Below are 144179 nucleotides of genomic sequence, written 5' to 3'. Positions count from 1 at the left end.
TTATCACATAAATATATAATGAAATTAGGTTATTCTGTATACGACTACAAATAGACGAACCGCTACTTCCCCAGCCATTAATCAAGAACTAAGAAAAAGAAATACAGAAGGAAACGGAAGAAGAAGAGACTTACAACATACTAAATTCCAGCCTATAAACAAATCACCACGTCCAGATAATATCGCAGTTGAATTCTACAAATGTTATTTGCAAATGATGAAAGGGGAGCTTATCAACATCGTCAAATAAAGCGCTGCATGTACGAGACATACCAGCGGAATTCAAAGAATGCGCATTTATTTTTGTTCCTGAAACAAATGTAATCGATGATATGAATAAGAGGAAATTAATTTCACATTAGACATGCTTTTCCTGGTGAATACTCAACCATCACATACCAAGTGGGTGGAGAAGGGGGATAAGGGTTACTTCGTGCCAACCTTTCAAACATATTGTAATCTAGTCAGTTTCTTGATCTGCTAATTTTAAGAAAACATTTAATATTTTTAATGAATTCTTCTACCAGAATCGAGAAATGTTTTAAAATTGTCAGTTAAACTTCACGCAAAAACTGAGCCTTACTTGTCACTTTCCCAGGGAACATATCGAATACGGCACTCTCACCTTCAGGACCCTACTTACAAATCAAAGTAGATTGTGAGTAAAGGCAACAGCAATTAACGAAATTTACATTTCAAAAATGTTATGTGGCGGTCTATATACGCTGTTGAAAATGCGTCGAAATTGCTAAGAGTGTGGTAAACGATATTTTCAAGTTACAGACTCTATGTACACATCAGTACCCCTTTAAAGAGTATGTTGTTAATATAAGTCTACAAAATTAACAAATTTGGCTTTTTAGATGCTTTTAGGGTTGGCATGAGGTACCCCACACCCACTGGGTAATTCGTGTTAGGAAAATGTGTTGGTATTGCCACGGTTAATGCTCTCAAACAGCTCCTAGCACCGTAAGCCCAAATTTACCAAGTCCTTCAGTTATAGGCCATTACTGATATTACATTATGTCCGATGATGTACTTCACAGTTGCCACTCGGCTGTTTACGCCTCTTCGCTTCGGTAGAGTGATCTCGCTTTGCATGTAGTTGATGTATTATTCCTGTTCCAACATACGTTTCACAGTTTTGATCTTTTTATTTTGACTTTATTGTTCTTGTTACTGGTGAATGATTTCGGTTTACAACGTCTAATCAATAAGAATCTGATTTTCATACAGTTAAAATGCGATGTCTTTTCACCCTTCAAAAAGTGGTTCAAATTGCTCTGAGAACTATGGGACTTAACTTCTGAGGTCATCAGTTACCTAGAACTTAGAACTACTTAAACCTAACTAACCTAAGGACATCACACACATCAATGCCCGAGGCAGGATTCGAACCTGCGACCGTAGCGGTCGAGCGGTTCCGGACTATAGCGGCTAGAACCGCTCGGTCACCCAGGCCGGCTTTTCACCCTTGTTGCAGTAAATTAGGGAAAAGTAAGAAAAAATATTTTAACATGTGATAATACAGGGTTTGTGGTTTACAAATCGGTCATAGACAACATCCTAGGTTTCAGTTCAGTACCAGAGAGAGTCTCTACAATAACCTTCAAATCGGGAAACAAAAGGTACAGTCATCAATGCTCATGCATCGGAAAACGATTGCAACAGAAAGAAACCACAAGAAGTCGAAGACTTTTGGGAAGACATGGAAGATATAACAAATAAAATACGAGAAAGACTACTTAAAATTGTATTAGGAGACGTCAGTGCACGACTAGGCCGGAAGAAGAAGTACTAGCAAATCACAGTCCCATACACAGCACTCAAACGCACCAACAAGGTTGGGGAACATGCTTTACAGTCAAAATCTTCGCTTAAACATTGTGTGAACGCAATTTCAAAAGCCAAAACGACAACCTACAACATCGAAAACGACCATAAACTTATGGGGAGAATTTGAAATAGATCACGTTGCCATTACAAGCAAAAATAAAAGCGAAATTCTGAACGTGAAAACACGCAAGGGATTCTTTGAGTCCGACGATCACTTGCTACAAGTAAAAATTAGGCCAGTCCCAATATACAGAAAGACAAAACATGAAAAATTATGAGGTCGAAACCGGAATACCTTAAACTAAAACAAAATTGTTTAAAAAGTTAACCAAAGTTCAACAGAAAATTGGGTAGACCTCACGGATACAATACAGAATGCAGTGCGTTGGGATCAGCCTCCTAGAAAACGAAAAGATAGATGGTAGAACCCAACTTGTGATAAGGCCATTGCACATAGAATCCAGGCCTGAAGGAAATTTAGCAGCAGCATAACAAAAGATACATGTCAAGATATCCACAAAGTATAGAAACAGTCCTCGAAATATATTAGAAGAGTGAAAAGGACATACGACAGAAACAGACTAAATGAAATCGAGGAATACTTCAAAAGAAGTAACAGGAGAAACTTCTACAGAATTTTCAGAGAAAACATAAAAGGTTATCAGCCTCCAGATATATGCCTCAAAAGAACGGACGGATCTCTGGAGACAAATACTAAAGAAAGCTGTAAAATACTTAAAAATTATTTTGATAAAATCCTCAACTGCGATAAGCCTAAAGAAAAATTACTCTTCAGGAAATCAGCACTAGACCCAGATTCCAAGTCGCCTTCAATGACAGAGGTAGAAGAGACAAAACAACTGAAGCACAACAGAGCCCCAGGAGAAGACGGCATTATCTCCGAGATCTGGAAACTCAAATTCCAAACCATCACAAAGAAAATCCATGAAATTCTTATAAAAATGTGGAATAAAGAGAAAATTTCACAGGAATGTAAATGTGCGTTGATCCACCCAGTCCACAAAAAGAATGACAAGGCAGACCCTAATAACTACAGAGGTATCTCATTATTACAGGTCACCTACAAAATTTTCTCTAGGAAATTACTCAACAGATTAGAACCAAAAGCTGGTACAGAGATAGGTGAATACAAAGTGGGGTTCAGAAAAGGAAGATCCTGTACTGAATAAATTTGTAAACTACGAACGCTTGGTAGCTCGTCACTTGTATTCAACATAGTCTTGGACAAGATTATCAAGCAAGTGGAAGAAAACCTAAACTAATTCAGTTAGGAAGAACGTGTGCAGACAAGACTACAAAATGTCAGGCATTTGCAGATGACTTGGCAATACTCACCAACAATAGACAAGAAACACAAGAAGCACTGGAATACTTAAATGAATTCTCTGGGAAAACAGGTCTACAGATACTGTATGAGAATACGCAATACATGTAAAGAGAGAACAACAACAAAAACAACCAAACCATGTACACGAAATACAGAAAGGTTAACGTAATGGAAAAATTCGAATACCTTGGGGAACATACACAAACAGGAGTATCAAATAAGGCATCCAACATACAAAGAACTGAAAAACTTCAGAAAGAATACAAACTGATATGGACGCATTACAATGACAGAAATATTTCAAGACATGCTAAACTCAGGCACTACAGTACAGTTCTACTACCTGAAGCACTCTATGCGTCAGAAACGACCACAATCGGAGAATCATGCATCACAGAGACACAAAGAAATAGAATATAAAATCCTCAGAAAAGTTTTCCGTGCAGTACACAGAGATGATATATGGATGAAAAGACCAACCAAAGAATTATATTAACACACACACAGACTCACAGACATGATCAGGAAACGCCGACTAACCTTCAATGGACACATACATAGAATGAACAACAACAGATTCACAAAGACGATTTTTGATGTAATAAACAGTTCAATTAAATAAACAATTTGTTTAAAGAAATAGCTGAAGATAAACAAGCAAGTATCAGTATTGAAATGATAAATGAAAGAGACAAATTCAGAAGCAAAATTATAAACACGAAATTTGAAGTAGAAGAAAGGAAGAAAACAGGCAAAGTATGGGCAGAGGAAAGGAGAAAATAACGTAACCAAATAATTAAGAGGTTTTGGGAAGAGAAAAAGAAGAGTGAAGCAAGAAAAATTAATAACATTCAAGTTAATCACTGTCCTGGAGACAAAAATTGTAATAACAACAATGAAGTTAAATAAATAAATAAACTGCAGCGACGAAAGGTTCCTCTCCGCCTTTTTGTAGTGAGCCTCTTTAATACTCATCTGTGTGCAAAGAGATGAATAATAAAAGTTGAACACTTAGTATAATTCATAAATACCCAAATGGTGTAGTAATACAACAATCACAGTGAAAAATATCATGAGAATCTTTCGAAGATAGTCCATTGCAGTGACTACTTTCCGCGGTTGCTGTTTATCTTCTGTTGACAATAGGAAGCGTAACATATCTTCGGTAAACGAAGACGCAAAAGGAAAGCTCTATGGTTCCTAATGTTCAAACCAACTTATGTTAATTTCTTTTAAAAGAACTGTGATAATCTAAATATATAAGAATACAATTATTATCAATTATCATAAAACGAGTAACTGGAGTGTTTTCTTTGAAAAGTGTACTAAATGGCTTTTGAGTAAATTTATCTGTTCCACACTTAACAGTACGCATTACCATGCATTTCGATATTTATATGTAAACGTCGGCTGGATTCTGCAGGCATTCAACTTTTTCAATTTTCAGACGACACCGGCAAAAAACAGTACATCATAAACACATATACAGTAAATCACACGGAACTTCATTTATGATCTGTTCCCCAAAAATTCAGTAAAAGTCTTTATAAATAATAGGCATTGAACTGAGATGCGATTGTAAGCCAGATATGCCTGAATTCCCCATGGACACACATCTTGCAAGCAATGTTTCCGTAACTGACGGTGTGGTCAGTGCTTCTTTTTTTCTGATCTGTGTTTGTAGAGAGTAGAAGAATCCACCGGCTGCAGGGACAGTAGATACACAACTGTCAGTTGAAACGGAAAGCAGAAACTGGATCCCACAAATCAGGTCACGCACCATCACTGCAGAAACTTTCGGGGCTCGTACCTTTGACTTGGAGCGGCTTTGCTCGGACAGAGCGTAAAGGGTGGTGAGCTAAGGAGACTAGATTCTGACGGCCCGTCGACCATGAGATCATTAAAGACGGAACACATTCGGGTTAGGGGAGGGTGAGGATGGAAACCGGCTATGTCGTCTTCAAACCATGGCCTAACGCCCATACAACCAACATGAACGAGTATGCTCACCGCTTTTTGCATTAAGGGATTTAGGAAAACCACAATAAACCTAAATCCTGCTGGCTGGAAGAGGATTTGAACAGCTGTCATCCTGGATGAATGTCCGCACGTTGCTCGGTCATATTGGTTGGTACAATAGATACATGGTTCTTATTTTTTTTAAATCTTTTTCTTTATTTTCCGTCTGGTTTGATACTTCCATCACGACTTCCTCTTCTGTGCCAGCCTCTTCATCTCGGAGTAGCACTTACACACAACGTCCTCGATTATTAGTTGTAGGCAAGGTGAGGCAGCCAACAGGACGAAAGGCCACCCAAAAACATTCAGGATGAGTAACTACATGGAGGTGCTGTTTCCGCCAACTTATAGCGGACAATACGGCGAATTTCTCGACGTTCTAAAGTAATTTTTATCATTACGACACCGACTTTGTTTTTTATAATGGAAGTATACACTTTTTCCTGTGGCATTTGAAAGAGGCTGCTAAGAGAACTTCAACGACATAACATGTATGGGACTTCATTAAATAAATTCGCAGTTGCGAATAAGACAACCATCAGTTGTAGAATGGAATGTCGACGATGGCAATGTGTGCCGGACCCCCGAACCCGGAATTCCCGCTTATCGCGAGCGGTCGCTTTAGCATTTGGCTACCCGTGCTCGGCTCACGGCCACACCCGAACTTCATACGTCGTCAACCATGCGTCTGCGATCTGTAATCGTACATCAGTTACGTACATTCCCGTACTTGAAAGTCGCTTACTCGGCATCGGCAGATAAATGCCATACTGCAGTGCCTATGTTACCCTGATTACGATGCAAAGTTCCATTGGACACGTATGCATTGCATCGTAATAAGAATAACACAGGCACTGCAATATCTTTTTTATGGGACTCGTTCGAATAGTATCAAGCACTGTCCCATTGTCAGGAGAAGAGGTTCTACAAACGTCTGTCCCGTTATTCCACACTCAATCAAACACGTAACTCAGGCATGGTTCTTGTGTTTACCTGTGCGCTTGAAGACCATCAGTCCGTGCTCTGCTGTTGAAAAAATGGAAATGAGCGTTTGGCGTCGCTGGGCGGGAGGCTCCCTGCACTGCAGATCTGGCAGGCTTGGTGCAGGTCTTATGATATTCGACGCCACATTGGGCGACCTGCGCACCGGATGGGGATGAAATGATGATGGAAACAACACAACGTTCAGTCCCTGACCGGATAAAAATCCCCGACCCAGCCGGGAATCGAACCCGGGCCCGGAGGACGGCAACCCGTCACGCTGACCACTTTTTTTTGGCTTTTCATTTTGTTCGATATAGTTCGTTGCGTTTGGCCTGGGCGGACGTCAAAAGACATCCGTTGAAGTTGATTCTTTGACTCAGCTTTTTTATTACAGAAAGCACGCAGCACTCTGACCGAACACGCTGAGCCACCGTGCCGGCACCACTCAGCTATCGGGCCGGCCTCTGGTGTCGAAGCAATCAGGTAACTTTCTCGTATAGCTACTGAGACATTCACGAATAATACGACAGTCGAAAACGTGAATATAATTTACGGCGAATGTTGCCAAACTATTGGAGCAGCGCTGCAATTGTATACTGAAGAATATCCAGACCGTACCAAGCACTTGCGATCTGTCTAGGAAGTGGAAGTTTGGAGAACAAAACAACAGAGAAAAAACAAGAGAAATTGATGAAAGAAATAAAGTTAACATTTTAGCAGTAGTAATACACAATGCAAATGCCACTAAGAGGCATCTCGGAAGAGCTATAGGGATCGACGAAACGAGTGTTCTGCGAACATTACATTCCAAATGCCACATTTCACTGCGTTAGAAGTTCGTGGCAATGAATTCCAATATTCGTTGGAGTCCTCCGAGTGTTATCTACGAAAAGTGTAAAGTGATGCGGCATATTAGTGTAAAATTTTGTTTAAAGTAGAAGTATCGTTTACAAAGAATGGGCAGGTCAATCTTCACAATACGCACTAATCATCAGTCGAAAACCCACGATGGCTCAGAGAACGCTGTTGATCTATCTGGTGCGTGCTTTTCAAGAGTCGCATCACTGGTCCCTGTTTTAGTGACGGGAATCTAAATACAGTCAAGTATCTCGAGTTCCTATAATATGCTGCTATCGCAGTTATCGGAAGACACCCCACCGGACATACGCTCGTAAGACAATCAGTGTGCTTCCAGCACGAAGGAGGTACCATTCCGCACACACTGTTAAGAGAACATTTGGAAAGCACTGGAGCGGCCGTTCAGGAAACGGAAATTGGTGCGCATGCTTACTAAACTTAACACCACCACACTTCTGTCTACAGCGGAAATTAAAACGAGGGGTCTATTAGAAAACGCCGACGACTCCCAAAGGCATGACGAAATGCCTTATGTCAAGATCTTGTGCTGCTGTTAACTCCAGACGAAATTCAACGTGGGGTATTGTTTTTCCAGGATCACATTATAGTGAGTAGCAAATGCTAAAAGCCAACATTTTGAACACTTGTCATAACAGTCGTGATAATAAACACACGAACCATCCCGGAGTTTCGTGCTGCTAGAAACACCAGGTATGTAATTGTTAGCCTCTCACTTAGACAGTGAATTGCAATTATTTAGTTCCAGTATGACGGACGTAGAGGATTTATGGATGAAGTTTGCACAGATTGTAAAAAGTGCTCTGGACAAGTATGTGCCTGGTAAGTAGAGTAAGGACGAAAAAGACCCAACGGCGTTTTGCAACGACATTCGGAAAATGTTGAGAGGGAAAACGTTGTTGCATGCCGGGAAAGTGAGTAGAGACAAAGCTCAATAGAGAATCGTGCGTCTGTGGAAAGATAATGCGCGAAGCATACAAAACTACCACCGTCATACCTTAGCAAAAGGTCTGACCGAAACTCGAGAAAATTCTGGTCCTATGTGAAATCGTTAATCAGGTTACATCCACTCACTCATTCCCAGTTTGGGTTGCATCTGAATACACGATAGTAAAGAAACAACGAAAGAGTTGAAAACAAATAGGTCGCTATGCTCTGGAGGAATCCCAATTCGGTTTTACAAAGAACACTGTACTTTGGGGCCTGATTCCCACTTAGCTTCCATTTATCGCGAATCTGTGGCTCACTGCAAAGCCCCAAGAGACTGGAGGAAAAGCGGAAGCAGCTCCTGTATATAATAAGAGTGAAGGAATGGACCCTCAGTATTACAGACCAATATCCTTAACACCGGTTTGCTGCAGAATAAAAAAAATATCCTAGAGACCAAAAAACTTACGTCCACAAATCAGGATGATTTCTGGGAGCATCGCTTGTGCGAAACTTAACTTTCGCTTTTCTCACAAGATATAGTGCGAACTATAGAGGAAGGGTCACAGGCAGATTCTGTATACCTAAATTTCCGGAAAGCATTTGACACTGTGCCCCACTGCAAACTTTTAATGAAGGTGCAAGCAAACGGAATGGGTTCTCAAATATGAGAGTGGCTCGCAGACTTCTTAGTTAATATAGAACCCGGTATGTTGTTCTCAAGGCGAGTGTTCACTAGAGACAAGGGCGTCATCAGCAGTGCTACAGAGGAGTGTCAAGGATTGCTTTTGTTTTTCTGCATATATAAATAATCTGGAGGACAGACTGAGCAGCAATCTGAGGCTCTTTGCTGCTGAAGCTCTGGTCTATGGGAAGGCATTAAAGACGAATGACCGTAGGAGGACACTAGACGACTCAGTCGAAACTTCTAGTAAGTGTGACGAGTGGCAGCTAGCTCTAAATGTAGAAAAATGTAAGTTAATGGGGCTGAGTAGGAAAAACCAATACGTAACGTCTGCATACAGCGTTAGAAGTGTCCTGCTGGACACAGTCGTGTCGTTTAAATATCAGGTCGTAACGTTGCAAAGCTATACGAAATGGAACGAGGATTCTGGTAGGAAAGGTAAATGGTCAACTTCAGTTTATTGGGAGAATTTATAGGAAAGTGGGGCTTGTTGTGTCTAGACAAGACAGCCTAGACACAATGAGAGGAAGCCGAAAGGCACGCGCTAAGCCAAAGCAGGATGGCGTGAGGTCTGAAACAGGATACGTAATCAATGCTATAAAGAAAAGTACGTAGCTTCTGGAATACTTAACTTTAATCCATCCTTTTGGTACATCTGGAGATTGTGGCGATACAAGTGAGACTCTTTAGATACATGCAATGTTACTAATGGCGCCTTGCTAGGTCGTAGCCATTGACTTAGCTGAAGTCTATTCTAACTATCTGCTCTGCAAATGAGCGAGGCTTCGTCAGTGTGCATCGCTAGCTACGTCGTCCGTACAACTGGGGCGAGTGCTAGTCAGTCTCTCGAGACCTGCCTTGTGGTGGCGCTCGGTCTGCGATCCCTGACAGTGGCGACACGCGGGTCCGGCATGTACTAATGGACCGCGGCCGATTTAAAGCTACCACCTAGCAAGTGTGGTGTCTGGCGGTGACACCACAGGGCTCATCTGTAAAGGAGACCGCATATAGGACACTAGTGCGACCTATTGTAGAGTACTGCTCGACCGTTTGGTCCGACCAGTTTGAATTAAAGGAAGACATCGAGCAATTTATAAGCGGACTCCTATATTTGTTAGCAGTAGGTTCAGTCACCAGGCAAGTATTACAGACGTGCTTCGGGAACTTAAATGGGAATACCTGGAGGGAAGGCGACGTTTTTAGCCAAGAACATTATTGAGAAAATTTAGAGAACCCGCATTTTAAGCTGACTGGAAACGATCCTGTTACCGCCAACAGACCTTTCACGTAAGGTCCACAAAGATAAGATACGATAAATTAGGGCTCATATGGAGATAAATATTCTTAGGGAGTGTCCCCCCCCCTCCCCCTCTCGCCGGAAGTTCGAGTCCTCCTCCGGCCATGGGTGTGTGTGTTGTTCTTAGCAGAAGTTAGTTCAAGTAGTGTGTAAGTACAGGGACCGATGACCTGAGCAGTTTGGTCCCTTACTAATCTACACACATTTGAACATGGAGATATAAACTGTCATTTTTCTCTATCTTTCTCTGCGAATGAAACAGGATAGAAACGACTAGCAGTGGTAGGTACATGGTGCCCTCCGTCAGGCACCGTACAGTTCCTTTGCAGATTACGTATGTAGATGTAGATGTGCATTTGGTATAATAGGGTAGACGTTTGTAGAAACTCTGACGAGTGGCCAGTGGTTTGAGGCGCTGTTACTTTGATGTTATTTCATCAAGTGCCACACATGTTATGTCGCTGAAGTTCTCTTAGAAGCTTCTTTCAACTGTCACAGAAAAAAAATACGTTGTTCTATTAGAAAAAAAAACAGTCGGTGTCGTAATTCGGCGACTAGTAACGATAAAATTTACTTGCGAAAGTCAGGAATTTTCCCATATTGTCCGGTATAAGTTAGCGAAAACCGCATCTCGATGTACAAGGTTACCAGAGGTGACTTAAGCTGTTTCACAAATTCACTGCAGCTAAATTAAATGACATATTTTTACAAAACTCAACACTCACGTAGAAGAACTCAAAAAGTTTTGTTCTGCTTGAGCGGCTGTTCATATTTCTGCCACGATAGTGCAGCAGTGAGCAGTTAGGTTAGATGGCGTCAGGGGGTGAGTATACGTGGGTTGTGCTTGAAATACATTCACAACAGTCTTGTGTAACAGTGCAACGGCACTTCAAAACGAAGTTCAACAAGAATCCACCAACTGCCAATTCCATTTGGCGTGGTGCGCGCAGTTTAAACCTCCAGGATGCCTCTGAAAGGGGAAATCAACGGGTCGGCCTGCAGTGAGTGAAGAAGCGGTTGACCAAGTGAGGGCGAGTTTCACAAGTCACCCACGGAAAACGACGAACAGAACAAGCAGAGAGCTGAACATATCACAGCCGACCGTGTGGAAGGTCTTAAGGAGACGACTGAAGTTGAATCGTCACCGCTTCCTGACAGCCGATGACAGTCAGATGCTTTGAATTTTCAGCACATTTGTAACAGCACGGTGAAGACGATGGTTCTTTTCGAAATACATCTTCAGCGATGGAACAACATCTATTGTGAATGTCACAGTGAACAAACACAACGTGCGAATCTGGGAGATAGAGAATCTCCATGATATCTTGTAGCACATTCGAGATTTATTAAAAGTTAATGTGTTCTGTACAGTATCATTGTTTCAGGTTAATCATCCCTTTTTCATCTGTGAAAAGACCTTTACAGGACACGTATATCTGGACATGCTGGAAAATTGTCTCATGCCACAACTGGGGACTGACAGTGTGGGCTTCCTCTGCTAACAGCATGGCGCTCCACACCACTTCCAGCATGACGTTAGTGAATTCTGAAATAGGATATTAATAAACCAGTGGATTGGACATGGTGGGGTTGATTACTAGCAACTCATGTCATGACTTCCACACTCTCCCGACCTAATCCCATGCATTTTTCTGTGTGAGATTACATGAAAGAGTGTTTACACTTCTTCTATTCACAAACCTACTAGAACTGTCAGCTCGCATCAACGGAGTTTTTGAAGAGAATGATAATGACATGCTGCAACAAACGTGGGAAAACTCGATTATTGTCTTGATAGCTGCAGAATTAAGAGTGCGCACATATGGAGCACTTGTAAAATGTAAGAAAAAAAATGGTGTTTCTATGTGTGTCACAACATTTCAAACAAAACAGCGCTGACAAATGTATGAAGTCGCTTCAGTAACTTGTAATAGCGTTCTATTTATTCATTCTGGACATAATTATGGTCGTCTGTCTTAATTGTCCACCCTGTATATTCCAATCTCTGTCTTCCCATGTACACTACTGGCCATTAAAATTGCTACAACACGAAGATGACGTGCTGCAGACGCGAAATGTAACAACAGGAAGAAGATGCTGTGATATTCAAATGATTAGCTTTTCAGAGTATTCACACAAGGTTGGCGCCGGTGGCGACACCTACAACGTGCTGACATGAGGAAAGTTTCCAACCGATTTCTCATACACAAACAGCAGTTGACTGGCGTTGCCTGGTAAAACGTTGTTGTTATGCCTCGTTTAAGGAGGAGAAATGCGTACCATCACGTTTCCGACTTTGATATAGGTAGGATTGTAGCATGTCGCGATTGAGGTTTATAGTATCGCGACATTGCTGCTCGCGTTGGTCGAGATTCATTGACTGTTAGCAGAATATGGAATCGGTGGGTTCAGGAAGGTAATACGGAACCCCGTGCTGGATCCCAACGGCTTCGTATCACTAGCAGTCGAGATGACAGGCATCTTATCTGCATGGCTGTAACGGATCATGCAGCCACGTCTCGATCCCTGAGTCAACAAATGGGGACGTGTGCAAGACAACAGCCATCTGCACGAACAGTTTGACGACGTTTGCAGCAGCATGGACTATGAGCTCGGAGACCATGGCTGCGGTTACCCTTGACGCTGCATCACAGACAAGAGCGCCTGCGATGGTGTACTCAACGACGAACCTGGGTGTACGAATGGAAAAACGTAATTTTTTCGGATGAATCCAGGTTCTGTTTACAGCATCATGATGGTCGCATCCGTGTTTGCGACATCGCGGTGAACGCACATTGGAAGCATGTATTCGTCATCGCCATACTGGCGTAGCACCCGGCGTGATGGTATGGGGTGCCATTTGTTACACGTCTCGGCCACCTCTTGTTCGCATGACGGCACTTTGAACAGTGGACGTTACATTTCAGATGTGTTACGACCCGTGGCTCTGCCCTTCATTCGATCCCTGTTAAACCCTACATTTCAGCAGGATAATGCACGACCGCATGTTGGAGTTCGTGTACGGGCCTTTCTGGATACAGAAAATGTTCGACTGCTGCCCTGGCCAGCACATTCTCCAGATCTCTCACCAACTGAAAATGTCTGGTCAATGGTGACCGAGCAACTGGCTCGTCACAATCCGTCAGTCACTACTCTTCATGAAGTGTGGTATCGTGTTGAAGCTGAATGGGCAGCTGTACCTGTACACGCCATCCAAGCCCTGTTTGACTCAATGCCAGGCGTATCAAGGCCGTTATTACGGCCAGGGGTGATTGTCCTGCGTATTGATTTCTCAGGATCTATGCACTCAAATTGCGTGAAAATGAAATGACATGTCAGTTCTAGTATAATATATTCGTCCATTCCCAGGTGTCTTTATATTTTTCCTGTAAAGCAGTCTTTTCCACATATTCATTTTCTCATTGAGTCTGCGAAATACCTTATTTGTTACTTTAATCAGTGGAACTGTATGGTCCCAAAGACCTTTTCAAGTATCAAACTTCTGTGATGTATGTATGCAGACTGAAGTGACAGATGAATATAAGTAACAAGGTCAGTATTCGAACCCGGGTCTCCCGTTCATTAAGCAGGTATGCTAACCACTACGCCACCCTGGCACGGTGGCTTAGCGCCACTGAACGGAGTACCCTAGCACGTCTCCCTCCTCAGTCATAATTCCCGTTCATGCCTCAGCCCACTTGATATTCCAACTATACTCGAACTGCATTTCGTACTTTATCGTATAATTTACTTTTGAGCATCCTTCTGTAACACCTCAAACTTTTCAATCCTTTTCGTGCCAGCTTTTTCTAATATCAATGATTCATTCCTATAAAATTCTATATACGAGACATACATTCCTCGAAACAACTAAGCGTCAGTCTGCTTTCGGCCTGTGAGCGGCGAGGACGTCTTGTTTACGTCCCGTCCGCAGAGTCGCGGTCCCGTCCGCAGAGTCGCGAGTGCGCGTAGTTTGTTTACTTCCTCGCCGCAGCTAATACTTGCGTCCGTTAACACTGAATCGCCATGGCTCATTCGTACAGAAAAGCTACCATCAAGATCAGCTTCCAGCCCGACTACGCACGACCACGAGCCTTTGAAGTCGAACGATTTATCCGTGACGAAGTTCAAATACCAACACAGCACATCATCGGTATCCACCTATCCATCACAAGCAGCGTCGTTTACGTCAAGATGGTCGATGACGAGTTATGTCACGCAGTTGTGAACAGATGCGCGAACACTCTCAAGTTCAAACACTCTTATGGTCACATCGGAGAGGTTACTGTTGACCATGCTGGACTAGGATTACGCACACTAAGAGTCTTCGAACTCCCTTTCGAAGTACCACCGGACGTCGTTACCTCAGCTTTCCGCCCTTATGGGACGGTAATTAGCCACGTGGCCGAAAAATGGAACACCTTCGAGACGTACCAAGTCCTCAACGGCGTCCGACAAGTGAAAATTGAATTAAAGAAACATGTGCCGTCCTACTTAGTCATAGGTGGCTGTCGAGCAATAATAATGCACGACGGCCAACATCGTACTTGTTCTGGTTGCGGCCAGGAGGGTCATGTGCGCTCGGCGTGTATTCAACGTCGGGTTACACAACTTCCATTGCATGACAGGACACCACCTCCTACGCTCACGGCCCTCCCCCTCAATTACGCAGAGGTGACACGATCGACCGTCATGACAGACGACAACCCCCCCGGAAGACAGGAAGCGTTACAATGCGCACCTGTCGCCGGTCCTGGATTGACAACACCATTATGGTGTCTGCAGGGGTTGAAGAACGCCGCCCATCGACTCCACAAGAAGATTCGGACGAGAGAATGGAACTCGACGCTAGGGTTGTACCGACCTCTGCCTTTCTCCCTGAGGGGGATGCTATACGGGAACCACAAACTCTTTCGGACTCAGAAACCCACGTCCGCAAACAAAGGTCACCGAGAAAACATAAAAAGCGACGTCGCACACCCTCAGACGATTGCCTCCAGCGGACGTCTTCTCCAGTTGACGACCGGACGGCCGACGAAACGACGAGGAGAATGGATGACACGAGATCGCCCTCACCTGTCACTTTGTCTGATTTTGACAAATCCGATTCCGCTCCCTCGGACAAACGGATGGCCAGCACAGCGCCCGCCGTTGGTACACAACCGGAAACAAGTGCGGATTCACCCTTAGTCACTCAGTCCACAAGTGTTCTACCGCAGCCACCGTTAACTTGCGGACCTTGGGCGGATGACATTGAAGACGATTCTACGGCCGCTGTGGTGGATGAGGAGAGGGGTCTCTCCTCCCACACCTCAGCCCCTCCCGAGTAGCAACAGATGACGGCGCGGACGCGGCCAGCAGATCACAAGCCCCACCTTTTACGGCGACACTGACGGCAGCCCCCACCGCAGCAGACGATCTACAAACCTATCGCTTAACGACCATCAACATTAACACCATTCGTACACGTACGAAGTTGTCGCTGCTCCAAGACATGCTCAACGCAGCAGACGTTGACATTGTCTTTCTCCAAGAAGTCTTCGTCGAAGATTTCCAGGGTATGTATGGTTATACGGCTCATGTGTCCCACGCCTCGCCAACTAACAGTGGAGTCGCCATTCTCCTCAGAGAGGGCCTCGAGGCGGACGAAGTTCGATATCTCCCCTACGCTAGAGGAATGGCCGTAACGGTGCAAGGCGTCCGGTTTATCAATGTGTACGCCCCTTCCGGAACGAATCGCCGTCGTGACCGATCGCTCTTCTTCGCAGAAGGAATAGCACCGCTTTTTCAGGGCAGGCACGATGACTTGATATTAGGGGGCGATTTCAATTGCACCCAAGCACCTAAAGATCAGCTGCCACGCCATTCACCGTGCCCCGAACTTGGGACACTCATCGGCGATCTCCAGCTAGTAGATACATGGGAGCATGTCCGAGGAAATAGACTGGGATACACCCATTTCACGAGTCACTCGTCTAGTCGCATCGATAGGATTTACGTCTCCCGTTCTCTCGCGGCAACGGTGAGTGACGCGGAGGTGTGGCCAGTAGCCTTTTCTGATCACGAGGCCTATATATGTGCCGTCACCCTTCGTCGCCAACGGGTGTGGCGCAGCCGACATCCCTGGAAATTAAACCTTGCTCATCTCGCTTCTCCGGATTGTCGACGCGCCATCGAAGACACGTGGAGTTTGTGCGTCCGCCGCCTCCCAACGTATCCTACGTCGATTAGTTGGTGGTTAACCTGCGCCAAGCCAGCCCTACGGCGAACCTTTATTACGTATGGTCGTGAGACTGCTGCTTGGAGGCGGCAGACCCTTGATTTTTATTTCACCGTCCTTCGCGAATGCGCCTCCTTGCCACCCACACCGGAACGACAGCTGACAGTTCAGCGTGCGAAAGCACAGATCGTAGCCCATATGCGCCGACACCTCGAAGGAACGATCGTCCGAGCGCGGACTCAAGACAGACTCGCAACGGAACGACCCACCATGTACCACGTCATCCGAGAACGTACACTGCGAAGACGGGCGCTGATACATGCCATCACCACTGAGGACGGCCTTCATCACACCACACAACGCGATATTGCTGCAGCCTTCTTCGACCATTACGCACGACTTTATTCTGCTCAATGTTCCGACCCGATGACGGTGACAGCAGTCTCACAACTGGTTTACGGCATTGTCCCACAGGATTTACAAACTGAATTATTGAACGACATTACGGAAGACGAAGTTATCGACGCCATCGGTAGAGGAGCGGCGAATAAGTCTCCTGGCCCCGACGGGCTCCCTGTGGAGTTCTATAGAACTTTCCAGTATTTACTGGCTCCCAAGTTAACAGACATCTGTCGGGAGCTTATGTCCCCCGCGGTGCCGCTCCCTGCGGCCTTCGTAGAAGGAATAATTATACCGGTTCACAAGCCTAAAGGTGGGGCTCGAATACAAGATTACCGCCCGCTAACACTCGTCAACTGCGACATGAAGATATTCACCAGACTATTAGCAAACCGTCTACGACCGACCCTACCTTACGTCATCTCGCCAGATCAGACTTCCCTAGGGGGTATCGACAACATCCACACAGCACTGTGTCGATACCGTGACTTAATAGCCCTAGCCAGGGCACGCCGCGTCCCGGGAGCGCTGGCATCACTAGATTTTAGCCAAGCGTTTGATCGAGTGGATCACGCGTACCTAACGTCCGTTCTCCAGCACATGCAGTACCCACAGCAATTCACAGCCGTCGTGATGCGCCTACTCCGAGGAGCGACTTCCAAAGTGCTCGTTAACGGGCGTCTCTCGCAGTCCCTCCCGATTTTCCACTCCGTCCGTCAAGGCTGCCCCTTGTCGACGTTACGATATGCTCTGGCACTGGAACCGCTCCTCTGTGGTCTCCGTCAACGCCTCACCGGTCTTACCCTACGTGACGTCACATTTCGCTGTACAGCATATGCAGACGACCTGGTTCTCGTGTTCCGCAATCGCGATGATGTCAACAGAGCACTAGAATTTATTACCACGTACGGTGTGGCTTCCGGCAGGTGTCTCAACGTCGCCAAATCGGTCGCTATGGCCATAGGAGACGGGTTGACCCCAGCGTGTGTCGAACCCCTACAGCTTCGTGGCACTATCAAATGTCTCGGAATAGAGTTTCACGACGACATACGGCGCACCGCGGCTCTTAACTACCGCCGCTTATTACAACAAATTCAGGTCCAGATCTTCAACCTTCGTCTGCGGACCCTCGACATTCTCCAAAGGACACACTTCGTTAATGTTTACCTCGCATCGCGCCTTCCACACATAGCGCGTGTTCTCCCAATACGGTTACTGATGGCTCGACGTCTATTAGCGGCATTCGGAGCCTACGTCAGTACAGGCATGCTCTTCAAAGTCAGTTATGAGTCACTGACCCTTCCCCCAGAAAGGGGAGGTCTTGGCCTAGTCCATGTCCACGACAGAGCTGTGGCCCTGTATGTCAGCTCACACATCAAGCTGTGGCGCCACCACCCGGAAAGTTTGACAGGTTTGCTGTTGGAGTCCTTAGCTCCGCCGTCTATTATGCCCCCACTGACGACGCAAGACATACCCCCACCCTTCTACTACTTCGGGAACTTTTACATTGAACACAGCTATTTCCGTATCGCAGTACCACCGACGAAACAGGCGTCGGCGCGGGATATATATCATGTCCTACAGCAGAGGCGCCCACCAAACATCGTGGAGACGAAAAGCCCTCAGGTTATTGGAAGGTGGTGTGGAAGACGATTCACGCGATTCCACTGGACACAGCCGTCCGATCCACATGGTACATCACAGTCAATGGTAAACAGATCACCCGATCACGCCTCCACAAGATAAACATGGCGGAATCGCCTCTCTGCGTAGACTGCGGGATACCAGACACGGACGAACATCGTCTCACATGTAGCGCGGCAGAAGACGTATGGCACTTGGTGCGACAAATTTTGTCGTATTTTCTACGAGTGACTCCGGAACACATTACACCTCGGTTTCTACTATTTCCGGATCAACAGTATTTCCCGCGCGCCAAGACCAACGCTGCCACGTGGATCCGTGCGCATGCGGCACACTACTTATTTCACGATGGACCTAAAGATGTATTAGACTTTTGGAACTACCTACAAGAACGTCATTGCAAGATCGTACGGAACCCAAAATACAGACAGTATTTTTCTAATTACTTAGGGAGTGCCCTACGCGACCCTCCGCTCAGCTGGATCATCAACAGGTAGGAGAAGATACCCGTTGAGTGAGCTGACATGACTAAGTTCGATTCTCGGTGGAACTACATGATATACGTGAAGACGTACCTGGATGATGAAGCGTAAGGAGAGCAGCGACACACCCTTCTGCATCCTGTATGAAGCACTTTTTTTTCGTTTTCCCCATATACATTACCTCGGTGTAGGAAGGTGCCGAGATATTGCTTTCTTTTTCTCAGAGCACGATGCGGTGCTAGATACATTTATTTTTGTTGTGGTATAAAGTAAAACCACATTAAGAATGTATTAAAACAGTAAACAAAAATAAATAAATAAATAATTATTCCCACAAAAGATTTCCCCTTCCCATCCCTGATTCCTTGACGGACGAGGGGGACACTGCGACCAGGCCTCGGGTTACGACCCCTGATCGCTGTGCCTTCCGCGCCCTCCCCCACCTTCTTTAAAAAAAAAAAAAAAAAAAAAAAGAAAGCGAGGTGGAGCAGTTTTTAACATACTGGATTTGGGATCCGAAGGATGATGGTTCAAATCCATACCAAACCATCCAGATTTACTTTTTCTGTTTTTTCCCTAAAATGCCCCAGAGAATGGCAGGGCGGTCCCTTTCAAATGACATGGCGCAATTCTTACCACATCCTTTTGTAACTTAAGCTTGTGTTCCGTCTCTAATTACCTCGATGCCAGTGGGACATTAAACCCTTGTCTTCCTTCCTTCCCTCACATAATTAAGGCCAATATTTGATGTTGAAGATTTTGTATTAGGAGGGATTTTCTTCTTCCTCATATGGGTTACTTTGCTGGCCGCTGTTTAATGTAGAAGACTTCGATTTAAGTGTTTTTATTTTTTGCTTTTATTCAAAATTATACCAGCTGATGTCCCACCATCATCTAATTTAAATATGGATGTACGACGATCGTTTCAAGAGGGATTTTCTTAGTCCGACATGGGTTAGTTTGCTGACTGATGTCTAATATAGAAGACTTCGTTCAAAGAGGGATTTTCTTCGTCCGGCATAGGCTATTTTTTTTGCAAGACATGGAATTCCTTCATTTTTTATGCTACGCAGTCCCCAGATTCGACTCCATATTTTTCGCTAATCTTATTTCTGTTGCTTCTCGCTACTTTTCTTTTACATCTTCTCAGTCCATACTCGGTAACTCTTTATTCCATTCGTGAATATTGTAAACCTTCATCACATTCACTGATCATAAAAAGAAGTCATTAGTAAGTCTTATCCGCCTGCGTAGTTGAGTGGTAATGTGCTTGCCCCCCCCCCCCCCCCCCCCCCCCCACGCGGCGGGTCCGGGTTCGATTCCCGGCTGGTTTGGTGTTGCTGTTGTACTCATCACCGGCACGCAAGTTGCCCAGTGTTGCGTCGACTGAAATAAGACTTCCACTCGCCGGCCGAACTTCCCCGGAGGGGGCCTCCCGGCCAACTGTGCAACACGATCATTCATTCATCACAGATACATCTTGAATCTTTCCACTTTTGAACCCTTCTTTAAATTCCGTTATTGCTTCTTCCCTATAAAAGTCGTACAGGAGGCATTCGGCATATACAGCATCGCAAAGCTACATTACAATTTTCACGAAATAAGACAGGTCCAGAAATTCAAAAATGTTCAAATGTGTGTGAAATCTTACGGGACTTAACTGCTAAGGTCATCAGTCCCTAAGCGCATACACTACTTAACCTAAATTATCCTAAGGACAAATACACACACCCATGCCCGAGGGAGGACTCAAACCTCCGCCGGGACCAACCGCACAGTCCATGACTGCAGCGCCATAGACCGCTCGGCTAATCCCGCGCGGCTCCATAAATTACATTCGATCTTTTGTTATTGGGTAATGTTCATATAGTTTGGCTACTATTAGGCAAAAATTATATTGCTATGCCATAAGTAAGAAAAATCCAACCACGCAGTGAATACATAAAAATAATCTTACTGTAATTATATATAATTCAAAGCCGTTGTTCAATGAGACAGGGAGGCAATTACTTTACGAAATAGCGACTCAGTACGTTCACTGTCAGGCTAGGACACAGTAAACTGCAGTGCCGTGGAGTGTAATGAGTTTCCTCCGCTGGAAACGAGGAAGCGAAATGAATACGCACTTTTAAAACTGCAGCAGGCACACTCGTGTTTCATCAACGGCCATGTCTCCTTCCCGTCAACTACAATGTACCGAGCACGTGTATGAAAAGCTCCACACACTCCGCAGAATGAAGCTTTTAATGAGACGTGAGGATCGCACATCCAGAGACATGCACAAAAAAAGTACGGTAGACTCTTCACTTTTCTCTGGAGAAAAGAGGTTCTGGCATAAAAAAGCCGTACTCTCTGGTACGACGTTTTATGGATGTACAAAGCTCAACGTAAAAGCATCATTCGCTCTTCTACAATTTCGCAACGAAGCGACGTGTCTTAAGTCTGCCCTTGTGGCCAAAGAGACGGCATTTCTTTTGTTATGTTCGACTATGATTATAGAAGTAAAAGCCCACTATCCGGTTGAAAGAGAAGTGCACAAATTGACGTTAAAGTGCTTCTCGGTTGTACCACGTTTAGTTACAGTGCTACTGACAATAAATTACTTTCGCTTTCGAAGAAACAAAACGACAAGCAAAAGTATATTCCACGTGTTGTGAACGAGACCAGAACGCATATGTGAAACCCAAATGTTTTCTCCAAGGTCGCGACCGCAAACTTCTTTCAAATGAAGGATAAGATCTTATCAACAAAGAATGAAAACATTAAATTTAGTGAAGAGGCTTCATATGCAGGTCTATCTGTGTAGCAATTTTGTGTCACTCTTTCTTTACCCTTTTCCCTGAACGACGTTCCTTTATTAAAATACTGTATTAATTACCGTACGACGTCTGTATGTCAACTGTGTAAATTTGGAATTCATACAATCAATGTGTTTCTTTATTTTCGTCCCACATGCAATGAATGAACGCCAACATCTAGCATACTAATAAAGATCACAATCTTCTTAGGATACTCTTTGTCTTTGCTACAAAAATACATTAGCAGAAGCAGTATCAATGTAAACGGTGCATAAAACTTGTTAGAAACTGATAATGTGTCAGGCCAGACAAGTGAATCAATATGCAAAATACAGAAACTAAGAAATCACACAAGAATATTTATAGTTAACTTACGAGGACGTGCAGAAAAGTAACGCTTCCGAATTTATTGTGCGAAAACTATCAAATATTTTTTAAATGAAACAAATATTATTAATATTGCACGTCTCCATTCTTCATGTCTACGTATTTGCAGCCCTCTGCCAGTAGAGGACTCTAAATTGTTAGCGCGTAACATGGCAGTGTGTAGCATAACTACGTCGGCACGTGAGAAACATCGGTCTGCAATAGAGTTTCGAGAAAAGTCCGCACATGGAGCACACATGACAATGCCAGATCACTATGAGCTCTGTTCCATCTGCAACAATCCGATGCCTTGGGGTTTACTGCCGTCGTTCATCCTCCATACAGTCCCAACTTAGCCCCCGCCGATTTTCATTTGTTTTCAAAACTTAAACAACTCCTTCGAGAATTTCAATTTGATAATGACTAAGTGGTGCAAGCAGCAGTGAGGTTATGGCTCTGTCAACAAAGTCCAAGTGGCGGTATGGACAATCTAGTCTCTCGTTGGGAGAGGCTTATTTGTTGCCAAGGCAAGTATGTTGAGCAATATATTTGTAGGCATGAAGACTACGGATGATTAATGTTAACATAAAAAGTTTTAAGAATTTTTATATCAAAAATTCGGAAGCATTACTTTTCAGCATGCCCTCGTATATATCTACATATTGATGATGATTTATTTAAAAAATGAGAATCATTATTAGACTGTAAAATCCCGCAATTTATTAAAATCCTGGATGTCAGATAATTAACAATATTATAGCAAAACTATTTAAGTAAGATACAAAAGAGGAAAGAAAAGACGTCGTAACTCTCCTGTGAAAGTTAGTTTATTAGGAAACGGTATTACAACCGGGGTCTTTGTTAAAAGTCGTGAACAATAATCCCAGCTGCTACGAAAGGGACACTGAGAATAATGCTACAGAAGTGATTGTGAATACATTTTAACAACAATTTTTGTTGAAACGAATCTCATATAGCTTTATGCATATTTCGTGGCATACTTATCTAAATCTTATAGGAGGAATAAGAAAGAAGCTTAGGGTTTATCGCCTCGTTGACTGCGATGTCATTACATGAAGTTCAAGCTTGTAATGAGGGATTAGAGGGTGAGGGTGAGAGGAATAAAATACGCCATGTCCTTGTTTCGCAGAGACCACGGTGGCATTTGCCTTAAACGACATAGCGATGAAACGGAATTCCGAAACCTGGATGACCGAATAGGGATTTGGACTGCAGTCGTCTCGAACGCATACGTAATCTTAACCACTGTGCCACCTAGCTCGACGTCGGAAGCTATCGGCTGTGATAAATTGAGGAACGAGTGTGTGGAAACGATGCATCTGCAAATTGTTAAATAGTTTTACAGGAATCATGCTCTTTTATCAACTGAAGACATGAAGTCCGTAAATGACTCCGCAATCATTTTATTGTTGGCACTTTAATTTTCATAAGTCCGACTCATTCACACCGATTTCTTCACACAAAGAAATCTGTGTAATCAAGACGGACTTTTGAAAATAAAACATACTCCTTTAATTCTACTTCACTGAATTACCTCAATGACGCCTTGAGCAACAGCGTATTTGTAGGTCACTTTCGTGACAGTAAGATGGTATATCGCTTGTGACGCGGTACTTGGTAGTTCCGAAGTAGGAGTTGTTGCAGGCGAATTCTGTCACCGTTGTAAATGTGAAGTTGAGCGTAGATAAAAAAGTGGAGCTAGATGCCGGTATTTACAGTATGGGTGAAACCTGGCCTACAGATGATTGAATAAGTGCACAGTATTTCTGAGATAACGTTTCACTTCATCTGAGGAACGTCACAGAATGCAACTAGAATTATCCGCTAAGGAATTGGATAACAGTGATAAGCGACAGTCGAAGAGAGGCAGAGTTATTGCATGTAAAATATGCTACATGGTGTGCTTTATTTGTGTTAGTTGGTATATCAACAACAGACCGGGATGCGGAAGTTCTGCCACTAATTTTAGGTTCTCCCTAGTGGCAGTTTTGTGAGGAAGTCTGCATGTGAACATTGGTAAGTGAAAGAAACACGGCTGCCAGTACTAGCAAAGCTTGCAGTATTCGTCGTAACTAAATGCCATTAAGGGACTATTTGTACGAATCTGAGGATGATGTCGGAAACTACGACACGGATTAAGTTCCTGAATATGTTCCTGGCCGCAAATTTTCTTCAAAAGTGTTACCAATCAGATAAATTTCTTTAATCAAGGAAACAATGCTAAGTTGTGAGCCCTACCAAAGTTTACGTGAATTTTCGTGGCAGGGTGATGGTAAAGATTTCAAGGAGATCGCTAACTTTATTTACGTGCTGTAGTAAGGTGTTAGCAAAATTTAATTTTATATTGGGCTGAATCATGATTAATTTTTGAGATTGTTATACTTTATTACTGCAAAAACTCTTAATGTAGTTCTTACCACCAAAAACTGAAACATTTCGGACATTTTAAATACAGTGACGGAAGACATCGTAACACCAAGAAGGAATTTGGCGACGTAAACGAGATTACGAGATTTAGTAGGCGTGTTTTTACATGTGAAACATGACGTCTGTTCAAATTTCGCACCAGTCGCATATAAGAGTGGCGCTAGTAGCACCGCTATGAGGATGCAAATCAGGTTTGTTTTAAATACGCGTTGTAACGGTCGTAATGGATAGAGACGTTTGAAACTGGAAGTGGTGAGCTGATGTTAGTCAAGAATGCCTTTAAAGCGACAAAGTCATCATTATCAACATCCAACTGAATTTGAACGAGGTCGTGTTTTAGGGTTACGAGAAGCTGGATGTTCCTTCTGCTATGTTGGAGGTACACTTGGCAGGAATATAGCCGCGCGGGGTAGCCGCGCGATCCATCGTCTTGTCACGGTCCGCGCGGCGGCTGCCCCCGTCGGAGGGTCGAGTCCTCCGTGTGTATGTCGTCCTTAGTGTAAGTTAGTTTAAGTTAAATTAAGTTGTGTGTAAGCTTTGAGACCGATGAGAGCAGCAGTTTGGTCCCATAAGATCTTACCACAAATTTTCAAATTGGCAGGAATATAGCCACTGTACGCGACTGCTGTCAGCTGTGGTCGCGAGAATGTACGGTCGCAAGAAGACTGGGCTCTGGACAGTGAAGTGGCTGTACCGAGAGGGAGGAACATTGTTTTCAGCGTGTGGCTCTGGTGCTTCGTACGGATCTGCAGCAGCAATTTCGGCAGCTATTGGCACCACAGTCACATATTAACTGTTACAAATCGCTTACTTCAAGGACAGAGGTGAGGCAGACACCCTGTAGCGTACATTCCACTGAACCCAAACTACCATTTGCGACTTCAGTAGCGTCAAGCGAAAGCTCGGTGGAGGGCAGGGTGAAGATCTGTTTTGTTTTCTGATGAAAGCTGTTTCTCCTTGGGTCCCAGTGATGGCCGCAAGTCGGTTAGAAGGAGGCTAGTTGAGATCTTGCAACCAACCTGTGCGAGGCACACACACTGGGCCTACACTTGGAATTACGATCTGGAGCGCGATTTCGTATGAGAGGAGGATTCCTTTCGTAATTATCCTACGCATCCTTACCGCAAATCTGTACATCGGTCTGGTGATTCGGTCTGGTGTGCTATCATTCATGAACAGCATTCTAGGGGGTGTTTGTCGACAGGATGGTTCAAATGGATCTGAGCACTATGGGAGTTAACATCTGAGATCATCAGTCCCCTAGAACTTAGAACTACTTAAACCTAACTAACCTAAGGACATCACACACATCCATGCCTGAGGCAGGATTCGAGCCTGCGACCGTAGTGGTCGCGCGGTTCCAGGCTGAAGCGCCTAGAACCGCTCGGTCACACCAGCCGGCTGCCGATAGGATAACGCTCGCCTACGTACAGCTGTTTGAACCCAATATGATCTAAAAAGTGTCGACATGTTGCCTTGACCTACTCGATCACCAGATCTGTCTCCAGCCAAGCAAATATGGGACATCATCGTTCCACAACCCCAACATCATCCCCTGCCAGTATTAACTGTTTGCATGCTTGCATTCAATATTATGGCAGTTATACCGGTTATTATTGTACCAGCATTTCACGTTTCCAGTAGCGCGTCTCGCACTTATATTAACCTGTGATGTTAAATATGTTACCTAGACAAATACAGACTCCGCCAGAACAATGTATACAGACTTTAAGGAACGAATAGTATTACATATGTGTTTATTTTACATTTAATAATTGATCACACATGGTGTACAGTCTTCAGTTTAGCACATGGTTACTTCAAATATTCAAAATGTTCACCGTTGGCGGCTATACACTTAACAGAAAGACGAGAGGTCGTCGCAGCTACGTCAGGCAATGTTACAGTGGAGATCGCTGCACATGTCGCTGTAATCTCCTGGCGAACCTCATCCAGCGTGCGTGGCTTACGTCGATAGACGTCATCTTTCACAGTTCCTCACAAGTAGAAAGTCCATAGGTGTTAGATCTGGTGACCGTGGAGGGAACCCAATTGGCCCTCTTAGTCCTCTCCAATGCCCTGGAAAATGGTCATCCAGGAAAGCTCGTGCGGCTACGAGGTAGTGTGGTGGCGCCCCGTCCTGTTGGTAGAAGAACTCTTCATCAGCTCCATAAAGCTCACGTATACCTGTCAAAGTTGATGTCCGTAACATTTCCAGGTACGCGTCTCCAGTGACAGTAGCATCAAAGAAAAAGGGTCCTACTAAGCCCCTAGATGATAGTCCACACCACACATTAACCCCTGGTAGATTGACCGCTTTATCCACATAAACATGCTGATTTTCCGGTGTCCTTTACACACTGTTATGCCGATTCAAGGTTCCATTATGTTTAAATTGCGCGCTTTCACTCCACACTAACTCCGTCACAAATTGTTCATCAGCATTTACCATTTGCTGATACCATTGGGAAAATTTCATTCGGTGATCTGGATCGGCATTATTAATCGCTTGCAGTAATCGTGGAGTGTAGATTTTCCACTTTGCAGCTTCCAGAAACTTTCGTACACTTTTACTACTAACAGCCACTTCACGTGCACATAGCGTAGCAGACTTCTGTGGAGAACTAACAAATGTTTCCAACACGAGAGCCGACGAAGCAGGACTTGTAGCTGTTCGCTGTCTTCCTGATCTTCCTTTGTGAATATGACAAATCGTTCCATGCAATTCAAGCTTGTCAACGATACGTTTAATTGTTAGGCGGATTGGTGTTTCTGTTTTAAACTCTCACCTCCACTGATGTTGCACTTCAGCGGGATAATTAAACTTGAAAAACCACTTCACAACACATTTTCGTTGCTCGAATGTCGTGCTCCAGCCATCTTGTTTTCTCAATACCGAGACGATACTACTAACACCTGTTGAGCCAAAGACCATACTACAACACACTCGTAACTCAAGTCGAGCGACAACATCGATATCTCGGTAGAGCCTGATACTGAACGTATACATTTTTCTGGCGGATTCTGTATATTCCAGAAATTTCATCCCTCTACATTAATTACTTTTTGATGTTGCGATTTTGTACCGTCAGTGTATGTATGTTTGAGAGGTTTCGCAGTAATGTTTCGTGTGAACTGTGGCGAGTCAGACTCAGTTGTTTTGAACAGTGTTGCTGCTGGCAAGATGACTCTTGTATATACTATTATTTATATATATTTGACGATGCTGGTGTTGATTTTGTGTTTGTCATTTGACGATGCCACGATGGCTCCAGTATATTAGGACATGTTTCTACAAAACAGATCTGAAGATGGTCGTTATAGACCGAAACCGGCAGTCTGATTACGCAATATTTTTGACCATAGACGTGAAGATAGTGAGGTCGTTTTTTTAAGGTACAGCAAGATTGTAATTATATATTTCTGTGATAACTTGGGCCTGTTGTGTTCTTTCCACCATAATAAAGAAGAATTATTACCACAAAAGAACATGTGATCGTTATTTGCGAACTATTGCGTGGTTTATCTGATCTGGAGATGCAACAGGAGTTCACTCGAATATTTCACAAGCGAGTACCAACAAGGACGAACATACAATAACTTCTCAGTACGTTCCAAAGAACTGGAAACATTGGCGGTGAATCAACTCTCTGGGAGACCTCGTGTACAACAAGAGACTGTTCAGCGAATCAGGCAAGTAATCGAAAGATGTCCAAATGCTTTCACTCGTCATTAAGCAACGAAATAGACGCGCCGAAAGGAACGATTTCGAAAACTAGACGTGCCGAAAGGAACGATTTCGAAAACTGTACAATTACTCTAAAGAAAAAAGCGATGGAGATGCTTCACAAATTAGTCTACAAAGATTATGCGGCTCGCCGAACTGCGTTTTACGATTTGATGGACGGTGCACACAACAGACACCTCATGGGTCATATTTTGTTAACTGACGAGGCCACAGTCCACATCTGCGGAATATAAACAAAAGTAACTGCCGCCTCAATGGTAACGAAGCTCCTCAGCCTGCTGCTGAGTGGCAAAGAGATACAGCAGAAGAGAACGTGTGGCTAGATTTCACAAAGACTGCAATTTATAGTCCATTTTTATTAGAGGAGACGATTACAGGAAACGTTAACCTTCATATACTGGAGCGATACCTCGAACCACAGCTTTAGCAAGAAGGCATTGCTGACACTTTTGTGTTCTAACATGATGGAATACCCCTCATTTTATGAGAGACGATCGAAATGTTTCCATTTGAGGGCGTTGCTGCAGCATGTATAAACGTAGCGTGAATCCAGTGTGGGTATATAAGCACCGACTTATAGGCAAGGCATCAGTGTGGTATTCAAGTCTTTCTGGCGAGTACGCAGTATATGCGGAAACATGAAATGTGGCGACATTACTATCAAACGCGTCTAAACAAGACCAAGGAGCCGTTATTCGTTTCTTGGCTGGCGAACCACAAACACCGGTAGACATCCACCGGAGAATGAAGAATGTATTTGGACCAGTATGGCAGACGAAAACCACCGTTGTGGATTGGTAAGACCAGGGTTGCTGCTGCTTCGTAATAACTCACGATCCCATATCGCAAATGTCGTAACGCAAAAGTTACGAGAACTCAACTGGGAGACAGTCGAGCACCCACCCTATAGTCTTGATCTCTCGCCATCCGATCATCACTCCTTAGGCCCCTTGAAAAAAGCATTGAGGGATCGTTGATTACCGTCGGATGAGGATGTCCAGAAGGCAGTTACGGACGTCTTCATGCAGCAGAACATGATGTCTTACCAGACGGGTGAAGTGTTGGCAGAAGAGCCAACACCGGGTTGCTAGAGGAGGCCGAAATGCACGCTTTTAAGCTCACGCAGATTGGCGTGAGGTCTGGAACAAGGTAAAGTAATTATCGTATAAAGAAAAGAACGTAGTTCTTGGAATACTTAACTTTAATCCACAGTTGGAGAACATCGCTCTTGTTTAGACATTATTACAATCTCAATATAAACTGGTAATAGCGCCTTGCTAGGTCGTAGCAAATGACGTAGCTGAAGGCTATGCTAACTATCGTCTCGGCAAATGAGAGCGTATTTGTCAGTGTAGCATCGCTAGCAAAGTCGTCTGTACAACTGGGGCGAGTGCTAGGACGTCTCTCTAGACCTTCCGTGTGGTGGCGCTCGGTCTCCATCACTGACAGTGGCGACACGCGGTCCGACGTATACTACCGGACCGCGGCCGATTTAAAGGCTACCACCTAGCAAGTGTGGTGTCTGGCGGTGACACCACAACGGGTATCTTCAACTTGGTGCGTCGGTGCCTCAATGCTCACGGTGGTTTAACCTGATTTTCATATCGATTGTAGACGCTACGGCCTTGGAAAAGATAGTAAGGGAGTACCTCAGAAGAAGACTCGAGACAGATGGATAGGCAAAGGTTCAACAAGGCTGCGCCCACTGCGTTCACTTATTTGACACGCCTGTATATCTTCGCTTGGGTGTAAAAAACAAAGAATAGGGAGCTCCGGGATTCCAGAGCTCGAATCTGTGATGCAGCATCGGCCATTTCAAAATATGTGCTCCACAATGTATTCAGGTCTGTTCTTCAATGATTGAAGCAATGGTTCAAACTGGACGAAGGCCACGTTCAAGTGCGTTGAAGAAGTATACATAGATCGATCATAAACATTCGTGCATGTTATATAAATGCACATGATTTCTACTAAACTTAGACTTTGTGACCATCCATGAATTAAGAAATTACTGGGAACTTTTATTTCCAGTGAACTTGAGAAATATGTTTTAGTCTGTGAAACACTATACCCTTATAAGCGAATTATTATAGAATTACAGGCAGTTGTATCAGATAGTTCAAGACGTTTCTCCCTAACAGTAACAACAGATGTTAAAACGAAAGACCACTGAATTGTTAGTAGTAATCAGATTAGGCAATAACGTTCATGAGATGCCTCCATCACAAGATCGTTCTTGTTCCAGGTGTAAGTGGGCTGCTTCTGTGTTGGCAGCGCTGTGTAGCGCTTTGCATTGGATCTCTCACTGCGCTTTCTTTGTAAGAGACTCTGTGGCTGGTTGGACTCGTTGTTGGAAGTTAATCGCCAGCAGTGATGGAAGTACTGCTGGGCAGTTGGAGGTGAAGAAACAGCAGTGATGGATGTTAAATGTGAAAAGTTGGCATTGATGGAGGGTTGAGGTCTGAAGTGTTATTGTAGGTTAACGATCTGGAAGTATCCGACTTGGAGAGTGAAAATTATTCGTGATTATATATCTTTGTACTGGATGTCAATGACAATTTATATTCATAGAATGAAATTTCTACTCTACAGTGGAGTGTGCGCTGATATGAAACTTCTTGGCTGATTAAAACTGTGTGCCGGACCGAGACTCGAACTCAGGACCTTTGCCTTTCGCGGCCAAGTGCTCTACAACTGAGCTACCCGAGCCCGACTCACGCCCCGTCCTCACAGCTTTGCTTCTGTCAGTACCTCTCTCCTACCTTCCAAACTGTACAGAAGCTCTCCTGCGAACCTAGCAGAACTAGCACTCCTGAAAGAAAGGAGAGCTTCTGTAAAGTTTAGGAGACGAGGTACTGGCAGAAGTAAAACTGTGAGGACAGGGCGTGAGTCGTGCTTGGGAAGCTCAGTTGGTAGCCGGCACGGCAGCTCATCGTGTTCGGTCAGAGGGCTAGCTGCGCTCTGTAATAAAAAAACTGAGTTAATCGATCAATAACGAACTTACACGGATGTCTTACGACGTCCGCCCCGAGCAGATGCAACGAACAAAAGCGAACAAAATGAGATTAAAAAAAAAAAAATGTTGGTAGAGCACTTGCCCGCGAAAGGCAAAGGTCCCGAGTTCGAGTCTCGGTCCAGTGCACAGTTTTAATCAACCAGGAAGTTTCATTTATATTCATGTTTGAACTGGATGTCACATTATTAAGGTAAAAAATACATTATTTGGTTTGCAACAAAATTTTTCCGTTGCTAACCATTTGCCTATTAGTAGTTAGTAGTGACTTACGTAGTTAGAATCTTTTATTTAGCTGGCAGTATTGACGCTCGCTGTACTGCAGTAGTTCGCGTAATTAAGATTTTTGTAAGGTAAGTGCTTACTGAAATGTATAGGTTATTGTCAAGATTTCTTTTTAGTCAGGGCTATTCTTTTGAATTAATTATTTGAAGTCTGGTTGAAATTTTTTTTGAGCAGTCAGGTTGCGTTGTGCTAGAATATTGTGGGTCGGTGTTGAGTAAAGAGAAAGTAGGCTCAGTACGTTCAGTTTTACTCAGCTGTTTCAGAATCAAATAGCGTAGAAGTTTCATCTTCTCAGTCATTCAGCAATTTAAATATAGACACACACATTTAAATAAAGAAGTTTCAAAGTCTCTGATCAGCATAAAGTACAGAGACTTAGATTGCCAATTGTGGTTTACAGACTAATGTACAACATATTTAAAAGTTTTTAAATTTCTAATAGTTTAATTAATTTATAATTACAGTGAGGTTCTACATTGCATCCCTGTTTGTCTGTATATCAGAATACGTTAACACTGTTTCTTGGTTATGACTTAACACTGATATTATGCAGTGCTTTCATGTGGACTGAATATACGTGAACAAATTTACGAGCGATAGATAATTGTAGGTTGTGAGTGTTATATTGTTTGCTTAAAATTTCACTTACTACACTTGATATTGCTTTACTCGTCGTCAATACACACAGGAATATTTCTTCACACAGATTTATTTCTTGATTACTGACGTCATTTTTCTAGGGTGCACTACAACCGCGCCGTTTTACTATTGAGGGTGTACCACAAATGTGTTATGTTTCATTTTAGTACCTTTCCGATTTTCATAAGCCTCTTATGACGTAAGTTAACTCTGTCTTGACCTACTTACTCGCTTACTTTCATTCTTTGACGTGTAACCATGGTAGCTGCTACACAACATTTGTTGCCGTATGGTACTGATGTAGTGCGCTGTTTCCTCCTTAGGCTGACTTCATACTATACGACGTGTGTTTGTTTCCACGCTTCTCCACCTGTATTAAGTGATGTGGTTATGTTGTTTTCGACTACGCACCTGTACTTATTATGCCTCGTACTACTCGAATAGTGCTTCTGGTATATTCCTTGACACCCACATTCCCATTTAACCACCAACTCATGAAGCTACCGACTGGGTTGTTACACATTTCGTAGTATACCCTGACACGGTTTTTTTTTTTTTTTTTTTTTGGAACTGATTGTTTGAGATATTTGGGAAACATATAATGCATTGCTTGCCCTCATTACCGCCTTGACTGTTCCCTTGCATTCTGTTTCACTGCATGACATACAGACGTTTCTACATAATTCTTTATTTTATATGAAGTAGTTGTATGAATTTATATGTATTTTTACATCTATCAAATACAGGCGGTTGTCCACCATTACTAACATTTTTTGAAGTTTTGCGTACATGTTTCGGCTAAATTAAGGCACAGATAATTGTATGTTCTGTTACACATTTATGGATAATCACGCCATAACTTTTGCCCTCATTATCGTCTTGAGGTCACCCTGCCCCCCCCCCCCCCCTTTCCCCTGCCCGCGACAAATGGAGTTTTTTTTTTAAATCTTTGATCCCTTTTGCCATTTGTTTTACTGGTCATAGGTCACACTATCCTCTGTTTTACCCTGTATAAGGGCTACGTGTCTCATAGATGTCCGTGTCTTTGGTTTTCTGATTGGATGGAATGTTTTTCTGATTTACTGAGTATAAATTCCATGTCATTTCTTTAGACTTACTTCATAGTTAACAGTTCGCTATATCACCTAGCCACACTCCTGCCTACAAGCAGACTTCCAGTTTCTTAGCAATGCTGATTATGACCTCTTTATACTTCATACAAGGTGGGAATTCGTTATGGTGTATTACGTTAACTTTACAGTTTGTTTCATTAAAAATGTTCTTATTGAATAGTTAGAACCATAAGAAACTGTGACTGATACTTGTTTCGACGTAACGTTAAATTTTTGTTTCTATATCAATATATAGCATTACTTCTAGTTGTTTGTCAAATTGTGTCACTATATTTATCTATGAACTACATCCGATTAATAGGTTCACCTTACTAATAAGTGGCATATATACATATTATTTCCTAATTTATATTAATACATTGTGCAACGTTCCTCTCGCTTTATTCTTCAATTTATCATTGACTTTGACTTCACACCCTGTGCAGTTAGCTTTTTGTTAAATGTTTACTACGTGTTACTACTGTGTAAATTGATTTCTTAAATTCTACAGTGCCCATTTTATTATTGTTTTTATTATGTAGCTAACACGTTATTATTGTCTTTGCACAAGGGCCTGAAGTTGCATAGTGAAACGCCGAAACTCGTCGCATAAATAAATTAAATTCAAAATTTCTATAGCTGAGGATAGTTTTAATTTTATGTTATTATTCATGTTTATATTAACGATCTTTCTTCAGATGCATTGCCATATGTTCAATTTGTTTTATTTTTAAATAATTCAAATGTTACAATGCATAGCAATTCAATTGTAGCTTTAGAAAGAGCTGCCACTGAAATTGACGGGGATTTTAATGCTAGGTTTATAATTGATTCATTCTTGTCACATTTTGAAGAAATATCCTGTACGTACTTCAGAAACCTGGGGGAAATCTCTATACTAATAAATATAATACGAGGAAGTAAGGATAAAGGATGCTAATGACCTCGTTTTAGAATTTTAGCATTACAGCATATTAAAATGAGGTGAACATAACACATAACTTCTGACACGCCTTAACGAATTATTATTTGCAAGGCGAATGTAATAGTCGAAAAGAACTGTTGGCATACTTCGCTTTTTCCATTCCATAATGTCATATGCTGCTATATTTTGGGGTATTCTCAACCTATATCATTGTTTTCCCAGACCAAAATGGTTAAAATACGAATTATGTGTGTGTGGATTAAAGAATGGCCTATACAAATCCAAATAATGTCTATACTACCTACTACTTCGGAGTATCTTCATTTATTACTAAAATTAGTATTAGATAATACATCCCGCCACTTATACGATCAATCGGCTCACAAAACAGGTGCTATGAATGAGAACCGTTTACGCAAAGACTTAAGCGCAGTTACTTTGATCCTCAAAAATTTCCCATTTTAAATAATTTCTCGTGCCACCACAAACTGTATTTTTTCACAAAATAAACAGCCTTTCGGGCTGACTGATTGCTACTTCTACTCCACTTACGACTTTGCGCTAACGTTCGATCTCCCTAGCACCTCGTTCAAATATACGTAGGTTGGAACTTAAATAGTGGCAACACTGCTGTGGAGACACTATGCAATGGAATCTACTATTGTCGCTGATAGAACACGTTGACATACCTACCTTACCTCCGAGCAAATGTACTCGCCCCTCCCACGTCACCGGCGGGCGCACAATCGAGGGAAACACTGTCACTTGTGAGTGAGCGGTCTAACATAACGGTGTCACTATGCTTTCGAAAGAGGAACAACGGAGTTGCATCAAGATTGAATGTGCCAGAGGTCGTACAGCACGACAGTGTCATCAAGGTCTTCAAGAGGCGTGCGGGGAAGCGGCATTGCCGTACAGAACAGTGGCACGACAATGCGCGGGCGCATACAGCGCAAGCTGTGGCTGCTCTGTACGGTCGACGGGGCTGGGAGGTACAGTACCATCCACCATGCTCCCCGGACTTAAGTCCTTGTGACTTTGATTTGTTTCCGAAGATGAAGGAGCCACTTTGTGGAATTCGCTTCAGAACTGTTCCAGAGATTCGACATTCGCACCATCAACAGAACAGGCTCTGCTAACGGTATACTTCGCCTTCCACATCGCTGGCAATCGATTCTACACAACGCTGGTGACTACTTTGAAGGACAGTAACAGGTGCAAACATGTAACTCTTTTGTATCGGTTGTGAATAAATAGTTGCCACTATTCAAGTTCTAACCCTCGTACTTCTTAGAGACAACTGATATGTAGTAACTTGCCTGAAGTAATTTCGTGAGTGGCTGTGACGATTACTGGGACATTATATAAATTTGTGTGTAGCTGTATCGTCGATGAAAATGAACGTTAACTTTTTACTCGTTCCACACTGTTGAGGACCACTTCGTTATCTTCTGTCGACTGGATATTAGATCGCTTGTAAAATATTTATTATGTGTTCATTTTGATATGTTCAACATCCGAAACGATATCTTCAATTGGGATTTATGGGAGAAAATATTTCTCCAACATATTCTGTAACATAATAGCTTGTTGCCTGTAAGATGCGGTTGACTAAAGACGTCAACCAGATAGATTACAATAAGTGCCTATAATTTTTGAACTGTGTACTTGAAACTCTGAGAAAGTGGAACTGTTTCATCATGAAAATCACCTTAGATGAGACGTAAATTAGGTTTTTACTAATATTGTAAAATTCATGACTTCCTCCACGCAGAAGGCGTTGCCACACTGATGAATTCTACATCACACTGCTTTGAAAACGAAGCCCAGAATGCGATGCCAGTGAACGGAGAACAGGGCCACTATATGTAAACAGAGTTTCGAGGCCTCATTTTCGTAATGTGACTTCTGAAGATGTTTTTCAACAGGGTGACGCAACCTGATGCGTAGCGTTATAAATGTAGACATAATTACCTAGCTGGCTGATTTCTCGAAACGCCCGTTATAAATCTCCTAGAATATTTTATGATCTGCATTGACGTCTACGTCTTTACCTGTATCACATATAGAGATAACGAGTGTGGCACTTACGTTGCACCATGTATTAAGATTTAATCTTCCGCGTAATTCGCTGATGAATCACGAAAATAATTATTATTTGTATACATCTCTGCCAATGATTAGGCGAGTTTTATTCGTACAGTAGCCATGATAGCTACGCAAAGGGGCTAACGATGTTCGCAAAATCTCTGGTAATAAATGGTTTTTGGAACTTTCTAACTGATATGAAGAAATATTAATCACGTTTTTTCAATGTCCCCTGATGATTGCACATTGTTCAACTCTCCAACAAGGTGAAACGTTCAAAGATCGGCCGCGTTTGGTATCCACAGGTATACATCCCACATAGTTGAGATGTATTATGATACAGTTCTTACAAATGCCTACCAGCAGTGGCTTTTCCAACTACAATATACTGAGCCCTCCTAATGTAACGAAAATCTTGTAGTTTCCGTTATCTGCAATTCATTTTGTGTGATCACATGGCTTCTTTTTAGGGAGGATTTGTGAAATAGGAAGCATGCGCACTTTCCAATGAAATACAACTGGTGGCTTTCAGCGTGAAACTGAGTCACTCTTAAGAAACGCCGGTATTATTTAAAGGCGCCATAGAAATAATGAACATAACGATACTGCGACAATAAACTGTGTGACGGACATTCGAGTGCTAAATGATATTTTATGGTTGATCATAAACTGGGTTTCTTACAACAAGATATTAGCAATTAAGTGTTTTCTGTAAATTCTTATGTTATTACTGGATTCAAAAATTTCGTTCGTTTTGGGACAATTTTCTTCTTTGGCTAATGTCATTGCAGTTTCACTATGTTTAATATTTCGTTCATTCCTTGTCCCATGTAATGCTTACTTCTCGTATAGATTCCTGTCGTAAGATTAAAATTTTAAGTGCTCCAGAATTATGTATTTAATAATTATCTTTTAACTCCCATAAATTTCTCCACTTTCTCAACATCAATCTGACACAGCCTGCTTGCATAGGTTGTTCACCGATCCTCTGTAATTTTGTCTCCTTTTCGTTACTCGTAATTTAACAACATAGTTTGTAAGTGTTTCACCTGTTCCACAGCTGAATCTTCCAGTTTAGATGCAGTCCACTGAACATAACAGTGAGTTCATGTACCACTAGTCACAATTAAATTCAAGGTTTCTCTATTGACTAAAGTTTGGGTATCGCCTCCAGTTGAATACGATTTGCTTTGTTCAAGTGTGACTGTTAACAACAAAATTGAAAGCAGTAAAATCGACACAATGGATTATGTTTTAGTTCTGACATTTTTCTTACAATATGATCATTGTCACGCTATCGTAATTTCTTCATATATGGTATCGATATCGCGTGTAAATTTGTTTACTGCCAAACATGGCTTGCATTCTGTACAGTATACTGACATCAGATTCGTTGTCTGTAGGGTGCAACATATTCCAGGGAAGCTATCAACGTAGAAAAATCTAGTTAAATATTTTCCTAAAATGTTGAAAATGAAAAATTAGCTGTCACCCTTGGAAAAAAATTTTTACAGTGCATCTATAGATGTTTTTTAATGAAGCAGATAGATATTTTGAATACATTTTACAATACAGGAACATGCAAAGTAAACCTATGTCCAGTTTTGATCATAATAATGGTTTCCTTTCGTTCTTGATTGTTTCCATGATCCAACCCCCCCCCCCCCCTCTCTCTCTCTCTCTCTCTCTCTCTCTCTCTCTCTCTCTCTCTCTCTCTCTCTCTCTCTCTCTCTCTCTCTGTTATAACAACAGACAGTGCAAAATTTATTGTTCTCATACGAGAAAACAATTTTACTCATCTTGCGTTTAGGAGCCCGTGAACTCCACGACAGGTCAACAAACAAGGCCGAGATCTTTGTATTGAAATGTAGACCGTCATATTACTGCGCTGCAATTAGGCATTTTGTATGGAATTCATTATACATATATAACCTCTCGTAGCATCTGATTATTATTTCTTTTTTGAGACACTTACTGAAACACTGACAAAATGTGTTTATTCTGGCATCATTTTAATGGGAAATACTGCGACGATTGTTCAGAAGTGGCAGAAGAAGAGGTCCGTTGTCGACAGCGTAGTTTACCTAGCAGTTTAGATGGCTGATGTTCAGGGACATCACACGGTAATTGACCGATTGCTGGTCGACAATGCCCTGGCCGAACTTGTTGTAGCGGTCGGTGACGACAAGCAACTTGTCGTCGGAGTGCAGCACCTTGACGCTGCTGAAGAACTGGAGGCGCTCGGTGTTCTGGGCGAGCTGCCGGAAGAAGACCTGCATGTAGGGCTTCCTGGTGTCCCAGCAGTAGAGTGCCTCCTGCTCCGCGATGCCGAAGAACATCCGCCTCCCGGAGGCGTCGACGGCCAACGCACCCGCTGGGCCCGCCCTCTGCCCTGGCACCAGCGTCTGTCCAACACGCAGACGAAGGCAAACATTGCATCTTGTACGTGAAAAGGCAAGTAAATAAGTAAAGCCACCTTACTTATGCTCCATAAGTTCACAGCACTGACACAACCGTGACGTGCCTAAACCTCGCTGTTGATCTTGTGAATTAGCTCTGTTGGTTCAGTAAATAGCTCTGTTCGCAGTGATTTCGGTACATTTTACTACGAATGCCGCGTCATATGTATGCGTCACGGAAGATATGTGGGGAGCGATTCGTTTTCTAAACTCTGAAGGGACTAACACTACAGAGAGCATTCGTAGAATGCAGCTTGTCCCAGTTAATGAAATTTTACGAATGGATAAATCGTTTTTGCAAGTGGACGCATTTCTGCCAATGAAGAAATGCCGAACAGGTTATCCACTTCCACAACGGACAGGAACGTCGAAACAAGTGAGCTATGATTCGTGATGACCGCCTTGCCAGAAATGATACCAGTGGTCATTAACTGCACATTAGCCACTGTTCAGCACCTGCATTATCCCATGAATCTCTAAACCAACGCAAAAGTTTGTGGCTTTTTATGTACGTCGACTGCCACACGATTACGAAAAAAAAAAATTGCTGGCATACTCAGCTACAGAGTTATAACTCAGTCCACAAAAACGATAGGTTTCGAAATGTCGAACTTACATTTGAAGCGGTTTGTGGAGGAAGGTAAACACTTTCTCATTCGCATAGTAACCGTCGAGGACACACAGGTCCGTTACCGCGAAACACAGATTGTCAGTGAATGGTGTGAAAACATCCAGTTTCGCCTGCAGCAAAGATGTTAAAAAGGGCAAACTTGTGCAGGAATGTTGATGACGAAAGCGGTTTTAGATATTAAACGTGCACTGCATAGAGGTCAACAGTGAATAGTGACAGTTGCTGTAAGCTACTGTGATATGTGAAACCCAAAATAAAAAAGATATGAGAGGGAAGCTTCCAAGAGGTGAAATTTCGCCCCGGGGTGATGACCGCCCCCATAAAGCTGAGAAAATGATCCCCCGTATTCAACCCCTGGGTTTTGAGCTGATGGAGCACCCGCCGTGTGTCCTCATCTAGTTTCTAGCTATTTTCACCTTTTTGGTGATAAAGGAGCACCTGCGTCAATCAGGTTTACATCTAATGAGCAAGTTGTAAGTGCAGATCCTTCCAGAATGGACTTGGGAACCCTGTAAAAAATATGGACGAACTGCGCACAAGTTTAGGAAGAGTGTGTGGAGAAATCATTTTACTTGCATAGATACTTTGTGTTAAAAGGTTTCTTTTTATAGAATGCCTCTACTTTTTTAATTACTCTTGTACATAAATCTAACGGACTGAAAATGTGTAGTGATGTTGTCAGTGTGTCCGTGCGGTTACATAATGTGACACTAATGAAGTCCTTCACTGAGATGACAAAAGTAATGAGATACACAGTAATATCGTGTCGGGCCTCATTTTTTCCGGTGCAGTGCAGCAACTCGACGTGGGGTGGACTCAAGAAGTTGTTGTAAGTCCCCTGCAGAGAAACTGAATTTCGATGCCTCTAAACCCGTCCATAAATGCGAAAGTGTTGTCGGTGCACGATTTTGTTCCCGAACTGACCTCTTGTCCCATAAATGTTCTATGTGATTCATGTCGGACGAGCTGTTTAGCCAAATCAGTCGCTCGAACTCTCCAGAATGTTGCGACACTGCGCATTGTTAGCTATAATAATTTCGTCTTTGTTTGGTAAGATGAAATCCATCAATTGTCACAAGTGGTCTCCAAACAGTTGAACATAACCATTTCCAGTCAATGATCGGTTCAATTGGACAAGAGGACCACTCCATTCCATGCGACGACAGCATACACCATTATGGAGCCACCAACACCCTGTACAGTGCCTTGTTGAAAACTTGGATCTATGGCTTCGTGGGGTCTGCCCCATACTCTTATCATCAGCTCTTATCAACTGAAATCGCGACTGTTCTGTCCAGGCCACAGTTTTCTAGTAGTCTAGGGTCCAAACAATATGACCAAGAGCCGAGGAAAGGCGCAGCAGATGATGTCGTGCTCTTAGCAAAGGCACTCGCGCCGGTCGACTGCTGTCATAGCACATTAACGCCAAACATAGCCTTATTGTCCAAACGGATGCGTTCGTCGTACGTCCCACGTTGATTTCTGCGGTTATTTTCCGAAATGTTGTTCGTCTGTTTGCACTGACAGCTCCACGTAAACACCATTGCTCTCGGTTGTTAAATGAAGGCCGATGGTCACTGCGTAGTCCCTGGGGAGAGGTAACGCTTGAAATCTGACAATCTCGACACACTCTTGACCCTGTGAATCACGGAATACTGAATTCCCTGACGATTTTTGACATGGAATGTCCCATGCGTCTGGCTCCAACTACCATTCTGCGTTCAAAATCTGTTAAAGCTCGTCGTGCCGGTATAATCACTTCGGCAAACTATTCACACGAATTATCCGAGCGCAAATCACAGGTTTGCCAATGCGCTGCCGTTTGATATTTTGTGTGCGCTGTTCTACCGCCATAAGTATATGTGCATATCGCTATCCCATGACTTTCGTCACCTCATTGTGCTGGACCTGAGGTTTATCAGGGAAATTCATTTTACGTAGAATGAATACCTGCCCTTCGCTCAACCCCCAACCTGGAGGACTACGGACTTTTCTGCCACGGTAAACTTCACATAGGAGAGTTGCCTTCGCTATCACTAGACATCAATGCTCCATCAATTTTGTACTGCCAGTTAAAGCAGTGCTCCATCATGCTTCACGTGTCAGTTCCGACGGCCAACATCCCCGCCTTCTTTGCCCTTGAAGTCTTCACGGTATCGCTAGCGAGAGGCCCTCAGGAGCTACCATCACCCGGATTGGGTCAACAAAGGCTTTATTTAACTTTAACAAGGTGTTGCTCCTCCTCCTTTCTTTAGCGGGGTCGGGGCAGACTATGACAAGGAAAGGGTAAGGCGGCAGTTCAATATGTCTTTGTTGAATGATGGAATATTCCAAAACAAGGGAACTGATGAAGCCTCATATTTAGAATGGAGAACATACGAATTGCAAAGTTTACCCTTGATATCATCTTACGCGGAGAAGAGATATTGTTCGACTCATGAAGATTGCAGAAATAGTGTGGTCGGAGCAGACTGATAGGCTAAGCCTGAAAGAAGGAAGTACGTAAATAAAAAATGTGTGTGAAATCTTATAGGACTTAACTGCTAAGGTCATCAGTCCCTAAGCTTACACACTACTTAACCTAAATTATCCTAAGGACAAACACACACACCCATGCCCGAGGGAGGACTCGAACCTCCGCCAGGATCAGCCGCACATTCCATGACTGCAGCGCCTCAGACTGCTCGGCTAATCCCGCGCGGAAGTAAGTATATAATTGAGATACAACACAAGTAATGACTTGGTTGCTAACACGGTGCGATTACAGATTCCTCTAATGCGACGTAGTGGCGTGTATGCGTACTGAATTTCTGATGAATTAGACGAAGAAAATGTGAGTCAACCATCTTAACTGGACACGCGACACAGATGGTATACGTCAGATGTGTCGCACGCAAATATTCGTGAGTACTTCTGACTGCCTGGGGTTTTCGTTAGTTGTTCCGCGTAGTGCTACGAGGGCAGTTCAATAAGTAATGCAACACATTTTTTTTCTCGGCCAATTTTGGTTGAAAAAACCGGAAATTTCTTGTGGAATATTTTCAAACATTCCCGCTTCGTTTCGTATAGTTTCATTGACTTCCGACAGGTGGCAGGGCTGTACGGAGCTGTTAAAATGGCGTCTGTAACGGATGTGCGTTGCAAACAACGGGCAGTGATCGAGTTTCTTTTGGCGGAAAACCAGGGCATCTCAGATATTCATAGGCGCTTGCAGAATGTCTACGGTGATCTGGCAGTGGACAAAAGCACGGTGAGTCGGTGGGCAAAGCATGTGTCATCATCGCCGCAAGGTCAAGCAAGACTGTCTGATCTCCCGCGTGCGGGCCGGCCGTGCGCAGCTGTGACTCCTGCAATGGCGGAGCGTGCGAACACACTCGTTCGAGATGATCGACGGATCACCATCAAACAACTCAGTGCTCAACTTGACATCTCTGTTGGTAGTGCTGTCACAATTGTTCACCAGTTGGGATATTCAAAGGTTTGTTCCCGCTGGGTCCCTCGTTGTCTAACCGAACACCATAAAGAGCAAAGGAGAACCATCTGTGCGGAATTGCTTGCTCGTCATGTGGCTGAGGGTGACAATTTCTTGTCAAAGATTGTTACAGGCGATGAAGCATAGGTTCATCACTTCGAACCTGAAACAAAACGGCAATCAATGGAGTGGCGTCACACCCACTCCCCTACCAAGAAAAAGTTTAAAGCCATACCCTCAGCCGGTAAAGTCATGGTTACAGTCTTCTGGGACGCTGAAGGGGTTATTCTGTTCGATGTCCTTCCCCATGGTCAAACGATCAACTCTGAAGTGTATTGTGCTACTCTTCAGAAATTGAAGAAACGAATTTAGCGTGTTCGTAGGCACAAAAATCTGAACGAACTTCTTCTTCATGACAACGCAAGACCTCACACAAGTCTTCGCACCCGAGAGGAGCTCACAAAACTTCAGTGGACTGTTCTTCCTCATGCACCCTACAGCCCCGATCTCGCACCGTCGGATTTCCTTATGTTTGGCCCAATGAAGGACGCAATCCGTGGGAGGCACTACGCGGATGATGAAGTTATTGATGCAGTACGACGTTGGCTCCGACATCGACCAGTGGAATGGTACCGTGCAGGCATACAGGCCCTCATTTCAAGGTGGCGTAAGGCCGTAGCATTGAATGGAGATTACGTTGAAAAATAGTGTTGTGTAGCTAAAAGATTGGGGAATAACCTGGTGTATTTCAATGCTGAATAAAACAACCCCTGTTTCAGAAAAAAAAATGTGTTGCATTACTTATTGAACTGCCCTCGTACATCTTTATAGTGGAGGCTCAGCAGAACGAGTGATTTCAGACGTTTATGATATGTGTGTGTAGTTAGGTTTCGAAACTTGTGGAGTACACAGAAGCAAGGAGGAGTCTTACTGCATGTGGTTTTAGCTCCGCAGCAATGTCAACTCAGAGGGTAAAGATACCTCAACGGTGAGGTCCAGTATCTGCTCATCGGTGGCGTTCCGCAGCACGCGGGTGGCAACCTTGTTGAGGGTGTTGCTGGCGAACGCCCAGGAGTAGAAGTTGCCGTCGGCGACTCCCAAGGCGAACAAGCCGTCCATGAGGTAGGAGCGCACGCCGCCGATGGTGGTGACGCCCAGGCCGGGAGAGGGGTAGTAGTACTGGCTGTAGACGCGGTGCGTCCGCCCGCTGTCCAGGTCCGTCACCGCGAGGGCGAAACCCGTCACGTCGGCCGAGTAGGCTACTCGCCTTCCGCCCCTCAGCACCTCCACCTGTCAAGCACATTACCGAAACGGCTGAATACTCGTCAAGACCGGTGTTTCTCATAAGAAATTATAGTTGGTATAATAAAACATGAGATTTTTTTAAATTACATACACATACACAGAAATTGTTCGAGGAGCTTGTGCAGCGTGCATTTCTACTACTTGACGCGAGTGCATTTGCCACATCCACTGATGTTTTTTAAGTAATGTTTGTGGACCTGCCTCTAGGTCTGCGTATCAGAGAAAGAACTGCCATCTACTAGATTAAATCAACATACCACAGAAAGCAAGGGCGGCACGGCGTGCCAAACTTCAAGTGTGCAGCGTGTGCGGGCCGCGTGCTGCTCAAGAGCCGGTCTGTCTCCGCTTTGCTTCGTCCTTCTCGGAAGTACCCGGAACAGCGAACATTTTATTGTGTGGTGTCACCGCAAGACACCACACTTGCTAGGTGGTAGCCTTTTAAATCGGCCGCGGTCCGCTAGTATACGACGGACCCGCGTGTCGCCACTAACAGTGATTGCAGACCGAGCGCCGCCACGCGGCAGGTCTAGCGAGACTTACTAGCACTCGCCCAGTTGTACAGCCGACGTTCATAGCTACAGTTCACTGACAACTACGCTCTCATTTGCCGAGACGATAGTTAGCATAGCCTTCAGCTACAATTGCTACGACCTAGCAAGGCGCCATAATCCTTTGCTATATATATTTTGGTTATAACATGTATCATCAAGAGCCATGTTCTACAAATGTGGATTAAAGTTAAGTATTCCAGAAGTTACCTACTTTTCTTTATAGCATTCATTACGTATCCTGTTTCAGACCTCACGCCAGCCTGCTTGAGTTTAAACGCGTGCCTTTCGGTTACCCGTCACGGTGGACTGGCTGTCTTGTCAGTCCACAACATATTGGATACCGCGGTATCGCATTTTACGGTATTTTCAAGTCTCTTCAGTTCGGCAGAATCGTGCTATCAGCGCTGCATATCGTTCGCTGGTTAGAAAATTGCAGCGAAATGCAGGAAGATCTGCAGCGGATAGGCACTTGGTGCAGGGTGTGGCAACTGACCCTTAACATAGACAAATGTAGTGTATTGCGAATACATAGAAAGAAGGATCTTTTATTGTATGATTATATGATAGCGGAACAAACACTGGTAGCAGTTACTTCTGTAAAATATTTGGGAGTATGCGAGCGGAACGATTTGAAGGGGAATGATAATATAAAATTAATTGTTGGTAAGGCGGGTGCCAGGTTGAGATTCATTGGGAGAGTCCTTAGAAAATGTAGTCCATCAACAAAGGAGGTGGATTACAAAACACTCGTTCGACCTATACTTGACTATTGCTCATCAGTGTGAGATCCGCACAAGCTCGGGTTGACAGAGGAGATAAAGAAGATCCAAAGAAGAGCGGCACGTTTCGTCACAGGGTTATCTGGTAAGCGTGATAGCGTTACGGAGATGTTTAGCAAACTCGAGTGGCAGAATCTGAAAGACAGGCGCTCTGCATTGCGGTGTAGCTTGCTGCCCAGGCTTCGAGAGGGTGCGTTTCTGGATGAGTTATCGAATATATTACTTCACCCTACTTATACCTCCCGAGGAGATCACGAATGTAAAATTAGAGAGATTCGAGTGCGCACGGAGGCTTTCCGACAGTCGTTCTTCCCGCGAACTAAACGCGACTGGAACAGGAAAGGGAGGTAATGACAGTGGCACGTAAAGTGCCCTCCGCCACACACCGTTCGGTCGCTTGCGGACTATAAATGTAGATGTAGATGTGAGGTCGTTCGCACCTCTAGTAGCTGATTGCACAAAAAGACGCAGTCAAGTGATCTATTGTCACAGTTCTTTAAAACTGACCGGTAGTGGCAGAAGGGATGGACGAGAATTCTCAGTACCTACGCACATGAAAAACGTTTTGCATCACCCCGCTCCCAGAACTCCGGAAGATCGACGTTGACTGTGGATATTGTATCACATACACAGTCCCTTTGACAGTTCAGACATGTTACTAAACCCGCCCAAAGATGTAAACAGCCATGCATGAGTAGCGCCTATTAGACAGAGAGGGTCCGACATTCCACCACGGTCCGTGTTGTCTGTAGTTCAACCATGCCTAGACGGTCAATACGGCGGTTCGATCGCATCCGCAGGAAGAGCTTTCAACAAGGGAGTGAAGCAAGGCGATGTTGTCTGGACACGGAGGAGGTACAGAGAGACAGGAACTGTCGATGACATGCCCCGCTCAAGCCCCCCAAAAGCTACTACTGTAGTGCATGACCGCTACCTATGGATTATGGCTCGGAGGAACCCTGACAGTAACGCCATCATGTTAAACAATGCTTTTCGTGCAGCCACAGGACGTCGTGTTACGACTCAAACTGTGCGAAATAGGCTGCATGATGCGCAACTTCACTCCCGACGTCCATGGCGAGGTCCATCTTTGCTACCACGACACCATGCAGCGCGGTACAGATGGGCCCAGCAACACGCTGAAAGGACCGCTCTGGACTGGCATCACGTTCTCTTCGCCGGTGAGTGTCGCATATGCCTTCAACCAGACAATCGTCGGAGTCGTGTTTGGAGGCAACCCGATCAGGCTGAAAGCCTTATTCACGCTGTCAAACGAGTGCAGCAAGGTGGAGGTTCCCTGACGTTTTCGGGTGTCATTATGTGGGGCTGACGTACGCCGCTGATGGTCATGGAAGGCGCCGTAATGGCTGTACGATACGTGAATGCCATCCTCCGAGCGATAGTGCAGCCATATCGGCCGCATATTGGTTAGGCACTCGTCTTCATGGACGACAATTCGCTCGCCCATCGTGCACATCTTGTGAATGACTCCCTTCAGGATAACGACATCGCTGGACTAGAGTGGCCAACATGTTCTCCTGACATGAACCCTATCGCACATGCCTGGGATAGATTGAAATGGGCTGTTTATGGACGACGTGGCCCACCAACCGCTCTGTGGGATCTACGCCGAATCGCCGTTGAGAAGTGGGACAATCTGGACCAACAGTGCCTTAGTGGACTTGTAGATCGTATGGCACGACAAATATACGCAAGCATCAATGCAAGAGGGCGTGCTACTGGGTATTAGAGGTATCGGCGTGTGCAGCAAGCTGTACCACCACCTGTGAAGGTCTTGCTGTATGCTGGTACAACATGCAATGTGTGGTTTTCATGAGCAATAAAAAGGGGGAAAATGTTGTTTATGTTGATCTGTATTCCAATTTTCCATACAGGTTCCGGAACTCTCGGAACCTAGGTGACGCAAAACTTTTTTTGATGAGTGTATAATGCAGTCGCATATTCTACAAGTAAAGTAAATGTGCTGCGGAACGACATCACAACACCATACGAAAGAATTTAGAGATATAGTTGACAACGAAAGACCAAAGAACTACAACGATCAACAGATGGCAGAAAAGGTCCGTCTTTATTGCCGCAAAAGCCATAACACGCTCTCTGACGGAGAAGCGAGTCGCAAATTATTCAGGTTCTGTAGGTCAGGTGTGGCAAGGAATTTCACCTCGCGAGCCGTGCCCTGGAACGAGTACCATAGTGCTCAGCCTCGCTTCATATTTCCCCCGCCGCTACACAACGCTCTCTGAGCACGAGGAGGATGAAAAAGGGGAAACGGCGGACGCGCCGCATTTAAATGGGAATGCAGTCTCACTGCATACGACTTGGCTTCACAAACAAAACAAATTTTCAGTATTATTTGATTATTCCTGGCGCGCTAAAGATGTAATATTTTATCCGGTACAAACTGTCAGCATATAGACACACGCAGACACTTGCACAGATTCTCGTACTCAGGTTGCTACGTAACCATGGTTTATTTAGCTTCACAATCGAAAAAAACATCTTCCACGCGTATGTTAGTCGAAATATTGTTGCACTTTTGCAACCTCACTAAGGAGACCTGGAAACTCTACCTGAGGAAAGAAATGTTCAGGGAATTTCCAAAGTCAACGGAATTTGTCTTTAAAACGGGAACTACGTTGCTGATCAATCAGTTACATCTGGGTATGCGCAGAGGTACATTCAACTGAAACTGCATACGGCCTCGGAAACATCTTCGAAACAGACGTAAGACTGGCAGTGTCTTGGAAACGTTTAGGAAACTATTGTTGTATGTTTTTCAAGGCAACAATGAACACCTTAAACCTCACAGTTTCGTTAATGCCAGTGAGCTTAGGGAACAGGACTGCCCGTCACAATGAGTCCCTTCTACAACGTGATTTTCTTTTTAATCGCGTCCCCACCAAACCAGAAAGAAGTTGTTTCTGAACTTGCAATGCCCTACTGTGTTCAGTGGGCAGCGTGCAGTCAAGTCCACTTAAAATGCGACACCTGTAATCCGTTCCGGATGTTCTAAGTTTTTTTCTCCACTGCACTTTCCGTTACAAAGTCAACTACAGGGAATTTTAAATTGAAACATTGTTCCACGTGTGCACTTTGACTGAACCATCGTACCTTGTAGTAATACATAAAGTCTATACACTGTTGGTTCAGTTCCACCTAGAACAGTAGCAGCTGACTATAAAATAACACGTGCGACTTCGTACCATCAGTTTCTTCGCGAGCTCCATGGCTGCAAATTTAGGACAAAGTGCGTCTTGATGTCCAGAACAATGAATACCATCTTTCGATTGCTGTAATCTTTTGCTCTTCCATTGACAGCAATATCTGCTTTGCACATACATACATGTGCAAAGGAACTTTGCATCGTAATTCGGGATAATACAGCCACTGCAATATCGTATTTATCCACCGACACCGGGCAAGCGACGTGAAACTAGTAAAATGTCTCAACTGTACGGGAATATACATAATGGATGTTGTTGGCGCTTGGTTGACGACATACGAAAGTTTGGGTCGAGCCGTGAGTCGTGCACGGTTAACAAAATAGTACAGTCTGCTTTCCGCAGTCGTGCGGCTCGGACGTTTGTTTACGTCCATGCCGCGGTGCTCCGCACGCAAGCGGTTATTCATTTCATGTTAGCCTTCGCTAGTGCTTGCCCTTTCGAACCAGAATGGCACCTTCCTACCAATAGCCTACCATCAGAATTATCTTTAATAATGAATTTGCACGCTCGAAGGTATTTATATGCGAAGCAATTAAAATTTAACAACAAGATATGATTGGGATTCACTTCTCTATCACAAGGAGTGTGGTCTATATCAAACTGATGTCGGGGAGGCAATAAGCGAGACGGTGGAGGCACGTCCCCCCTAAAGTTAGACATGTTGTAAGTCGCCGGTTTGTATGTTGGCAGCGCTATAGACTGTGTTAATATCGCTGACAGCGCTCGGCGCCCTCGGCAAGAGATTCTGTGGCTGGACGGACTAGCAGTTAGCGAGTGGATATGGAAGTGTATGGACATTATATTCTTAGTGGAGACTGTGTTGGCAGGACATGCATTGTAAAGTGAGGTGAAATGATGTGTTTATGCAAGGAAATGTATGAGGATCGATGTTTGGTTGATAAGGTTTCAGCTGTGGAATTATTGACAAATTTATAAGTTTTGGAACGGATGTCACATGAATAAGGTATAATTTTCTAAATATACAGCTTGCTCGTCAACAAAATCTTTCTTTTTGCCAACCACATGCCTCCTAGTAGTTAGAGTCTACACTAGCTAGAACCTTTGTATTTAGCTGGCCGCTGTTGTTACTTGCTGTAACTGCTGTAGTTCGTCTTACGAAGATTTTCTGTGAGGTAAGTGACTTACAAAAAAGCTTGGGTTTGCACTATTGGGATACGTGATTGAAATGAGTTTAGGCAATTAACAGAGTTGGAGGTAGTTTAATATTCCCTTAATTTCATATTTTTTGGATTTGTATTATTGTTAGGATTTCTTGCAGTTCACGGTCAATCATTCGTGTTAATTATTGTAAGTCATGTCGTCAATGTAAAGCAATCAGATTGCGTTGGGCTTGTACATTTGAGTAATAAATGAATATAAAGTTTGAGTTGTCTTTGTCAGAGAAAATTCTGTCGGTCGCTGTTAAAAAAAAAAAAAAAAAAAAAAAATACGAAAGAGTTTCACCTGTCGACCCTTCGGGCGAGGATACTTAACTGTAATCTTCTGATTTTCGTGCAGTTTGAATAATTTGTGCATGATTAGAAATTAGTTTATTGATTACTGCTAGTGCGTAATTGTATGTATGGAATTTCCTTTGTAGTTGAAGGTTCTAATTTTTGTACTGTATTGTCATGAGCAAAGTAGATGTGGCATGCATATAGGTTTGCACTAAGTATCTCGCAGCCGCTAATGCAACTAATTACATATTTATTATTTTCAGTGCTATTTTAGTGTTTCGTTTTATTTTTGCTTCTCAAATTGCTTAGTGTGTGTTACCGTGTAAAATGATGTGATAATTATGGCATGTGAAAAGCGTAACGCTAGGCCGCAAAGCGAATTGAGAAATGACAGTGACGACGGGCGTAGCTCGTTAGCACCACCTAGTAACGAACTGACAGATGTTCAAGACAACTATTTGGTACTAGTGCATAGGGACATTGACCAGACAGTAAATAACGGGGTAGTAATAGAAACAATCAGTCAACAGGGAACTATTGACGATCGGTCGGTCAGTAAAAGTTCGCCTCAGGAATGCGAAGTAACAGAACAAAATCTTGCAAATACCGCAGATTCAGGTTTTTTATCAATACACTTTTCGGAATTAAGACACACTCTCTGCTTTTCAAAATACGAATACTGCCGTTGCAAAAGCACTGACGGAAAACATAAAGGAACATGTTTCAGTGACTAAAGCATTGTTATTGTAATTAATTCAAAAATTTGATCAAATAAGCCAAACGCTTCAAAAGTTAGACACATGGCAATAAACTAGAAACAAACAGCAATAATTTCAAAAGCTAGACACAATGGAACAAAATCAGAAACAAACATAGCAACAACTTCAAAAGTTAGTCACAATTGACGAAATTAAACAAGGACGTGAATATTTAACCGCTGAAATACACAAAATCGAATCGAAATATCAAAACATTTCTGAATACTTAAAAATACAAGTTTTTGAGCATTTTCAGCCTATTTTTTCCGCGATCTGAAGCAGCAATAAAAGAACTGCAGATCACTCAACACGAAAATCACGACACCTTGCAGGCTATAGTTGACTCTGTTGCATCTACCGATACGGTTGCGCAACTTGTAAAAAATCAGGAAAATTTAAAAGGACACAGTAGATACGATTGCGACACAGACACTCTAAAACTTGGTTCAGGAAAACATAAGGAGGAAATCATCACATTATCGGAAAAAGTAGCCGAATTGTCGGATCACTTAACAAATTTATCTACGAAGGTAGATGACGATTTGAATAATGCAACACCTGTAGAGTTTACTGACACAGAGGAGTACGAGGAAATTAAAAAATTTAAACAGAGTCAGAAACGAATTAATAACCAACACAAAAGAGAAATACGGGAAGTACAAGATCAGTTGGCACAGGTGATACAAGAATTACATATTTCAGAGGATACTCGCACTTCGACACGGGAAGAGGGATTTAGAAATACGAAAAAGTCACGATAATAATACATGGTATTTCGGAGATCTTGAATGTAGTCGGCAGGGTGCACCGAGTCTTGAGATGGAACCGCCGACGCGATGTAACAATGGCCGATTTGCTACTCGCCGACATTATGACTTTGACTGTAAGTTCTCCATCAAAACGCGTAAATTTAAAAACATTCAGGAATGCTAGTAATGACACAAATCGACAAGCTTGGCTTTATCAATTTTCTCATTGTTTTCCTCCTAATTGGTCATTAAAGCATAGATTAAAATTTCTGTGTGGCTATTTAGAAATGAACCAGCTGTAAGAAAGCGATCGGTTATTCGCGACTGTCACAGTGAAGGAGATTTTTTTTCATGCATTCCTTTCAGCATATTTGTCTCAGGCTACACAAGACTGAGCAAAATACATTAGTATAATGAGTAAGCGTTTCGAACTGTCTTAATTTTCCAGCTCTGTAAAACATTTTGAAGATATGTTACACAAGAATCAGTATTTGTCAAACCCCGACAGCCCCTCGGAATTTACTCGTGTTTGCGTAGTTAAATTTCCTGAACACATAAGATATATTATTTTGGGTGGACGTTGTCAAGATGATATGGAAGCTTTTCAGGAACTTTTGCAAGAACTGGAAATCGACACGGACAATTGCATGATGCGAAAACAGGAAAACAACAAGAATTATAGGTCACATCCAACACAATTTCGTGACGACAAAAACAATAACCGTACACGACAAGTCTACCGTTATAAAGCAAATCGTGACCAAAACAGACACTACCCCTAATGTCAACCATTGGCAGAATAACAATTACACAGATAGATCACATTTCCGTAGTAATGACTATGACAGAGACAACCATAGAAGTAGACAATATGGGAACCTGAATAATTATTATCAAGGGAAACAAAATAACTTCAGACACAAGACTCCTACCCGTAATTACGATTCCGGGAGAAGTTCTCCACCACTTAAACGACTAGGAAGAAACTACAGTAATTACCGACATGACAACAGACCTGAATTTAATCGGAACTGGCGTGATTCAAATAGGGCAGGGCCCTCACGACAAGTTGAAATTGTAGAAATTAGACCTCCAAATCCCAGTTACGACGAGCGACAACAAAGAGATTTTAGATAAAAACTCGCATCGCAGGTAGTGACATAACGTACTTACGAAGCTGACGACGTAGATGCTATGACTATCAGTTGTGTGAAAATGGAAGACATTAGGGACATTTTACTCCAGCAACATGGCATGAAACAAAACTACACTGCATATCCTGTAACTCACATCACAACAAATGACATAAAATTTACGCTCATTACTTGACTCTGGCAATCCTATTTCGGTAATTAGTGAAACAGGTTTCAGTAAATGCAACAAATCGAACGATTGCCCCCACACTTCCTTTACGTAAAATTAAATTACAAGGTGCATTTTTTGGAAAAAGTGTTGGTTTACGCGAACAAACTAAATTAGAATTATTTTCTCAAAGCCACAGATTTATGATGAATTTTCTTATTGTTCCATTATTGTCGACGGAGATTATATTAGGTGTAAATTTTGTGAATGAGTACAAAGCAATTTTGAACTTTCACCATGCTGAAATAAGTTCAGAGAAAGAAGGTAAGTCAATAACTTTGAAATTTGAAGACGGGCTTTCAAACCATGACGAGGAAATCAATCGGCTTTACCTTTTGTCAGATCACAGTTTGGAAGTTTCGACGAAATTTGACACTAATGATCACTTTGAAAGTACTGACAAGGATGGCGTAGATGACGTATGGGATACTAACGTTTTAAGTCAGGAAAATTTTCAAACATTTGAGAACTGTAGTGACACTGATAGGCAGAACCATTTTGACATTTTAGAATCACATTCCAAAATATTTACTCACAAAACAGGACCAATTAAAGGATTTAAGTAGACATTTCGTGTTCGTGACCGTACAAAATTTTGCGTCAGACCATAAGTAATTCTGGCACATTATAGGGACCGTTTTAGAACGGAAAAACAATCTATGACTGACTTCCTACGTTCTTCTGGAAATTAAAACACGTTTTGGTAATGGCTTTTGTGGCATAGTTACAATGAGACAGTTACTTTCGTAACACAACGCTGTGTTACAGTACAGTACTTTCAAGGTCACAGCAATGAACGTAATAACTACGACATTCATATGCAAAGCGCTTTACTTTTGTGTATGTATGATTTCTGGAGAACGTTATCTACGAACGACGATAACTACGAGACTTGGCACATTTTTACCGTTAAGCGATGACAGAAGTTTTCTTACAGCAGGAAATACAGTTTAGCGCTACGTGAGACGTATTTGGGTGATTGCTATTTCTAACTGAAACATTATCAGAAGTGTTTTTGAACTACAATGATACAAAGAAGGTTTTCGGTGATACATTTCATTCCGCAGTTTTAATCAATAATATCTGAGGTATAATTACACTATCCTTCAAGCGGGTATGCCAACTTTCTGTACCCTGCATATGGCAAGCTCGAGGAGCCCTAGCTAATATGGTATTTTCTTATACAGTTTTACATATCGGTACTATATTTCTCTAACGTAGAATTACACAGCTATCTGGTCACTGAACAGAGAGAAACGAGCATTTTAACTACGTCACTGACACATGTCTGTCGGAACCATTGTAATACTGAGAGAGCTTTGAGTAATGTATATTGTAAGGGATCATGATTTTTGAAGTACGTTTGAGGTAGGTCACACAAATGAAACAAGCAGAGAGCATTTTAAGAGGTTTTGAGATTACTGAAGGAAGCTACGACGATTTTTAGATTTGATTGATGTGTTATGATGATATTATTACGCCGACGATTTGTATTATGATGTTGTGATATGCCTATGATCAATAAGGCGATGCAATATGAGCAACATGGTTATGCTACATGTTTATTATGATGAAATATTGAAGAAGTATCAACGAATATATATATATGTAATGAGGCAATGAATAATGAGTAGGGGTTTGAGACTCTGGTTGGTGGAAAAGAATGTTGGAAACCAAGAATTGTAGTTTAAGAGTTACGAAAATTGAGTATATAATATATACTCAATACGAGCATTTTAACTACGTCACCGACACATGTCTACATAACTGAGCAGTTGGATCACTTTGCATTTATGAAATTGTACTTTGTCTGCATTTTGTGAACTGTTCACGTTTTTTTTTAATATTATGTGAATGTGAGTACCAGAATGCTGACGGAAATTTTTGGACACTGTTATTGATGATATTTCGTTTCTACACACTTCTGTAATTTTCAACCTGTGATTTTTTTTTATGTGCAGCTGTCACTGTAGCTGCAACTGCTGTCATAAATATTTTGGTAAAGTGTGTATGTGACCTTGACGTAATACTCTGCTGTGCTGGGCTGTGCGCTAGCTGCCTTGAAATATACCCATTGATGTGTTGCCTTTGAACTTTACTGGTGCTGCTTGAGCCTCTTTTAAGCTCGTCGCACTCCTGCAAGCGCTCGCATAGCTGTAGGAAAGAAGGCCATTGACCTCGTTATTGACATTTCTTTGCAGAACACACCACAAACATAACTTACACTACTACTTGTAAACATATGATTACACGTTGGTGTTTGAACTACTTACTTAAATGCTTATGGATTGATGAGAGATATTCTTAAGTTTACACACTTGATTATGGCAAGTATCTCTATACGAGAGTTGAGAGAATTTCTACTAACTTATGAAATGCCACATGGCTACTGAATGATGTTTTTATGCTTCGCTTTGTACAAGTGTGCTTATTTTATTTGATATCTGGTTTCTAGCTGCACTGCAGCATTGGTTTTATAAAATAAAATTTAATACATATGCTAATGTGAACACTTTCTGTCAACAGATCCATTAAATAATAATTTTATGACCCACATTCTTGAGAAAGAGCACTAGGAAGGAAAAAACAATAAGGAGGAGAAGGGACTACTAACAGAAACTGCATACATAATTTTCTTTTCAAGACCTTGGTAATTTTTTTTTTTTTTTTTTTTTTTGTAGAATAAGTTGTTGTGGTGTACCACTTTTTGGTGTAAAGATGTGATATAGAACCATTGAATTTCACATGAGAGATAGTATAGATCTTGTTCCTTCTGCTGGCACTTTGTTTAGTTGTGATGAACACAGATGCACATATGCTATTGTAAGCTTGCACATATATTTCCCTTATCTGCATTGGTGTCTTTACTGTAGTATTTTTTTCTGCTTGTGCTTTGTCATGTTTATGTATAAGTCATTGCATTTGCTGCTGCTATTTGTCAGGCAGCATTCTACCGAATTTTACTTTGTATTACTACGCTAAGCCAGTTTTACCACTGTATTATTTTTGTTTGCTGCATATTACCTTATATTATTTGTAATGTTGCATTAGCTTTGCTAATTTAGATATGCTGCTTCTTGCTTTGCCAATTTGCATTTTTGTAATTGTTGTTAGTGTTAATTTTTTGTGCTGCTGCATTGTCTCGTTCTCTAGTTTATGTATCTTAGCTCAGTGGATTTAAGTTGGCGTAACAGGGGGTATGCTCTATAAGAAAATGATTTGTGATGAGTTGGGAAGAAATGCATTGAGAAGTTATAAGGAAAAGGTCTGACCAAAGAGTATTGTATAATGAGGAACTATTACTTTGAAAGAGTAAATGAACAGATATAAGTAGGATATAGTGACAACAGGTTTAGGTAAGATCTTCTTGTAAACGAATGATGAGATAAGAAAAATATGGAAATATGAGCACTGGTTGAAAGTATAAATACAGATAGCATGCTTAGGTAGGATTTTTGTGGAAAGAAATGTTGAAGTAAGAGAAGTCTGCGAGAGTTAAGAAGTTTTGGTTGGAAAGGAAGTAGTTTTGGCTGAAAGTAAAGGAGGTATGAGCATGAAGTATATTATTTAAAAGAAAAAATTTAAAAAGAGGTATAAAATGCACACCAGAAGTACTGCAATGTCAAGTGTTACACTTACACTTTCGCACATTTGCACTTAAAGACAGATCCTGTCCTTTCCTTCTGTGTTATTCCTGTCTGTTTATGTGAAAAGATACATTTGGTAGATTTTTTTTTCTAATATTAGGCTGCATTCACTACGATGACGAATACTGTTACCTTCAAACCTAATCTGTTTTTGTACCATATTCTTTGCTTTAGGAAGATGTTCAGACATAATTTATTGTGTTATGTTTTCTTTTAATATTCATGTGTCAAGTAAATGTGTCTACTGACATTCTCATTTTCCTTTTATTTACTTATGTCATAATTCCTGTAATACTCATGTATATGCTTATTTCTGTTCTTTTTGTAAAGCCTGTATTACTACAAATGTTAATTGTATTATCATGTTCTGTACTACAGCTATGTTTTCTTTACATTTGTAATTGTATTCTTAAGCTGTAAAATTGTAATTCTGTATATACAAGTTCTCCAAGTGAGGTAAATAGTAGGGATTCTTTTTACTGCACACATTTGTCTGTTGCTCATACTATATGTATCAAATCTCAGAAATTATATGACTGTGTTAGTGCTTGCACATGTGTTGGTAACTCAGCAAGGGACTGGTTAAAAGCATTGCTGGTTGTAAGGACATTACAAATCAAAAAAAAGGAAATTTAAAAAAAAAATTGTAAGTGCACAAGTGGTGGCTCAGGGACTTGTAATATGCATCGGTACTGACTACACAATGGTAACTCATGGACTTGCTATATTATCCTCAAGCCTCTTCAATTGTGAATGTGCACCCACATAGTTGCAGTGGAAGGACTATAGTGGGTTTGCTCTGTGGTGATCCACCAGTGCTACTAATATTCTTCAAGACCTCGAGTGATACTGCTGTGGGTCTGCTCGGTGGTGGCCCATTACCAATCTTACGATACCATTCCAAAACTTCATGTCACGAGTAAGCACTGTCTTTCAATGCTGAGGACAACACTACTTCTTCAAGACCACATGGTTGTGCACTACTTACTTGTGCATTTTCATATACTGCTCAGCCTATGTGCGTAAAACTGGCATAGACTTCTCTTCTGATGAATTATTAGGACTGCCTTAGGAACTGTGAGGAGAATTTTTACTTTATTGATCAATAGCATATTACTTTACCTTTGTGTGCATCTGCTCTATTTGGTATTTTAATATAAAAACTTAGTCTTGACCACTGCCCAAAACACTTCTTAAAATTTTTTGAGGGGGGCAGGGGGGGGGGCTGTGTAAGTAGCCTGTTTGTATGTTGGCAGCGCTATAGACTGTGTTAACATCGCTGATAGCGCTCTGTGACCTTGGCAAGAGATTCTGTGGTTGGACATACTAGCAGTTAGTGAGTGGATAGGGAAGTGTATGGACATGATATTCTTAGTGGAGACTGTGTGTTGGCAGGACATGCATTGTAAATTAAGATAACATGATGTGTTTATAAGAAGATACACAAGGAAATGTATGAGGATTGATGTATGGTTGGAAATGTTTGAGCTGTGGAACTATTGACAACTTTATAATTTTTGGAACTGGATGTCACATGAATGAGATAAATTTTTCTCAATATATTGTTCGCCCTTCAACAAAATCTTTCTTAACACGTATGTTTTTGGAGAGGGTCCGCCTTTAGCAAAACACAGTTTTGGTTTTTAACCCAAACATGTTCCACTGCAGTTGCAGCATATTCAGTGGGCTTTTATTTTTCATCTGTTAAATATAAAGAGTATTCTTTACTGTTTGTATACATGTAGCTATTAGTTTTTAAATCGTAATTACAGATATTTGAGAAAACACATAAATTACGAATTCATACCTTTTTACCACATCTGGTCTAAAATTATATTATTAATTTGGAATGAGTGGAGACTGTCTCTCAGGAAGGCGTCAAGTGAATTTTTTTCTGCTTTTTTGAACAGGTATATTTTTCGCATATTTGTCGAGGATTTGGGGATTACAATATTCAATCTCGCTACGACAACCCTGTGTTCACTAATCCTTATATCGGTTTTGATGCTCGTTATTAACTCAGGATTATTTTATGCTAAAAGGTCAAGTATGTTTTCACAACTGTTTACTATTCGCGTGGGCTCATGAACTAACTGCTCGAAATAATTTTCAGAGAAAACGTTTAGCACAATTTCGGATGATATTTTATGCGTACCGCCGGAATTAAACATGTATTTTCGCCAACATATCGAGGGTAAATTAAAGTCACCACCGACTATTATCGTATGCGTCGGGTATGTGTTTGAAATCAAACTCAAGTTTTCTTTGAACCTTTCAGCAACTGTATCATCTGAACTGGGAGGTCGGTAGAAGGATCCAATTATTATTTTATTCCGGTTGCCAACAATGACCTCTGCCCATACTAACAAGAAGTATTTACTTCAATTTCGCGACAAGTTGAGCTACTTGTGGTAGCAACAAACACGCCACCGCCAACCGTGTTTAGCCTATCTTTTCGGAACACGGTTAGGTTCTTTGCAAAAATTTCGGCTGAGCTTATATCCGGCTTTAGCCAGCTTTCAGTGCCTATAACGATTTGAGCATCCGTGCTTTCTATTAGCGCTTGGAGCTTTGGTATTCTTCCAACACAGCTACGACAGTTTACAACTGTTATACCAATGGTTCCTGTATCTACTTTCTTCCTGTGTTCAGTCTGCAGCCTTCGTGACTGAAGCCCTTCTTGTGTTTTCCCGAGACCCTCTAACCTAAAAAACCGCCAGTCCACGCCACACAGCCCCTGTTACCCGTGTAGCCGCCTTCTGCGTATAGTGGACACCTGACCTATTCAGCGGAACCAGAAACCCAACCACCCATTTCGCGCAAGTCGAGGAATCTGCAGCCTACACTGTCGCAGAACCGTCTGAGCCTCCGATTCAGACCCTCCACTCGGCTCTGTACCAGAGGTCCGCAATCGGTCCTGTCTACTATGCTGCAAATAGTCAGCTCTGCTTTCATCTTGCAAGCAAGACTGGCAGCCTTTACCACTTCTGCCGCTCGAAACCAGAGAGAATTTCTTCTGGTCCCAAGTGACACACATCATTGGTACCGACTTGAGCAACCACCTGCAGTTGACTGCACCCTGTGTTCTTCATGGCATCCGAGAGGACCCTTTCCACAACTGGAATGTCTCCACCTTTTATGCATACGGAGTGCACATTGGTTTTCTTACCCTCCTTGTCAGCCAAGTCCCTAAGGGGCCTCATAACGCGCCTAACGTTGGAGCTCCCAACTACCAATAATCCCACCCTCTGCGATTGCCCGGATCTCGCAGGCTGAGAGGTTTCTTCTGTAACAGGACGGGCGATAGCATCTGGCTCAGCGACAGTGTTAGCCACAGACGGCACCTGGAACCTGTCAGGCAAACCGGGGAGGCCCTACATTTGGCCGCCTGGGAAGTCTTTCGCCGCCTGATTCACCCTGGGGCGATCTCCCACTCTACCACAGGTGAGGGGTCGGCTTCAGTGCGAGCAGCAAATGGGTTTGCCACCGATGAGGACTGATCGGAGGACTCTGACGTGCTGGACGTCCGTTGGATCCCCACGGCTGGCCCACAACAGTGGCGCCCATCCACTGCAGCTTCAAGCTGTGTAATTGAAGCCATCACAGCCTGAAGTTGAGAGCGAAATGTCACCAACTCGGCTCGCATCCGCACACAACAATCGCAGTCCCTGTCCATACTAAAGTCTGTGGAAAACTAAACTATTCAGATAAACGGACCCTGACGAAAACGCACGAGCTGTGTGTAATAATACGCAGATATTCAAAAACCTAGCTACCGAAGCACTGAAGTGAAACTAATTAATTTGACCCTGATTAGGAACTTTTGTTATGTCACAAAATCGGGTTACTTTCTGACGCAAACGAAAACGCGAGAACTGTGGCTATTAGATGTTAAATTTACACATATAAACACAAGAATCTAAACTATTAAAGCACACAGATGATACAATAAAATTCGATCCTGGTTAGGAACTCGTAAATGACACAAAAGCGTTTACTTATCTGCTGCTGCGTCTGTCGCGGTCGGCTACTGCTGCCTGACTCAGTTATTTCGCGTATTAGGTCACGCATGTCTAATGCAAAGATACAGTTCTGTACCTCATAATCGATTTCGGGCCTTGAAGGCGAACACTGATCTCTATCCTACCTGGATGTAGATCTTTGACCTCAGAGCATACAACTTCGACATGACTGCAGATTCTGCATAGTCGCCATGTTATAATTAGGCAAAAGAAATTCCACCAGTCCGTACGTGATAAGAAATTATTTAGATATTTTTAGTAGTCTGCATCAGGTGAATAGTCTTCTGTCAAAAGACGATCAGGAAAGGTTGAATCTTTCTTCCTTAATCTCCACCTTCTTCCATGTTCAGATAACTTAAGTGCCACAGTTCTCTCAATATATACATACTTTTTCACACTGCTTGCATGTGATTTTATACATATCCTTTGTGGCAAAGATTTAGTTTTGTCTTTACTATTAAATAAAACTTAAGTATGCTGTTGGTATTAAAAATGCAGGTCTGCAGTTGTGATGATTTTTCTAAGGTTATTTGGAATGTTGCCAATATATGGAATTCTGCAACAGGCTTTATAGCTACTGACTAACTGCTATAGACCAGTGTACAGAAGCTTTGTAGTTTTACGCCTTTTTTTGTAGTATATTATCAGTCAGAGAAGAGCTATAGCAATTGCTGGAACCGATGAGCTTGATGGTCTGTAGTTCTGTTTGAAAGGCTGATTCAGATTACTGAACAGATATGAGGCGATGCAGTATCGAATGGAAAGCTGCATGTTTGTGGCTGTGTGGATGCTGGGTGTTTGCAGAGATTACCGAAATCGTAGCTATGTTTTTCCTATAAGTGCATATACACCACTTCGAGCGCCGCTCAGCTCTAATTTCAGAAATGTGTCGCTTATAAGGAGCTACTCGACCACTGTACCCCTTCCTTTTTAACTTGCTACGCACAATTGCCGTTAAAGCTGGACTGTTGGTAGTACTGTGGAAGTCGAGTGATTCCTTACTGTGTTTACATGCAATTTGTTTTCAACCACCCTCCTCCACAATGTTCGACGGTCCCAATCCATCAGTACACGAGGTTCTTTTGGTCTTGTTTCAGCTGTAGTTGTCCCTTTGGGTTTCTGCAGCACAATCACAGCTGTCTATTTGGGCAGCTGTAGAGGGGTTCATAGGTCACTGATGGATTTTTAGGTGACATCCAATGGTTATTCCGCGCTCGAAAAGTTACTGAGCTCTCCTGGCGGCCCTGTTTGTTCTTACTGCTTCTCTCTAACGACAACACAGTATGCTTTCATACTGGCGGGTCCGCCTCGCGACATCTAGTGGTGAGTTCCGCATAACATATTGGTGTCCTGGCACTATTCGTCAGGAAATATATGTAATAAATTAGAACATGTGTCAGAATTCCATTTGTCTCGTATTCGTGAAATTCTAGAGAAATATCATCAAGAAACAACAAAAGAAGGTGACCGCTCACCGGTAAACGGGAATGCCTTGCGACTACGACCAAAGGCACTTTTTAAGCATAGTTGAATGTTCTCGAAAAATAAGCCGCACTCTGGTAAAGTTCGTCGCCTGCAGAAAGAAAATAAGCGGAAGAAATCATCGTTTTGTCGCAAACAATGCTGTGATGAACTATGTGCTGTTCCATTACTTGAACCCTAGCTTATTGACTGACGAAATGTAATATTGACGAAATGTAACGTTTTACACCACTGCAAAGTTTTGTTAAAGCCAGTTAACCAACAGGCAGACACAGCAATGGTGATAATTTAGCGCGACAGCGATTTTCATAGCGCGTGAACATTACCCGTAACATCCAAGGCACATGACATTAGCAGATTCGATAATAGATTCCAACCCACCCTTGGTTTTTGAACTCGGCGCCTGTAAGAAAAGAAACTGATAATATTAACAGACTTAGATCACATGGATGCTAATAACAAGAGATTTTTATCAAAATTAATAAACCATCTGATTTGTGATTCCTGGCTTACTGAAGAGGACATTATGCATATAGTGACAAAACGTGATAAATTCAATCATCCAGGAACGGTAATACTGTGTAATGCTCCAAAACTCAAGTTCTCTTAGAGTACCACGTAGTTCCGTGGATAGACCTGTAGCTAAATGCAGTTGCCATTTCATCCACCTTTATAAACGGAAACTTGAGGTGTTTTCCTTATGTTTCATTATTTTTGTATACAATTATATATTATGCTGAAACTGTTGTTTTCTATTGTAATGGTGCAGTTAGAATAACGAAATTTGTAGACTTATTATTATATTTTTCAATGAATCATGAAATATGTCTGTATCATTGTTTGACATAATTGTACGTAGGGAAGTGGCCTTTGCCTGAAACCAATAAGAGAAGATCGTATGAAAACAACTTAAAAAATCGCAAACACAGCATAGCACAGCCTGAATTTGCGAAATACGAACAGTAAGCGCACTGCTGGCATGAATTCTACAGAGAAAGTGTCTATATTGTTGTGAACATAAGACTGTCTTCTGCAAGAAGAACACAAAAGATATAACACAAATGATATACTACACTGCAGTGGCTGTGTTATTAAGGAGTACAATGCATGTCCAAAGGAACGGGCACTGCAGCGACTGCAGCCATCATGAAATACATAAAATGTATTCGCAGTTGCGAATACGCACCACCATCAGCTGTTTTATGGAATGACAACAATGAAAACTGTTCCGGATATGGACTCGAGACCGCATTTCCCACTTTACGAGAGCGATCGCCTTAATCGATTTGGCTATCCGTGGACGACTCACGACCAGACCCAAATTTCCATACGTCGTCGATCATGCGATACAGCCTGCATGCATGCATGCATGTCTGAAGGAACATTGTCGTACATGTTAACAACAGGCACTGCAATATCGTATTTAACCGCCGATACCAGGCAACCGCTATCAATTAAAATGTGCCGCCCCCCCCCCCTTTCCCGTAAGGGAATTACGTAATGTGTACGAGTGCAGGATGTGACACATGAACGACATTTGGTAATTTGGGTCTACCTGTGAGTCGTGCACAGATATCTACAGCTGCTAAGGCATAAAGCGGGATTTCCGGGATCTAGTCCCGATCTGGTATAAATTTTCAATTCCATCATTCCATTATGCAGCTGATAGTTGTCCGTGTTGGCAACTTCGAATATATTTCGTGTAAAATATATTCTACAGACGCACAAGGTTACCACTACGATACCACCAGTTTAGTAATTAATCGTCGTCTTACCTCGATGGCGATGTACAGGGAATTGCAGGCCTCCTTGTCGATCTTTGTCGTATTGAGGATTGTTGCAGACGGCACGTCGAGCGTCACAATTTTTGGAGGACACAGTTTCTGGAACGTTGACGCTATGTCCACCACCCCTGAGTCTATCAGGTACACGGTATTGTGGTCAGATGGAACTCTCTGGAAAAGTCATTTCATTACATATAAGCAGAAGAAAAAACAAATAAAACGTGTGTGTGTGTTGCTCTTACTACAATGCAAAGTATGTTTTGTAAGCTGTCATTTCAAAATTAATAACTTAAAATTAATTCTCCTTATCAGTGCAACTTTAAGTATTAGACATTTCTATATTTTGTCGAAACAATATGGGTAACAAATATTATCAAATTAAATGTTATTCCTTAGCTACATCCCTACATTCTTAATTTTACATTGTTCAGTCGTAACTGTCCGCAGCTCGTGGTCTCGCGGTAGCGTTCTCGCTTCCCTAGCATGGGGTACCGGGTTCGATTCCCGGCGGGTTCAGTGATTTTCATCTGCCTCAAGATGACTGGGTGTTGTTGTGTCGTCTTCATCATCATCATCATCATCATCATCATCATTCATCCTCATAACGCTCGGAGCAAGGCAATGGCAAACCACCTTCATTAGGACCTTGCCTAGTACGACGGTGCGGGCCTCCTGCATCGTTCCCCTACGCTCTGTCAAGGATTATGGGACTTCAAAAAATCATCATCAGTCAGCATAAATATCGTAAACGTAATAAATGGTTAGAAATTCTTTGGAAGGATTTTAAAATTAAATGTGTTGTTACCGCAGGATTTGACCGAAAATGGGCAGTGCAGCAATATTTCCTTAATGGCCTGTGATGAATACCTCTTCAGTAAAACTCATCATGAATGAAATTATCTCTATTTGGGAGCCTCATATTTTGAACTTTATTGGGTTGGTGCATAAGTTTTGGTGCATAAGTTCGTTGCGTTTTCCGTAAGATTAATAAACACAACAGACACAAATAACAGATACTTTAGTCATCAATAATACATTCACCTTCAGTGTTTACAACAGTCTGCCAACATAGGCGGAATTTTTCAATTCCACGACCGGAAAAATCACGTGCGTTTCAGGTGAGAAAATCGTAAAGCCAATTTCGGAGCGCATTTTCATCCAGAAAGGAAATTCTTTGAAGGTTGTTTCGATAGGGGAGGAAGGGGGGAAAATCTAAGGTCGCAATATCAGGTGAATAAGGTAGGCGTTTTTTGTCAGTCTATCAGAATGCGGACAGGCATTATCGCGGAGTAGCATCTTTCTGATCTTTGTTCTCGGATTGCTCTGTAAGACGTCTCAGTTGTTGACAATGAATGTTAGTTGTGATGGTTACATCTCGCCACTCTTAGTATACCGTACAGTCACTGTTCCGACACATGCGTAACATAATCTCTTGTGGAGCGCGCAGGTCTATGTATAGGCAGTTTTAGGTTTGTTTGGGTTGAACCATTCCTTTCTTTTCCTTCTGTCAGCATAAAGATATCATTTCTCGTCAACAGTAACGATACAGGAAAGGAATGGTCGGTGTTGTTCACTAGCCAATTGATGACGAGAAAACAGAGGTGTACTAACGCCCACCCACTTATTTTTGTGGTTTCGGCTTACAGGAAGCGGTAACAATACACTCGATTTTTGAACCTTGCCGAATGCATGCGATTGTCTTACGGTGGTGGAATGATCACAGTTTATCACATTTGCCAATTCTAGAGTGCAATGAAGTGGATCATTGTCTATTAAAGCGTTTAAACGTTCTTCTTCAAACCACGAAGGTCTTCCTGAACTTGGCGAGTCTCTATTCTCAGAATGATTCTTCTTGAAACGAGAAAACGATTTTCTTGCCGTGCTCTGACCATTATCACCATAGACGGAGCAAATGTTTCTGGCTGCCTCCCCTGATTTCTCTCCTCTATTGAACTCAAGTATGTCGTAAGTGTTCCAGTTTCTCCACTTGGCACTCTATTTTGCAGCGTCCACAGCCCCGCTCAGTATCTCCAAATGACAAAATGTCAGCGTGAAAACAAAAATTTCAGCAGTGAACTACACATCAAAAAGTCGCGCGCTAGATAAACCTACGGCTGCAGGAGCACCAACTTGCTAAACAATATCACTAAGGAACTTACGCACCAAACTAACAATTTTTCAGCGTCCGACGTCTGTCATCGCAATCTTTTAAATTAGTGAATACGAATTAGGGCAAGGCACTTCACACAAGCAAGACAACAAATTCCAGACTCTTCCAGGAGGAGTACCGGATTTATGAACTCATATGAAGTCGATATTATCAGCGTGCGCAAAATGCCGCCTCCTGACTTTCGGTTGTGCGGGGTTCCGGCGTCTAATTCGAATCTCTATTCCCGCCTTCCAACAATCGAGGTCATAATCTACCTTACGCTCTCTAATAAGGCGCTGAGTCTTTTATAACTGAAACATAGTAATGTGACGCAAAAGCCAAAATTCTCGTATTTGCTGATTGTATTTTGTTTCCATTTTTCTGGCATGGTTCACTATGGCCGACTTACTTAGCTTCTTATCATTTGTAGAAGTCCTGAAGAAAACAGAGGGATTATAAAATAAATTGCTTGAAAACCGAGAGACTTGCAATTAGTCGTGTTGTCGTGAAAGAATCTGAAAATAATTGATTACCTTTAAGGCAATGAGGTAATTTTGTGGTTGTATCAGAGGAAACAGCTGCTTGGCGAGAGCTGTTGCCGCACAGAACACAGTATTCATAATACGCTCGACTGTGTGTGGCGTCATGTTCCAGTAACTGCTTCCTAGAAAAGTTGCTTCGTAGTTGACGTCTATTACCATCACCTCAAACGTTTTGACCTGCAGTTCCATTGAAGCAAGCGGAAAGGCTGCGTCAGGTATTGCCGCAACACGATAATGTTCGTACACGTGTCGACAACATCAGAGAAGCAGGTGCCTTCCTCCCGCCAGTCCCCCCTCCGCCTCTACCCTCTATACCACCCCTCCCTCCCACCCCCACCCCCACCCCTCCACACACACAACAGCTAACGTACCTCATCCATAGATTAAGAATATCTTTGGAGTTAGGGTTCAGATCTGCACAACACAGTTTCTGGCGCCAACATACATTTCCCCTAAAGACACATGAAAGGTGCTACGTACGTGCGCTGTAAATTTTGTATGTCATTACGTCTTAGTACAGACCGATATAGATCCTGATGTACTATGCACATTCATTTCATAGGCATCTTAGAAATTAGCATTGGATTTCTGAAATGCACTTGGCTTAAAGTTTTTGTAGAGGTAAATGCGAAGGCATTTCGCTTCTCTGCGACAAGTGTCACAACCCAGACGTCAGAATTTATTTTACTATACGAAAGGAAGCACAATTTATGAGTTTCATACTGCACTTCATCAAATTTCAGAGTTTCTTTCACAATACAGCACGCACCTGATGGTGACATCACATGTTTATAGATAAATTTCATAAAATTATTATTTATTTACTAACATTCCGTGAGATGGATCAATTACCAGTGGAGTCTTAGTGGGAAGGCGTCAAATGGCCTATGAGAACGCAGCGAAGAAAATGCGGGGAAATTAGTTGGGTCACTGTGTCACGTTGTGCTGTTTGTTATCAGCGGCGATTACGCTGCTAGTTTCGAGCACAGAATATTCTGCCAATGAGTTAAATTTACGTAAATGATCGTGAACTCTTATTGCGTTTTCAGTGCTGTAACAATAAGTTTCTCTGGGAAAGAGTTATAAGAGGCGAGGGACATGAAAGGGAAGCAGTGGTTGGCAAGGGAGTGAGGCAGGATTGTATCCTGTCCCCGACGTTATTCAATCTGTATATTGAGCAAGGAGTAAAGGAAACAAAAGAACAATTCGGAGTAGGTATTAAAATCCATGGAGAATAAATAAAAACTTTGAGGTTCGCCGATGACATTGTAATTCTGTCAGAGACAGCAAAGGACTTGGAAGAGCAGTTGAACGGAATGGAAAGTGTCTAGAAAGGAGTGCATAAGATGAACATCAACAAAAGCAAAACGAGGATAACGGAATGTAGTCGAATGAAGTCGAGTGATGATGAGGGAATCACATTAGGAAATGAGACACTTAATGTAGTAAAGGAGTTTTGCTATTTGGGGAGCAAAGTAATTGATGATGGTCGAAGTAGAGAGGATATAAAATGCAGACCGTCAATGGCAAGGAAAGAGTTTCTGAAGAAGAGAAAATTGTTGACATCGAGTATGGATTTAAGTGTCAGGAAATCGCTTCTGAAAGTATTTGTATAGAGTGTAGCCATGTAGGGAAGTGAAACGTGGACGATAAATAGTTTGGACAAGAAGAGAATAGAAGCTTTGGAAATGTGGTGCTACAGATGAATGCTGAAGATCAGAAGGGTAGATCACATAACTAATGAGGAGGTATTGAATGGAATTGGGGAGAAGAGGAGTTTGTGGCACAACTTGACTAGAAGAAGGAATCGGTTGGTAGGACATGTTCTGAGGCATCAAGGGATCACCAATTTAGTATTTGAGGGCAGTGTGGAGGGTGAAAATCGTAGAGGAAGACGAAGAGATGAATACACTAAGCAGAAGGATGTAGGTTGCAGTACGTACTGGGAGATGAAGAAGCTTGCACAGGATAGTGTAGCATGGAGAGCTGCATAAAACCAGTCTCATGACTGAAGACCACAACAACAACATCTATTTCAGCAACTTTTAAACATTAATATTTCAAGCTCTCGGTATGCGACGAATGCTAAGAAAAATAGTAGGATAAATTTTTGTTGCAGACCACATATTGCCCACAGCTATTGGACAAAAGTGTTCAATAATGGACAGTAGCTTAGTAACACGTACGCCTAGAAGACACATTGGATCGAAACACGTGAGTAATTTTGAACCACAAATTGAACCCAGGGACTACAGCACAACGCTAGGAAGAAGAAGGACACGAAAGGGCCGGAAAAGAGCGCGACTCACGGTCGACCTGAAGACGGAGACCATCTGCGTGGAGCAGTCGGTGAGCGCCTGCGCGCTGGTCGCGTGCGCCTCCCAGCTGGGGAACGGCCTCAGGGGCGGGTCCAGCGTCCGCGAGCCGCTCACCACGCTGAACGAGGCCGGCGATCCCGTCTTGAACAGCGGCGTCGTCACGTAGACGTGGTCGCCGACAACTGCCAACAGCGTTAACAGACCAGGATGGCACTCACGCTTGTGTGTGTCACTTAACAGTCGGAGAACACGGCAGCTCATCATTTCTGCCCTGTGTAACAGGTACGGAAGTACACTACTGGCCATTAAAAATGCTACACCACGAAGATGACGTACTACAGACGCGAAATATAACCGACAGGAAGAAGATGCTGTGATATGCAAATGATTAGCTTTTCAGAGCATTCACACAAGGTTGGCGCCGGTGGCGACACCTACAACGTGCTGACATGAGGAAAGTTTCCAATCGATTTCTCGTACACAAACAGCAGTTGACCGGCGTTGCCTGATGAAACGTCGTTGTGACGCCTCGTGTAAGGAGGAGAAATGCGTACCATCAACGTTTCCGGCTTTGATAAAGGTCGGATTGTAACCTATCGCGATTGCGGTTTATCGTTTCGCGACATTGCAGAATATGGGATCGGTGGGTTCAGGAGGGTAATACGGAACGGCGTGCTGGATCCCAACGGCTTCGTATCACTAGCCGTCGAGATGACAGGCATCTTATCCGCATGGCTGTAACGGATCGTGCAGCCACGTCTCGATCCCTGAGTCAACAGATGGGGACGTCTGCAAGACAACAACCATCTGCACGAACAGTTCGACGACGTTTGCAGCAGCAGAGACTATCATCTCGGAGACCATGGCTGCGGTTACCCTTGACGCTGCATCACGGACAGGAGCGCCTGCGATGGTGTACTCAACGAAGAACCTGGGTGCACGAATGGCAAAACGTCATTTTTTCGGATGAATCCAGGTTCAGTTTACAGCATCATGATGGTCGCATCCGTGTTTGGCGACATCGCGGTGAACACGTATTGCAAGCGTGTATTCGTCATCGCCATATTGGCGTATCACTAACTGAAAACGTCTGGTCAAGGGCGGCCGAGCAACTGGCTAGTCACAGTACGCCAATCACTACTCTTGATGAAGTGTGGTATCGCGTTGAAGCTGCATGGGCAACTGTACTTGTACACACCATCCAAGCTCTGTTTGACTCAATGCCCGGGCGTATCAAGGCTGTTATTACGGCCAGAGGTGGTTGTTCTGCGTACTGATTTCTCAGGATCTATGTACCCAAATTGCTTGAAAATGTAATCACATAAATCACACATCAATTATAGTATAATATATTTGTCCAATGAATACCCGTTTATCATCTGCATTTCTTCTTGGCGTAGCAATTTTAATGGCCAGTAGTGTACTTACCATTACGACACCCAAGGAAAACTCCACAGTGGCAGAGTGCATAGAAATTATTGAATTAAATTCGGAAGTTCAGTGTATAATAAGCTGGCAGTGTGCAGCGTGCGTAGAATTATTGTAACAGAATTCAGTGGGCTGTATGCCATATGTATTGAGGACTACCGAATCGTATAATTCAGTAATGGAAGGGTCAATGTTCTGTCAACATACACGATGCTACACAATTCATGGCTTCAAAAGTGAGCAGAGGGGAATCAGTAGATAAAGTTCCGATAGAGCAACCAGTCCGGAACTGTATCGCTTGGGTGTAAAGTAAGACTGAAGATCGGATCAATTTCTATAGTCCCGCTTCACGGTACCCGCACAGCAGAGAATGCGTTTCGAGGAGAAAAACGGTCTTGATTTCGATGTTGAAATTACTGTTTATTTATTCATCAACGACGCTTGTATCATCTAATTCAAGTCATATTCGGACTGGCTGTTAAATAGTTATAAGCAAGTTATGGATATCGATGACAAAACATTCCCAAAAATAAGTTGCCCTCGTCACGTGCAAGAAATATAGTCGAAGCAAACATATGCTCTCGTCATATGTTAAAAGTAAAACGTCATATTAGGTCAGTACTGAAGTACTGTGTATGTGGTCGTAGGACACAGAACGACGCTTCCAGCATGTTTACCATTTGACATATTTACACGCCTGATCCTGTCTTGCATTCATTGGACCACTTTACGCGTCCCAGCAAAGTTATCGGATGTTACGCATTTATTACATGGCGGGAACATATGTCTTCCTCAATTATTTTTCATGGACATGACGAGTGCAGTTTTTTTGCGGGTGTTTCATCATCGATATCCAGAACATGCTTATCACAATTTATCGGCTAATTTGAAGATACCCTGTACTACGCCAACCGCTCATGATTGATGAATTATTAGTGATTTTAACCTCGCAACGAAGACTTTTCTCCTTCACATTGTACTTTCTGGTTTCCCACACCATGGAGTGGCACACCTTATACAGTGTTTACTCTACAGGACACTATGGCAAGGGCATTTTTTCGAGTTCTCGTCACCTGGTTCTTTTCTACGTGACAAAGGACATCCTCTTCAAAGTCGAGAGTGCGGCGTGTCAGTGGAGCAGCATTCAACCTCTTAGCTGCAAAGGCAGCAATTTCTGGCAGCTGTTGCGGCTGATAATCGTATGTGATGCTACAGTTATAACTGGGTTGGTTGGTTGTTTGAGGGAAGAGACCAAACAGCGAGGTTATCGGTCTCATAGGATTAGGGAAGGATGGGGAAGGAAGTCGGCCGTGCCCTTTCAAAGGAACCATCCCGGCATTTGCCTGGAGCGATTCAGGGAAATCACGGAAAACCTAAATCAGGATGGCCGGACGCGGGATTGAACCGTCGTCCTTCCGAATGCGAGTCCAGTGTGCTAACCACTGCGCCACCTCGCTCGGTGTGTTACAACTGGGACTGACGACAGTGCTCTCTTCCCAGTCTGCATGGGTAGCGTGAAGCGATATGACATTCAAACTTATTCCGGACATGGATTCCTCATGTAAACTTTGTCTACTAACGCCCCTCTGCAACGTCTACAAGCCTGTAATAGGAACTGTGAAACACCCTGTATATGGAAAGTTTTTTTTCGAGTCATCTAGATAGTTTGATGCAGCCTGTCACGAGATCCTCTTTGCTGTCAACCTCTTCATCTCGGAGTAGCTCAAAATGGCTCTGAGGTCATCAGACGCCTAGAACTTAGAACTACTTATACCTAACTAACCTAAGGACATCACACACATCCACGCCCGACACAGGATTCGAACCTGCGACCGTAGCGGTCGCGCGGTTCCAAACTGAAGCGCCAAGAACCGCTCGGTCACAACGGCCGGCTCGGAGTAGCACTTGCCCCTATACCCTCAATTATTTGCTGGATGTGTTCCAATATCTGTATTCCCACACATTTTTTACCCTCTATAATTCCCTCTGGTACCACAAAAGTTATTCTATGATGTCTTAAAGCATCTCGTGTCATCCTGCTCCCCTTCTTGTCATTGTTTTCCTTATGCCCCTTTCTTCCTCGCTTGTGCTGGGAACATTCTCATTTCTTATCACTCTAACTGATTTTCAAAATCCTTCTATACCATCACATCTCAAACGCTTCGATCCCTTTCTTTCCCGTTTTCCCATACTTCATGGATCATTATGATATAATTCTATGTTCCAAACATAGATTCTCTGAAGTTTCTGCCTCAGATTGAGGCCTAACAAACATCTCTTGTAGAGTAAATTTCTTATATTTCACGTCTGCTGTCACAAACTTGTAGGTCCTCAGACTACCGGTTTCGGTCAGCAATGACCATCTTCAGATGTGCTTTATAAAAAAAAAAGGTATATTAGGACATTTTTTCTGTAAAAGAGATCTAAAGATGGTCACTACTGACTGAAACCAGCAGGCTGAGGACCTACAACTTTGTGACCACAGGCGTGAAATATAAGAAATTTATTCCACATTTCCACTGTTCCATGTCGCCGTTTGCGATACGTCTCTTGGCCATCAATATGCTCTTTGCTCGTGAGAAACTACTTTTTATGTCGTCCTTGCTTCGTCCCTCATGTGCTACTTTACTTCTGGATTAAAATTTACATAGAAATTTAACCCCACTGTTGAATCATTTTTTTTATTTGCATCATACGAGGGGCGTTCAGAAAGTAAGCTCCGATCGGTCGCGAAATGGAAACGACTATGAAAATCCGATAAAGCTTTGCACAGATGTGTTGGGTAGTGTCTCTAGTATAACCCCAGTTAGCATCACGTCGCTCTTCTCATTTCTGAGCTCGCAGTGAGTGCGTAAAGATGTCTAGAAAATAGTGTCTGCCGCCAAGTACGAGGGCCTGGTGAGAAATTTCGCCTGAAGCTATGCAGCTAACATTACATAACTGTCGTGCTGTTTCTTCTTCAAGACAATTCTCAGCCGCATTCTGCAGGGGCAATGAAGATGCTCCTGCATCGTTTTCAAATGGAAATGTGAGATTACCCACAATACAGTCCGCAATTGTCTCCCCCTGAGTTTCATCTCTGGTCACATGAACCGCTGTCTTTGAAGACAACATTTTGACACAGGCAACGAGATGTAGGCCAGCGTGGAGAATTGGCGGAAAGCACTGGCGGCTGCCTTCTATGATGAGGCTATTGAAAAGTTGGTACAACGCTATGACAAAAGTCTAAGCCAGAACGGCGACTACGTAGAGAAGTAGCTGAAAGGTGTAGCTAATTGTTACAAGTAAAACATTTCTGATGTGCACTGTGGTTTCAATTTGGCAATCAATCGGAGCTTACTTTCTGAACAGGCCTCGTAGATTCTTCGCTGCATAGTCTGAATAGTGGAGGCATTGATATTGTTTCCTCTGGTTCTTGTACATACTGTATAGCTTACACATATCTTTCACAGAATTTCAAACATCTTGCACCGTTTTACGCTGTCAATCGCTTTCTCCAGGTCAACGAATGCCGTAAGGGTGTCTTGCCAGAACTGCCTGTCTGGTGCCCTTACCTTACCGAAAGCCAAACTAATTGGCAGCCAGCACATATGCAGTTTCGTTGTTCATTCTGATGTATATTATACCAGTCAGCTACTTGGATGCTTGAGCCGTTGAGCTGATTGTGCGATAATTCTTGCATTACCTGCCACTGCTGTTTACGGTATTGTTTAGACGATATTTTTCCGAAAGTCTCATGGTGACGATTTACGTTTCATCCTCAGCCACGTCATGAGAAAAGTCCTCCCCCTCGTAGAGGTCTTCGATGTAGTGCTTCCATTTTCCCGACCTCTCCTCTGCGCTTAACAATGAAATTCCCGTTGCATTCTTAATGTTGATGCACTTGCTATAAATTTCGCCGAAGGTTGTTTTGAGTTTTCAATCTCCTGAATTAGTTCTTCCGATGACATTCCTTTTCTCGCTCTCTTCACATATTCCTGAATAGTTTCGCTATACTTTCACTACACTTCTTATTTATTTCATTCCTAAGTGATTTGTATTGCTGTATTCCGGAATTTCCAAGAGCTCTTTGAGCTCCATTCTTTCGTAGATCAATACAATATTTCTTGTGTTATCCATGGTTTTTTCGCAGTTACCTTCTTTGTACCTGTGTACATTTCTTTGATCTTTGTTTTTTCCACTTCACCCTGTTCTTCATCATTAATAAATTTGACCTGACAGTAAGTCTTATAATTCAATACCTGATTTCGGAATCTCTGTCTGACGATGATATAATACAGCTACAAACATCCCAATCCATAGGCCTTTTCGAAGTATACCTCCTGCTTTTTTGAAACGAGTAATGCATTGATCTCCATTGCGTTCTGCATCCTCATGCCTTTGAGTATAGTTATTACGCCTTTTACTAGCATTTCCCTTTATTAAGGACAAGAGGGTGCCGTGAACATCTGTCCGCTCCTCCGTTATCTTAGATAATGCCGTTGGTAGAACGAGGGTGACACATTTAACTGGGAATATTCGGTGGCCATCGCTGATGATTTTTATTCAAACCTTAAGGAGTTGCTCGGTTCGAACCTGGGACCCAGGACAATTTGGTAATTAGTCATTAGACGCTACCCTAGACCATGGATTTCTACGTTTACAACAGTAAAATGGTGACTTGGGTCCTATATCGCACTTCGGTTATACTTTGTAGAAAATTGATAGCCGGCCGGAGTGGCCGTGCGGTTCTAGGCGCTGCAGTCTGTAGCCGAGCGACCGCTACGGTCGCGGGTTCGAATCCTGCCTCGGGAATGCATGTGTGTGATGTCCTTAGGTTAGTTAGGTTTAATTAGTTCTACGTTCTAGGCGACTGATGACCTCAGAAGTTAAGTCGCATAGTGCTCAGTGCCATTTTTGAACCAGAAAATTGATAAACTGTGTGTAGAAGTTTAGACGAATCCTTCTTTCACAGATAAAATAAAATTTTATGATGAAGAATAAGAGAGGAAACTCATCTTCTTATTTTTTAATCAATAGAAATGGGTTAATCTGTTATGCGACTTCAAAATTTTAACTACAAGTTTTGTAAGTACGATATAGAAATTTTGAACACATGTGAGCCATTAAAACTACGAGGTTAGTCAAATTAAAACACGCACAAAACACAGTATTAAATTACCTTTGTGAACGGAAAAATAGGTGTTTTAAGTCAAAAGAGCGATTACAGTGACAGTCTGTCAATTGCATTAATTAATGTTATACCAAACCATATATTATCATTCACTTTCCTTCTGTTTGGGGGCTAATATGTCTGTGAAGCAACTGTTCTAAGTGTAAGGTAATGGCTAGTGATTCTAAGGTGGAGCTTATTGTAAAAACACTTGTGTAAGGTTCATGGTTAGATGATAGAAACAATCAGGTGAAATGGAGAAATTCTTGAAGTACATGGTTTTGTGTAGAGATGTATAAAGCAGAGGCACAGGAAAAATGGAAAATGTAATAAAGGGAAAGTTGAAACACAAGAAACTTTGATATTCATAATGAGAACCGATTCCTTGGATTTTTCTTGGGATCGTGAACTTGAAATTTCAAGGTGAACCGTAAGATTAGTACTAATATAACCAGATAACCAATCAATCATAAATTTATTGTGTCAGTCGTATTTCTCAGTAGTCAATTTCAACATGTCTTTAATATATATCAGACTGTACGCTTGTATGTGGTCAGTAGTGACTAATTGCACGGTTCGTGATTAACCCCCCCCCCCCCTCCCATCCCCCCACTCCCCTTACTTGTCCTGCTGTTCAGTTCGCGGAAGAACAACTGACCATAATTGTCCGGATGAGCTTTTTTATATCTCTGATATTCTCGTCGTGATCATTTGTCGAGACGTATGGGGCGCAAACAGTACGTGGCCTTAATCTTCTTAGAAGGAACTGTCGGATTTTTGACACTAAAACACGATGCACAACGCCTCTTTAGTTTAACAAAAATGTCTACACTGTTGTCACGCATACCAAAGCACTCATGACGAAACACACCTCTCTGCTTTGCATCTTCTCCACCTTCTTTATTAACTGTACCCGCTAAAGACTTCCGAGTGAATAACAATACTGAATGAGTGCTTTGCACGCCACTTTCCTGTGGGGTCTGACGTTTCTACGATTTGTCTATCGTGTACGCTTCACATCAGACGGTTCCTGTCGGTTAGCCCCATACATTTTACAGATCATACTATTTCAAGCGATTTTTCACCAATAGCGTTAGCCAACAGGACTTGTTTTTGGTCTCTTTATGCGACATATGTTATTCATTTACATAGATGGTTGGTCAAACATGTATGCAGAATACATCACATTCTTAAATTATTCTTGATATAAAGTAAAGAACTTAGAATAAACGGACACAAAAGATGACTTTTACACCCAAGACAAAGAAATGAGCAAACGGCGTCATAGAACAGACAGCTCAACATCCGATGTGGAATTCCTGCGACGACACAGCATTGTGAACAAAACTGTGGCTATCTGAACAAGTTGGTTTTCATCTCATGCGGTGGTAACAATACCTTGTCCTCTTGCCATGTGTCGCTGCATCCCCATGCGTTTCACTTCGTAGATGAACTGGTACCGTATATCGAGTGCGCTAACAGAGACCGACAAGTCTACCGCTTTAGAACTCACTCGCATGCTCGTACTGCTGCCTCTGAAGTTGCACATGTGCACTTGCTCTTTCCACGTCATTCCGTGTCCGCACGCCTCGTGGTCTAGTGTCTAGAGTTGCTGCCTCTGGATCACGGGGTCCCGGGTTCTCTTCCCGGTCGGATCGGGGATTTCCTCTGCCCGGGGACTGAGTGTTTCTGTTGTCCTCATCATTTCATCATTATCATCATTCGAGGCAGTGGCTACATTGGATTCTGAAAAAACTTTGGACTGTGTAAAAACTGGGACTTTGTACGGGCGCTGATGACCGCGCAGTTGGGCGCCCCACAAACCAAACATCACCATCCTCGTCGTTCAATGACGCTTCCGTGAGAAGTTTTGATGTTTCACAAGACAGTGTTTTATTTTGGACCCTGCCGTTTTTCATTTGCGTAAATGATCTTTCACTTTCCATTTCGGAATATGCTAATGTTGTCGTTTCTGCAGATGGTCAAGTATAGGAACAAAAAGCAGTGCCGATCCCTTTACTGAAAAGGCAGCAAATGAAATATTAGGTAACATTATCATATGATTCAAAACACTAGAGGCATTACTAAATTTTGAGGGGAATAAGTAAATATAATTTAATATTTCTCATGTAATGGCCAAAGTACAAAAATAATGTTCTGAAACGACGTAATACAAGCTGTAGAATGTGTTAAGTATTCGGTACTAGAAATAGAGCTAAAAATCCAGCTGCGCAGAATTAACGAAACGCCTTAGTTAAGCTACATTTGCAATATCATTGTTATAAGTTTTATTCCAAATTAAGGAAATAGTTTATGCTGCATGTTTTCATTCACTAATGTGCTAAGCAACCATTTTTTGAGTAAACGTACAGGGATAATACTTTTAGAAAACAGAAAGGCGTTAAAAACCTGCCAGCGCATATTAAATTTCTTGTCGGCAGTCAGCGAGTGCAGTTTTAGACTGTTCATTAATGCACTTTGTGCCTGCTATCAAATATATGAGATTAGATCCACATCAATATGACAGCTACTGCAATTAAAAATATTGTGTTTGACGTCAATGAACCAACCTTAAACTTGATATTGTGTTAATTCGTGACTTGAAGATAGTCGCGTGATCGAAACCACTTGCATGGAAATAAATTTTGAAACAGCTTTTGGTGGTTCGTGAATATCGTTCTTTAAAGACATTTCACTGGGACCAATATTAACTTTTGCAAGAGGGTATAATACAAGCTTATTTACGGAAGAATGAAAGAACTAGTAGAAGCGTACTTCATGGAAATTAATCTCGGTTCCGGAGAAATGTAGGAACTCGCGAGGAAATACCGACTACACTGCACAGAAGACAATCAGTTTATCTTGCGACATAAAGTCGCGAGGGAGGGCTGCGAGCGTTAAACTCTGATCAGAAGTATCTGGTCACCTGTTACTGGCCATTTATATGGGATATGTCCACCCTTCGCCTTTATGACGACGTGGTCTCTGCTGGGGTCAGTGGGATACCTGAATATCTGTGGACGAGTGGTACTAATTTTGGACTCCGGGTTCTGGATCGAAGTCGACTCATCCCAAAGGTGTTCCACTAGATTCAGTTCGGAACACCAGTGAGACCAGACTATTTCAGGAATGTCAAGCCCACAAACCACTGCCTCAAGGTTATGCTCTATTGTCGCGTGCATTACATTGCTAATCCAAATAATCATCGTCTCCGAACAGTTCCTCTACTGCAATCAGATACACAATGCTACAAACTGGGTTCATATCCTCCGGCATTTAGCAATCACACCAAAATACGAAAAAGCACCCGTACACCGTAATACCAACTCCTCCATACTTCACTGTTGGCCCTACACATAATGGCAGGTAATGCTCTCCAGGCATTCGCAGAGCTCAAGCCCTTCCATCGGACTGCCAGAGGGTATAGCGTCATTCGTCACTCCAAGTCGCTCGTTCCCACTCATCCACTGTCCAGCTGTGTCGCTCTTCACACCACCTCAAGCGTCGGTAACCAATGGCTACAGAAATGTGTGGCTAATGAGGAGCTACTCGAGCACTGTGCGCCATAATTTTTAACTCTCTATGCACTGTCATTGGGCTAGGTGGACTGCCGGTACCACTTTGGAACTCACGAGCGATTCCTTCCGCTGATTTCATGCGACTTTTTACAGCCGCCCTCCACATTCCTCGACGGTCCCTGTCCATTGGTACGTGCGGTCTGCCTGGTCTTAGCTTAGCTCCGGTTGTTCTTTCGCCTTTAGTCACATAATCAACAGTCGACATGGACGTCGCCACCTCTTATACTGGTTTACTGCTCTAGTGACATCTAGAGGTAAATTCCGCGTTACATAGTGGTATCCTGGTACTTTTGATTAGATAGTGTACTAATGCTGAACACGTCCTGATCCTAAGTTTTTGTCCACTAAAAGCAAAAGTCTACGACACTTTTTTGCGCTTCTAACATGACCCATCATCGGAACATGTGCCAAATCGTCACAACTATCATGCAGGCACAACTTATAGGTGGTATTAAGAGCACGTGTTCTTAAATTTATCGACAAGTAAGTTTAAAAGCCAGAGAAAAGAACATAATACAGATTATCGCATCAAGTGATATCTGTCGTAACATTCGCGGCAAATGATGTCATTCGTCCCTGGCTTAAATATTGTTTCCCCTTGTGTTATATAAGTTAATGAATGCCTGTTTTTACTTTTTCCAGTTTCCTGGATTTTTACTGAAATATTACGTGCCTATTCTGTCAAACGTGTCCTTGTTTAAAATGTTAGCATTTGCTCCACGGTATTTGTAAGTGCATTCCATTTCATCTTATTTATCTCATCTGGAGTGGGCGCTCTCTCGTAAGGCCTGTTGAACATTATCGCTTTTCTTCATTGTTTGCTTGTAATTTACAAATGTTAAGATACTTTTATTATAATGTGACTTGATCTGTGTTTTGCAACTGTACGTCAGTAAAGAGTGTCTCCCCTTTCCCTATACCCCCACACTCTCCATATCCCCGTTCCGGTGCATATTCGCCCAACCCTTCTTTCTGTCGTAAAAGAAATTTCTCCTTTATCTTAATTATGTAGTAGGCCGATAACTGACAGACTTACAGTGGGTCTGTCCACTGTATATAAGTAATAGGTTTGCCAATGCTGTACTTCGTTGGCTGTAACCTGTGTGAGCTAAGATTTATTCATTCCACCATGTCGGCTCGCTTTCCCATCACCCGTTGCTCGTATCAGATGTTGTTTCAAAATGGTTCAAATGGCTCTGAGCACTATGGGACTAAACTTCTGAGGTCATCAGTCCCCTAGAACTTAGAACTACTTAAACCTAACTAACCTAAGGACATCACACACATCCATGCCCAAGGCAGGATTCGAACCTGCGACCGTAGCAGTCGCGCGGCTCCGGACTGAGCGCCTAGAATCGCTAGACCACCGCGGCCGGCAGCTGATGTTCTCCCGCTTCTAAATGTGATTGTTGATTTCCGTTAAAAGGGTTTACTGCTACTTTATTTGTGACCCTAATTTTGTTAATAATTGACCGTCGACTTTTAATGTAAGTTTTAAGTTTTGAACGTGGCTACGTGGTCAGCGACCGTTTACAAAGTAAAATTAAAGCAGTAACAGCCCTCGTTCGCAAAAAGAAGTATTTTGACCTAGGTTTCGGTCTTATTATGAGTGCCTTCATCAGAACTAAAACACTCAGACTGGCCTATGGCATAAGTACAAAATTATAGTAAAAAAATTTTTTTTAAGTATAAGTACTGACTAGCAGTGCAAAAAAAAGAAACAAAACTTACATGTCACGTATAAATAAGATAAAGCGATAAAGCTTTTACCACAAATTTTTTGAAATAGAATTACTTCTGTACAAGACACTCATAGTAGTGCATAAACCAATGTCAAAAGACGTCTTTTTTGCGACCGAGGGCTGTTATTGCTCTAATTTTAATGTAACTGTCCAACACCAGTAGAACTATTCCAAAAAATGGTTCAAATGGCTCCACTATGGGACTTAACTTCTGAGGTCATCGGTCCCCTAGAACTTAGAACTACTTAAACCTAACTAACCTAAGGAATCACACACATCCATGCCCGAGGCAGGATTCGAACCTGCGACCGTAGCGGTCGCGCGGTTCCAGACTGTAGCGCCTAGAATCGCTCGGCCACTCCGGCCGGCAGAACTATTCCACCCGGCGGCATTTTATCATAGCCGGTTTTTACAATGTCAACACACGGTCATTTGAAAATCATGTTACGATTGTTACCACTTAGCAATACTCTGTGTACAATTCTTTTCTTTGTTATGTAAACTTGTTTGTCGATAAATTTAGTTATGTTCGCTCTTAAAACGTCATCTGTTTGTTGTGCTTTCATGACATTAGTGAATTTTTTGGCAGACATTCTGTTGACGGGCCATGCTGTAAACGCATTAATAAAAAGTCTTCAACATCAAGCGGCTTCTCAGTATTAGCGGCCAAAAAGCGGTTGTTAGGGTATTCTCAGTATTTGGAACAAAGATTGAAGAACCAACTGTTTAATTTTCAGAACTGCGTATGAGTGTTTGACTGAAATACACTCTTTGGAATTCTGGAGTTAGCAGAAATAAAAATACATGGAACGAAAGATTAAGTGCAACAGGTGCATAAATCAGACTGCAATTATAAGGCGAAGGACGCGAAAGGGAACCAGTAGTTGACAATGGATTGACATATGATGGCAACCTACCACCACCCCTACCCCCCTATTTTATTCAGTCTGTACGTGGAGTAAGCTGTGAAGTAAATCAAGGAGAAATTTGGACAGCTAATTAAGGTTCACGGAAACCAAATAAAAAATTTCATTTTCTCTCACAGACTGGAAATAACGTTCAAGAGCTATTTAACGGAACAGATGGTGACCTGAAAGTTTATAAGATAAACACAAACAAAAGTGAAACACGTAAACTAAGTGTGGTGGAATTAAACAGAGTGATGCGTAGGTAATTGCTTTATATTAAGGCGTTGGGGGGGGGGGGGGGGGGGGGGGGAGAAAGGAAAGGGAAGGAACTGAAGATACCAGGTGCACTTGGACTTTGTGCGGAATCGGTAGTTGACGAGCGAAAATGTGTGAAAGACGGGGACTCTAGCCCAGTACCTCCTGCTTGTTAGGCAGTTGAGTTAACCGCCGGCCGCGGTGGTCTAGCGGTTAAGGCGCTCAGTCCGGAACCGCGCGACTGCTACGGTCGCAGGGTCGAATCCTGCCTCGGGCATGGATGTGTGTGATGTCCTTAGGTTAGTTAGGTTTAAGTAGTTCTAAGTTCTAGGGGACTGATGACCTCAGAGATTAAGTCCCATTGTGCTCAGAGATATTTGAACCCTTTTTGAACCATCACAAGACGAATGTCAACAAAATCAAAACAAAGGCAACGGAATAAAACAGAATTAAACAGCGCAACGGTGTGGGGATCGGATAATGAAATGAGACACTAAAATTCATAGATGTTTTGCTGTTTGGGCAGCTAAGTAGCTGATGATGGCCGAAGCGGACAGCATGTGAGACGGTGACTGACAACAGAAAGAGAAACATTTTAAGTGTTAGAAAGTCTTTCCTTTTGGCATAGGTCTGGATTGTAGCGTTGTAAGGAAGTGTAAGGTTGGCGATAAAAAGCTAGACAAGAAAAGAATTGAAACTTTTGAAATTTGTTGCAACAGCAGAACGCTCAAGGTTAGATGTCTAGATCGAGTAGCTAATGAAGAATTACTGAATCAAACTGAAAACAAGTTAAATAGATAGTACAAGTGGAATAAGAAGGGGTCGGTTGAAAGCACACACATCCTGAGCCATCATCGAATCGTCAGTTTATGAGTGTGGTTGGTAAAAACTGTAGAGGGAGACCAAGGCTTGACTACAATGTGCAGGTTGAGATGGATTTAGGTTTTCTCGGTTAAGCAGAAATGGAGACTATATGCAATAGACTAATGTGCAGGAGTGCATGAAACCAGTATTCGTATTAAACACTATAACAACAAAGAACACCAACGAAAATCAGATCTGGTGTTGCAGCTGCGTTATTTGTAACAAATTCTATGATAATTCTCTGAAATTTGCCCTTATTAATAGAGCGCGTTGCGTGGTCTTTATCATGGATCGTATCTGGAATTTCAAGACGGTACTTACTCTCGGAGTCTATGAGAAGGATGGAGGGCGGGTCGTAGCGTCCTGAGTTTCGGTACTCCTGCTCCTTCGTCTGGTTGCCTCCGAAATCGAAGGTGAGAGTGTGCCACCGCGCCACATCTGAAAGCCCGCCCACACCTGGCCACATGGGCGAATAGAAGTCCCAGTCATCGGAGCTGCCTTCTTTCTGCTGCTGCTGCCGCTGTTGTTGGTGCTGCTGCTTACCACATGCAGACGTCGCCACTGCCAGCACCAGGAGTGCAAGAGGCACGGCGTTAGCCAATGGCCTGGCTCCTCTTTGTGACGCTACTGCCATCACGTGCCACTCTCTGGAAATAAAAGAGTTACAAGACTCGTCATTAAAGGATACGATGGTGGCAGTGTGACAGAAATGTTGTTTGGATAAGACTTTGGTTCATTCACAGGATACTGACAAAATGCAACCAGTCTGCAGAGGAGACTGCTTGCAAAACATTCTTGCCACTCATCCAAGAGTATTGTTCACATATATGGGAGCAGCATTAAGAACATTAGGGGATATTTAATGCATACTAGGAACGGTTGCACGTATCGCCACCTCTATATCAGTTACATGGGGGAGCGACAAGTAGGTGCAGCAAAACCTAGACTAGTAGCTGCCAACTATCTACTTTGCATGTTTGAAGAATCGGAATCAACGGAGGAATTTGGGGTGTACACAACTGCCTAAGCATCGCTCCTTTATGGACTACAAAGACAGGACTGGACTACTTACAGCGCGCACAGAAGCACAGAAGCTGTCATTCTTCCCACGCTCCGCATGTAGATGGAACTGGAAGAAGCGCTATTGAGATGTAGATTGGCTTTTACCCTCTACCATCCACTTGGTTGGAAGAGTACAGATATACATGTTGAAGTAGTAGGTGTGGATGTAGAAGTGGATATAGATGTACAAGAGGCGATCAAAAAGTTTCCTTCGAAGCCTGTACAGCCTGGATTCGGAATGCGAATTACGCAAAATTGCCTTGAGCATTGAGTCAACCATCCCACCGACGCACCAGGTTAAATATGCCCTTTTGCTAAATCACCTTGTCCTGATGCTTGAAGAAATATGTAACTGCCTACTGCACGTCCATGTCCGACAGGGATCGCCGATCGTTCAAGGCCTTTTTTAACGGAGCAGAAGTGTGACAACCGCATGGGGAGAGATCAGAACTATATGGCGGGTGCTCGAGTGTCTTCCACTTGTCCGTAATGGATGAGGCTGGCTTCCCAGATCGACCGGCGACTCGAACCGCCACCAGTACTGAACTTGGCGCACCATTGCACAATGGTGATTTTCTTCAGACGTGCTGCACCACACACATTCCTCATTCGCCAATGATTGCCTACCGATGTTGGTTCTTCGGCGGTCAAGAAAAGAATAACAGTACGCTGATCCTGTTGGAACGCATATGGTAATAACGTCGCCATACTTCACATTTTTGCATTTACCGCCCGCATGTTGGAAAGACAATAATACGCCACTACTCTCTTGCCTACATGTCCGCGCTTGTATTGAGCTACGTTGCATATCCACTGCAACGGTGCCTTCGAACGGAAACTTTTTGATTGCCTCTCGTACGGAACAAGTCATTATCTAACTATTCCAATCAGAATACCACAAGCAAGATTCACTGACAACTTCTCTTATTACTGTTGTGTTCAAAGCAGTGTTTGCTGTGATGAAAGTATGTAACAGATAAAGTCTGTGTGCCGGCCTGGACTTTGGAAATGAATTCCTCCCTTTCGCGGACAGTGCACTACCAGTTACGCCATCCAAAAATGCATCACGGATCAACTTCGAGCTTCATCCTGTCCATAGTTACTTCACTTTCCTTCGTCGGATGCTGAGACACAGTTTCAGTGCGCTGCCTGAAAATTATCACCTTTACTGAAATTACTAGTACACATAACGTCACAGTCGTCATTAGGATAACGGACCAAGGACAATAGCCGATTATCTTTCAGCTGCATCTTAGCCAAAGGATCCATTTCTGTGTAACTGAATCATTTCCAAAACACTGAAACACCTGCTAAATTTTGCACCACATTTAGCATGCTACAGCAAGATTTCCTCAACTGTTTCACGATCAAGGCTCAGCTAATCATTCTCGTATAGACAGCAACAATGACCTTATGTAAATTGTTTCTAGTCTTCGGCAGCCCATTGTTTGCGTCAACAGTAACGGGACAGCCTTCTTCACAGGACTGAAGAATGTGCAGCTCTACTCCAAATGCCGGCCGAAGTGGCCGCGCGGTTCTGGCGCTGCAGTCTGGAACCGCGAGACCGCTACGGTCGCAGGTTCGAATCCTGCCTCGGGCATGGATGTGTGTGATGTCCTTAGGTTAGTTAGGTTTAACTAGTTCTAAGTTCTAGGGGACTAATGACCTCAGCAGTTGAGTCCCATAGTGCTCAGAGCCATTTGAACAATCTACTCCAAATGTCCACGCTATCAATTTCCACCACACTGTACCTTAGGGGCCAGGTTGAGAAGTGTCAGTGTTAACGTACTACATGAATATAGAGACCGAAATTGTACTTTGCTGCTTTTGTGGATTACCAGAACACTACTCTGGCCAGTCTGCCGCCAGTGCACAATGAAACACCACAAGCCACGGCCATTGATCGTCTACAGCGAAAGTGAATAATAATGGGAGATTGAGTCCCTTCGACAGCGAGATCTTTAGAGAGGATGAACAGACTTGGATTACAACTCGATATTGGATGAAAATGAGCGATGTGTGAACTACATTTAAGCGAAAACTTTTCAATCTTACGTTACGCCTTCAACGAAATTTGTTATTGAACGGAATGCAAGGAAAATAATTAAGGCTCTGACAACCCGCGGACGTGGAGGTCTCTTTGTACCTCGAAATGACTTTAAGATTGACAGACTGCAGTGGCAGGAGGCACCGTTGCTGCTTGCCATCGTGCAGCCAGACGGCATAAGGGGCTCCGGAACGCCCTATACTTGCAATGTTAAAATAAAGCTTATAAATTACATCTTTCCTCACAAAGTATTTGAGGTAGGAAGTTGAACTTGTTACAGATTATTTATTGGAATATGGGCTACAACTTAACACAGGGATTTTACAAAATTTTAGTTCAGTTATTAAGGATGATTTTTTTTTTCAATTGTAATGAAAATTCACAACACTTTTTTGCAATTTTTTATTTATATATTCAAAAATACAGTTTTTTGGAAAAAGGCTGTGTTAAATTATGCAGAAGGTACTGTGTAACATTTACTGAATGTTTGAAACAAATATGTTTGGAAGGTCCTTAGAAAACATGTAATTAGTATGAGAAGCGACAAAGATTGGATTAACTTTTTAGTGCATTCCAGGTCCATAGGATGGATTATCTTCATCCTCTGCAAACTCCTCCTCCAACTTCCTCTTGTTCCTCTTCCTGTTTACTCTTGCTTGTATTTCTAGACTCTTTACAGCCCTGTCTGCAGCCCGAAGGCGTTCCTTGTCTAAAGCAAGCATCGCTCGTACCATGTTAGAACCTATCTTCATTCCCATATTTCTAAATACCTTGCACCTTACAATGTGGCCATCATTGAAAGTCGCAACAGCATCATACACACCAAAGTGAAGTGTTTCTATTCCAACAAATACAGTCTTGGAGATTCTCGACCATATAACACTATTTACACTTTCATTGGGGTTTTGAGTTTTTCCGTGAATACACTTTTTCAACAGTTCAGGTGCTGCTAAGTCTCTGAAAATAGGTTTTATCACCTCCATTATTGCATGAGGCAGACTATGCTTATGAGTGTACACCTCACCAGTTAGCAATCCTTTGGTATATTTACACCAACTGTCTTCGTCTTTGGGACACAAGCTATGTTGGGGATTTTCATCGGTTGAAGAAGTATGAAAAAAAAGAGCCCAAACAGCCTTCTTCATTTCGTCGACACTTTGTGTATTTTGCCTAATAGCCATTCCATAATAGTTCTGTATTTTGTCAATTACACTGTCAGTTAACCTTCCCTTCCCATCCAACCCTTTACCATCACTGAGTTTTTGTTTTTTGTACGAAGCTTTCAGTCGCCGAAGTCTTGTTCCCATTCGCTTCTGTACGTGTCCAATACACTCAAATTTCTGCACTACAACATCATCACCATAGGGCTTCAGTCCTTGAACATGTTTGAAACTTTTAGAATCACCGTCACCAAGGTAATTAACATATCGCACTTTATCACACGCCTCAGAACGCTGGAATATACTGTCAACACCAGCCACTTCCATTCCTCCACTACTGCCGCTATAATTAGCTTTGCAATTATTTTCATGTGTACCTTTATATTTTTGTGGACATCTACAATACTTTGATATTACTGCTACATCTAAAACTTTCGCTGTATACATACTGGTGGCAGATACTACACCATGAAGAGATGTGTGTCCCCGTTTATGCCAGGTACCATCGAACGCTGCAGTCAAATCTCTGTTACCATTATTTTCCATTACTGCCTCTTCCACAGCGTTCTTCATAGATTGTATACAGACATCTTCTACTTTAGACCCTATTAATTTATTATAGGTCGTAAACTTGGTTGGGGGATTTGGAAGATTCATGATGCCACAGAAAATTGCACCTGCAATAGCACCCTTACCAACTGATCGCAAGGAATAAACAAATCTAATGTTGTGTTCGTAGATTTTGCTACTATTTTCTTCAGTTGCAGTTACTGCAACACTGTTCCAAAAGGTGGTCATGTATGAACACTTATCGCATTTCAGTTGTATTTCACTAGCAAGTCCTACGTGCTTTGTTATGGAGAGTTCCAGACCAACTTCACTACAATGAATACATCTCACACAGTTTAAAAAAATTCCTTTGAGAACCGACATATCAAATATTTCATTCACATCCGATTCGCCCATAAAACATTCATAGTTTTCACTCATTGAACCAAGCTTCTTCTGTGAAGTATTTTCTTTCCCACTTTGACTGCTATGGGCAGGTGTACTTGAGAGGTTAGGTTCACTCACTTGGTTATCGTCTTTATTGTTTACAGTAATAACACATACCTTTGGCTTTCCAACATTTCTCCTTTTCTTAAAAGCCTTCAGAGGATTTCTAATAACTTTACTTTTACTCATTATTATACTTCAACAAAACAGAGACTCAAGAAACAGAATTAATTACGAATATTTTCGAGATAACGACAGAGTAAATAAACATGAAACAATCGACAATCACACCAGCGATATATATTGAACCATCACAGGATAGCCACAACACATGCTTTATCTCACATCACTAAAATGTACCTGATGAACACGGACGTTAATAATAACACCATTTGACAGCAGTTTAACAGCGCCACAGTGGGTCACGCCCATGTAGAACACATTTTTTAAAAAAAATTAAAAATAGTTGTAGTCTTCGGAATTGAATAAATTATATATCTATTAAAAGGTAATAGTCTGCAGATTCAGAAAACGCAAAAAAGTAAAAATTGAACTTTTCATGATTTTCAGCCTTTCTGGAGCCCCTTAACTGAAACTGTACACACAAAACACACAGACATACGTTTACCCAGAAGCACGTAAATAAATATTAGTGGTGCTACAATTTGACTTGTTTTACCACGAGAAATTTACATTGCTGCTAGCCAAAATAAAGTAAGGGGCAAACAGCCAGTGCCAAACACAGGAATATTTGGAGAATGTGTAGCCAGATGACACTTCCTGATGTAATCGGAAATTAAACAAATTTGTTGTAAATAAAACCCGCTCTTCAGTGTCTTTTGAAACGATACAATCAGTAACTTTAGTTTATATTATCAACAAATCTTTTGAATTTGCATGGGAATGTTTATATATTTCAAATTCTTCTAAAAGGTTATTATGTTGCACTTGTGAACTATATGCAAAATTTCTATGTTAAGCAAGGACTGAGGAGAAAGGTGTGTTTCTGTATTTTGTGATGTTTGCAAAAGTTGACTTTTATGAATTCTTACCGTCTTTGTTGAGCAAGTCCTCACAAAAGTGGGTCTCAAATGCCGTGTCTGTCCTGTACTATATAAAAATACGGAAATACATTATATTGTATTTTATACAGGGTGGTTCACGAAGATATGCAAATATTTTAATATGTTTTTCTACAAGTAAAACTAAAGAAAAAAGGTCATGTAAACATAGGTCCGCAAATGTTTAGTTATGGAGTTACGGCTAATAACAGATTTTGCTTGAAATTAAGCAACTTCGCTAATTTTAAGCCAGCACAAAACTGTATGAGGTTAAAGTAAGGCACGATTTCCATTTATTTTCTTGTTGTTGGTGTGGTGAATCTAATAAAACATGTCCCAGACGTGTATTTACAGTAGTTTTCCAGAACATCAAAAATGGTTCAAATGGCCCTGAACACTATGCGACTTAACTTCTGAGGTCATCAGTCGCCTAGAACTTAGAACTAATTAAACCTAACTAACCTAAGGACATCACACACATCCATGCCCGAGGCAGGATTCGAACCTGCGACCGTAGCGGTCGCTCGGCTCCAGACTGTGGCTCTTAGAACCGCACGGCCACTCCGGTCGGTTCGAGAACCTCCAGAGAAGCAAAGATCATTATGCAAGTAAATTTGTTTATTTTCCATTGAGAATGTAGAAACGTTTTTGTCATTGTTGGCAACCGTTAGTGAGTTGTTTCAGTCGTTTCGTAACTTTGAAACGAGTTAGTTTTCTGTATTGTTCAGTGAAGGAACATAACAGTGTAAGAGAAACCACATAGTAACTGTTGTAGTTTGTAGATTATTTATGAAATAAGGATGCCTTTCAAATTTACGATAGAGGAGTGCGCCGATATGATGTTTTTTTATGGCAAATGTGATGGTATGCTACGGCTGCGGTTAACGAATATCGCATACGTTATCCTAATCAGAGGATTCCGAATGCACGAACCATTAGCTCAGTGTTTCGAATATTACGGGAGATAGACTCTCTGCCTAGCGTTCGTAATTAGTACGAGAGCTCGATACGCGAAGATGATGGTGAGGATATTACGGATGATGTTCTACGTTGCCGAATTACCAGTACACTACGTATCTCTCAACGATTAGACATTTCACAATGTAAGGTATGGCGTACACTGAAGTACAATAATCTGTATCCTTACCATAAACAAAAATTGGATCATTTACAACCGGGAGATCGTGCTCTTCACTTGGAGTTGTGCAAGTGGTTAAATACTAATCAACAGTTACACAAATACGTTTTATTTACTGATGAGGCACAATTTACTCGAGATAGTATAAACAATTTACATAACGAGCACGTATGGTCTGAAGTAAACTCACATGCAACAGTGCAACGCAATTTCCGAACAGCGATTTAGTATAATGTGAGGTGTGGTATAATCAACGCACACTTGATTGGACCATTCATTTTCCAAGGACGTCTAACTGATGAACGTACTTACGATTCCTTCAAGAAGGAATGTCCCGCTTGCTCGGAGATGTTCTACTTACTATGCGATTGAAAATGTATTTTCAAGTTGATGCCGTGCCTCCACATTTTACCAACGCCGTTACTACACATTTAAATGAGCAATTTCCCCAGAAATTGATTGGTCGTGGTGCTACACGTCCGTGGCCACCCAGATCGCCCGATTTAACAACACTGAATGTTTGTGTATGGGGATGGATGAAAGACATAGTTTTATGAGGACACAGTCAATAAACGTGAAGCATTGCTTGCTCGCATTATGAATGCAATAAACGAATTAAGAGGAACCCTGTGAAACTGAAACGAGCAGCAAAATCTTTTCGTACACGTGCTGCTAAATGCATTGAACTCGGTGGAGACATTTTTGAACATTTATTGTGAATGTATTGTGAAACTGTTTGTAGACTGTGCAATTTCCTTAACACTGAGTTTTTTCCGGTTTAACATGAATTCACGTGTGCTATGGTATTAATAAAAGCAAATTATCTGACACATTCATACAGTTTCAGTTAACGCTATTACCATCATTTTTCCAAAATTAAATTCTCTAGAACTTATGTTAAGAACTTTGTGCAGTTGTTTGGAATTTATAAAAACAAACTAGGCCAAGTAGTTAACAAATAAAAATTTTTACGAAATTGCGTCTTTGCTTCTCTGGATGTTCTGGAAAACTACTGAAGATACACGTCTGGGACATGTTTTATTAGATTCAGTAGATCAATAACAACAAAATAAATGAGAATCGTGCTTCACTTTAACCTCATACAGCTTTGCGATGGCTTCATATTAGCAAAGTTGCTAAGCTTCAGACAAAACCTTTTATTAGCAATAATTTCGTAACTAAACATTTGCAGACCTACGTTTATATGAACTTTTTTCTTTAGTTCTACTTGTAGAATAACATATTAAAATATTTGCATATCTTCGTGAATCACCCTGTATAGTCCAGATTCGAGAAATTTGTCATTTGGAGGTATTATGTACAGGACATGCATGAGAAAAGTAATGAAACTGCCTTTTTATCTACCTAAGTTTTATTTTTTTTTCAGACAACAATATTGTCCTCTTGAAAGTAGTTCTCTTTGGTAGATATACACCGGTGGAGTCGATGTTCTCAGTCTTGGTAGAAGGGCTTCAGGTGGTAAGGCTTTTAACATGTCGGTCACATTCTTTTGAATGATCTCCAGAGTTCAAAAATGGCGTCCTTTTAAGACTTTTTCAATTTCAGGATAAGAAGAAAGAACAAGGATTCATATCAGATGAATACGGAGCTGTGGAACACAAGAAATCCTTTCGAGACCAAGAATATGGTGATGGAAGTTGCTGTGTGACATGAGGCGTTGTCTTGATGCGTCATACACTTGTCAGCAATGTCCGGTCTCACTCGATTCACGTTTTTCCTGAGCCATTCAAGCCCATCTTTGTAAGACACTTGGTTAACAGTTTGTCCTTGGGGAACAAATTCTTTATGCGCAGTACCCCTATTGTCAGAAAGGCAAATCAGCGTTGTTCTGATCCTTGATTTGCTCATTAGACTTTTTTCAGTCGAAGAGATGTCTTCGTGTGCCACTCCTCTCTTTGCCACTTTGTCGCAGCATCGTACTAAAAAATCAAGGAGTCAGGATTCATCACCTCTGATCATACGACTGAACCATTCGTGGTCATTGGCAATCGCCTTAAGATCAACGCACACGTTTCTTCGAATGTCTTTTTGCTCAGTTGTGACGTTTTTCGGCACCATTTTCGTACAAACATTTCGTATTTGCCAAACTTCGGGAAAAAATTGATGTACAGTGAAAGTGTTCAAGTTTAATAAGTCATCCATTATATTTATTGTTAAACGTCGGTCTGATCTTTGAAGAACACGTTTCCGTCGGTTTTTGAAGCTGATGGTCTCCCTGGGCGAGGTTCATCTTCGACGTTCCTCTGCCTTCCAAAATTAATTTGTGTCAGCGAAAATCTTGTGCACTTGAAAAGGTGTTTTCCACTTAGGCCTGTTTCCGATTTTCGAAAATCACACTGGCGAATTCCACAAGTTTAACATAAACTTTGGTGGCATGAATTTGGTCTAAATTCCGCTTTCCATTTTCGTAACACACAACAAAAACATCTGTGATGGCGCTATCAGATACCACGTGATGGCTGTGCGGAGGTGGAACTCAGACTGAGCGTCTGCAAGGGATGAACACACCGGTCTACACACGCAGAACATCACAACGTTGTCAGAATGCACACAGTGCTGCCTGTCTCAATTCTTTTCTCACGCCCCTCGTAAAGAGCAACTCGCTGGCATTATTGGTGGTAAAGGTCATAGTAACGTCATATTCTTTAAATAAATTAATTATACGATATGAGATGTCATCTAAAATTTGGATTGTAGCATATTCTTTAATTGTAAGGCCACTTTTATTGAGCATATAGAAATGTTTGTTCTTGTTTATTTTAGTATCATAAATTTTTTGTACAAGGTATGCTTGATATCCGTTTTTCACCGCTTTATACTTTTAGTTATTAAGTTCTGCAGCAATAGCTGATGGGGTTAGCGTCAGATCAGTAATGTAGTCGATTATCGTGTGGAAGAATGCCATACAGTTAGCAGCAGCTCAGTAATATGGTAGATCGTCGCGAGAAAGAATGCTTCAAGTCGTGACAAGAAGAGACATGACTAATGTTACCTTTTGTGGTGGGTTTCCTCTAAATATCAAAGATAATAGTACCATCTACTACAAATAGTCTCACATCCATAAAACTCAGTTCATTATGTTGATTTTGTATTTGATATGTAAATTAAGTTTAAGGATGGACGCACTTCAGTGAGTCAATAACTAATTTGATATCCTTCACATCTTCTTTTAAAACAGTGATAGTACCGTCGACATATCGAATGTAAAATGTAATGCTATTGGCTAGAATGGGATAGGAACTAAAAAAACTTATTTCAAAATTATTAATGGAAATGTAAGGTACAAAGCCCAGCAAGACAGTTCAAAATAGCAAGGACTTCATCTTGTTGATGTAGGTGACCATTGGAACTGAAGTAGTTGTGCTTTAGAATTACTCTAAAAAATCTTATAAATTCTTTAATTTCATTTGAATTCAGTTTCTTGTACTTAGTGATATTGTTTTCAATTATATGGATAGTTTTGTATGTAGGAATGTTAGTGTAGAGATTTGTAATATCAAAAGATGTGAGTATGTGGCCAGGAGGGAAAGTGACATATTTTAGAGAGTTAATCATCTCTCTTCTGTTTCACACAAAGAATGACATTGCATATATATAGTTTTCTATAATATATACTTTTAAGATGCCTTTACACATGTTCATTGCTACTAACACAACAGCTCAATGAACACATAATTCAGTTACTGTAAACTGTCAGTCTTTGTTTAAAATAATCACACACAACATGTAAATTTCTTGACATATCATGTTTAGTAGGTGGCAAACTCAACTCCGATAGTTCAGGAAACCGATTACAACACATAACATCATTCATGCCTCACCTTCTCACACCTTTAAGCACAAAGTGAGATTCTTACAAGCTATGATCGACCTTATTACTGAGGTGCCACTAACCTCTCCTGCTATTGCACTTAATAACTTAAAGTATATGGAGTTCAAACACGGATATGAAGTATTAAAAAAATGTTCAAATGTGTGTGAAATCTTATGTGACTTAACTGCAAAAGTCATCAGTCCCTAAGCTTACACACTACTTAACCTAAATTATCCTAAGGACAAACACACACACCCATGCCCGAGGGAGGACTCGAATCTCATCCGGAATCAGCCGCACAGTCCATGACTGCAGCGCCTTAGACCGCTCAGCTAATTCCGCGTGGCTATCAAGCATCCTTTGAACGAAAACTTTATAATAACAAAACCAGTAAGAATATAAACTGCACTACACTCAATAAAAATGGCGTTACTGTTAAGAAATGCACTACAATCCCATTTATAGGTGACATTTCATACTGCATATCTAATGTATTTGTAAGATTCGAAATCTGTGCTTCACCTGTAATGATGCTGCCAAGTTGCTCTGTATACATAATGAGAAACTCCCGGCTGACAAATTTCTCAAATCTGGAGTGTATAAAATACGTTGTAATATGTCCAAATTTTTTATAGAGGACAGACAGGGGGGCTATTTGGTCCCACATTCCAGAGCATTTGCTCAACAGAGATGGCGATAATTCATGTAAGTCCCATAATTCATGTAAGCCCCATAATTCGAAAGATTTGTTGAATGATCAACTTACATTAAGAAACACAGTTTTGATTGCGTATAATTTCTTACAAAATGTGAAAATTAACCAATTACTTTTATATGGTAGAACTGTTTGCCATGTTTTTTCCTGTGCATTATGTATAACAGATTTGTATACCTTTGTATACTTTTAAGATGCTTTTATATATGTTCATTGCTACTAACACAACAGCTCAATGAACATACTATTCAATTACTGTAAACTGTCAGTTTTTGTTTACAATAATCACACGGAACATGTAAATTTCTTGACATATCACGATATTATGGATCTGTAAGGTATACTGATATCAAATCAATACTAACTTAGTTTCTGTACAAAAAACTTTTTATACTTCACATAAATGTATAACCAAGCTCTAAATATTTATAATACCGCTAATTTTGTAGGCTTCTGAAGACAACAGATTATTCTGCTGAATCTGGCAAAGCGTTATAAAAATATGTTTGCAACTGACAACTGAATTTTATCCTAAAAAATACATACTTACATATTACAGATATTACCTATGTGTCCAAACGTTTGTTAGAGTAACGCTTTGAAGTAAATTGGTCAACAGCTTTTCGAAATTTTTGATAATAGAGTTTTCCACATAAATATTACAATTTATTTATATATTACATATATTAAATATGTATATAAAACAGTTTTATATTTGAAAGACATATTATATTTACATTTTGGAGACTTCAGATTTTGATGAAACAAACATTAAATTCGTGTATAAAGTTCACCTATAATTATTACATTATTGTACAGTGCCACATATATATGTGTCACTCCAGCAGGTATAGTAACAGGGCCACAGTCCAGTCCAATGTCTTGTTAAAATGTCAAAGCAACTGTGAAGAACATTTGTATGTACTTTCGAATAGAATGTCATGTCAAAATTTCAAAACAATCATTGAAGAAGTTTTGGAGATTTTAGATTCTGCAACAAACGAATATTTACATCTACACAAATGAAACTACAAATGGTTTATATATATATATATATATATATATATATATATATATATATATATATATATGCACAGGAGTCCTTCACCACTTACTTTGAAGTTTTGACACAGTGTTTAATTTTTTTATGCAGCTATGGGAGCGATACTATCCACACATTATGAAGAAGTTTATGTACTGCAGTAAGTATATGTAACATTGTGACATCAATAGATGCACGACGTGTAAAGCAGTGTATTTTATCCTCATCCCTATCATAATGGAAATACTGATTAGATTATAATGCACATCCTGGAAACAAAAATTGCGATTAAAATTCATGATTATTCTAAGAGAACAAATAGAAGCAAAAAAATGAAGATCTATTTTTATCACTATGAAGAATGATTTGCATTGAATCTATTTAACTAAAATTTATTAAAGTATTTTAGTGTTGTTAGAGACTATGGGTTTTGCTCTGTTGGTGAGATTAATGGTACAAAACAAAATAAACTGTTTTCGTACCCACGTGGAGTTCTTAACGAAACTATGCTTTCTGGATCGAGAAGTTTCCACGCATGCTAATTAATTGCTGTTATCAGCTGCTTCAGCTTGCACAGCAGCGAAGAGAGTTGTTAATGTAGGGGAGAGTACACGCCACAAGGGCGCAGACAGGTGTTTTCAGAGCAAACTCTGACCTTCCAGAGAAACGTCGTAAAACCGCGTTTGTTCAGCGTGAGCCGCGTTTTCCTAAGCAAAATAAAGAGTCCCCAACGAGTTGTTAACTTGAATTAATACTATATTGTCTGCAGCAGTATCGGTGTGCGGCTTGGCCGTACCTACCTAAATTAATTCTCGTTATTCCTCTTACAAGTGTTATGAGGACCATTCCATCCTGCATAAAAACACAGTGAAAAGCTTTATTCTGCTGTGCCTCACTCGACGAACTAAACAAAAAGAAAAATCCGGGTGAAACGATTCAGATTGATATTTTCACATCAATCCGAATTCCTGCTTCAGATTTTGGCACTGAACCAGAAATAACATTGTACTTCATTTGTGCTCTGCATACGCACTCTTAAAAATTTTCATATTATTACTTTCTGAACTGTGAGTTTTCCTCTCTGTAAGTGAACCACCCAGTGGAAATTTTCTAAAATCTCGGATATGGCACGAAATTATAGTGACAAGAAAATGCGGGTGTCATTTCACAGTCAACGCCTTCATGACCCGAATGTACGTAAGCTACTATGCACTTCATCATCCGAATGTACGTAGACTGCTATACTTCTCATTTGAGTATGAAATGTATTTAAGGGGGTAACTGAATTGAATTGAGTTGAAAATGGGGTTACGTCCCAGAAAACAAATTTTTCAGTAGACATAAAAAATTTGTGTTACTGCACAATGGGTTTAAGCATCGTGTCGGGAAGATGTTATGTAGGTGAAACAATATACACCATAATTTAGCCATCGAGTGTGGACAATAATCCAGTATGAAAGAACTGGAGGTGACCCTTTTTCGAACTTGATGATGTTGAAGAGGCAACTAGCGTTCTGTTTGGAGCGGAAGGATTGTGATATGCAACTTTATATTATTCATATTCATAACAGCAGTAACAGAGTGTGTTACGAGCATAAAGGTTTATTCATAATGTTATAAAATGGTTTCTTTTCGTCAAGTATGTAGTACAGAACATTTCTACATCGTCTAGTTTCTTACTTTTTATTGGAACAGGTCCACTATTTGGTTGTTTCTTTGGAAGACCTGTCTTACATCATCCTTTGAACAGCGGAAACTAGAAGGCAGTGAGTCCAGGAATGAATCGTTCGGCTTCAATAATTCTAGGAGAATTGCTACGGAAAATGAAGAGGCCGTACGCAGACATCTGAAACTTCATTTTGGTTTCGCTACCATAAAAGCACTCTCAGGTAGCATCGCTTTTGTAGCAGTCAGGCCACCAGGTCTTGAAGTTCAGAGTATCTTCTGTCTTCGCGTTTATGAAGCTACACGACGGACGCATCAAAGTAGTTGTTTATCTGGACTTCTGTGGAGTCATCTCTGGACATGGCTACTTCTCTAACTCATCATCCATCTAACGAGCATGTATACTGATGTGATATGAGCCCTTGTTACCGCAAACACTGCGAACAGATACAAAGATCAGTTATATCCGGTAAATGTAACCTGAAAAAATTGTACATGGCCCTTTTTCACCGATTCCATTATGTCATCCATGATAACCGCTTTATGTTATGTTCACATTTTAAGCGTGAAATGGACGATTGCTGTGTACCTCCCCCCTTCTCAGTCCAACGTAAGATTTGCAAGGTTAAGCGTTTCACAATATTCTCAGATTCCACCGCTAAAATCACTCTTTGGATGTTTGTGTGGAGGTTTACACAAAATACATGAGATATGTTTCTTCGTGTGTATGCGATCTGAAAGTCTCTTTTACTATTCTGCGAGTCAATCAGTCCTAAAATATTTCACATTCCGTTTGCTTTTATAAGATTAATTCTCCTTATTAGGCCAACCACATAGGCATCCCACACATTTCGGCAGTACTGCGACTAATGTGGCCATCATGGGTTAGCGAGTAGGGTACCCTCGTTGTCCCAGATTCGATCCCGGATATGGGTGCGGATTGTTTCTACTTCCCGTCCTTCCACAACTGCCCAGGTCCATTCAGCGTGCTATCAAATCAATACTGGGGATCCTTCCGAGAGATAAAAGACGGCCGGGCAATGGGTTTGCCACCCTCCCCTTCCTGCTGCTGGATCGAAGAAAGTCTGCACTCCACCTACAATCAGGCCAGTAGACCGCTGACGTGCGCTGACCCACAGACTTTACCTTTTTCTGTTACCTTTATTACAGCTAATATCTGATAATCCATTAAGATGGAATGCAAATAAAATCCGGAACATCATACTTTACCGAGGCAGCTCTGAACCATTCGCTCCTTACACATCAAAATGCTGCACATCCTGTTAATAAGATCTTGATCCACTCGAAGAACTGGCTACATATTCTGAGCAATTGTAAATTTTTTTAGTTAGATCTTTATGGCGAGCACCTCATCAAGTAAAGGTATTATGTGGAAAAATGAGATGCTTATATTCTTAGAAATTAAGCATCTCACTTTTCCATAAATTATCTACGAAACTCGACGAACTCAAACTGAAGAAAGTGGAAGAAACATTCAGCCGTCAGTTCTTGATAAGAAGGCAAAATACAGAAGCTAAGATCTGCTATGAGGTCATAGCTTCCATATTTTCGGCGTTGGCTCATTTAATTGTTGTATTTTCCGGTAGCGAAAGAAGTTAATATAACCTATTGCCATTGAACATTGTAGTGAGTAACGTTTCTCAAGCGTTACCGCGTTACATCTTGCAGGTGAGATTACTTCTGTTCAATACTATGATAATCCACTTTCAAAGATTTTATAACCTCCGGCAACTTCAACTGAGCTCCCGCTTGTGCATTGACCGTTGTCGCCCACTAACGCGTAGTAATTGTTATGTCCATTATAATTATTCGGGCTGTTATACCGTGGTCGGTTGATGAATTCTGTGTCAATTCCCAACGTTTCGTCCCCGTCTGCCGGGGACACCTTCAAGGGGGTCTGTAGCTCGATGAAATGTCCAACACACCCACTGGCTCGCTACTGACCGCCGCTAAATTCCGTGTCCGCGCGCTCCCGCGCCGAGGCGTGACGTCACGTGTTTTGAAAACTTCAATGCAATGGGCCGCTGTCCGCTGTCGTCGATCGCCGTTGCCATCACCCAGTGGTGGACGGGTGGAACATATCTTCTTCAACACCGGCATCCATATACCGTTTAATTTCACGCCCTCCTCCTTTCGATTGAAATTATTAGGGTGTTTGGCGATTTCGATTGCCTCCCTGTAGAGCCTTTCGAAATATCCGCTTGTGGCCGCTAGTACTTGCGTCTCCTCGAAACGAATATGGTGGTTACCTGGCTGGAAAGCATGCTCCGGAACAGCTGATCATTCCGTTTCTCCTCTTCTACAATTGCCCTTGTGCTCTTCCAAACGTTTTGAAACAGTTCTTTCAGTGGTACCCACATAAACATCTCCACAGCTGTACACTCCAGCTTTTTCCAATGGTTTGCGAGCGTCCTTGGCAGGCTTAAGGTATTCCTGTATCTTCCTGGTGGGCTTGTAAATTACGATAATATTCCGCTTCGTCAAGATCCTCATTCTTTCCGTTACATTTTAACAAACGGCAGGAAAACCTTACATTTTGCAGGAGCCTGTACTTCACTATGGTTTCTGCGTGGCTGTCTCAACGCACGTTTTATTTCGGCGGACGAATATCCGTTCTTCATTAGTGCATTGTGGAGATGTTCCATCTCAGAGTCGAGCAACTCAGGTTCACAAATATTTCTAGCTCTGTCCGCTAACGTCTTCATAACACCCCACTTCTGTTGTGGGTGGTGGTTCGAATCCCGGTGCAAATAACGGTCCGTGTGCGTGAGTTTCAGGTATACTGAGTGGACCAAACTATCATTTTCGTTTCTAAAAACAAGCACATCGAGGAAATGTAATTTGCCGTCTACCTCCTCCTCCATTGTAAATTGAATTCTCGAGTTTATACTATTCAGATGTTTGTGGAACCGGCTAGAATTGACACAGAATTCATCAAGCGACCACGACATATTGGCCCGGATAATTATAATGGACATGACATTTACGACCTTGAAAGTCTACGTTTTAGTATAAGTAATTGTTATGTTAACTTAATTTCAGCCCAACGTAGTCAGTTTCCTAACTTCTGTCCTTAAAGGGGTCGGCGCTCGTATCATTTCACTTTTAAATCATAGCATTAACTCCTACCTTGCAAGAACAACAGTTTTTCATTACTAACAAAGTTTATGCTCAAAAATATAATTAAAGCAATTAACATACAGAACTGAAATAATATCTTCAGTTCACTTGTTAACTTCATCGTTGCATTGCAACAGCAAAATTTAAATCTACTTTCTGGCTGGTTCATGAGTTTAATACGCAAGTTCCTTTCATTAATTTTGGCACTCGTTTATTGCAATGATAGGAATAGGATCCTCCTGTACGTAATAATGAAGCGGGAAAATCATTAACACAGGAAAATTATTAATGTTCACAGAAACACCGTGTTATTCGATAAACTGCTTTTACGAACTGGAGAGTTTGGTACATTTCTACATGTCTGAAATGGCACAATGTTACTTTCAGATGGAGCAGCTGTTGGCGCGGCGCAGTGGTTTGGTGTAACAGTTATCAGGCAAAAGGCCCTTCTAGTTATGAGCTAATTTTAATCCATTTGGCCAAACAGTACTCTTCATTTCATAATCCTATTAAGACTTCTCCCCGAATAAACATCGTTCTATGTCTCATACGACTGCCTACTTATTGTATCCATATTATACGTTTCGTCACCACGCCATTTATACACTTACTTTCCTTACTCTTATAGCTACTTCTCGTCCGACCTCATTTACTATACCTTGCGACACCTCTCCCGCACGCTCGCTTGCCATACAAGCTGGTACTATTCAGACAATCTTTCTCTCCCCGATGTTATTCAATCTGTATATTGAGCAAGCAGTAAAGGAAACAAAAAAAACAAAAAAATGAGTAGGAATTAGAATCCATGGAGAAGAAATATAAACTTTGAGGTCCGCCGACGACATTGTAATTCTGTCAGAGACAGCAAAAGACTTGGAAAAGCAGTTGAAAGGAATGGACAGTGTCTTGAAAGGAGGATATAAGATGAACACAACAAAAGCAAAACGAGGATAATGGATTGTAGTCGAATTAAGTCGGGTGATGCTGAGGGAATTAGATTAGGAAATGAGACACTAAAAGTAGTAAAGGAGTTTTGCTATTTGGGGAGCAAAATAACTAATGATAGTCGAAGTAGAGAGAATATAAAATGTAGACTCGCAATGGCAAGGAAAGCGTTTCTGAAGAAAAGAAATTTGTTAACATCGAATGTAGATTTAAGTGTCAGGCAGTCGTTTCTAGAAGTATTTGTATGCAGTGTAGCCATGTATGGAACTGAAACATGGACGATAAATATTTTGAACAAGAAGCGAATAGAAACTTTCAAAATGTGGTGCTACAGCAGAATGCTGAAGATTAGATGGGTAGATCACATAACTTATGAGGAGATATTGAATAGAATTGGGGAGTAGAGGAGTTTGTGACACAACTTGACAAGAAGAAGGGACCACTTGGTAGGACATGTTCTGGGGCATCAAGGGATCACAAATTTAGCATTGGAGGGCAGCGTGGAGGGTAAAAATCGTAGAGCGAGACCAAGAGATGGATACACTAAGCAGATTCCGAAGGACGTAGGTTGCAATAAGTACTGGGAAATGAAGAAGCTTGCACAGGATAGAGTAGCATGGAGAGCTGTATCAAACGAGTCTCTGGACTGAAGACCACAAGAACAACAACAACAACAACTTTGGTTATTATACAATACAAAGATCTGACATTAGTAGAGTGACCGCTACAATCTTTACAGAACTGTTTTCAGTAGTTTGCAAGAATATTATTTCATATATTTCAATTAATAATTTACAATAAAATAAAAATATACGTACATTTAGTTGAAGAACGAATTCGAAAAAATAAAACATAATTTGCTACGTATGAATTAGTCTGTTTGGTGTTACAACAGAACACAATTCTGACAGATGATAAAGATGTGCTTGGTCCGAGGATATTTGCATGGGATGAAGTGGGACACCTAACATTTCCACCATCGTCTCTCATTGAGAATCTGTGGAGGAACTTAGTGTTTGATCATACACATTTATTTGTCTGTCAACTGTACTCTGCTGCACCACCAGTGATTTCAGCAGGACAGTGCACCACCCTGTTTCTCCCGTATATTGGGTTACGATGGTATCACGAAACGAGAGTGCAGTTATCTTGCTTCAGGTTTATCTGATGTCAATCGTACTGAGTACGTCTGCGACACCATTCAGAGAAGGTGTATCTTATTCAGTTCCTTATGCATGGACCCTTAAAGCTTAGAGCCGGCCGCTGTGGCTGAGCGGTTCTGGCGCTTCAGTCTGCAACGGCGATGCTGCTCTGGTCGCAGGTTCGAATCCTGCCTCTAGCATATGAGTGTGTGATGTCCTTAGGTTAGTTAGGTTTAAGTAGCTCTAAGTCTAGGGGACTGATGACGATCAGATGATAAGTCCCATAGAGCTTAGAGCCATTTGACCATCTTAAAGCTTAGAGCTCGGCAATTAAGAGAATCGCCACTTCCTGACTTTTCCTGTAAGTCTACGGTCGCCATTTTCAGTTTTCCGAGCGACCTTGATCCACGGGAGAATGAATTTGATGCAGATGTTGTCACATGTTCCATCATCTTTCTGCTAATGTGATCGAAAGAATTCTGTACTTTTTTAAAATCCGTTTTTTGAGCATACGTAAAATGCCGTATGATGTTGAATAAATCAATCTCGGTTAGAAAGTAAGATCACCGGACTAAAAATAAGTCACACTTACAGAAAGCATTACAAATACCATTTAATACCGTGTAAATACGACCCTGGACATGATATCCACCTGGTTTCGGTTAGGAAGTGAGTTCACAAGGTTATGGAGTTACGTCGCATCGAGTTCAACCCACTCATGATTTGATCGTACAGTTTCGCCAAATTGCGGGGATGCTGTCGTCGGCAACAGCGGGTGGAACGCTGTTGCAAAATATCTTACACATTTTTATGGGATTCAAGACAGATGATCCTGCAGACGAAAGGAGATGTAATTGAGTGGGCAAGTGGCCAGGAAACCAGTCACGTTTTCCTCCAAGCAATAACTGTTATTGTTATCTTTATTTGTTGTGTGAGCAAAGGGCTCTGTTAGGTGAGCGAATCAAAACGTTCATTGTATGCAGTTCCCGTCGCAATGTTCCGTCGCTGACAGCTTGGGATAGAGCTCCATTCACTGCTTGTAGCAATTTCTGTCGGTTTGGGAAGCGATTCCGATTCACAATGCTGCAAAGGTGTGTCTGGTCTCTCCAGTCAGTATCTTCCTCCGACAACAATTCTCTCGTTGTGTTTCGTGGCCACTGTGTTACACCACTGCTGGCTGAAACGTAGAAAGCAAATCCAGCAACTTCACACACCGTATGGCTGCGAGCACGCCCAAACAAAAAAAAAAAAATGGCTCTGAGCACTATGGGACTCAACTGCTGAGGTCATTAGTCCCCTAGAACTTAGAACTGGTTAAACCTAACTAACCTAAGGACATCACAAACATCCATGCCCGAGGCAGGATTCGAACCTGCGACCGTAGCGGTCTTGCGGTTCCAGACTGCAGCGCCTTTAACCGCACGGCCACTTCGGCCGGCGCCCAAACACGACTGCCTGTTTTTGTCACCCTGACACGTCATCACATTTAATCACGTCTACATACACTGTCCGCCTCAAACATATTAAAGTCTCGCTTATCGCTACTGCCCTACACTCCCGCAGAGGCAGTGCACGTGCGGCTGTACAAGTCACTCCATCGCTGCACCATCTGTAAACTGATAAATGTCAGATCGTCGATAAATATGGGCGAAGGTAAGAAACGCCCGGAAGGAAAGAACAATACACAGGGCTTTAAAAAAATAGCTCTCGCACGTTCCTACTGATGGTAAATTGGCCAGTACTAGAAGAAAGTTCCTGTATATGTCCGCAAACCAATACCTCTTGACATACGGACCGGTTTTTTGTGACGAGTAATGTTCAGTACTCGGTGGTGCTGGCAGTCTTTCTGTTGCAGCATAGTAAATTACCATAATATACACGTGTAACCAGTGCAAATGCTCGAGTACTCATGGAGGTGAGGCATCAGGAGCGCTTCAGTATCAGTATATGGACTGAAATCGTCTGTGGCAGACTTCTAGGGCCATACACTTTACCAAACAGACTACAACATGCTTTGTATTACGGATTTTCTGTACGATGAATTAACGGCGTTATTCGAGAACGTTAACTTTGCACAAGGATAACGATTATGGTTTATACACGACGGGGCATCACCCTATTTCCTCAGTATCGCACAAGAACGTTACAGGGGCCATCGGTTGGTTGATGAGGTCCCGTAGCATCGGCTGGAGTTCTGGCTTAGGCAACATTTAAATGTATTACTGTATGCCCAACCCGTCGACAACGTGCAGACGTTGTGCATCCAGTGTACACTGCACGCGAATGAATTCTAATGGAGCCAGGGGTACTTGAAAGAGTGCGTGATTCATTGTAAATAAGGGGTGAAAGATGAGTAAGGATGCATGGTAGTCACTTGCAGTACTGCCTAAGGTGTCTACTCCTGCGTAGGAGAGGCAGATTACTGATAGGCCTATATCGTAACAGGTATTTGTTCCCAGAGATATTATAATATGAGTTTTGACCAAGACTACCTGTTTAGGAATGTGTGTTATGTCTCTTCTTTTCCTTCGAGGTAGTCACAAGTCCTTTATGTAATGAGGGGAGTTCGTCATCAACGGCCCTGACGCCTAATCTTTGACAACCACTGCAGGTGCTGCTCGCGAATGATATGTTACTACTTCTGTATTGCCAAAACAAAAGCTTTAGACATGTCATCTGTGCGAGGGATGGTAAATATCTGTAATTATCGGGCAAATAAATTGCAATCTAACATTTGTTAGTCGGCACTCGTAGATACTCAACATATTATTCAGGGTTACTGGCAGTCGATACAGATGCCGTCGCCTCACGTTTCGCCAGTGATTGCAGCCGTTATAGTCAGTCTTCAGTCAGCCGTCTTGGGTTGCACAACAGAAAACGCAGTTACGAATTTGGACTCCCATTTTATTAATTTTCTCAATTAGATAAATCGAGCTAATTGTGGCGAAAATGGTCGGAAGCGATTAAACAGAACAGTAGAGTTTTAGGATATCGTTCGTTGTCAGCATACTGATGGCGTACTTCGGGAGGAGTAGGAAGTCCTCACGTTGTCGAATCCTGACCGTGTAACATAAATGTCTTATAAACCCTGCCGATTAATTTAATGCTTAGGTGATCGGTCTGATGACTTCTCATTATTGACAGACACTAGTTACATAAGTTAACGAAATTTGTTCGATAACTTTGCACCTCTTATTCAAAGCATAAATTGATAACAAAAGCAATGAAATGTTGTTTTATAATGTGCAGGGTTAAACACGCTGTATAGCGCAACCAGGAAATACTGCCCACAGCTAAATGTTGTTAGATCTTTGTGAAGACAAACAGATGTGTTTATCACCAGTAAACTGCATGATGGATCAAGTAACCGTAAGTGAAACCCAGCGCATTGTGAGGCGTTGGGCACAAGATTCCTATCCAGAAGGAACAGTGTTCAAAACCCCATCCAGGTATCCAGATTTCAGTGTTTCTGAAATCGTTTACGGCTAATATTAGAGCAGTTCCTTTGTAAAACACTCGAACAGCTTGCTTGCCCTTCCACGTCAAATCGGCGAGTGTGCTGGTCATCGACACGACCTAATCTCCTTCCTTTTTTTCTAAATGTATATTATGACATTCGCCGAAGCCTCACAATTACTCAGTGTATGACTGCAAAACTTTTATGGTACACTGACATTTGGGTAGGATCTCAAAGCTGACTTAACGTGCCGACATGCGAAATCATGTCGTCAAGAAAAATAATCTGAACTTACTTGAGCGTCAGTTTTTGCATGAAGTGCCTCACCTGTAGAAAGCACAATTACCCGGTTTATGTGTGAATGAGATCGACTTTCATCGACCAATTTACGAGTGTTGTGGACCGTCCACACGAGCTCACCGTACAAAAACATAGTTAAGCTTTGCGCACGCGCAGATGAAGCGTTAAGCGATGATAGTTGGCGCAGCGATCGGATCATGTGTTCAAATGCTCGTGCTCTGGCTAAGGGAGCTTAGGCAGTAGCGATCAGTGAAGCATTTATGTTTCAAGCGAACATTGTACGTCAACAAGGGTAAAAGGTAAGGATTTGAAAGAGTGACAAAAAAGGGTCAATCGTGTTTGGCCGTGTCCATGGCTATAAGGTGTGTGAAGTTATTGAATTTGTCGGTGTTGAGTTGGTGTGGCGGACTGGTCATTGTGCTTACAAGCAGTCGTGTAACGCAAGTAGCCACTAAACACGTCAGAGCTCTGATCGGGAAAAGAAGAAGAAGACACGTTTCATGGCTTATGAATCAAAATCGATTCCAAACCCGACAGTAATTGTTGCAGGCAGTTAATGAGGGTCCATCACAACATGTGAGAGAGAACACTGGAACGGCAGCTACATGCAATGAACATAGTTATGGAGCTGGTACGCGTTGCAAGAAGCCACTTCTCGCAGAGGCGCATAAACCCGACCACAACACAGTTCACTGGGCTGGAAGAACATGGTTTACTGAACACTTCCCCACTCTACTACATCTTAATTGGCCTGAAAAATCACGACTTGAACCCGATACAAAACTAGTGGAACGTGTTGGAACAGTGGATAAAACGCCGAAATTAGCATCCCCGTAATTTAATGAAATTGCGTGCCCAGATCTACAGCGAGTGGCATCCTGGACGCGACGTATCTGCACAACCTTGTGGACTCACTTCGTAACCGAATCCAGGCTGTTACCGAATTCAGCAGCGGAATTACACGGTATTAAACGCTGCTTGTAATGATAACTTTAGGGGTGCGTAATTTTTTGTCCAATGATGTAAGAAGAATGGGTACTGTAAACGTGTTTTGTGTTTCCATCTAGGTAAAGGTATTGGTTGCGAGGACTGCTGCTGTCTAGAACAGGCATTTCGATGCGAATTCGCGCGGCTCGATGAAGGAGTTTAGTGAGGGCTGGATCCGCAAGTTGGAATATTTGCGTGATCGCCGCACGGAATCCGAAATAGTCTGGGAACTCTACAAGTAGCTTCCAGATGATACAAAACGCTACGTAGGAAGCAATTACAGGACAATCAATGATTTCCGGGAAAGAGTTGAGGACGAGGACAATTGGCGCAATAATCGCGATAATGGTAAAGGCCGTGGTAACAACAACGGGTACCACAACAACCACAACAACGATAACCATGGGTATAATGCATACCGGTACCACAAACAAGGCAGCAATAACAATAATGATTCGGACCGCAATAACAATAGGTACAATAACAGGAATGACGGAAACCAGTATCATACTAACGTGATACGGGCTTCACAGAATAGTAACAACGCCAGAGGGTGTGATAAGCCGCCTCAGCAGCATCCGGGGAGCGGATCTGCTTGGATGAGACAGGGAAACCATTAGCCGCGCCGGTGAGGGGCCGACCGTGCGTGGAGCAATTTTGGCGGCCCAATAACAGGAGAAAACCTAGGTGTCGTCGTTATGAAAATTCCGTATGGAATAATCAACGGCGGGAGAGTGTGCCAGTGTTAGGAGAAAGGAGTGCGCCCACAAGTAGTAGATCAGCTGTAGACACGGCAGTAGAAAATACATTTACTGTCAGTGAGAACAATTTAAGTAGTGTTACGGAAATCGATTATAAAGTGGCAGCTGTAACACCCACAGCGGAACTGGAGATTGAGTTGAAGAATGATTCGCAATTGTTGAGAGAAGATCAGATGTCGGATAACACGTCTGTCATCGAGCGAGGGGATGCAGAGAGGGATGAGGTCTGGTTAAGGCAGTTCGGTCGCTTATACAACGAACTAAGAGATTATAGGGGCCTGTATGGGAGAAGTGTTTATGGGGAGCGCGTGCAGGATTTGCCGCGTCTCGTCCCGCAGGAAGATAGCGTTTGTGAAGTGATAGAAAGTTCTGGCCCTAACCGGCAGACTTTACCAGAAATAGGTGATGTTAATGGGGAGCACGAGCAAGATTCGTCGTGTTTCGTCCCGCAGGAGTTGGATGCTGAAGTAGTAACGGAAAGTTCTGGCCCTGACCGGCAGACTTTACCTAAAGTTATAGTGGTGGAAATGGCCGACCCATCCGACGCAAAACTCGTTTAAACATTGCGAAAGTATTAAGGAGAAAGATTACGAGAATTTTAGTGATAGCCGGACACGACTGGTAGAAAAGCACATAGATTACAGCGTGTATGAGGTTAGAGCTGACGTTATACGGTCGGACGGTTAGCAGTGCGGGTTGCGCAGATCCAGAGGTAGTAATTGCAGGTACTACTTGTCACATTCCTCCAGGTAGATTGGCAGATGAGATCAGTCTGGCCAAAGAGGAATCAACGAAGGTGACAATTAGTGAACTGATAGCAAAGCAACACTCACTATTTGACGAGTTACAGGAAAAGGTTTCGGTATTGGAGGCGAAGCTACATACTAAGCCTCAGGACAAACGTGTTGAAATTAAAACTGTATGTGAACAGAGGCTGAAAAAGCCACCAGATAGCCGGATTTAGGATCAAAGCCGAATGTTTTTTTCTGGAATGACCTGGATATAGACGAGGATTTATTGTGGGAAAATAAAGAAACAGTCGAGGACAAGTGTAGACAGATAGTAGTGTCTGTAAATGTGCACGACCTGCAACTAAACGTGTTGATTGACACCGGTGCGGAACTGAGTGCTGTATCTGGGAAAATATTTGAGTTACTGAAAGACAGACCTGGTATCGTAGTTATGCCAGTAACATGAGTGAAAATTATCGGTGATACTGGGAAGGCCAGTAAACCGGTCACAAAACAGATTTTTGTCAACTTCGAGATATGTGGGGCACGATTTGAACAAGAGTTTGTCGCCGGCCGCGGTGGCCTTGCGGTTCTAGGCGCTCCAGTCCGGAGCCGCGCTGCTGCTACGGTCGCAGGTTCGAATCCTGCCTCGGGCATGGGTGTGTGTGATGTCCTTAGATTAGTTAGGTTTAAGTAGTTCTAAGTTCTAGGGGACTAATGACCACAGCAGTTGAGTCCCATAGTGCTCAGAGCCATTTGAACCAAGAGTTTGTCGTCGTGCCAGACTTAACTACGGAAGTAATTATCGGGTTGGAGTGGCTATTAAAGTACCGCGCAGTGATTAATTGCGAAAGCAAAACTTTGACATGTACGTCACAAGATAAAACAATAGTAGCTAGTTTTGACGAGGCAGGAGACGGTGTGCATAGGCAATACCAGCCTATACACATTGTTAACTGGCTGGACGCCATTGACGTAGGCATGAATTTGAACTACTGTTACGTGAGGAATCCACGTATTGACATTAGTATTGCTGTGAAAAAGGATTGTTTGCGAGAAATAATGAAGCTAAAAGCCGATGCTCGCATAAATCGCCATGACGATAAATCGCGTTTTGCTAAGTTTGCTATCGGAGACTTTGTACTTGTAGAAGCTCATGAGAAATCGAGCGAGATAGACAATGAAATCTCTAAATTTAAGTTTGTTTGTAATGGACCATATAAAGTAATTGGTATACCTCACACAAATGCTTATTGCTTAGAGTATCCAAGCTCTGGAAAACCATTAGGTATACGGAACATTGCTGACTTGAAATTGTACCAACCAAGGATTGATTAACACCACAGAATGGGTAATTTGTACAGTATGTAAATATAGAGTGTAAGATTTAAGGATTTGCTAGATTGCCATGCTTTTGCCTGACCAAGAGGACATTAAAGAAGTTGTAATTAATAAGTAATTAAATTTGACTAAATGATTTAAGACTAACTGATTATTAATCAGTTGAAAAATCCAAGCTGCTACTTTAAGTTTTCAGCTGAGTCACAGTAGATTAAGGAATGTAAATATCATTTTGTAACTAGCTGTAAGATTTCATAAATATGTGATTTACTAGTCATTGCCGATGTACTTAGACGTTGTTTTAAGTTTCAGGCTAGTACATGCGTGTGATGATGGACAGTGTTGAGTTATCCACTGTGATAGTGTTAACGGACTCCTTGAGATTACTCGAGAGTGAATTTTTCCCAAAGAATTTAGTGAAACGGACGTTCAGCAAATGCCCTTACACAGGCCAGTGACATCAAGCGTGCCGCACAAGCGGGCGCAACAGTACTGGCGAGGCGGAGGCGCTGTCGGCTCTTGTGCCGCTGTCGGCATTGTTTGTACTTGCGGGTAAGGAAGGCGGAGCTGTTTTTCTTCCCGGACAGCTGATGTGAAAGAATTCTGCTGTCAATATTTTTTTTCGATCTGCTGTATATTATTTTCTTGTTTGGCGTTAAGTGGACCCTCATGACGAGAATATTAATTATGAAAAGGTTATATAAAAATGTGTATTCTATGTAATTAATTATTAATTTGCGTATTTTGATATACCTGTTTTTTATGCCCATGTACTCTGGTTAATTTTGTAAATAGTATTCCAGTTCTTCATACTGTCAGGAATTTTGCTGATTTGGAATAGCTAAACCATTTTCTATGTTTTCTATGAATTCTAATACGTTGTCAACCTGTTTTCTTTTGTGTAATATGACAGACTGGAATAAGGTAAGGAGCGTCTCCACTCAATTATTATGGTCTAAAAATTGGTTTATGGTTAATTTGCCTAATGCTATATTTTCTTGATATTTTGAGCATATTCATTTCCGCTGTTTCTTTTCCTTTTTGGGACATTTTCCGAGTCTGTTTAGGTTACACGAACATCCTCAGACAATGTGGGGCATGTGTAACGCCTGAAATGCATATCCTCCTATTTCCATCTATTGTGCTACAGTTTTTTTTCCTTATTTTGTTACCTGAAGATATGACGTTTCTGTGTCTTTATATATTGTAATTGTTTTACTATATATATATATATATATATATATATATATATATATATATATATATATATATATATAGTAGTCACCTAACGTTACCGCTGGATGTATTTCGTAAACCACATCAAATACTGACGAATCGATTCCACAGACCGAACGTGAGGAGAGGGGCTAGTGTAATTGGTTAATACAAACCATAAAAAAATGCACGGAAGTATGTTTTTTAACACAAACCTACGTGTTTTTAAATGGAACCCCGTTAGTTTTGTTAGCACATCTGAACATATAAGCAAATACGTAATCAGTGCCGTTTGTTGCATTGTAAAATGTTAATTACATCCGGAGATATTGTAACCTAAAGTTGACGCTTGAGCACCATTCCTCCGCTTTTCGATCGTCTGTATCGGAGAGCACCAAATTATGTAGGGATCCAAAGGGAATGGTGATGGACCTTAGGTACAGAAGAGACTGGAACAGCACATTACGTCCACATGCTAACACCTTTTTATTGGTCTTTTTCACTGACGCACATATACATTACCATGAGGGGTGAGGTACACGTACACACGTGGTTTCAGTTTTCAATTACGGAGTGGAATAGAGTGTGTCCCGACATGACAGGCCAATAGATGTTCAATATGGTGGCCATCTTTTGCTGCACACAATTGCAATCTCTGTCGTAATGAATGTCGTACACGCCGCAGTACATCTGGTGTGATGTCGCCGCAGGCTGCCACAATACGTTGTTTCATATCCTCTGGGGTTGTAGGCACATCACGGTACACATTCTCCTTTAACGTACCCCACCGAAAGAAGTCCAGAGGTGTATGATCAGGAGAACGGGCTGGCCAATTTATGCGTCCTCCACGTCCTATGAAACGCCCGTCGAACATCCTGTCAATGGTCAGCCTAGTGTAACTGCGGAATGTGCAGGTGCACCATCATGCTGATACCACATACGTCGACGCGTTTCCAGTGGGTCAATTTCGAGCAACGTTGGCAGATCATTCTGTAGAAACGCGATGTATGTTGCAGCTGTTTGGGCCCCTGCAATGAAGTGAGGACCAATGAGGCGGTCGCCAATGATTCCGCACCATACATTTACAGTCCACGGTCGCTGTCGCTCTACCTGTCTGAGCCAGCGAGGGTTGTCCACGGACCACTAATGCATGTTCCGTAGATTCACTGCCCCGTGGTTTGTGAAACCCGCTTCATCGGTAAACAGGTAGAACTGCAACGCATTCTCTGTTAATGCCCATTGACATAATTGCACTCGATGATTAAAGTCATCACCACGTAATTGCTGATGTAGCGACACATGAAACGGGGGAAAGCGGTGACGATGCAGTATGCGCATGACACTACTTTGACTCAGTCCACCGGCTCTCGCAATGTCCCGTGTATTCATGTGTGGGTTCATGGCAACAGCAGCTAACACACCAACTGCACCCGCTTCTCCTGTGACGGGCCTGTTACGAACCCGTTTGCGTGCTACGACCGTACGTGTTGCATACAGTTGGCGGTAGATGTTTTGCAATGTGCGGCACGTTGGATGCTCTCTGTCCGGGTACCGTTCTGCATACACCCTGCAGACTTCAGCTGCATTTCGTCGACACTCGCCATAGATGAGTATCACCTCCGCCTTTTCAGAGTTCGAATACACCTTGGTTCAAGAATCATAATAGGAGATTGTATACATGGAAGAGGCGATTTTCATACCTAAAATTACAGCAACTTGGCATGAACATTTGTTGCCTATTGTCCCAATTGCATTACCAAGCAAGGTCCCATCCTTTTCCGGAATGAACCCGAGTGTCGTTGAAATTCAAACGCCAGCATTAAAGTAATATCATTCCCTTTTACTGTCTTAATTTCAAAGTTCAGTTAAAGTATTCATAGCTGGCTACAATATTCAGATTACACAAGCACAAATTAAGAGTGCGAGTTTTGTTACCATATTTTAGCTTACCTGTGGCTGCATCTCAGCTTGGTATGTGCTAAATTTTACTATTTTTAACTGTTCAGAACCATTTAATTCAGGTTCAAAGTCAAATCTCTTATTTCCAAATTGCGTAGCTTCAAGTAGCTTTTGAAGTGATCGTTGAGGTAGCCCAAGACTAACCTTATTTTCCTGAATTTTGTAGTGCTTCAGAAACAAAGCTTACTATTAATTTCAGTCACTGAATTAACTTTCAATTTTCCGGTTTTATTAATTATTTTGCTAAATTAAGTCAGAGTGTAGCGAAATTTATTACTTCTGACAAACATTCAGTTTTCACACAATACGTGTCAACCTTCAGTTGCCACGCTTTTAGTGCTAATTATGTGTGCAATAACCTTTCCTTTTCAGTTATTATAATAGTTGTCCATAGGACTGGCGACCGTAATTTTCCCCAAATTTCAAATATCTAATTAACGCCAATTAATTGTTAACTTAACGACCGCACATTTACTTTCTTTATTAACTTTTCCCCTTTCCAAAATTAATTTCCACCAATTTCATTTGCATTTTTCCTTTCATTTAGATGTAATCCTTTCCTCCCTCTTTACCGACAAATTAACTTCGGTGACGATTGCTTTTCCCTAATTTCCATTAGGTGCACGCAGTTTAATTTTTCACTGTCATTAAGGTCGATAAGTGAGAGGGGGAGGTTACAAGGCTACAACCCTGCCTCACTCCCTTCCCAGTCACTGCTTCCCTTACATGCCCCTGACCCTTATAACTGCCACCTGGTTTCTGTACAAATTGTAAATAGCCTTTCGCTCCCTGTATTTTATCCCGGCCACCTTCAGAAGATGAAAGAGAGTATTCCAGTCAACATTGCCAAAAGCTTTCTCTAAGTCTACAAATCCTAGAAACGTAGGTTTGCCTTTCCTTAATCTATCTTCTAAGGTAAGTCATAGGGTCAGTAATTCCTCATGAGTTCCAATATTTCTGCGGAATCCAAACTGATCTTCCTCGAGGTCGGCTTCTACCAGTTTTTCCATTTGTCTGTAAAGAATTCGCGTTAGTTTTTTGCAGCCGTGACATATTAAACTAATAGTTCGGTAATTTTCACATCTGTCAACACCTGCTTTCTTTGGGATTGGAATTATTATATACTTCTTGAAGTCTAAGGGTATTTTACCTCTCTCGTACATCTTGCTCACCAGAAGGTAGAGTTTTGTCAGGACTGGCTCTTCCAAGGCCGTCAGTAGTTCTAATGGAATGTTGTCTACTCCCGGGACCTTGTTTTGCTCTGGTCTTTCAGTGCTCTGTCAAACTCTTAACGCAGTATCGTATCTCCCATTTCATCTTCATCTACATCTTCTTCCATTTCCATAATATTGTCCTCAAGTACATCGTCCTTGTATAGACCAACTATATACTCCTTCCACCTTTCTGCTTTCCATTCTTTGCTTAGAACTGGGTTTCCATCTGAGCTCTTGATATTCATACAAGTGGTTCTCTTTTCTCCAATGATCTCTTTCATTTTTCTGTAGGCAGTATCTATCTTACACCCTAGTGAGATAAGCCTCTACATCCTTACATTTGTCCTCTAGCCATCCCTGCTTAGCCATTTTGCACTTCCTGTCGATCTCATTTTTGAGACGTTTGTATTCCTGTTTGCCTGCTTCATTTACTGCATTTTTATATTTTCTCCTTTCATCAATTAAATTCAATATTTCTTCTTTTACCCAAGGGTTTCTTCTAGCCCTCGTCTTTTTACCTACTTGATCCTCTGCTGCCTTCACTATTTCATTCTTCTTCTTCTTCTAACGTATTTCTTTCCCCCATTAATGTCAATTGTTCCCTTGTCCACAGCAATGCGTTCACTATGCTCTTTGTGGTAGCTTACCTGCACTTTTATATTTTCATTATTAAAGCTACTCCTGCATTACCACTATTTGATTTTATATTTATTACCCTGTATTCACCTGACCAATAGTCTTGTTCCTCATCATCATCATCATTTAAGACTGATTATGCCTTTCAGCGTTCAGTCTGGAGCATAGCCCCCCTATAAAATTTCTCCATGACCCCCTATTCAGTGTTAACATTGGTGACTCTACTGATGTTTAACCTATTACTTCAAAATAATTCTTAACCGAATCCAGGTACCTTCTCCTTGGTCTGCCCCGGAAATCAGGCACAAGTACATAACAGCAATCTCAGAAAGGTACCAGTTTGTTGAATGTAGTCAATTACAGTCATTGGAAAAGGAATGGACAAGGTACAGGGACACAGTACTAGAAGTGGTTAAAGAATGTCTTGGAACAGTAGTGTGTAAAAGTAGGATGAAGCGAACAGCTTGGTGGAATGACACAGTCAAGGCAGCCTGTAAAAGGAAAAAGAAGGCGTATCAAAAATGGCTACATACTAGAACTCGGGTAGACAGAAGTTATGTTGAAGAAAGAAACAAAGCCAAACAGATAATTGCAGCATCCAAGAAGAAATCTTGGGAAGACTTTGGAAACAGGGTGGAGACTATGCGTCAAGCTGCTGGAAAACCATTCTGGAGTGTAATTAGCAGTCTTCGAAAGGGAGGTAAGAAGGAAATGACTAGTATTTTGGACAGGTCAGGGAAACTGCTGGTTAATCCTGTGGATGCCTTGGGCAGATGAAGGGAATATTTTGAAGAGTTCCTCAATGTATGTGAAAGTTCTATCAGTAATGTTTCAGATTTCGAGGTAGAATGGGATAGGAATGATGATAGAAATAGCATCACATTTGAGGAAGTGGAGAAAATGGTCAATAGATTGCAGTGCAATAAAGCAGCTGGGATGGATGAAATTAAGTCGGAACTCATCAAATACAGTGGAATGTCAGGTCTTAAATGGCTACACAGCATAATTGAAATGGCCTGGGAGTCGGGACAGGTTTCATCAGACTGGACAAAAGCAGTAATCACACCAATCTTTAAACATGGAAACAGAAAAGATTGTAACAACTACAGAGGTATCTCTTTAATCAGCGTTGTGGGTAAAATCTTCTCAGGTATTGTTGAAAGGAAAGTGCGAGCATTAGTTGAGGACCAATTGGATGAAAATCAGTGTGGGTTTAGGCCTCTTAGAGGTTGTCGGGCCCAGATCTTTAGCTTACGGCAAATAATGGAGAAGTGTTATGAGTGGACAGGGAATTGTATCTATGCTTTATAGATCTAGAAAAGGCATATGACCGGGTTCCTAGGAGGAAGTTATTGTCTGTTCTACGAGATTATGGAATAGGAGGCAAACTTCTGCAAGCAATTGAAGGCCTTTACATGGATAGTCAGGCAGCAGTTAGAAATTTATGATGAAATAAAAGAAATTATTCAGATAGTGAAGGGAGACGAAAATTTAATAGTCATGGGTGACTGGAATTCGGTAGTAGGAAAAGGGAGAGAAGGAAACGTAGTAGGTGAATATGGATTGGGGGTAAGAAATGAAACAGGAAGCCGCCTGGTGGAATTTTGCACAGAGCACAACTTAATCAGAGCTAACACTTGGTTCAAGAATCATAATAGAAGATTATACATGGAAGAGGCCTGGAAATACTCGAAGGTTTCAGATAGATTATATAATGATAAGACAGAGATCTAGGAACCAGGTTTTAAATTGTAAGACATCTCCAGGGGCAGATGTGGACTCTGACCACAATCTATTGGCTATGAACTGTAGATTCAAACTGAAGAAACTTCAAAAAGGTGGGAATTTAAGGAGATGGGATCTGGATAAACTGACTAAACCAGATGTTGTACAGAGTTTCAGGGAGAACATTAGGGAACGATCGACAGGTATGGGGGAAAGAAATACAGCAGAAGAAGAATGGGTAGCTTTGAGGGATGAAATAGCGAAGGCAGCAGAGAATCAAGTAGGTAAAATGACGAGGGCTAGTAGAAATCTTTGGGTAACAGAAGAAATATTGAATTTAATTGATGAAAGGAGACAATATAAAAATTCAGTAAATGAAGCAGACAAAAAGCAATACAAACGTCTCAAAAATGAGATCGACAGGAAGTGCAAAATGGCTAAGCAGGGATGCCTAGAGGACATATGTAAGAATGTAGAGGCTTTCCTCACTAGGGGTAAGATAGATACTGCCTACAGGAGAATTAAAGAGACGTTTGGAGAAAAGAGAACCACTCGTATGATTACCAAGAGCACAGATGGGAAACAAGTTCTAACTAAAAAAGAGAAAGCAGAAAGGCGGAAGAAGTATATAGAGGGTCTGTACAAGGGTGATGCTCTCGAGGACAATATTATGGAAATGGAAGAGGATATAGATGAAGATGAAATGGGAGATATGATGTAAGTAGGCTCTTTACGTTTTTGAATTGGTAACGCCACGTAGCGCTCTGTATGAAAATCACTGGCTGTGCTGTGGGCAGTCTGTGGCTGGGTGGCATTGTTGGAATATTCGCTATTGTAGTGATGGGCAGTTGGAGGTTAACAGCGTGTAGCGCTCTGCAGTTGGAGGTGAGCCGCCAGCAGTGGTGGATGCGGGGAGAGAGATGGCGGAGTTTTGAGAGCGGATGATCTGGACGTGTGTCCATCAGAGACAGTAAATTTGTAAGACTGGATGTCATGAACTGCTATGTATATTATGACTTTTCAACACTATTGAGGTAAGTACATTGTTTGTTCTCTATCAAAATCTTTCATTTGCAAACTATGCCTTTCAGTAGTTAGTGCCTTAAGTAGTTTGAATCTTTTATTTAGCTGGCAGTAGTGGCGCTCGCTGTACTGCAGTAGTTCGAGTAACGAAGATTTTTGTGAGGTAAGTGATTTGTGAAAGGCATAGGTTAATGTTAGTCAGGGCCATTCTTTTGTAGGGATTATTGAAAGTCAGATTGCGTTGCACTGAAAATATTGTCTGTCAGTTTAACCACAGTCATTCATAATTTTTCTTAGGGGACGTTTCAGTGATACTCGTGAGGAGTTTGACAGAGCACTGAAAGACCTAAGCCGAAACAAGGCCCTGGGAGTAGACAACATTCCATTAGAACTACTGATAGCCTTGGGAGAGCCAGTCCTGACAGAACTCTACCATCTGGTGACCAAGATCTATGAGACAGGCGAAATAGCCTCAGCCTTCAAGAAGAATATAATAATTGCAATTCGAAAGAAAGCGTGTGTTGTCAGATGTGAAAATTACCAAACTATCAGTTTAATATGTCACGGCTGCAAAATACTAACGCGAATTCTTTACAGACGAATGGAAAAACTGGTAGAAGCCGACCTCGGGGAAGATCAGTTTGGATTCTGTAGAAATGTTAGAACACGTGAGGCAATACTGACCCTATGACTTATCTTAGAAGATAGATTAAGGAAAGGCAAACCTACGTCCCTATTATTTGTGGACTTAGAGAAAGCTTTTGCCAATGTTGCCTGGAATACTCTCTTACTCTCTTTCAAATTCTGAAGGTGACGGGGGTAAAATACTGGGAGCGAAGTGTTATTTACAATTTGTACAGAAACCAGAGGGCAGTTATAAAAGTAGAGGGACATGAATGGGAAGCAGTGGTTGGGAAGGGAGTGAGACAGGGTTGTAGCCTATCCCCGATGTTATTGAATCTGTATTTTGAGCAAGCAGTAATGGAAACAAAAGAAAAATTTGGAGTAGGAATTAAAATCCATGGAGAAGAAATAAATACTTGAGGTTCGCCGATGACATTGTAATTCTGTCAGAGACAGCAAAGGACCTGAAAGAGCAGCTGAACGGAATGGACTGTGTCTTGAAAGGAGGATATAAGATGAACATTAACAAGGGCAACTCGAGAATAAGGAATTTAGTCAAATTAAATCGGGTGATGCTGAGGGTATTAGATTAGGAAATAAGACGCTTAAAGTAGTAATTGAGTTTTTCTATTTGGGGAGCAAAATAACTGATGATGGTCGATATAGAGAGGATATAAAATGTATACTGGTAACGGGAAGGAAAGCGTTTCTAAAGAAGAGAAATTTGTTAACATCGGGTATAGATTTAAGTTTCAGGCAGTCGTTTCTGAAATTATTTGTATGGAGTGTAGCTGTGTATGGAAGTGAAACATGGACGATAAATATTTTGGACAAGAAGAGAATAGAAGCTTTCGAAATGTGGTGCTACAAAAGAATGCTGAAGATTAGGTGGGTAGATCACACAACTAATGTGGAGGTACTGAATAGAATTGGGGAGAAGATGAATTTGTGGCACACCTTGACCAGAAGAAGGGATCAGTTGGCAGGACATGTTCTGAGACAGCGATGGATCACCAATTTAGTATTGGAGGGCAGCGTGGAGGGTAAAAATCGTAAAGGGAGACCAAGAGATGAATACGCTTAGCAGATTCAGAAGGATGTAGGTTGTAGTAGGTACTGGGAGATGAAGAAGCTTGCACAGGATGAGTAGCATCGAGAGCTGCATCTAACCAGTCTCAGAACTGAAGACAACAACAACAACAACATGCATGATACATATATAAACGAAGGAAAATATGGGGAAAAATTTCCTGTGGTCAGAAAATTTTGTACAGTTGTAGGAGGAAGTACCCTGAGCAACATACCGTACTACAAATCCTAGCCAGTGTGATGTGTGCGTGGTGGGTGCGGGGCTAGGCTTAAGGGTTTTACATTGCAGGGGATGGAAAAATCTCAAATGATTAAAAATAGGGTTTTCAATGCATAAAATTCATGTTTGTTGTTAAATGAAGTGCGTTAGGGACAAATATTACATTTATGCCACGTATGAGTGCAGTAGAACCATATTAAAGGATGGAGCGTGTTCTGGGGCGTGTGTCAGGCTGGAGAGCAGTTTGGGGGTGGAGGGTAGACGCACAAATGAAGGCATTTCACCGGACTGTGGTCAGACACTTTCGTAGATCTGCACACCACAGAGTGAGCAGGCGATTCCCCAATCTCTCTACCCCACTACCTCACAAAAAGTAACACACAGCGTTATGCCGTTCCTTCCATAGTGCACCTTATGAGTCATTGGCTGCATTGTACAAAATTTTGAGACTACACGACTGTTTCATCTATTCGGCCTTTTTTTTTGTCTTCATTGACTGTGCTAATAATCTCATTTTTACCCAATACTGTTCCTTAAAGCGTCAAATTATTGCGGGATGTCGTAGCAGATGGGGCATTAATCTCACCCTTCCACCAGTAATGCAGCTGTATCGGCTTATTTTTTAAGAATATTTTATCTACTGTAGAAATGAATATTTGAGGCCAGGAATAATGCGTTCAGAGATAGCAGAACTTGTGGACTCGAAGGTGTGGCTTCGTTCTGTTCTTGCCCATTATTTGCCTGGAAGTTGCGTCACGAACAGAAAACGTGAGCCGCGCGAGATTAGCCGAGCGGTCTTAGGCGCTGCAGTCATAGACTGTGCGGCTGATCCCGGCGGAGGTTGAAGTCCTCCCTCGGGCATGTGTGTGTGTGTTTGTCCTTAGGCTAATTTAGGTTAGGTAGTGTGTAAGCTTAGGGACTGATGACCTTAGCAGTTAAGTCCCATAAGATTTCACACATATTTGAACATTTTTTTAACAAAACGTGAGGAGCGCAATAGCGGCCCATTGTCTACAGTTTGTAGGGAAACGCACTCGTCGATTTATGGGTATGACGAGTTTCGTAAACTGATATCTAAATTACATAAATAATGCACCTCCCAATTAGACCTCATACATCGTTTCAAGTAGCGCCTGAAAAAAATATTAACAGCAATGTAGCATAAAATTTTGGCGATGTCTCTAATAGTAAACGCTGTATGGCTAGATGAGAATAATTCATTTTTAGCAGAGAATAAGGTAAAATACCTCTGTCGGCCTGAGGAACAAATTTAGTTTTACATATATTTTCAATAAGTAGTACTATTCACAGGGGTAACATATGTCCCTGAAGAGTTCCTAACAGCTTCTGACTATGTATTTATTATCAGCGGCCACACATGTACTCTGCAAATAAGGATAAAACTGACTGTTGTTAGTTGATCATTTTACACTTACAGCTGCGCGTGGAATTGGCTTGTGTGACCAATACGTGACATAAATTATCTTCATTTATATCCATAATGCTTATATATGTTTTCAGTAGAACTATTTTCTCAAGGCGTCTGTCTCGCAAATGTTCCAGCAGAGCTGAAGAACAGTAGGACACATCATACACTTACTCATGTCTGCTCTGTAATCGTAATATGTGTCCCCAGAAGATTTCCAAGAAATACATATATTTTATTCACTGTGAACACGACTGCATACGTTACGGAAGTTGCTAAATCGTTGTAAGAAATGAAAATATATTAAGCTATAGAGACGACTTCCTTCTCAAAAAATTATTTCAGTTACTTACACAGTTCACATTTGATTTACTGTATTATTTCCTCCATTTACCTTGAGATCTAAAGTTCATTGTTCCAAATCGTCAGAAATCAGAAGATTTTGATGATTGGTAGTGTTTTGTGCCCAGTAATTTGTCAAATTAGATGTGAAAAAATACTGTATTCTGCGGTATTATGCTGGTCATTATTGAATTCGACGTTTCTTTCATGGAGATGAGCTATAAATATGTCCGAAAATTTCAAAGCAACGTACTTCCAGTTCCAATTTCGATTATGTTGCATGTTCAAGCATTTCTCAGCCCTAAGTGTTGCTTTCACAGAGCAAATGTACGGTAATTGCACTGCCAGAGGAAGTCGGGGCTTTCAATGAAATAGGACAATGACTCAATCTCCTTTTCTTTTTTTAGTAATAACATGATACACTAATTTAGTAAACCATACGATACATCAGTACAGGACTTACAATTTATTCGCTCTGTGTTTTGTTATTTATATTAAATTCTCATACATATCAAAATGGAGTATTTTTGTGATATTTTACCTGTACGCAATTAGTGGTAATTCAACAACATTTGGATTACATTTCCACTTGTATTTCATTCTTTCGGAGATTTCTTTCATTACAAAACACTTGTAACTGTCACTATAGAGTATTGAAGCATTTATAAATATATCACAAAATATGTAAGGTAAGTGATATTCTTTTGTTTCTGTTACAGTGTTGATGCAGAGACTACTGGAATAACTTTATTGTAAGCTATTTGGTGAAAAGCCTATTGGCAGCATGAGCTTTTGCAGTGCATCGATGTGTTAATTACTGTGACGTTGTTAAGGAGTGTGGATCAAATAAAATAACCTGAGAAATTTAATTTAGTAACGGGTGTGGAAATACTTAGAATCTTGATATCCTTTTTGCAGCAAGGAATCTACAAATAGACGACTTTACCAATGACTGCTGATGACAATCAACATGTGACACGCAGAAGAAACCTTTTATTGACGTTAATTTCAGTATACATATTATGTATCATTTCCCCTAATTTCTTCTCAAGGTATGAGGAAAGTGAACGCAAACTAGATCAAACTGGAATTTAGTAAGTTTTTATTGCTGTTATTAACTCAGTTATTCCAGAGTAGAGTTTATACAAGTGATCTTAATGGCTCCATCTCTCCTCACCGCATCTCTCGTCACACTAGCCAAGTTGTAGGTCGGGGCTTGTCTTCTGCACTCGTGACGTCACAGTCTACAAGATCAATGAGCGCTTTTAATACCACAGTAGCTGTCTATAGTACCTCTTTGCCACTCTTTACTAGGAAATGTTTTAGATGCTATTTTGCAGTTCACTTTCTGTTTGTAGTGTTCTCATTTTTAGTTCTAGATGATGTTCTAGCGGCAGTTTCTTCCCATGCTTCGTGTATATATTAGTACATATATCTATTAATTTTCAAAAGCTTTCATTTAAACTCTGCCCTTGCATCACGATGTTTCCCTAATTAAAGGACATTTTGAAAGTGGCCCTAGGAAGCATAAACCGAGAATTCAGTTGCTAACAGCTACACTGTACCAGCTGTACAAGCGGAACTGAACTGACTACTATCTGTTACATTAAAAAGTGGTTTGGCTTTATGTACATGGTGAACCCGAACCCCCGATGATAGAAATTCGGTGTACAATGGTTTGCGCGGCCGGCTTCAGGGTCATTAGAACCCTTTCGAGTGTATTGCCGGCTGCCGCGGCAGTCTTTGTCGTGAGGAAGGCCGCTGTAGCACAACCAAAACGTCGGCTTGTTTTAGAGTTTTAGAAGACAGTACAACCAGAAGGGAGTTTATAAAAATTTCGTATGTTGTTCAGTGATATTTTCAGAGTATTTTGGTACAAGACATCCATGGTCAACGATGGCTCGATCCAGAATTATTATGTTTTGCTTCGAAGTTTACTCGCTGGCTGCGAATTCCTTGACATCAGTTGTATTCGGCATAGATCTATTACCCAGTACTGACATGAAGAATTGTGCTGAACCATTATTAAATTGGTATTAAAAATAAAAATGCAACGAACCAAAACATGCAGTAAAAAAAAAGTAAACTCCGGCATCTGAAGCATTTATACGGGGATATATTTTAACACTGTGAGGGAATCAGTGTTTTGTTATTGCCTTCAGCACTGATACTGAACAGAAAAGCACAAACAATCGCGGAGAAATATCTTCTCATGTTACAACGCACATCAAGAATCGCTACGTTAGCAACATTTTTGGAAGCAATTTATCTCCTTCCATCTTTTGGCGAAGATCAATCAAGGGAAGAATAAATTGTTATCATGTAGCCAAATGTCATGAATTTCCTGAACAATAAATAATCGTGTTGTTAGGTGAACACACGAAATGAAACGTTACTTGTGTATCGGAATTATTATCTAGTGCGACACTGATCATTGGCCACATACCAAGTGATCCTGCCTAATACTTTTGATTTGCGACTTAAGCTGACAAAACAGTTTCCAGTAAATAATACAGTGCGAAAGGGTGAATGTTCAGCTGTGTAGTTAATAATCGGAGCTATTACTTTAGTTGAGATACAGCAGCACTTACGACATTTAAATGCCAAATGTGCTGTATTTAACGACATTTAAAAGCGTTTGCAATCAGTACAATTCTTGTCAACACTTGCAGTATAGCTTTCCGCAAAAACCGACTGGACATGCTCCGAGTAATTTTACGCGACTTTTGTGTGATGATTGAGATCAAAACTTTCCATCTGTATCAGCGATTAGCTTCACTGAAAAACATTTAGGACGCAGCTATTTGAATATTCAAACTTTTTTGACCCGTCTACACTGGACCTACTCCTAAAGGAGTGACGGTTATGTTTTCGTCAGATCTTAGTACGTCGGCTATAAGAATAGCCCGTTAAATTCTATAACCAGAATATCCCGTTAAATTCTATAACCACGTTTACGTGCTACTTCATGGAGCAGTATACTCTTGTAGCCAACATGCTAAGATCTGATGATGATCCGATCGAATCAGAACATAACAGAGTCTTAAAGTGATAAAGAAAATTATTATAGCATCATTAACGGCAGATTTTCTCCATACAAGGTAATATGTCAGTTGACAACGTTCCATTAACAAAAATCTAACTATATCCGTATTTTGAGACAGAAAGAACTTTTGAGCCTAATTAATATAACGAAATACTTGTATCTTCACACACTAACTTTTGTTAAAATAATTTGTTCGATATTTCGGAGCATGCAGAATATTTCAGGAGTATCTACGTTAAATGGTATTCCGTGTATACGAGTAACTCACCTATTCGTTGATGGAACAGAGACGTCAAACAGTCATGCATACAGTACTTCCCCGTGTGCTTGCAAGAGCTGAACGTATCTTCACTGACACCTCAACTGCACACGGAAGCTAGAAGCATGTTTGGCTCTCAACTTATACACTCTGCCGTACGCGTGACACTGACTAACGCGAAGGCACGGCGCGCCCGCTAGCGGCGATAAGGAAAACAAGTTTCTGTAATCATCAGAGAAAGGAAAATACCAACAGAGCGCACGATAGCAGGGAAGAACCGTAACTGCCGTTAACGTCAAACGGACCGTCGCATCAACTGCGATACCGCAGGGGTCACGGGTCCCAGACGAATCGACCTGATACCACAGAGGTCGAGCCCACGATGAAGACTCTGGGAAACACTGCTTTGTGGTTACGCTCCTCTGAATTTGTAGAAGTTACATTGCGAGTCTGTGGTTTCGTGATGGAAAGACCATTGACTGTTTCCCAGTTCGAACTTTGACCTCAGTACCCAGCAAGGTGGTTAGCAGACTGGACTCGCATTCAGGAGGACAGCGGTTGAAATTCGCGTCCAGCCATCCAGCTGTAGGTCTTCCATGATATCCCTAAATCACGCCAGCCAAATGCCCTGATGTTTCCTATGAAATAGCACGGCCAACTTCCTTCCCCATCCTTCAAACAATTCGAGTATGTGATCCATCTCTAATTACCTCGATATCGGTGGGACATTAGATCTTAAACCTTCTTGCTTCCTTCGAACTCAGAAGAGCCTGAGCAGTGTCTCAGTTCTCGCTCACAGCGATTTTCTTTTACCTGTTGCGGCACATGGTTTGTCGACACCTATAAATGTCAAATAACTCTGCTTCCAAAAGTTACTCCAAGAGGTTACGATCGTAAATTTCACCTTTTGCTGTTTATAGGAGGATTCAGATGCTGTGTTGTTGAAACACTGGCCTCGCACTGTTGATGACAAGCTGAAATCTGTTACTGACCATTCGTTTGTGGTTTTATCGCCACCAAACGGTAATACCTAGGTACTTGTTCTCCGAATACTATGGTCGGTGACCTGCCTAATCGGTTTCTCGCCCAATCTTTTGTTTCGTTTATGAATATGTTAATATCTAAGGGATACAAAACCCGGCCTTCGGATTCTTTTTTCCATTGGTGTATACTGCTACAAATTTTTCCATTTTCCAATGTCTTCGTTTTTTTGTCTTCTTAGCCCACTTATTTTTTAGCATTCTACTTTAACACCATATCTTCTTTGCCAGAAAAGGTGTACTTTGAAAAGGACTGCAGACAATGTAAGATCCCAACTACACTTCATCATGGTAACATAGATTCCGATAATCGGATATTGGATTCTAAGGAGTATCCAGGAGTAGATATAGACCCACATGCATAGAAAGTTCCTCATATTATTGCGTCTCTGCGGCCCCTTCTACGATTGTTACAATGCCATGTGACTCAATGATAAGCGTTATCAACATGTTATAGTTCAATATACAGAAACCGAACCCGATAGTTTTTGTCGATTCCAGGAATTTCTGGTACATAGTTTGTAAGTTGCTGTTTCGGTCATCAATCAAATGGTTGAAATGGCTCTGAGCACTATGGGACTTACCTTATGAGGTCATCAGTCCCCTAGAACTTAGAACTGCTTATACCTAACTAACCTAAGGACATCACACACATCCATGCCCGAGGCAGGATTCGAACCGGCGACCGTAGCAGTCGCGCGGTTCCAGACTGTAGCGCCTAGAACCGCTCGGCCACTCCGGCCGGCGGTCATCAATCCCAAGGGCGGTTTGATGTAGACTCAATACTGCTCTCTGTAACATCGAACGGCTGTCTTATGTAATCACATCTTTGTCAGCTTGTAACGTCCCCATACAGCGATCGATTAAACCACTGAACCTTGTGGTTACGTAACTGTGTGTATCTACGGATTTCGGAAGCAGTCTATCGGTCATGAATACTGCCAAATGGAAATGGGGAAACATACACAACACTACTAGGAATGGTAACAACAACTCACTCACTTTCAATATATTTGATATGGAATTACGAACACTTTTACTGCGAATCACGTCAATCGACGGGCCACTAACATTTCAGTAGACTACCGATCCCACCATGTGGCTGGAGTACGATTTCTTCAGCTTTTAAATACGAAATCACGTATATTGAGGGGGCCGATAGGTCTTCATTGTTGGCTAGTCTTGCCGGCTCGTTAAGAAACGTCAAGGTTTACGTGTCCGGCAGGCAAAGTGTTAATGAATTAATGGATTAAAGTTGGTGCTGATCTTTCTTAAAATATACTTGGATAATTTTTAAATGATAATGTCAATCGTCCAATTGGACAACCTTCAATATTGTACATTTCGATTACGTAATTTTTTATCATGTCTACTGATGAAAATATTGTGTGTGATTACTGGAAATAGCATGCCTGAATCGCTGAGCCCAATCATCTTCACAGACCAATACGATAAAACATACTGTAATTGCTACAACAGAAATGACCTTGAACAGGAATAGTCTCAGCACGCTGACACTTTGCTTCGCAATTTTATTTTTAGATGTATTTATCAGAGAAGAAAAGTATCACTTTCAAACTATTGAAACTCTTTAAAACATCAAACAAACAACACTCAAATACTAAACACTAAACAATGAACGCACAACAATAAAGATACAAATGCAAATTTCTTTGAATTTTTAACCTATTTAGTACCAGCACTCAACTGAAATAGCGTAATTGCTTTCATATAGAATAATAATTAGCCTAAAGGCCTTTTACTATGGAAGTGACGGTTAATTTACAAATTAATTATGAGGTATTTAAAGGTGTAATATCTGATAAAATTCTATTACATTCTGTTACATATTTATGGTACTGGTTCATGTCAACAGGGATCTAGCAATCAGGATCCAATTCTTGGCAATAATAAAACACTATTTGTTGGTAAATTACTGTTTTCAAAAGAGTTAGTGGGATTTACGATGACAATCGAATGTCGTAATCTCATGGTGAGGTTGGTCGACGCAACAGTACTCTAGAACTGCCCCGTGTTTTTAGTTTACAACACCTCTTTAATTCTGTGCATGACAGAAACTGTTGCCCAAATTACCTTCTCTGCTGATTCCACTCCATGACTGTCACGGTTAAGAAAAACAACATACTGCTAAATCATGCCTCGCAAATGCTCGCGAGCGCCGTTTACGAGCCCACGTCGTGGCTCAAATCTGTGCCTACAACGCGTGCCACGACCGAATTCTCGCTACAACCAACAGGCGCAACATTTGTGTATTGTGTGTGTATTGTGTATTGAACTGGGGACCTAGAAACGACGAAGAGGCTTCGTCCCACCATAGCCCTCAGTGGTTCACACCCCTGCAACAGGCCACAGCAGTCCACCCACCCCACCGCCGCCCCACACCGAACCCACGTTATTGCTTGGTAGAGTAATTATGGTTTACGCGTGCGTGGAGAAAGTGTTTGCGCATCAATCGCCGACATGGTGTAACTGAGGTGGAATAAGGGGAAAGAGCCCGCATTCACCGATGCAGATGGAAAACCGCCTTAAAACCCATCTATAGGCTGGCCGGCACACCGGACCTCTACACTAATCAGCCGGGCGGATTCGTCCCGGAGACAGGCACGCCTTCCCGTTCGGAAAGCAGCGCGTTGGACCGCGCGGCTAGCCGGGCGGCCATTCCTAATATTTACTACTCCATTTGCTCTTTCATATCTCAATGATTAAAATATTTTCAAGAAACTGAATTATTCAGGCAGTACAAATTTATTTCGCTCGAAGACCAGTACCAACTTTAATCTATTGAATCATTAACACTTTGCCTGCCAGACACGTAAACCTTAACGTTTCTTAGAATGCCGACCATATAAATGACCAAGACTAGCCTACGCTGAACACCTGTCGAGCCTTCGTGTTTAAAAGCGGAAGAAATCCTATCCCAGTCACATGACGGGATCCGTAGTATACTGAAATCTTGGCTTCCCGTCGATTGACGAGATTCGCAGTCCAAGTGCTAATAATTCCATGTCAGCTCTATTGCAAGCGATTGAGTTGTCACTGTCATAAGCATTGAAACATTTTTATTAAGTGCGCTTCATTGAATATACGCGGAAAAAGCTAAATTTGACAATGTTTGCCTTGCATCTGAGGAAAAAGGAAGTAATTGACACTATTGTGGCGTTGTATGCCCCTACCATTCTCTCCCTTGTGCCACCACTTTGTATCTTCTTTTCAGTAGGCCAAACTCTTCGTTGGTGTTTTTCGCTGTCGAGTATTTATGTTTTCGACAACGGCATGCATCATACATTTTGACTGCTTAGGACTGAGCGTTTTCTGCAATGGTACTATAATACTGCTTCCCACAACACTTTGATCCCTGCATTGTTTACAAAAATAAGTGATATTTAAAAGACAAGCCTGCTCAGTCCCAGGCCTGATCCCAAATAAACGTTTTGGATGAAGCGTCAGTTGCCTGTGGGATCATTTCTCCAATAAAACCACCAAAAACTGCTTTTAGCAGATTGGGACTCTTCTTAGCAGATTCCATGATAAATGCACCAGAATTCAGCAAAAATACGTGATGCATGAACGCTGTACTGATAACAATAAGTCACGCAAGCTCTATTCATGTTTAGCGTATTTGTCAAAAACAGAATAGGTGACTTTGGCGAGAAAGAGAATAGGTGACAGGAGGCTTTTCCCCTCATCGTGTGTCTCACGTGTATGTCACCCTTTATATCCACCTCTCTCTCTCTCCTTTTGACTTGTACACAATATCAAGTGTATGATTTCCTCTCCACGCGTCTTCCACAGAGAAGTATGTGTGTGTATAGAAATACCGGATTCAAATCTGAATGAGAATATCGGAAAATATCACAGTCACAACCATTTAGTGTCGAGAACTTCACGGTTCTGCACTGTACAGGTATGTTATTCGTCAACCGGCTGCTCGGTTTGGCGTTAAGTTGGCAGGCGTTCCTAGATAGTGCTAACTTCCTGCTTATTACGTAACGCATGCTCATTTCGCGCCTCACCACCTCTGCTGCTGGCATTTCGTTATGCGGCGTCTCTGGGCTCTAACTGACCCCAGCACGACGCAGATAAAATTATAAAATATTTCCTTAAAAATATTCTTCATTTGTCTGAGGAATTGTAAATCTGGTAGATTAATCGTTGAAAGATTTCGCCAAGGCCGATTTTCAACAGCATACCGTATCTTCCACTGACTTCGTTTGAACACTGCAGGACGTGTTATAGTCTATATACTAGAACACGTTTTTACTGAGTTTACTAAGTCACTGTTCACTTCAATATCGCTGTGGTTACAGAATTTCTCTGTAAGTCGCCAGCTGGTGAGCGGCGCAATACCGTTATGTTTATGTTTGTACGTAGTAATATTAACATTTGACATGCCGATTTTGTAGTGATCCTCATGAGAGCGGGAAAACGACGTGCAACGCCAATGGACAATACAATGTAATATTTTAAAGCAAAAGGTATGTTATAACTCCACACGTTATGTTACAAGACAATTTATCATCATTGTAAAAGATTTTTCCTATCAGTTTCTGTTCGTCTTGTTGCAGATCTGATGATGACAGTGGAACTCTGTCGAAACCGTCATCCAATAAACTGCTTTTTTTAGCGGTTTTGGCTTGTGAAGTTGTACTCAGTTATCATTATGATACACGAGTAACCTATGTAAACGTTTAAATAGTATAAATTACATGTTCAGTGCAAACTGATGAAAGACCTGTCCGTACTGCTGAAAGACGTCGCTGTTTTTGGATCAAGGAGCTATATATAAAAATTCGTTATATAAAGAAAACTGCAAAAAAATGATTGCATTAGCGTTGGCATGATCAACAATAATACAATAATAGGAATCCCGTTAGAAGAATATGGAATACTGTATTAATCAACAAAAACTCACATATTTACTTCTTTAAAACAGTATCTATACTCAGCGTTAGGGAAGACGGGGTCACGTAGTGCCGACGTAAAAAGCAAGTCCTACGGCTCAGTATGCTGAGAGAAGGCACCAAACTACAGCTCGTTTATAGAAATCGTTGTCAAAGACATTACCATACGGCACCCGCTAATCTGACGTGTAAGATGACATCAGTGTCTGTGAACGCCCAAGGTCAAACTAGCAGGCTAACCACAAACCTGTTTAGCCCCGTATGACTCTCTGGCCATATAACACCGAGAAGCTATAGCGTATCATTCTTTAACGCTGTTATGAGGAACTGTTTGTGCTGTCTTCGAAACAGGACTACACACATCATTCGGCCGCTGCTGAAGTGCCTTTTTTAACGCCTCACTATTATGCAAAGTCTACTGTGCGTCACAGAGTGATATAGCATGGCGCCAGTGGATAAATTTGAATATTCTTTCGCCATCACATAGCTGAAATGAGTATTCCACCAAAATAATTTCCGGATGCCTTACTAACTCGCCTAAAATTACACTTTCGGTCGGGAAAATTGCGAAACACCTATAACTAACCTAAGGACGTCACACACATCCATGCCCGAGGCAGGATTCGAACCTGCGACCGTAGCCCTTGTCAATGTGGGGCAGTGTATATAGGCCAGACATGCAGCACAGCACAAAACACTGCGATGAACATCAGCGTCATCACGCCTTCGTCAACCTGAAAAGTGGGCAATTGCGGAACACTGTCTAAATGCAGGACATCGGACGATTTATTAAAAGACGAATGTCTTATCCCCTGCATCATCTTTCTGGGACTGCGTCGTTAAGGAAGCAATACATATCCGTACAACCGATAATCTCATCAACAAGGATACGGGATTTCAACTGAACACGGCCTGGAACCCTGCATTGGCTGCTATTAAATCACGACGCGAAAATCAAGTTTCTTCGACAACAGACCGGCCATAACATTGGTCTTGTACGGCCGTTGGTGAGTAACGTCTGGCCGCAGTGTTGGCAAACACGGCACACAGCGCACGCGCAGGAGAGCCGCTCTGCGATTTTCGGCAGAGGAAGCTCGAATATGGCACCATGTATCTCCAAATCATTGCGCATGCGCGATTTCCGCGCCTGTGCATTCTTCGTGCGCGTGTTCTAGAAACGGGGCGTCGACGTGCGGATACCGTCAGTCGTACCTAGCCACCAAAAAGGCTGAACCTCCTGAAGATGTCGGACAGCTGCTCCGAGGAAATACTGTGGAATTTGCACAACGTGATCCGGCGGCAAACTCGTGAAGACTATTTTCAAAAATTTCATTGTTCAAAAATTACCATAAGAATTATGCTACCGAAACTGATATAAAATAAAAGTATACAAATTAATGTCCAGATTGATGGAAATCGTCTGTAATGTAACATTATTCACTGCCTTGATTCTCTTTCCTCATGTGTAACAGTTATATGTGCAACAGTTAAGCTGTCGATATAAACCGTAAGTTTCCGAGAAATCGAGAAAAGAAACTTTTTCGACTCGCGCTAATGTACCCAAAAGGGAGCATCACAGGTGTTGCGACCAAGGCACATGGCTGCGGAGAGGTGAACCTGTGTTCGATTCCCAGTTGCATTTTACGGGTTTTTTACTTCTGTTTTCTCCGCTTCGACGTTTTTAGGCATAGGAGATTTAAACGGCCGCGCGGGATTAGCCGAGCGGTCTAGCCGCTGCAGTCATGGACTGTGCGGCTGGCCCCGGCGGAGGTTCGAGTCCTCCCTCGGACGTGGGTGTGTGTGTTTGTCCTTATAATAATTTAGGTTAAGTAGTGTGTAAGTTTAGGGACTGATGAACTTAGCAGTTAAGTCCCATAAGATTTCACACACATTTGAAGATTTTAGATTTAATATGCTAAGTAAAGCAATAGGGAATAATGACAAAGTAGGGAAATAAATTTCTCAAACGACTTGAATTAGGGAAGAATTAAAAATTTAATCCTGGTCCCTTTACAGTGACTCTTTCAGTCACTCTGTTACATATCTTCAGTTTCCTACGAAGAACTTGATGGATGATACTTGTCATATAAATATTCGACTCAAATGTACTCGTGAGACCAAGGAAGTCTGACCAATGCAATCTTCGCATAACTACGTTGTTCCTTCCGAAGAAAAGAAACTTGGTCTACATTTAAAAATACTTGCTTTTCGAGAAGTAATTTTGATGCATACCATGCATACGATAACATTCTCTTTAAAAATCTGTGCTCCAAGTTAATCATGAATTATGCAGTGAACCGTTATTGCATACGCTTCGTTGTGCAATTCCGCTCGGTTTCCAGAAACAGACTGTAAATTGTAAGCCTAGAAATAAACTTTTGAACATGGCAATAAAAATTAAAATCAGATGGCTGGCATGCAAGTGGGCGGTTTGGCAGTATTGCTTCTACCATACAAGGCGGCTGACCCCCGTCGTCTGTAAACATGCCGTCATATCATATGATGGCGTTAATTTGTCCATCATAATATTACACAAAAATTGTTATCAACAACATATGGATTTAAAACGTTCTCAAGGAATGTTTTGTAAACTTCTTTTCATGGATTTCGAGCAAGGTAAGTAAATTTTTTTTAACGGCCCAGTTAAAAGATTAACCTCTTCTATACACCGAGGATCAAAATAATCATTAGTTTCTTATAAGCTCAGGGACAACAATATCCCAGACATTGTGCAGTTTTAGAATGCGTTACTTACGTAAACTACAGTTTTTGTTCTCTATGCGATAACGTACGCTGAATGTTCGTTTCCGCAGCAATCTCACACGGATTTCTTTTCCTACTACGAAGCTTGAAATTTCAATTCTCTACTAATCCAAGTCGTTTACTCGCCTACTTTGTTATTATTTCTCATAGATTTATTCATCTTATTGATCCTCGTATTCATAATAGTTTCGATGAGGCAAAAAATACGAGGGCTATTCAGAAAGTAGGGAACGTTTCCGTCTGACGTCGCTAGGCGCGCGCAGAACGCGTGTATTTTGGTATGTGCGAGCTCGGCGGCTCAGTCGGCATCCATCCGTGACAGCGCGTCTGGTGTTTCCGATATTTGAAATGTGCGCTGCAATCGAAAATCCCACCAGTTGTAAGGTGCGGTCTGTGATACGGTTGTTGTTGGCAAAAAACCTAAAACCTACAGAAATTTATCATGAACTGTGCGAATTGTACGGAAACAACTTAATGACTGAATGTTTCGTCCGTAAATGGTGCATTCGGTTTAAAAATGGCCGAACCAACGTTCACGATGAAGAGAAGAGTAAACGCCAGAGCATTGTGACAGACGATTTTGTGGCTAAAGTTGAAATGATTCGTGAAAACCGTCGCTTCACAATAACGGAACTTTCGCTTTCTTTTCCACAAGTTTCGCTGACTTTGCTGTTTGAAATTGTCACTGAAAAACTAGGCTACCACACATTTTGTGCACGATGGGTGCCCAAAATGCTTACAGAGCACCATAAAGAACAGCGAATGGAGGCAACGTTGACATTCCTAGAGGCCTACCACAAACATGGTGATTCATTACTGGATCGAATCGTAATCGGTGACGAGACTTGGGTGAAACTCGTCAATTTCGAGACAAAATTACAGTCCTTGGAGTGGGGGCACACAAGGTCCCCACAAAAACCAAGAAAATGTATGCAAAATGGTTCAAATGTCTCTGAGCACTATGCGACTTAACGTCTGAGGTCATCAGTCGCCTAGAACTTAGAACTAATTAAACCTAACCTAACCTAAGGACATCACACACATCCATGCCCGAGGCAGGATTCGAACCTGCGACCGTAGCGGTCGCTCGGCTCCAGACTGTAGCACCTAGAACCACACGGCCACTCCGGCCGGCAAATGTTTGCAAACCTTGTCAGCAAGGAAGTTGATGGCGACAATGTTTTGGGATAGGCAAGGTGTGGCTCTTATTGATTTCCTCGAACGTGGAGCAACCTTCAATTCTGCCCGGTACTGTCAAACTTTGCACAGCCTTAGAAGAGCAGTTCAAAACAAACGCCGAGGAAAGCTGAAGTCCAAAATTTTGTTTTTGCATGACTGTGCCCGACCTCACACTGCAAACCGCACTAAAGAACTCCTTCATTCATTCAAATGGGAAATTTTCCCTCATCCTTACTACAGCCCCGATCTTGCACCAAGCGACTTCCACTTGTTTCCCACGATGAAGAACTGGTATGCAACGCAGCGCTTTGATGACGACTGGGAACTCTAGGCGGACGTTACTCACTGGATGAAGTCTCAGGCGGCAGAATTTTACCACGAAGGTCTTTGAAAGCTTATCCACCTCAATGATAAATGCCTCAATGTTTCTGGTGACTATGTTGAAAAGTAGTATGTCAGTCGCTCTATCAGATGTATATAATAAAATGTATTTCTTGCATGCTGGCCGAAGTGGCCGTGCGGTTAAAGGCGCTGCAGTCTGGAACTGCAAGACCGCTACGGTCGCAGGTTCGAATCCTGCCTCGGGCATGGAAGTTTGTGATGTCCTTAGGTTAGTTAGGTTTAACTAGTTCTAAGTTCTAGGGGACTAATGACCTCAGCAGTTGAGTCCCATAGTGCTCAGAGCCATTTCTTGCACGTAGTCTTTTTGTAATGCCAAAACGTTCCCTACTTTCTGAATAGCCCTCGTAGGAATGAAAGAAAACAGAGACTGCAGAATCAAAGTGTGAATCTAATACAGGTTCTCTGCTTCCGAGCGAGATGCGTTGGTCGCTGCACAAGCGGCGCTTCTGGTTAACAGCTCGTACGGTATAAGTACACGCGGAAATCGAAAAAGTTTCTTTCCTCGATTTCTAGGAAAATATGCTTTTACACACGCCATTTATGTGACGAAAAATGCTCAGTTTTCAATTATCTATGGATCCCGTCGAGTCTTAGTCGATTGCGCGTAATGAATTTTCATTTTAGATTGTACACAGTCGACTTGAGAAATATGAGCTGGATCGGTTTGACCGTGTTTTAGACCTTCCGCTTGACAGATTCATCACTGAACACTAATCGTGAAAGGATATTATTTTCTATCTCCACGCACGTACTGAATTTACTTGTTATTATTTATAATCATCGTGAAGGTCTTGTAATAATAGATCCCTGTGCGGTTTCAAACGCAAACGTCGCCTCAAAAGACGCCAGACAGAACCACGGAAAATGGATAACTCTCTGCTCGCGTGACGATTATAGCTCTGTGGACTAAGTGCCAAACTCTGTTGAATGCGCTCATCGTGTTAATCGACCTTACGTGGGCGACCTGTGGATGTAAACAGTACCTTGAAAACGTTGGTGCCGCATCAAGAATTTAGAACTGGAGTGCGCACAGTGTCCTACTCTCGACGAAAATCACGACGCACAGTTGCTGAACTGCACCTGTTGAAACGAGGAACTCAAAACACTTGTTGTTGCTGTATTATTGTCTTTTCAACTCGATGCACATTGGATAATGAATCAGTAGGTGAGAGGGCGGGTGAGCTAGCTGCACAACTGTCAGTAGGATAAAGTTTCAATTTCGATGCGTAAGTTAAAATCCACGCCACATTTGTTACCTTGACTGGTGCAGGTGACATAGCCTTGTGAAATCGAATGACTCGTTTTGAAACCATCCTGTATTATCGATATTAGTTGGTGAATTCTCTCTGCGACACTCAGTATGTGGAACTGTCCGTTCTGTTCGGTAGAACTTACTGTTACAGTTCATGCGTGTTGTTGAGGGAGCAATGAATTTAATTCTCGCTTTAATGCTGTCCACCTAAATGAAATAATATACTGAACGGATTACACAGTCAAAGACTGTATGGCCTTTGTCCAACTTGCAGAAAATGTCTTACATACGCATACTCGCAAGCGACGTTAAATCAGTGGCCTCTGACATCTGAAAGTTGAAGATAGCTCTGGATTGCAATTGCTACTCCTGTTAATTGTATTTATTAAGTACAAAATTTTAATTTGACATCAGACTATCTACAATGACCTAAAGATGTATCTTTGTTATTTGTATGAAGTGCAAAACAGGAAGATCATTTACTTCTTCATATTGTCGGACGGGACACCAGTTGCAGATTACTGATTTATCTAGAACCAAAGGTATGAGTTAGGCATATTTTTCTTTTGGCCCACAAAGAAAATAATTAAATGGAGAAGAAAAGTTATGAGTGCTACTTTCGTCGTTCTTGTAATTCATTTCAATAGGTTTTCGGTTACCGCTATTTTGGAATCTTTATACGACTGATAATTTTTCTGGAAACTCGTAAGTGCTACTGATACTGATTACTTTAAATAATCCTGTTACAAACGAAATGGTTCCAATGGCTCTGAGCACTATGGGACTTATTTGCTGTGGTCATCAGTCCCCTAGAACTTAGAACCACTTAAACCTAACTAACCTAAGGACATCACACACATCCATGCCCGAGGTAGGATTCGAACCGGCGACCGTAGCGGTCGCGTGGATCCAGACTGTAGCGCTTAGAACCGCTAGGCTACTCCGACCGGCTACAAACGAAATTCGCGTAGTCACAATAAATTATATTGACATGGACGGAACGTAAAGATCCTGTTTACAAAAAAGGTAGTGGCTGAATGGTATCTCCCGTGGAATAATTTTGAATTTAACGTGATCCTGCTTCATTTTGTAGATAATAGTTGAAGTACATTTTATGTTTAGGGAGAGGAGGGGACGGCTGTGACCTCGTGTGTGTGTGTGTGTGTGTGTGTGTGTGTGTGTGATTGAGTGCGGGAGAGGGAGAAATCCAACCAGCCCCTACACAGTGGCGGATTGTTTATTTTTTTATTTCGTGTGTGTGTGTGTGTGTGTGTGTGTGTGTGTGTGTATGTGTGTGTGATTGAGTGCGGTAGAGGGAGAAATCCAACCAGCCCCTACACAGTGGCGGATTGTTTAATTTTTTTATTTCTATTTTTTTTTTCAGGCAGAGCACATTTCACCCGGTAAAAGTTCATGATTTCGTCTTGAATACCTTTGACTCCTGATCGTTCATATTTCTGTTACAACAATTTCTTTACATTGACCATTCTCCTATTACTTTTCAGAAGTTGATTTCAAATCTTATTTGAAGAATTCAGAATAATTACTTTTTTCTGACACTGAATCATCTTTCAGTGTATTATTCCTTCTTGTTCCTATAGTCATATTTGGGCATATTGTGTGCGAATTATGATTAAGAAACGGTTAAAGAGGCCCTTGATAGTAGTGGTTGAAGTGCAAGTGACGAAAACTATAGTAATTGTAATGGTCTACAGTAACAATTTACCTACACAAATCCACAAGGTTCCTCATCATCTGCCAAGATTTGCGTATGGTTCTTTGTTATATGTGTCGACATATTGAAATTGTAGAGAATAATACGTTTTGCCATTCCTCTTAAGCTTTATACGTATCAGAATTCTGCTACTTTCACTTAAAGAAATACGGAAGACAAAATATCGTTCGTACTTTTCTCAGAAGCAGCAGATTCAGGTAAGCGACATGGCCGACTGAACTGGTGCTCCAGTTCTGACGATAGCTTTTCCTTGGGTAAAATATACTTGCCGACACAATAATCAACATTTTAATATTATAGTTTTATTAATTTGATAAGGAACAACTGGCCGTTAGGTGATGTAATTTTGAGGTCGTGTAATTTCTGAACTGCAATTGGTGTAGTTAAATCTCGTGTTGATGCAGATTGTGCCATTGGTTTGACCAGAACGCTTGAGAACTCCAGAAGATAAAAGTTAAAATACTACAGTACTGTTACAGAGTAACGCGGTTTAGGTTTGGTATGATATGTTTAGATTCGTTATTGCATATAATGAAACGATGAAATAAATATTATGAAATAGAAATGTGAATTCTGTTAGTATTCAGCTATTCCTTTCATACCAAAAGAGTATTGAAAGAAATTGAAATCTTGATTACTTTGAGAAGAAAGCTTATTTATTGTACAGGTATATGAGATAAAATTAGCCTGGCAATTGAGGGAACGAGTCGGCATTTGGTCATCAGTCCCCAAATCTGGAACGTTTGGCACTCGCATACCTATGGTCACTTGAATATCTTTGATTCCAGATCTTTCATATTTCGTAGTTACACTCATTACAACTTACGACACACTCGAGCTGCCATATAGGTATATTCATAAACTATTGAAAATCGCGATGAAACCCGAAACAAGTGACAACTTTGCATCGGTGATGAACATCTGTGCTACACTTCCTCCAGATCCACCATTTCTGTCCTGTGTACGTGTGAGGTGCGCCTAAGAATAACGAAATTATTGAAAACTTCTGATGGCAAATATTTGTGCGTCTTTCAAGGAACGGAGTTTCTAAGAACGTGCAGACGGTATGTATTGTATCTCGGCGTAATTTAAAGTGAAACCGACGACCAACGTTCATTGCGAACGATGTACAGTACTCTCCTGCGTTGATCTACATCCGTTCAGAACTTTTCGCCTTAGTCGTCTTTAGTTGAACGACGTATAATTTTTAACCCTGCAATTCCATGTATATATCATGCCCTGTGTAACTTCTGTAACAAACTTGCTTCTTCATCACAGTTTAGCACGTTTGCCCTTAATTTAGGAATCAAGCAGTCGATCGGACTCCGTGAAAGGTGGTTTCCAGAAGGTGGGAAAATCAAGCGAGTGGAGAACCCTAGCGGTTAGTGCCACAATGTGCAATTGCCGTGCAAGCACAACAGGTCGTGACAGCTTTCCGCGTCGTTTGGCTTTGATTGCGGCACGAAGCAGACGATCGTGGTTTTCGCAACATTCACTTTAATGTCACTGCAGGAGCGTTTCCACAGGATGCCCATTGTGATCCATGTACTGCAGGATTCAAATCGTTACTGGCGTCGTTTTGGTAACAGAATGGTTCTTCAAATGCAATACTGATACTGTCTTCCATTTGAATATTGTTAAATTTTCAGAATCAATTAGTGAAACCTTTCTCAGCATTTATGTTTTTATTCTTCATTGCCAAATCCAGCCGATCCTGAGAAAACATGAGATGTGTCCAGACAAATAAAGAGTAATTGTTTACAAGTACTGGTGATTAACCTGTTCCGATGAAAACGAACACAGACACACACTGAGCTCAAAGTAAAGAAGGAAGTGCAGTATTTGCCCATTGATTCCAGAAGCTACAATGATATGCATTTAAAATTTGTATTATACTAGCTGACAAAACCCGGCACTGCTTGTGTATTTATTTAGCTGTGCCTGAGACTTTGTAAGTATTGGCCTTCTGTTTGACTTATAAAGCTTCTTTGTATATAATCTTTGAATTAGTATGACCGGGGACATCAATGAAGAGCTTATTTGCTTCATTAACACGGAAGAGAATCACAAAAATCTTGCTGTGTGAAAAGCAGTTGACACTAAGATCCATGACTGAAAAAAACAGCCTCTGATCTTTTACTTTGTTATTAATCTCACTGGGAATTGTAAGCGTTTAAATCGAAATGGTAAACTGTTAGGAATAACCAGGTTTCGGTATATAAAAATTCACTCGCCTACGCCACTGCTCGTCAGAATTTCCGCTTCTATGATGTTACGCTGGAGAGAAGTACCTTTAAGCCTCTATGAGTGAAGGTTTCTGGGAAGCGAGATAATACATGACGATATGGGCCAGGGTTACATCGCACCTCGCTTTCAGAAGAAGTTTTCAAATGAGCGACAAAGTCTAATATTCTCGAGCTACAGCGAATGTCGCATCACCGTCTTCATTGGATTCTTGAGACAGCACAGTCTGACTTTTAGCCATTCTGATGTATTCAGAAATACTCGATCGTTTTCTAGACTTTTAATTTGTAAACAAAAAGAAATATATATGTGATGGATAGATTCAAAAAAATCACAAAGCAAACTTAATAAATTCGTTTTCCGTAGCAAGGGATATAAATAATACCTGTCGAAAGGAACAAAGCAATGTAGTTAACCATATGTCTGAGCCAAGTAAATTTGCTGTTAGTTTTTATTCCTAAAGACATGACTGTAGCTCTTAATTCTGTCACTGACGTAAACATCCGAAAGCAGATCTTTCACCGAGTTAAAAAGTTATGGTGCTGTCTGCTGGTTCTTAGGTGTTCTATGCCGCAATGATTAAAAATCAGAATTAGTAAGCTGAGCCGGCCGGGGTGGCCGTGCGGGTCTAGGCGCTACAGGCTGGAACCGCAGGACCGCTACGGTCGCAGGTTCGAATCCTGCCTCGGGCATGGATGTGTGTGATATCCTTAGGTTAGTTAGGTTTAAGTAGTTCTAAGTTCTAGGGGACTGATGACATCAGAAGTTAAGTCCCATAGTGCTCAGAGCCACTTGAAGCATTTTTTTACTAAGCTGAGCAGACGATTTTAGATAAAACTTTAATTATCGGTATCTTTTTCTTTCGTCTTCCGATTTTGATGAAATAAATCTTATATATAGCCCCCCAGCTATGCTCAGATTAGCTGACAAATTCCATTAAAATTCGACAGATAGTTTTCCCGATTAGCGCGTTCAAGTAGGCAAACAGACATGCACGATAGTTTTAGATAAAACTTTATACACTCCTGGAAATTGAAATAAGAACACCGTGAATTCATTGTCCCAGGAAGGGGAAACTTTATTGACACATTCCTGGGGTCAGATACATCACATGATCACACTGACAGAACCACAGGCACATAGACACAGGCAACAGAGCATGCACAATGTCGGCACTAGTACAGTGTATATCCACCTTTCGCAGCAATGCAGGCTGCTATTCTCCCATGGAGACGATCGTAGAGATGCTGGATGTAGTCCTGTGGAACGGCTTGCCATACCATTTCCACCTGGCGCCTCAGTTAGACCAGCGTTCGTGCTGGACGTGCAGACCGCGTGAGACGACGCTTCATCCAGTCCCAAACATGCTCAATGGGGGACAGATCCGGAGATCTTGCTGGCCAGGGTAGTTGACTTACACCTTCTAGAGCACGTTGGGTGGCACGGGATACATGCGGACGTGCATTGTCCTGTTGGAACAGCAAGTTCCCTTGCCGGTCTAGGAATGGTAGAACGATGGGTTCGATGACGGTTTGGATGTACCGTGCACTATTCAGTGTCCCCTCGACGATCACCAGTGGTGTACGGCCAGTGTAGGAGATCGCTCCCCACACCACGATGCCGGGTGTTGGCCCTGTGTGCCTCGGTCGTATGCAGTCCTGATTGTGGCGCTCACCTGCACGGCGCCAAACACGCATACGACCATCATTGGCACCAAGGCAGAAGCGACTCTCATCGCTGAAGACGACACGTCTCCATTCGTCCCTCCATTCACGCCTGTCGCGACACCACTGGAGGCGGGCTGCACGATGTTGGGGCGTGAGCGGAAGACGGCCTAACGGTGTGCGGGACCGTAGCCCAGCTTCATGGAGACGGTTGCGAATGGTCCTCGCCGATAGCCCAGGAGCAACAGTGTCCCTAATTTGCTGGGAAGAGGCGGTGCGGTCCCCTACGGCACTGCGTAGGATCCTACGGTCTTGGCGTGCATCCGTGCGTCGCTGCGGTCCGGTCCCAGGTCGACGGGCACGTGCACCTTCCGCCGACCAGTGGCGACAACATCGATGTACTGTGGAGACCTCACGCCCCACGTGTTGAGCAATTCGGCGGTACGTCCACCCGGCCTCCCGCATGCCCACTATACGCCCTCGCTCAAAGTCCGTCAACTGCACATACGGTTCACGTCCACGCTGTCGCGGCATGCTACCAGTGTTAAAGACTGCGATGGAGCTCCGTATGCCACGGCAAACTGGCTGACACTGACGGCGGCGGTGCACAAATGCTGCGCAGCTAGCGCCATTCGACGGCCAACACCGCGGTTCCTGGTGTGTCCGCTGTGCCGTGCGTGTGATCATTGCTTGTACAGCCCTCTCGCAGTGTCCGGAGCAAGTATGGTGGGTCTGACACACCGGTGTCAATGTGTTCTTTTTTCCATTTCCAGGAGTGTATTACGAAACCTATTTTCCGTGATCCGATTGTGACGAAGTAACTGTGTCCATTGCCACACAAGCTACACTCAAGTTAACCTGCGACGATTTTACAGTTTTATTATTAGTGTAGACACTGATATAGATATAGCGCCGGCCGGTGTGGCCGAGCGGTTCTAGGCGCTTCAGTCTGGAACCGCGCGACCGCTGCGGTCGCAGCTTCGAATCCTGCCTCGGGCATGGATGTGTGTGATGTCCTTAGGTTAGTTAGGTTTAAGTAGTTCTAAGTTCTAGGGGACTGATGACCTCAGAAGTTAAGTCCCACAGCGCTCAGAGCCATTTGAACCATAGATATAGCTTGGCGTTCTGACCATTGTAAGCTGATATTCGTTGCTTTGTGGAAATATTCTCAAATAGATGACAGAATTTCCACACTTTAACGACAACTTATATTCTCTAACCAGAAACGTTGGTGTAAAAAATATGAACGCTACTTGTATTATATAATGCAGAAACGATACCACCCGGAGTCTTACTCCCAAGTCTCCTTTCGCTTTTATGAACTTTTTGAAGTATTCAGTATTTGGCTGAGTGCAGTTATAATGCTTTAACAAAATCTTAATAATCTACACACAATTCATATCAGTAGATGAATCTTGTGTGGGATTTGATAATGGCAGATGGTGAAAATGACTTCCCGCAGTGAGTGAGAGAACTAAAGAGGTGATGCAACTTCGCCACGGGCACTTAGTCGCAGTCAGCGAGCAAGGAGCGACACTGGATGCGATACTGGGCTCTAAGGACCTTCTTTCAGTTCCCCACGCTGACTTTCTCATTTACGATTTCAGTGATATTCCTCAATCTCTTGGCCGGCCGAAGTGGCCGTGCGGTTCTAGGCGCTGCAGTCTGAAACCGCGAGACCGCTACGGTCGCAGCTTCGAATCCTGCCTCGGGCATGGATGTTTGTGATGTCCTTAGGTTAGTTAGGTTTAACTAGTTCTAAGTTCTAGGGGACTAATGACCTCAGAAGTTGAGTCCCATAGTGCTAAGAGCCATTTTGAACCTCAGTCTCTTGCTGTGAATGGCGGGGCCGTAAGATAAACATAACCACAGTCGATTTGAAAACAGAATAGTTAT

General features: G+C 42.0%; 1 protein-coding gene across 1 annotated transcript; it reads right to left on the bottom strand.

Annotated features, from left to right (window-relative positions):
- Window positions 1-37905: 37905 nt before the first annotated feature.
- Window positions 37906-125248, bottom strand: LOC124605835 (major royal jelly protein 1-like). The gene is made up of 6 exons (XM_047137766.1): window positions 125092-125248; window positions 83100-83425; window positions 68843-69033; window positions 63834-64013; window positions 43683-43991; window positions 37906-38544 (listed from the first exon to the last, which is right to left on the bottom strand). Exons 2-6 carry the CDS (start codon window positions 83410-83412, stop codon window positions 38224-38226), a joined length of 1314 nt encoding a protein of 437 aa, XP_046993722.1. The 5' UTR covers window positions 83413-83425; window positions 125092-125248; the 3' UTR covers window positions 37906-38223.
- Between the last annotated feature and the right edge of the window lie 18931 nt (window positions 125249-144179).

This window comes from Schistocerca americana, chromosome 3 (assembly GCF_021461395.2).
Source record: "Schistocerca americana isolate TAMUIC-IGC-003095 chromosome 3, iqSchAmer2.1, whole genome shotgun sequence".
Lineage (NCBI taxonomy): Eukaryota > Metazoa > Arthropoda > Insecta > Orthoptera > Acrididae > Schistocerca > Schistocerca americana.
Note: the sequence above shows the minus strand (reverse complement) of the source record. Positions and strands in the feature narration are given on the sequence as shown.

Excerpts from the sequence above, each read along its gene's own strand:
- LOC124605835 (XM_047137766.1), bottom strand. The coding sequence starts at position 83,412 with ATGGCAGTAGCGTCACAAAGAGGAGCCAGGCCATTGGCTAACGCCGTG. Across the intron at positions 69,034-83,099 it reads CCTTCTCATAGACTCCGAGA|TTGTCGGCGACCACGTCTAC; the intron begins GTAAGTACCGTC and ends CGCTGTTGGCAG. Across the intron at positions 64,014-68,842 it reads TCTCCGTCTTCAGGTCGACC|AGAGTTCCATCTGACCACAA; the intron begins GTGAGTCGCGCT and ends TGACTTTTCCAG.